The sequence below is a fragment of the Budorcas taxicolor genome, chromosome 11 (assembly GCF_023091745.1).
Source record: "Budorcas taxicolor isolate Tak-1 chromosome 11, Takin1.1, whole genome shotgun sequence".
In the NCBI taxonomy this organism is placed as follows: domain Eukaryota; kingdom Metazoa; phylum Chordata; class Mammalia; order Artiodactyla; family Bovidae; genus Budorcas; species Budorcas taxicolor.
Window position 1 is genome coordinate 13,195,723 of NC_068920.1, and position 144,179 is coordinate 13,339,901.

The following is a 144,179-nucleotide window of genomic DNA, read 5'->3' on the forward strand; positions in this document are numbered from 1 at the left end:
AGTTGGTGATAAAATTATTTTATCATCGTTAACTTTCCTTATAAAATTGGAGGTATATTGCAACATGCAATAAATATTGTAGTAAAGAATATTTGGAAATAGTAACACTTCCAATGGAAAACCTGTTTGGAAAGCAACATCTTGTAACTCAATATATAATACTGAGACTTAAATGTTATACTTAACATTAAAATGGAGACTTAAAATGGACTTACATTATTTGGGGCTTAGCTAAATCTAACAGGAGATGGAAAAGTAGCCTACTTTAAATTAAATTAAATTAATTATTTTATTTCTCCCTCAAGGCAAAACATTCATATTTTAAACCACAAGCTTATCAAAGGACATTTACTAAATGTACCATGGATGGTATAAGAAGTGTTTTTAGCCTTAAAAATACTGTAACCCAAGAAATAATTCTAGACTGACTTAAGTGCTTCTTTGAAATGTGTAGGTAGAATATGAACTCAGGAAGCCTATTATAAATGACTCATGAGTCATATAATTTGGAACAAAACAGAACTCTCAACCAGCACCCATGGCCAAGTAAAGTAAACACGTCACTGCTCCCCACCTTCTAGACTAACACGGAATAGACTGCCTACTTCAAAGTACTGACTGAACACGCGTGTGCAGGGGTGTTTATTCTTTACCGTTTGAGTCCGTGAAAAAAAAGGAACTATCCATACCAGTCACTTATCAGTGAATTCCTTTTCTGAAGAGCCCATCTTTTTTTTTTTTTTTTTGGCTTGCCCCATGCAGCATGCAAGATCTTAGTTCCTGGACCAGGGACTGAACCTGGGCTGTGGCAGCGAAAGCCGAATCCTAACCACTGGACCACCAGGAACTCCCTTGCTTTCCTCCTCTACTGGGAAAGATTTTTGGGGGGCCACAGGTTCCTTGAGTGAAACTTTTCTTATAGCCAGCCTACAGGGTCACGTCACTATGCCACCTATACAGTTTTGCTCCCTGTCTCCAGGAACATACACCTGAGTGGAATCAACCCATGGAAAATTCCTGGTAAGGTTCAAAAGCTCCTCTCAAAGTAGGAAATTATTAACTGCTGCATTTCCCAGGCTAATTTTACAGACTAACCATAAAAAGGAAACTCTGGATGTGGACAGGTGTCCATGTTATTTTCTCACTGAAAACCCAAGTGTCTAGTAAATAATTCCAGCTACGAAGTAAAGACGAAAAGTGGCACTTTAAATTCAGATGATTCAAAAGTTTAGCTATTGCTCCTAGGAGTTAATCACTCAATGACATAGTTCCTTTCCTAAATAAACGCTGACTTTTTGACATCTGGGCTGGAGCTCATACACTTATGACTACGGCTTGGTTCCTGGAGCGAGTGGAGTCAGTTACACGAGAGGAGTCATCAGGCCACACCTCAGTGTGCTCACCACGAGGATGCTGAGAAAGGACTCTCAATAATGTCACAGATTCCATCTCTGCAAGGAATGCCATCAGAGGAAAAACGGTTCTTACACGGAAAACTGGCAGGGAAAGGTTGCAAAGTCTTACATTAAACACATCAGGTTTGATTACTCTGTGGGAACAACTTAGCACAGAGTAAACTAGGGGACAGGGCTTCCCTGGTGGCTCAGCGGTAGAGAATCCACCTGTCAGAGCAGGAGACCCAGGTTCCATCTCTGGGTTGAGAAGACCCTCTGGAGAAAGAAATGGCAACACATTCCAGTATTCTGGCCTGGAAAATTTCATGGACAGAGCAGCCTGCTGGGCTGCAGTCCGTGGGGTCACAGAGTCAGACACGACTGAAGTGACTGACACGTCGGAACAGAGCACAGCAGCAAGTTAGGGGACGGTGTAGAGAACAGATCCATCCACGGAAGAGCCCGGTTCACAGCCCAAACTTCCACAGGTTACCTGCTCCTGCTCATCACAGCTCAATTGCCTTTCAGATCTTAACGTTTCCCACTTTAGAGACTGAAATTCTTCACAATTTCCTGTGATTTGGAGATTTCTGAGTTTCCCAGCCAAATAAAACATTAACACAATCTTAAAACCATTTCCCTGATTTTTTCTGATTTCTAAAGATAATCATAAAGTTCACTAAAATTTTAAGAGGAGCCTCCATATAACTGCATGTTCACAGGGTCAACAAACTCCTTGAGACTGAAAACATTTCTGGAAAAAAAAAAGTTACCCAAATTGATGAAATTCTGAATAGACCAATATCAAGAAAGAAGTGAAGATGCTTATCAAAGAATTCTTTTAATAGGCTCTTTGTTTCTACTGGTGAATCTTACCCAATTCATACACACAAATTCTATAGTATAAAAACTGTTCCCAAATACAGAAGATAACTATTTATCTAGAAAGCAAATGTAAAACTCATGTTAAAATTACTATTATTGAAACTAGAAAAAAATGAAACAGACTGATTTATCTATTGCTAATGGAATCAACTTCAATTTCCATGAAGTTCAGTCCAGAGTATTAGGTTACATTGTGGGTTCTATCCCAGATGGCTGTGTTTACCCATACAAGTGCTGGTGGTCTTCGAAAGGGCAGCAGCCACTTAGGTTGATTATTAGTAGTAAGAACCAGTTCTGGGGTTCCAGCAGGTCGAGATCTGTCACCAAGCAGAGGCTCTGACCAACAGGGCTTTTTTCCTAGAAAAAAAGGCACAATCCCTAGACAGTTATATATATATATAACTGTATAATATATTATAATATATAATATAAACATATATTTATATATAATATATAATTATATAATCAATATATTATACATTATATTATACATTATAATATATAATTATATATTATATATTTAAATATATTATATAATGTATATAATTATATAATATAGTATGGTATATTATATATTATATATAATTATATATTAATATATGTATATAATAATTGTGTTATATATAATATATAATAGTATATAACATGCTGCTGCTAAGTCGCTTCAGTCGTGTCCGACTCTGTGTGACCCCATAAATGGCAGCCCACCAGGCTCTGCCATCCCTGGGATTCTCCAGGCAAGAACACTGGAGTGGGTTGCCATTTCCTTCTCCAATGCATGAAAGTGAAGTCGCTCAGTTGTGTCTGACTCCTAGCAACCCCATGGACTGCAGCCTATCAGGCGCCTCTGTCCATGGGATTTGCCAGGCAAGAGTACTGGAGTGGGTTGCCATTGCCTTCCCCAAATATATAACATATATAATTATATAATATTAGTACATTATATAAATATATTATTAATATTAAGACAATATAAATAATAAATTAATATTATATAATATACAATAATTATATTGTATATTAATATTGTTATAATTATATATAATATACAATATATAATATGTGTAATATATAGTATATAATAATATATGTGATATATATATATATTATTTATTTACTTGGCGGCACCAAGTCTCAGTTCTGGCACACAGGGTCTTCAATCTCTGTTGCCACATGCGGGCTCTTTAGCTGCAGTGTGTGGAGTCTAGTTCCCTGACCAGGATTCAAACAAGCTTCCCCTGCAGAAGCTTTGGAGTCTTAGCTACTGGACCCCCAGGCAAGTCCCTAAGACGGTTTTAGTCTCAGTATCAGCATCTCTATTTCAGGATGTCATATTTCGAGCAATTCTAAGAATGTGACATTGCAATCCTTTGCAGACTGCTCACGTGAATGAGAAAGTAATTCACGCAAGAAAGAAAACATTCCCTGGCACTCGGTGCTTTCACTGTCGTGACCTGGGTTCAGTCCCCTAAGATCCCACAAGCAACATTGTACAGACAAAAAAAAAAAACCAAAACAAAAAACTAATATTCCTTCTAATGGAAGAGCAAGGAAAACTCAGGGCATGTAAAAGCAAAGGAAAGTACAGAGAGGAATCTGCACAAAACGAAAACCTAAGGTTCGGACGTCTCTCCTGGCGGCAGGGGTCGGGCACTGCAGAACGTTTCAGGTAACAGGGATGAAGCAGGCCTGCGTGGGCACCTGGGCACCAGTCCTGCAGAGGTCCACCGCAGCTGGTACCTCTGAGGGGTACTCTTGTACCACAGAGTGGCCAGGTCCTCAGATGACCTGTCAGAGCAAAGCAGAAACAGCCCCAAGTTCCTGAATCAAGATATCAGATGAAGCAAGAACACACAAGTGGGAAGTCACGGTGTCTCATTGCAGGCTGTGGAGTCTGACCCGTGGGTTAACACCCCGCCCCCGCCGCCACTGGCCCCAGCTCCCTAAGGATGTCGTCTCACGGCGGAGGAAGGGCAGGCTCTGGGCAGGAAGGACTGGAGTCTGCTTTTACAGTCTGGCACACGGAGAAAGACTAATAAAGCTAATTATTTTTAAACAGCAAAACACTTAGGATATATACCTTCAGCTGAAGTGCCTGTCAGTGGTATTGCATTAATCATTCTGCAAATACTTGTTAAGGATCTTCGAGGTATAATATTGAAGGATCTTCAATATTCATTGAAAGACAAGAAACAATTGCTGTCCACAAGTGGAAGAGGGAGAAAAAGAATGAAAATACAACTTAGCCATAAAAAAAGAATGAAATTTTACCATCTGCAACAATATGGATAGACCTAGAGATTCTCATACTATGTGAAGTAAGTCAGACAAAGACAAATACTACATGATATCACTTATACATGGACTCTAAAGAACAAAACAAACTAGTGAACGTAACAAAAAAGGAACAGGCTCACAGATACATTGAGTAAACTGGTGGTTACGAGTCTTTCTCGATTCACAAAAATTAATTTAAGATGGTTCTTTGACCAAAGTGTACAGGTTAAAAATACAAAACGCCTAAATGAGAACACAGAAGTTTTACACAGGTCCTAATATTGTCAAATCCTTGGATCTTTATCCCGGGTATGGACTCCAAATACACTTCAAGCATTTTGTCACAACTAGTCAGATGAGCTCTCCAAAAAGGGCAATGCTGGCTCAGGTTTTGATGGGTGAAACCTATGAGTAGCTGCTGGACACCGACAAAGACCGCAGAGGCGGCTGCAGGTGTCACGGTGGTTGTCAAGGTGGGCTGAGCTCTGGCTCTGATGCCCTGGCTGTGGCGCTTGGGTGAGTTAGGTAATCTTCCTAAGCCTTATTGCTACCTGGTAAGGTGTGTGTGTGTTCGGCCAAACCTTGCAGCATGAGGGTACTTCCCTGATTCGGGGTCGAATCCGTGCCCCCTGCATTGGGAGCTCAGAGTCGCAACCACGGGACAGCCAGGAAAGTCCAAGCTGGTGAGTTTTTGAAGGTTAAAGTACATGAGAAAATCCATGCAAAGCTTTTAGAATAGTAGCTGTTATCAAACAATACTTGATACGAATATGTCAGTTATTATTGTTGTCATAGGACCTTTGGACAAAGATCTATCTCCGCCTCGTCCACCTCTCCCAGGCTGTACAAACACAGAGGAACACATGTGAACTACCAATAACACCAAAAATATATACATTTCCATTCACACACAACATCAGTGTTTTCAGGAAAAGAAGTGGTTGTTTTTATAGAGTTTTTAAGAGTAAATTCTTAAAATCGAATTTAAGAGGTGAGGGATACCGTCCATGTTTTATCGGGGAAAGGTTCACAATGGGAGGGGAGAGGGTATTGAAAGAAGGGGCTGGAACACGACAGTGGGGACCGTCCCTGGAGGTCCAGTGGCTGAGATGCCAAGCTTCCACTGCACGGGGTGTGGGTTCCAGCCCCAGTCGGGAACTAAGATCCCACAGGCTGAGCGGCGAGGCCAAGACAGTAAAACAAAATGCTAAAACAAACAAGTTTAAAAAAAGAACGAGTGTGAGCGATACACACAAATGATAAAGAATTCAGAAGGAGGAAAAGCAAGATGCTGAGGGGACTTGAAAAAACATCTTGTAAAAATTATTCCCTTAAATCCATGTGTTTAGCCCAGAGATAAGACAGGATGGTGTTTTTAAAGAAAAATTGGGTCTCTTTTATATACCTTTCCCCCTTCTCCCTTAGATGCAGAGCTATTGCCAGTGGGCAGAGCGGAATTTCAGTTCAATACAGCTGTCTCATAGTGAGAGCTGGCCCGTCGTGGGACACAGCTTCAGAAGCTAGTGAACCCTGGAGGCTTCCGAGTTCTTGGAGGCTTAAGGTGCTGCTGACAAAGGGATCTTGGGAATTGCTGGCTTGTTTGTTTCTACCTGGAGCACCATTACCACTTATACCCTTGAATGGAACACACTCTCCCTGGGCAACTTTTAATTTACTAATCTGTGAGCAGGGTTTTCCTGACATTTCATTCAGTTCAGTCACTCAGTTGTGTCTGACTCTTTGTGACCCCAGAGACTACAGCACACCAGGCCTCCCTGTCCATCACCAACTCCTGCAGCTTGCTCAGACTCATGTCCATCGAGTCAGTGATGCCACCCAACCATCTCATCCTCTGTCATCCCCTTCTCCTGCCTTCAGTCTTTCCCAGCATCAGGGTCTTTTCCAATGGGTCAGTTCTTTGCATCAGGTGGTCAAAGTATTGGAGCTTCAGCATCAGCATCAGTCCTTCCAATGAATATTCAGGACTGATTTCTTTTAGGATTCAATGGTTTGATCTTCCTGCAGTCCAAGGGACTCTTGAGAGTCTTCTCCAACACCACATTTCAATAAGTCTTTACAAAAAAGCTCTGCTCTGCTCATATCTGACTCTTTGAGACCCCATGGACTGTAGCCTGCCAGGCTCCTCTGTCCATGGAATTTTCCAGGCAAGAATACTGGAGTGGGTTGCCATTCCCTTCTCCAGGGGATCTTCTCGACTCAGGGATTGAATTTGCGTCTGCTGCTTCACAGGTGGATTCTTGACCGTCTGAGCCACCAGGAACGCCCTCCTGACATAGCCAGGTGTAGGCCAGTGTTCTGGTTTGGTGTCAGTCTCTCTGCTGACTTTCCTTCTCTGTGGATTCACACAGAGAAGGAACAGCCATTAGTTCAGCAGTAGCTGGAAGGGAAAACGCTCCCTAGTTTATCCCCAGGGAACAAGCATGAGAAGCTCTTCCACTGCTCAGAGGCCAGAATAACACAGAGGAAAAATCAAGAGAGATTCTCACCAGGCCATGCAGAGGGATGGCCCAGTGTGGTGCGGGCATGGATTGGATCGAAGGAAAAAAACAGGGAGCCCAAATGAATTTCCAGGCCTTCTGGACACAAGCGGTAGACAGAAAGGTATTTTATAATCTGTTACATTAATCTGGATTAAACACAGCATTGTCCTGATGAATCAGAGGAGACCCCTGAAAACGGTATCACATATGAGCTACCATTACAAACTGCAACAGAAGTGTATCTTTAAGGCAGATATTATATTGACTCGAATATTCAGACAGAACTCCATATAAAACATTCTGAGAAAGCTGTCTTTGGTGTTGAAAGCTCCCATATCTGGTTTCAGGCCAGAAGTGACTTTTTTCCTTGCATGACTTAACGATGAGGCATTCGGTCAGCCAGGGGCTACCTGCCTATGGAAAAGCGCCACGGGCCGCAGTGTACCTCCACGGTCTTCACATCTGCCCGACACTGCCTGCCCCTTCCTAGGACTTCCCAGCACGATGCCCACCGAGATTCCCGAAGTGGAACGCCTGGGGAGGGCCCCGAGGCTGACTGTGACCTTGTGTGCTGTGGTGGTAAGAGACCCACCACCCTAGAGAAACAGAAGGCACGGTTATTTATGGAGAGAGAGGGGCGGGGAGACAGGCAGCCATGGAGTCTGAAGGAGCAGCGGCGGGTCCGTGGCTGAGCCCTCCCGGGCAGGGAGCCAACAGAGACCCCTGGAGGTGCTTCTGGGGACAGAAGGGGGGTGATGGGGTGGCCCTGGGGGGCTCAGAGGTGGAGAACCCGCCGGTAATGCGGGAGATCCTGGTTCAATCCCGGGGTCAGGAACAGGCCCTGGAGAAGGATATGGCAACCCACTCCAGTATTCTTGCCTGAGAAATCCCATGCACAGTGGAACCTGGTGGGCTACAGTCCACGGGCCGCCAAGAGTCAGTCACGACTTAGCGAGTGTACGACACCAACAAAGAAGGGATGCGGGAGGCCCGGCCTCGACACCCTGAGCTTCCCGGAGAGAGAGCTCATGCTCGCTCAGAGCAGAGAGCTTCCTTGATGGGAACCAGGAGCCGACTCGAGCGGAACATACTGTGGCCCAACTTTTCTTTCAGAGTTAAGGTCAAGTGGGCCTTTGTGTTCCTGAAACAGGTGCATTTGCTTCCAACTCCCATGTGCTCAACACCCCAGTGGCTTCCGCACAGTGTAACCCTAGATTGCCCTCGAGCATCCACCCCCCACCCTCCCCGCCTATCATCTTAGCCTATTTTAATACTGCTTTCACACCACGCCTCACATCTGAGGTTCTCGTGTATGCCGGTCTATTCACCTGGGACCCTAGAACAGGACCTCGCAGAGGCAGGGGCTGTGCTTTGTTAGATGCTGCTCATCCTGATGCTAGAACGGTGCCTGGTCCAGAGGAAGAGCTCGAGAGATGGGGCTGAGTGGATTGGTGACCAATCGAGCGAGTGAATGCGTGCACTGAAGACGTGGGGTAGGACATGGTGGGATGTATAAAACAGAATATCAAGGAAATGGGAGAAAAGGGAAGCTGAGATTAGTTTGCTTGCAACCTGCAATCACCCACTATCTGCCAGGTCTGCCTGCCACTCCCAAGACACCCAGCCTGACCCCAGGGCTAAGCCCCAAACCTGACCTGTGAGATACCTGTGGGCCACGTGGTCAAGGGCACACAGAGGAAGTTCCCTGGGAATGTGACTGACGATCTTTGCTTCAGAAGGGCTGAGGATGACTGTGGTCACATCTGTGATTCAGCTGTAATCCAGCCTTGAAATGCTCAACCACAGAGGACATCCCTCATCTCTGGAGTGAAGGACAAAGTGAGGAAGAGTGTGGCGTTAAACACGGTCTGGGGTCTCACAGCTTGTTCACTTATGGATCTTATTTTTGGTTTTAGCATTTATTTATTTGGCTGCACCTGGTCTTTGTCGTGGCATAAAGGCTCTGGTTCCCTCATTAGGGATCGCAGCAGGGCCTCCTGCATGTGAAGTCTTAATCCCTGGACCACCAGGGAAGTCCTGCTTCTGGGTCTTTTAACACTTATCACCAGGGAGCCAAGGTTCAAAAAAGGTGTACAGTGATCTGAACAATGGGATCAGACAAGATTTATAAGATTTATAGAAAATCTTAATAACCAGAGAAAGTCAAAGATGAATCCAAGACTTGCAGCTGAATCCGAAACTTGGAGCTTCCACGCCTGGGAGGACAGGGGTTTCTATAAATCATGATGGGGGATTTAGGACAAGCTAACTCAGGGAATGAAGTTAAGCATAATTTGGGATTTGTTGAGCAGCACATAGCAGCAAGAGAGAACCCTCGGAGCCTGCAGTGGGCTGTGAGTAAGCCAGTGCAGAGAACCAAGCTAGAGACACAAGCTAGAACCTTACACAAAACCTGGACTATCTTTGTCCCCAGTCCCGGGAGATTTCGAGACTGACCGAACTGTCTTTGTTGTACTAACGAAATGACTCAAGTTGGGTCAACTAGAGAGCTTCAGGATGGGGCTGATTACCAGAAAGACCAACTGCTTGGAATTTGGGGCAGGCTCAACCCCCATGGTTCCATGGTAAAGAACCCACCTCCCAATGCAAAAGATGTGGATTCCATCCCTGGGTGGGGAAGATCTCCTGGAAAAGGAAATAGCAACCCATTCTAGTATTCTTGCCTGGGAAATCCCATGGACAGAAGAGCCTGGTGGGCTGCACAGTCCCTGGGGTCACAAAGAGCTGGGCACACATGCACAACGTCCAGAAAGGGGGGGGACTGGAGATGATTTAATCAACTGTGCCTACTTAATGGGACCCACCCCTCGAAAACCCTGGAGTTTTCCGGTTACTGAACACACTGATGTTCAGGAAGGGTGGCCCAGCCTGATTCCACAGGGAGAGGCACAGGGCTCCGTGCCCGGGACCCTCCTAGACTGGGCCCTGAGCGTCCCTTCCATTCGCATCCCTTCTAATAAAACTATAGGACGCCTTCCTGAGTTCCGTGTGTTATTCTAGGAAAAACCGGTCCATCACAAGCGTGGGCACCTGCGACTCTGGGCTGGTGTCGGGAGAGAGGGCAGGCTGGTGAGACTGAGCCTTTAACGCACAGGCTGTAACTCTCACTCCAGGCGGCTGGTGCCAGGGTGCACTGCAGGACACCCGCTTGGTGTGTGGACGGAGCACGCCCAAGCGAGTTGCCGAGAGTGAAATCCACAACAGCTGCGAAGGAGTTCAGCGATCTTTAGAAGCACGGCTCCAGATGGAGACATTACTGAATCTTGTATTTTCTCTCTCATCATCTGGAGCCACTAACAGAAAGTCTAAACGGCGTGATGGGGGAGGATCTTGCATACACCTTATCTAACAGATACGGCGCAGGACAGCCACCTTCACCCTCATACTCTTTTGAGGACAACCATGTAAGGGAAAATGTAACCTTTACACTTCAACATGTATAATGACAGGCTCTGAGGAAATATGGGAAAACTGATCTCTGCTTAATTCTTGGCATCTTTATTCCACTAATTCTAAGATGTCACTGATTTTTAAGACGAGTTTATAGCAGACTTTTGGTGGAGATGAGAAAGGAAGGTCACACTGACACATTAAATACAGAGATCCAGTGTAAGATGGCATCTATTCCAGAAAAGTAACATGTAAAAAATAAAAAAGTGTATCTTAGATTTGAGAAAACAAGGTTTAACACAGCAATAATTCAGATCGTCTGTGCTTCTCTTTAGCGTTCAGATGATTTGCCTTAGATGTGTTCAGTGTCATTACTTTTTCCTTAATCCATTCTCTGTTCTAAAATATTACTGTCTCAAAGTATAACAGTTTATAAAAAAACCAAACCATCTAGATTAAAGTGGCGGAGATAAGGGCCTACCTCATTCCATTATAAGCATTCTGACAATCAAAAAATACTTAAATTTGTCACATTAACTGAATTTTGGAAAACAATTCTTTCCCAATAACCTGTTAGTACCTTCTATGCTGATAGGAACTGGCTTCGTCTCATATGCACACGTAAGGTGCTGGCGACCCCCTCACCCTGAAGTCCTACCCTTCTACCTGGAGAAGATGATTCGGGAGACACCCTGAGGGCTTCTCCATTGCTACATCCTTCCCTACCTGCCCTCCAGATGGCTGGCCCAAAGGAGGCAGGCCGGTAAAACCCAGACTTCTATTAAAATCCCCTTATCACAAGGAAGTCACTGCTATGCCTTTCTGGCCTTGACATTTCTGATTTATCTATACTAAGTTAGTCAAGTGCCTCATGCAGGAAAGGGGCTGCTATTGAAATCAGATGGCTAATTATAATTACAATCTTACACAGTCCAAGAGACTAATGACAAAAACGCTTCAACCAAGATGTGTGGTCCTTACCCACACCAAAGCAATCTCTAGCTAAGCCTCATCTTCACTTGCCAAAAATCTTACTGCAAGTAAGGAGAGCCAGGAAACATGGCTTTCATTGGGGTAAGACTCATACGCTGAGATCCCTCTTCAGGGGATTTAAATGACCAACATACAAAAACAAACCCAGGCACACATTCAGAAGACAAGGAGTGCTGTGAGATCCGAAGGGCCATTTTTAGGTGACCTAGGACAACCCCGTAATAGATGCCTGACAGACAGCTTTTGGAGATGATGCTGATTAGCTCACAATAACTGACAGCATGGGAGTGGGTGTTACGTAAGGGGAAAGAGAACACTGTATTTACACACAGTGTAATTAAATTACTTACACTGACAAGGGAGCTTTCATGTTGGACTCTTAAATCACTCTGTAAACATCAATTATATATCAAGGTTCCGATAACTCGGCTCTGACATCTGCTTTGAGTCCTTTTGAAGGACAAGCCCTGTAACTTTGAAACAGAACTCTGATGCCTGGCTCTCCACTGCCCTCTTTCAAATGAATCAAGTTCGTTTTGTACTCACACTGCACAGGACTTGCAGTTTAATAAGTGATTTACAGTTTAGTATTGTACCACTAAAAAAAAAAATCATTCCTTTATTGCTGTTTTAATTATCTAAAAAGTTCTATGAGACAAAGAAGGAAATTTTCAACAGAAACTGGCAAGGGAGGTGCCACCTGATGCATCTAATGTCGGTAATTGGAACAGCCTGCAAAGCAATGTGTACCACCCCGAATTCTAAGGACAAGTGAGGTGAGTTGCACAGTTACTACTAGTTCTATATACAACCAGGTCCAGCCTGCTAGACCGCTTCAGCTGCATCTCTAGGTTATCAAAGCCACCCCTGGAGAAGGAAGGATGTGTCAGGCTGTAGAAAGCATTGAGAGGCTGATTTATAAGACAATCACAGCCTCATCTTGGGACTTCCCTGGCAGTCCACTGGTTAAGCCTCTGCGCTTCACTGCAGGAGACACGGGCTCCATCCCTGATCAGGGAATAAAAATTAAAAAAAAAAGCAAAACAACTCTCATCTTGTCACACTATCATGTATGTTTTAACCCAAGCAACTGAAAATAGATTCTCTTTTTCAGATGAGTTGCTTGTATTAATAGTTTTTTGTGTTTTTTTTTCTTTTTATTACATCTCTGGAAATTTCTCTGCAGCATCAAGAATTAAGTATTCTTTACGCGACTCGGGATCACACTCCGTCCTTCTGGCTGACTTCAGAACACTGGCTGGTGTTGACGGCGAGGACCAGGCACCAGGAAACCATGTGCTAACTGGCCGCTCCATCCCTCTTTCCTCTTCAGCGTCTGCCAGGTGGAGCCCCAGCACGTCTGGCTCTCCGTCGCATCCTGCCTGGTATCTCTGTCTGGCAAACAACCACGCTGGGCTTCCAGAACAGGCACCGACGATAAGTAATTCTCAGCCCGCTCTGCCAAAAGTGTTTTTGGCCGACGGACCGAGGAAGACCATTGTTGTCGCTGGCGGTTATCTCTCGCCGACTGCGCTTGGCAGATGTGCAAACCCATCTCTCTGGTGGGGGGATGAGTCAACACACCGATAAACAAGACGCATGGAGGAAATGGCAACCAGTCTTGAAAACAGAAAAAAAAAAAAAAAGAAACACGTGGAGGTTTACTGGATGCCAAGACGTTTGTCCTCCATGGCTCGCCCCTGCTTTATCTCACTTCCCAGCCTTCCTATCAAAGAAAGGGGAAGTTCAGCGTTTATCAAGTGTGAATCGGCTATGATGTTTGTGTGTAACTTACATAGCATGGAAAGTATTTTGGGGGGTTGCGGGTGCTGTTTTCTTTCATTGTGAATCTGTATCTCCATCCTTCATCTCCCCTTTGGTCAGACCCCGTGTTCTTAGAAGCACTAAGTCTGTCAAGATGTTGACTGTCTTCTGAACGGCGGGCACGCACGCTCAGTTGCTCAGTCGTGTCCGACTCTGCGACCCCATGGACGGTAGCCCGCCAAGCTCCTCTGTCCATGGGATTTCCCAGGCAAGAATACTGCAGTGGATATCCATGTCCTCCTCCAGGGGACCTTCCCCACCCAGGGGTGGAACCTGAGTCTCCTGCATCTCCTGCCTTGGCAGGCAGATTCTTTACCGCTGAGCTCCCAGGGAAGCCCCTCCAGAACAGATCCCCCTGTAATCAGGGAAACCATCCTGAATGTGGCGGTAGAAGTGCCTGTAGAGAGAGAAAGGCAAGCCTTCTCCTAAAGCAGGCGGGCACGGGCACCTGCTGCAGACAAGGCTCCGTCCCTGAGCAGAAGTACAGGGCGGAATGGTGGGCGGGGTGCGTCGTGTGTACCCTGCACACACGGCAAGACGCTGGGCCCAGTCATGGGCTGCAGGGACCAGCACCTCTTGGCACCTGTGCAGGTCACACACAGCGGGGTCAAACACAGGCTTTGCTGATTTAGCAGGAACCCCCTGGGCGGGCCCAAGGGAGATGAGTGCTCAGCCCTGAAGGTGTGGGTCACAGTGAGGACAGGCAGGGGGACGAAACCTGCTCCCGTCCCAGGAACACCTTCCCTGCAGAGGTCCAGGTCGGACAGTTCTGCGTCACGTGGGCCTGGGATCACAGGAGAGATGGAACTTCCCTGGGTGACTCAGGAACGCCTCGTGTTGCCCTGCAGCACACGAGGGTGACCAAACTGCTCAGTGAGACTCTCGAGCGAGGAGGGACCATCTGGGGCACCTGGACTCCTTTCTCCCCATATTACAGAGGTAGGAAATGACCCCACGCAGGGCAACTCATCCGAGATCACACAGCCAGCTACTGGCGTGAGCAGCATTTTAGGTCAGTTATCACACTTCCCAGAGCTCCAAGTTCTTCCTTCCATAGCTCTCTGGCTTGCTGTTTGAAAGCATCTACATTTGAGCTGGAATTTCAAGTATGCTGATACTAGGACGGAAACGAGGTTAGAGCACTTGACCAGATAGGACATTCCAATCGTTATGCAGAACTTAAAAAAAAAAGGGCAGGCATGAGTCAACTGGGTGAAGAATCTGACGGACTGCTGTGATGACAACGATGAAGAAAGCACAAGGGCTGGACCACAGGTGCCACCCAGCTCAACAGGGATGCAGACGGCGAATGCTGCTGTCTGCAAAACCAACTACCCTGAGCTTTAGTTCCCAAAGCAATTTCACACACTGGATCACAGTGATGGTAAAACAGCGCAGGAGTCACGGCAGGGAGGGACTGGGCTTGGTCACATCCTTCGGTCAGTGTGGTGGTTAAAAGCAGGTTCAGGTGAAAAGGAATGGCAGGAAGGGAGGAGGGTCGGTCATCCTACAAAATACATTCAATGAGAAGTTAAAGTCTGGTGGAAACTGGACACTTTTTTTCTGGATTCATAGATTTTATAAATCTCGTTCAGTCGCTAAGTCATATCTGACTCTTTGCGACCCCATGGAGTGAAGCATGCCAGGCTTCCCTGTCCTTCACTATCGCCCTGAGTTTGCTCAAACTCATGTCCATTGAGTCAGTGATGCCATCCAACCATCTCATCCTCTGTCGCCCCCTTCTCCTCCCACCTGCAATCTTTCCCAGCATCAGGGTCTTTTCCAGTGAGTTCGCTCTTCACATCAGGTGGCCAAAATATTGGGAAGCTTCAGCATCAGTCCTTCCAGTGAATATACAGGTTCAAATGTAGGCTACCATTTATTCTGTACAGTATTCAAATTAGTCACAGATGAGTCTGCAGTGTTTTTGTATTAGTTGTTGCCTAAGTCCAAAACTTGGAGAAGGCAATGGCACCCCACTCCAGTAATCTTGCCTGGAAAATCCCATGGACAGAGGAGCCTGGTAGGCTGCAGTCCATGGGGTCGCTAAGAGCTGGATATGACTGAGCATCTTTCATTTTCACTTTCATGCACTGGAGAAGGAAATGGCAACCCACTCCAGTGTTCTTGCCTGGAGAATCCCAGGGATGGGGGAGCCTGGTGGGCTGCCGTCTATGGGGTCGCACAGAGTCAGACATGACTGAAGCGACTTAGCAGCAAGTCCAAAACATGATTATTTACACTGTGTGTATCTGTAACTTTACTTCTCTGCTAGGAAAGATACCTGCTGGGATACTGGGGTTTTAATGAGAGGCTCCTGGGAGGTTAAGTTACCAGCATCCTTTCTGAGCCATGTTCGTTTGTTCGTCCACATACCAAACCACTCACTGGAGAAGCACTTACTAAAATTTATGCTAGGAACGAAGGAAACAGATAAAAAGACAGGGTTCCTGATGCCAAGAAGTTGCTTGGCTTACTGATGGAATTTCCCAGTACCCCATGTTGCTCTTGGCCATGCAAACCTAAGATTTTTAGATTTTTGCTCGAGGTTTTTCCACTTAGAAAAAGAGGCCTCCCTACTGTTCACTGAGGTTGCCATTCAGGTAGGAGGTAGGGGCTCAGGCCCCATGACAGCGCCTGAGTCACAGCTGCAGGCGCTGGTGGTAACAAGACTGCACTCCTTTCCCTGAAACAGCGTGAAACCATTTCTTACTGTTGCTCTTAAATCTCCATGGCAATGCTTTGCCCAGGAAGGGAGAAAAGAGCTGCATCACTTCTGTATGTGCTGGGACACTAATGTCATGATGGGCTGGGATGTAAAGGACTGAAGCTGGGTGGCGTCAGTGTTTACAAGTCAGCGACAGTCAGACCCTATCAGACACCCTCGGTCATACCAGCCCACTGCCGGTGGCTGCCGCTACAGGACCGCTCACATACCTCAAGCACCGCAGAAAGTTCTACTAGACGATGCTAGAAATGGACTGGGTTTCCTAAAATGGTGGAAAAGTGGGGGTTGTACGTGGTGCCCGTAGGCTTGGCTAGCAAAAGAGGAATCATAATTAAATATAATGAGAGAACTTATTTTAAAGGCTCAGCTGGAACTTCCTAGCATGTAATTAAGCCAAACAACAATGACGGAAGCAAGTTTCTCCTGGCTCTGGGTATCTGGACGACCAACTGTTTTGGATCTTGTCTGTAGGACAGACGAGATGCCACGCCCCTGTGCTCAGCCACCAGACGGGCCCGGGATCATAACTGTGTAGACGCCATCCAGCTGCTGGCCGATGGCAAAGGCCCCGCAAGGCACAGCACTGAGGACGCAGGCGGCAGGACTCCCCTGGGGGTGGAGTGTGAAGAGGCCGAGCCTCCACCACAGGGGACCTGGGTTCAGTCCCTCACCGGAGAACCAGGGTCCCCCAAGCCACTCAGTGTGCACCCCCTCTCCTGCAAAAGAAAGAAAGGAAGCACGTTGATTCTGCACATTGAACAGATAATCCCGCCGGCCTGCTACTGGATTCCGAAAGAGGGGAGAAATTCCTTTAACAAGAGAGTCATCTTATACACGTGACCAGACACTTCAAAGGCTTGCCCTTGACCTGATCACACGGCAGGGACAGAACAGAGTCCTTCTGCAGTGGAGTCTGTTACAGTGCAACTCAGCTTGCTCAGCTTGACATCATATTCTATTTTACACCCCGTTCACTTACTCAAATTCCAGTCAACCCGATACACATCACTCTTGGTCTTAAAACATAAGAGAGAGGTACGTGGGTGCAGTCTTTCTTGGGTTGTGTGGATGTATGAGACCCGTAAAGATGTCAAATTGGTTAATGAGGGCTTAATGAGACTGGCCGGCGCTAGTTTGTGTCCTGTCTACCCCCTGGTGGAGGGATTCATTGCTAGTTGGAGCCAAAGAAGGAAGGGGAGAGAGAGAAAGAAAGAAAGGAAAAAAAAAGCATGAATTATTTCCTGAGTATCTATTCAGTCGCTCGCTCAATAATCTGGGGTGTGTTGTTTAGAGGAGCCAGCCTGCTCCGCGGGAGGGGAGCTGAATCCTGGTCTTCCCCTTTGAGCTTGTTCTTTGCCGGGAACTGTGGCAGCAGTACAGAAGCAGGAGAGCCATCCCACCAAGAGGCCTCATTCTGAACTGAAGGAGCCATCACTCTGGGTGCAAGGAAAAAAAAAAAAAAAATATATATATATATATATATATATATATATATATAGTGAAGAGCTTTGCTTCTGGCAGGTCCGCAGTCCTTCCCTTGGCTGCGGATAATATCTAATGATTCAGAGGAAGTACTGTCCATTCTTCAAAGAGAACACAGGCAATTGTGTAATGTTATTCCGCGGCACTGGAAGAAGCCAAAAACGAAGGGAGGCTGGGGAGAGTCCTTCCTTCCCAGCGACCAGCTCACATCCTGCACCAGCAGGTTTGATTACCCTTATCTCTTCTTGCATAACGACAAGTGTTATGACTGCACAGAAGCGACTGGTCTTCCAAAAAAGAGAAAAAAAAATCCAGCCACACTATTTGCCTCCAGGACTGCCTGTGGCGGTAAATTCCTTAGGCTGGCCACACACTGTGTGAAAAGCTGTTTCTTTTGATTTATTCGTTTACCGGCTCTTAACTCCATCAGGCGCCCGCTCCCCGTGTTCTTACATTAGGGAACGAGGCAAAAAGAAAAGTCGGTTCGACTCACAGGCACAGAGGGCGGGTTTGGGGTCGCCAAGGGAGAGGGGGCTGGGGGAGGGGGGAACTGGGGGTTTGGGGGGAGCAGAGGGAAAGTGTTACGAGCAGGATGGACAAACAACAGGTCCTACTGCACAGCCCAGGGAGCGACACCCAGCACCCTGCGGTAAGCGACGACGGGGAAGAATGTGTGAACTTTCACACATATGCATACGTAACTGAATCACTTCGCTATACAGCAGAAATTAATACGTGTCAGCCCCACTATACATCCATAAAATAAATGAAAAAGGCTGTTCATTTTGCAACGTCTCTTTCATTTAGGCGGATTTCATGTAATCTAAATATTCTTTCATCTCTGTTTCTCATACTCCCTACTGATTTAAAAAATTAATTTGTTTTAAAAACTAGCTTTAAAAAACTGAATACTATTAAGGACCCAGTTAGAATCATTCGGGTACCACAACACACAGAAAAAGTAAGCATCTTCCCCTGCCCCCTCCAGAGGACCTGTGTCTCCCAGCCCCCACCTCCAAGCCAGTCGTCATTACCAGCTGCTGGTGTAAACTCCAGAGACAGCCAAACCCACATGTGTGTGCATTTCCTCCTTTTAAAATGCATTTTCACATTTTAGTATATTCTGGAGATCATTCCATTTGGTCATCAATAAGGCTGCTCAATCCTTTTTCATGGCTGCATTATATTCTGGTGTGAAGACGTGATAATTTATGTAACCAGTTCCAGGTATTTATACTGACAGGTTTTTGTTTCCAGTTGCTCAGTCATACATGTAAGACTCCAACAAAGACCTCTGTGTACATGTCTTCACACCCAACACAAGTACGTGCACTTTAAAAGCTGATAGGTATTTCCAGATTGCCCTCCAAAGAAATAACATCAATTTCTACTGTCATGAACTGCTCCCACTTCCTTGCCAACACAGTCTAATAACAGTCAATCTTCCACCAAGTGGCAGCTCTACCTGAAAAACGACACAAAGTATAGGGACCCTCAGACAAAAACAGTTCCTAACACTGAGCTTCTATCCTGGCTCCTGTGAAACCAGGCCGCCGCATAAGCCCCGAAACCTAACAGAGCGAAGCAAACAGGATGAGCAAAGCAGGACAGGATATACAGTCAAGCCAGCCAGCGCCGCGTGGAGGCTCCTGGTTGGGGGCCGCCAAGTCTGTGAACCGCTCGCCTGTGCTGCTAACTGTCGGTGTGTGTGCTGTTAGCAGGTGGGGGTGTGAGAAGAATCCAGGGTTTTCATCAGGCTCTCAATGCGATCTGTGACTTCTGCCAAAAAAGCTAAGAATCACTGACTTAGGATAATAAAAAAAGAGAGAGAAAATTAAATTTGTATAAAAATTCAAGTGCCTGGCTTAACAGCTTAACATAAACTAAGTAACACTGCAAACCTAAACTCTTAATACACAAATATTGAAATCATGCTAGAGCACGGATTCTCAAATTCTGAACTCAAAAAATTTTCTAAAACAAAGGCTGTGGACCAGTGCGGTGTTGCTGAAGTTCCATTATCTCAAGTAGGGATGCTAACAAACAAAACAAAAGAACCGTGTTCTGTCATCATTTCGTAAGACTGTCTGAACACCAAAAAAGGAAGGATGTGACCTGGGAGCAACAGGCAGGGCTTTACATTGGGTAAGTCTAACTCTGTCTGAGGGGCCCCTCACTATCTTACTTCACCACCAACCCAAGAGCTGAATGACAGCGAGGAAACCCCATCATGCATTATCGCCACCTGCGGACGGGCCCTGGGAACGACTGCTGTCAGGGACCTGCTCTCACTACATTCATGAAAGTCTTGCTTTTGGTCTGTGAGGCCGAACGAGGCAGAGGAAAAAGCTCCAGATTCTGAGTCTTGGATTTCCCGTTAGTTAATTTCAGCTGAGTTACTTAAAGCCTCTTTGAACCTCAGCTCTTACATCAGATGAGAATACTAACACCTGTCCACCTCACAGGACAGGCTCAGATAGATAAATATGTGAATAGGTAAGCAAGGTTTTTTTTTTTTTTTTTGTAAAATATAATTTGATACAGCATGCAAAGTTGACCCAGCTAAGGAGGAGGAGGTCAGGCCCAACCCCACCCCTCTTTGGGGATCACATATTCTTAATCATTATGATACAGTCTTTCCTAACATTTATTACCACTGTTACTACACCTCTTACAAGTCTTCATCCCAGCCACTGGCTAAACATACAACAGTTATTAATAATTTGCAAGACTTGGGCTCCTTTAATATGTTAGCAACAGCTATGCCTCGAGATGAGAGCTCTTAGTTTAATTAACAAAGGATTTGCTCAGGAAATACTCAGCCTGATTACTTTTTATCTTCAGATATTAACCTTTGCAGATGATCTTAAGACCTATGAGGTGAACCCACTTGGCTATATTGCTAAGGAAGAAGGTTGGGCATTACTGTATTCAAACTGGACATACCTGGTGAAAACGTAAAAAATGGGGAAAAGGATGTAACGTTGGAAATGTCAAGTCTTTTGAACAGTGTAGTCCATTTACTAAATTGTAGATTATAGGCTGGCATTAAACCAGTATGTGAGGCTTGCTGAAGACAAAAAAATCACACCCTAATGGACTCTCTGGTACACTGCACTTTCCTCATTCATTCAGTTTTGTGATTTACGTACAAGAGAACACTGCGGACTTTTTCTGTTAATCAAGACAGAATCATCTCTAGTTAAAGTTGACCGTGGCTTTGGTAGGTGAGGGAGGTCAGGGAGGGGAGGGAGGTCAGGGAAAGGAGGGAGGTCAGGGAGGGGAGGGAGGTCAGGGGTCCCTCGAGGGGCAGCCATGGCTGGGGCATCGGCAGTGGGACAGGGTCCCCCAGCAGAGATGGTGGCACCGGGAGCCCCCCAGTGCTGCCAACCGTGCACGGTGCGGACCTGTGCCAGATCCCCCCTGTGCCCCCCATGGTGCCGAGCCCACTCTCTCCCCGTCCTCGAGCTCCCTGGCATTTGGGGGCCCCTGTGGCCCCCAGACTCCACCCTCTGCCCGGCGGCTGATGGCCCTCAGCCTCGGCTTCCAGCAGACTTTCCCTATCGCCCCCCTCCTTCACCAGCCCAACCCACGCTCAGGCAGGAGGGGGCTTCGCCTCTCTTCAGCAGACATGTTGCTTGCACTGATTCTGTCTGGATTTCCTATCTGCTCCCTCTGCAAGGGACAGGCTTTAGAGACAGACAAGGTGTATGTGTGCATCTCACTCCAATTCTCTCTATATGAATTTTTAAAACATGTATGCAGTGGATACCGTATGTCAGAAACGGCTAAGTTCTTGGTCTCATTAGTTTACTCATCACACTAAATCTATGAGGCGGCTATTATTATTTCCCCCCGTTTACAGGTGGAAAAAAAAAAACAACTGAAGTTCAAAGACATTACGTACAGTCAGTCGTTTAGAGGAGAGGGGATACAAATTCCAAACTTCCAGGAATTCAGAGCCAGTAAGCTTAACCACCATTTATTAGCAACACTAACCTAGTTGCAGGAGCTTGAGCAAGCTTTGTAATCTCTCTAATCCTTAATACTTTCATGTGCACACAGGGATATAAATGTCCACTTGGCAGGATTAATGACATTACATACATGAAGCTACTGTCTAAAGAGTCTGGCGTTCAGAAGAGGCTCCTCAATGTTTTTCCCACTTCTCTTTTCTGGCCAAAAACACTGCCCTCATCTTTTACATCCTGCCTCTTCCATGAAGGCTCCTTGGAAGGTGGAACGAACTATGTCAGCCCACCGTGGTCTCTGCCTCATGCACAACCCAAGAGGTCTAAAATTTAGTTCTGAATTGTTTTCCAACCACTCTGAGTAAGGTAGCTTTTGTTTTTCCACCGGAAGTTTGTATAAGCAGCAGCACTGTTACACTTCACTTCCATCTTCTGTTCTTCGCAAAGTAAGCTGTAAGAACTAAATAAACGTGGACTGGGTGAGTGATGCAGCTCCCAGATCCAGTCCAAAATAGATTTTTGCTTTAGAAACATTTCATTCTATATTTTGAAGTAATTATTAAAAAGGTATTACGGTAAATGCAAATTCATAACCGCTCCTTTACCCAGCATGGTAACAGTGAACTGAACACAAGGCGCAAGCTGGAATTTCCCCGTGATCTGCCTTACGGAACTGCTGCATTACCAAGGAGATCACGGTGATACTAGAAAACATTAGTGGCATCCATCCCTAAATGTGGACGGCAGCCGTTAGGATTTAAGTGTTTCAATGTGTTGATTACTCACAGCTGGTTGTTAGAAAGACGATGAAGGTAACTGGGATTTGTACAACGGCCTAATGGGTGTGCTGAGCCAGTCCTGGCAGTGAGCCAAGGTGAGAGAACAGGAGCACCTCCACTGACACAGACTAGAGCCAAGCGCCAGGGCAACTGACTCAAGACTCCAGACACAGTCTGTTCTCCATGAGCTCCGGAACCGCGCCGAAGACCACTAGGCCCGGTCCAGCAGACGCCACGGGAGGGACAGGGCGCCAAGGCCTTGCCTGGCCCTCTTCCACCCGCCCGATCGACCTCACCAGGACCCAGAACCGCACGGCCTGCCGCCCACCGGCCACCCCGTCCGGGCACGAGGCCTCGTCACTTAGCTTCATCACACTCCTCGCTAGGCATTCTGAGTGTCACCTGCTACCTCTTTAATGAAACCAACTGACCCATTTCCACCTGGAGTTTCTCAATTTCAGTCTCTAGACTTGAACAGAGCTTTCAGGAGTCCAAAGGAGACAGGTCCACAGCGTGGACACATGGACCACTGGGAGCCAGGTGGAGGCTGCCAACAACACCGTCCAGCCAAGTGAGGTCAGGCAAAGTGGAAGGATGTTTTAAAGGAAGAAAGTCTCAGGTGAGCTATTTCCACTATTTCCAAAGAATCAACCAATTTCTGATATGGTCAGGAAAAAAAAAAAATTTAAATGCTGGTTTTACACTGTGTTTTTAAAAGTTACATATTTCCTTAGAGAAAAAAGTCGAATACTTCTGACTCAATGTATCTGAATGAAAGGGGACTTCCCTGGTTGCTTAGTGGTAAAGAAACTGCCTGCAAGTGCAGGAGGTGCGGGTTCAACCCCTGGGTCGGCAAGATCCCCTGAAGGAAATGCAGCCTGCTCCAGCCTTCTTGCTGCGAAATCCCATCAGAGGAGCCTGGCGGGCTGCAGTCCACGCGGTCGCAAAGAGTCGGACATGACCGAGGGACTGAACAACAACAATAATTTGAATGAAAAGACACTCAATAAATCCCTAATATTCCAGGCAGGGAGAATACTTAATGAAACCCAACCAGCCAGACTGAATATAGCCTACCTTTCTGTGACAAACTTCTGAAGACAGCCTCTACAACCTCCCTGAGTCATCAGCGGCTCAAGTTTCTCTTCGTTCTGCTGCCGCTCTGGGGATACTTGCACACAGTATATTACACTTTTATTTAGTAACGAGGTGTGTCAATACAAACATTCAGATGCAATTCAAGGCAGTTAACCCCCTGAAGTGTCCAAATACCTTTCAACTGGCATCATCCAGGATCACCATCCAAATGACTGTGCCCAGTTTTGTCTCAGGACATGAAGAAGAAAACCTGTGTGTGTATCCCTGATGTAATGTGTTGCAAAGGTTTCTTTCAGATGAGAATTCCAGAAGGCATGGTCTGAATATTCATCTCAATTGCTAACTTTTGCCATGAATATCATTAGGCTACATTGGCGATGCCCTCATGGTTAAGGATTACAGAGAAAACAGCTCTTGTTATGAGTATTTATCAATCAAACTGTGGTGTTGGAGAAGACTCTTGAGAGTCCCTTGGACTGCAACGAGATCAAACAAGTCAATCCTAAAGGAAATCAACCTTGACTACTCATTGGAAGGACTGATGCTGAAGCTGAAGCTCCAGTATTTTGGCCATCTGATGTGAAGAGCTGACTCACTGGTAAAGACTCTGATGCTGGGAAAGATTAAAGGAGAAAGCGGCTGCAGAGGATGAGAGGGTTAGATAGCATCCCTGACTCAATGGACATCAATTTGAGACAACTCCAGGAGACAGCAGAGGACAGAGGAGCCTGGCACACTGTAGTCCCTGGGGTTGTAAAGAATCAGACACAACTTAGCAACCAAACAATAACCACCACCAATCTCTATTCAAGAAAAAGGAACCAAAGGGTTGAGAAAGCTCTCACAATACCATAAATTGTATTATACTGATTCTTTCTAGAGAATATACATTTCTTATCTAGAAAGTCTGAAACAACTGTCTCAAATTCTCTTTAGGAGCAAAAGGAAACAATGTCATTAAACAAGTGTAGTTCCAGGAACTGCAGGTCCTCTCTGGGATGGTTCCCGTAAATGGACAACAAATAGTCCAAGGCCATCCCCACACAAGTACAGGGTTCCTGGAGCAAAGATAAGCAGCTCACTGGGCCAGAGCCCCTCTCAGTAACGCCAAGAGGGTAGTAATTCATTTCTGCTGGTCACTGGGCTCCCGTCAAGGAAACTGAATTGTCACACCTTCATTCACAACACCGTCTCATGGAATTATTTTTTCCGGATTCCTTGGGAAGTTAAAGTATTTGAGAAGAATATCAGGAACTGTTGTTTCAGCCTGTTTTGTGAGTAGATAATTGCCTTCCAACTCCATTACTGCAGGAAATGATGTGTGTGGCATTGTTCCTAGTTTGGGGGAGCGCTGTGCTTTAGCCAGACCGATACATGCTTATTAAACAAAGCAAGAGCGTGCAGCCCGTCACTTCGATGAACTCAGACTTTTTGAATCTGGTCTCTAGATAAGAGGCTGGCCCCAGACAACCTACCCACATACCAGTAACATTCTTTTGAAAGGGTGTAAGCAAAACTTGTTTTGAGAAATGAAGAAATTTCACCAATATTACTAAATGTGGTAACGAGTAACTCCAGTACATTAAGTGCTATCAAAATGGGTTCGGCAGAGACCTATTTGCAAGGCTAGAGTTTTCCCCTCATCTGAGTCTGAATCAAGACCAGCCTGGGAACTAGAAGTCAAACACGTTTCATCCTGAGAAGTCCCTTTGAGTCCATGGAATATATTAGCTGGTCTTCCTGAAATGTGACATCATTTGTGGTACCAGCTGTTACGGGTGTGCCATGTAAGGATTTACAAAACTAGTATTCCTTTGGCTTTAATACGTATTTTGGGATCACACAAAGTAGCCTAATCGAGCTAAATACTCCAAGGGGAACTGCTATGGACTTCACTTGAGGAAGCTTAAATCACTTATGATCTTGACCGATCAACCTTTTTACCGGTGGATTATAAAGAGTAATCTCCTAGTGGACATCTAGAACCGATGGTGATGATGACAATAAAACTTATAAAAGCAAATATTAAACACAGCACTTACACATCAGGCTCTGTTTAAAATATGTGACGAAAGTTAACCAATGAATCCCTGGAACAAAGCGGGTAGGTTTTGGTACTTTTACTACTGATATTTTAACAGGTGAGGATACTGAGACAGGGAGATTAGGTAACTTGCCCATGGTCACCTAGTTACTACCCAGCAGAGGCAGAATCTGAGCTGATGGTGAATACTCGGACCCCTCAACTATCCCAGCGCTCGTGATTCTCAGATTCTTCTGATTCAGCTATGATACAAGGATCGTACCTCCGAGATGATTGTTTGGATGGTTTGTTAATGATATGACAAGTACTGAACATTTTAGAAGTATAAATATTTTTTAATAGAAACATCACAGTTCTATTATAATTCAATTTTAGTTTTCAATAGTTGCTACAGAAAGATTTTAGCTTTCCTTGGAACAGTATGCCACAGTGCCATATAAGGCACATCAATGAAGAGGAACCCATCTCTATGGAACGTCTATGCTTGGCACCGTCATTCAAAAGTTTAAGGATCTTTAAATGATTTTTAAAAATCCATTACCAAGTGTAGAATTAAGCTCTTAAGAAATACCTCAGCTGCTTCATGTTACACGTTTAAAAAACCAGATGTAAACAAATCCAGGTGAAAGGGTGCTAGACTGCAGCATACCCACCCACCCACTGGTCCATTCACTGGTTCAATGAAGAAGTCCCACATGCCTGGATTACATGTGGGAACACAGAATGGATAAGCAACCAAGCCTCCTGCCCTCGGGACTCGTGTTCTAGTCAGGCAAACACTAGGTACCAACGGGAAGGTGCTATTTTCCACTGAGCGGTCAGGGAAGACCTCTCAGGGGAGGGGGAGGCGTATGAACAGAGAGCTGAGCAGAACGGTGAGGGAGCTGGTTGGATCTGTGGACACAGCATGTCAGGCAGGGCGCCCAGGTGGAGACGAGCCCAGATGTGTCTGAAGGACAGAGAGAACCGCGGTGTGGCCGGAGGGGACTCGGTGAGGCGCGCGGGGAGGGAGACGAGCCGTGACATCGACGGGACCCCGGCAGCCATGCGTCGGGGCTCTGGGTTTCACTGCGAGCGAGCGAGAGGGTGTCAGTAGAGGGTTTAAGGAGGTGGGGGGCAGATCCGGTTCGCGCCTTCTGAAAAATCCATGGCTGCAGCGAGAAAAACGGACTGGGTGGGGCTGGGGCAGGGCGGGGGGCTGCCGAGAGCAGGAGCCGCGCAGCGAGGCAGAGCCGACCGGCGAGCTGCTGGGTCGGCGTGGGGTCTGGGGAAGAACCCAAGTCCAGACTTTGCTTCACGCAACTGGATGAATAGTTGACGCTGCACACAGCGATGCGAAGTCTGGGGGAGCAGGCGGGAGAGGAACAGGGGTCAGGAGGTTCAGGCACTGGAGCCTGACAGACATCCTGGATTCCTAACTGGAGATGCTGACCAGGCAGTGAATCTGTGAGGGCGAAGTCAGGGCCGCAGGTACGAGCTGGGGCGTTGATAGAATCAAGGGCCCGGCTTCGGGGCACAGAGCAGGATGGAAACCTGACAGAGGCACGGCAACGGTCTGAGAGCAGAGGGGTCCACACAGCGGGGGGAGGCAGGGCGGCACTGCGTCCACCAGGATGCCCAGGGGAGAGGGACCCCCAAGGAGGAGGGAGGGGTCACCTGCTGACCGAAGGAGGGGGACAGAGGACGGAGCAGGGATCTGGCCCGATGGCGGCTGCTCGGGGTGCTGACAGAGGGGGTCAGTGGAAGGGGGGACTGGGAGGGGTGCAGGGCCTGGGAGGGGTGCGGGGCTGGGCTCAGGAGGAAGGCAGGGAAGGGAAGTGCAGACAGCACCGAACATCCAGAGTCCTTCTGGGCATTTCATTATGAGCATGAGCAGGTGGACGGAGCAGCAGCTAAAGGAAGGGCCAGTGTGGGGCCTGGGGGTGGCTTTTCCAGCTTAGGGGTCAGTTCCAGTACATTTGTAATATGTTAAATTAATGATTCTGCATAAGCTTTAAGTTTGCATCTTTTCATCTTCTGAAAAATTAAAGAAAATTAATTTGATTCTAACTAATGTTTGAAACATGCATTTTTTCCTTCTGTACACATTTAATCAAAGTCTTAAAGATTCATTGGGCACCTAGGTTTGGCTCAGCCAGTCCACTGGCTGCTTCAACTATGAATATTGCCTCTTACTTTTGGACTTGCTGTAACCTTGAATTTTCTTTTCCCAAACACTTAAAGAGGAACTTGCCTTTTTCTTTACTAAAACTGAAACCAGATGCTCCCAGGCAGGCACAGGTACAGTGCCCGCCTTCCCCTCGGGGAGCTCTCTCCCTGCGGTCCCCACCAGATATCTGAGGTTGAGGGCCAGGTCCTTCCTTAATTCCCGCCACTCAGCTGACATCATCTTGCAACATTCTAAAGATTGGGGGTCACAAAACAGAAATAGTCACAAAAGTAAAATATAACCAGGTCAGCTGATTTATAAAGCGTAACTCACGCATCTTTGACCCTGGGCCTCCTATGAAGATGACACCCTGACCACCTCCATGGCACAAGGTCATCTGCAGCCTGCAGCCACTAAGAATGCTACCAAGTGCGCTGAGACTTCTGAAATTCCAGATGGGGGGGGGGGGGAGCACCAGGGGCGAGAGAGGTTCTCACACCCACCTGGTCCCAAGAATCACCATGCCTTCCACACTCAAGTGTGGTCTCACTCTGTGCTCCTCATCAGCCACCCCCATGAGATGGTAAGACCATGAACCCAAGATTAACACAAGAGATCCAGGCAAACGCATGTGTCTGGTGCAGAAAAGAGGAAGGCGCCTTGCTCTCCTCCTTGGATCGGAGACACCACGGGGGGCCCGGGATCTCCACCCGGAGATTCACTCACATCTGTGAAGGGGAGATCCGCTGGGGCAAGAGAGAAGGGAAGAACCGAAAACAGACCCTGCGGGCTGCTCGCCCCAGCCCTCCGTCACTCCTCCAGCCCCAGTGCGAGGTGGTGGGCAGCCAACCTCACGGCCAACTTGGCGGCTCACAGCATGTCCCACCTTAGAGAACCAGGGCACTAACGCCATGGGAGCTTTCGGAATCTGCAGATGGAGACCCCTTTCTCCAGCAGTGGGTTTAAAGAATTACCACCATCCGGTGAGAACGTTAGACATGTGTCCGTGGGCGGTGGTGAGAAGGAATTCTCTCATCTTACTTCTTATCCACAACAAAGCACTGGAAAAAAACTTCAAAATCTCTTCAGCACCAGACCAGAAACTGTGAGCCTTCACTGGGGAATGGGATGGAGAACTCTGTTTTGAAGCAGTAAGTGTAACAGCAAGGAGAGGAGACAGGAGAGAGGCCACAGGGGGAACCAGGAAGGGTGGGGCCTCAGCCGCAGAAGCCTCCCTTCAGCAACGAAGGGGTTCTGCCTCCCCCATTTGGCCACCTCCGAAGGGGTTCTGCCTCCTCCCCTGGCCACGATGCTTCCAGAGCTACATTCCAGCTCCCACGAGGTGAGACTCAGATATATTTCTCAAAAAAAAAAAAAAATCATTCAGTACAGTGGCTGATTACTAGCTTATGGTGAAGGTGAAGTTGCTCAGTCGTGCCCAACTCTTTGCGACCCTGTGGACGGTAACCTACTAGGCTTCTCCATCCATGGGATTTTCCAGGCAAGAATACTGGAGTGGATTGCCATTTCCTTCTCCAGGAGATCTTCCCAACCCAGGGATCAAACCCAGGTCTCTCGCATTGGAGGCAGACGCTTTAACCTCTGATCCACCAGGGAAGCCGACATACTTACAACACGACGTATTACTGGTTCTGTGGCTGGTACTGTGACATTTTGAGACTGTGACACAGTCTTTGTGGGCTAGAACAGCCTAATCACTACCTACATCGCTGCTTCTATTGAAGATTCATTCCAAGTTCCAAACAGATGACCTAAATTTTTAAAGGAAAAAGGGTCGTCAGGAGTCATTGTTCTTTTTCAGGGAGATAAAACGTCAAGTTTCCACTTTCATAGTACGCGGTTTATCTTAGAAGCTTCCCTAAGAGAAACAGCAAATATTATAAGCTACATGACAACAAAACAAACCTGATGATGTAGGCTGAAAATATTAGAACATGTTCGTCCAGTCTTTATCTTCATAGTCAACCGCTGTGAAACAAACGTGAACAGAAATAGCAAGGGCAATCCAAATCTCCCTTAATCAAACTCATCACTGAGCCTGATACTATGGAGAGAACTTTCCTTTTTTAAACACACAGCACAAGTCCTAAGCATGGGATATGAAACAGCATGAAACACGTCCTTTGTTCTTGAACAATTTAATCTTCTGGGAAAGGAAATGGGAAATCCTTAAATAGGCGTAGCTGCCTACTAAAAGCCCATAGTATTTTCTCACTGATTACACAAAAGCAAAATATTTATCTAAGGCAAAGATACCTTTTTGATATCTTAACATCTTTTTGATCTTAATAATAATGATGGTGTTCTCAAAAGCAAAAAAAAAAAATAGTAACTTTAGTCACTTGAGCTGATTATGAACACATGTTAAAAAAAGCAACAGGGCAGATAATCTAAATTTTATTGTTGAAAGAAATATAAACAGTGTATAGACATACCTATATATGGATGTTAAAAATTCCCATGATCTTAAATTCCAAACCAAGCTCTTCATCACTATCCCTGCCCTGTCTAGACTAGGAATTGCTATTTTCAGCTTCGTTCTCAAAAACCCACGTGCTGGGTAGCAATTTCCCCTATCAGTCACACAACTGACTCTACAGAGCAACCTTCCTGTCACGTGGTAGTCTAATTAAACTACAGGGTGAACACAAATTAATAAAGTCGCAAATGTGAAAACTAAGTGACATTAAGTCTGTAAATTTAGCGATGGAAGCAGAACTAAAATTTAGGTCTTTTGACTCTCAAAGCCAGTGAACTTTCCAATTTCCAGTTTTATCTGATGTTTTCAACATCAAAGATGTCTGTTAATTATCACTGGAATCTGCCAGTATTTTCATCTGTATTTTTGATAAACAAGGGCAGAAACCAAGCTTTATTAGTTTTTTTTTTTAATCCCTACCATTTATCTAGGAATATAAAGTGACTGGATCACAGGTGCTTCATAAATGCTTACTGAACTAAACCAAACCAGATATTCTGCCATTTTTTCATTCTCTAAACCCTAGTAAATTCGAATTTTATCTTTAATCCTAATGATTCTCTGACAGTAACGTACACAGATAGTTCCTACTAGGAATTCCCTGATTTTAAGCATAAACTGCTCGCTTATAGGGCATGGCCTTCGCTGTGATACTGTGTAATATTATGGTCCTGGTCTTTCTATTTCATTATTACATGTGCACAACTAGATTGCAAATCCCATTAAGATGGAGTGCCACTATTGACTACAGCTCTCTCTGAATACAACCAGACGTAGTACAATGCTTCAGTGAGTAAATGTGTATAAATTCTACCTTGGATCCCATCAAAGTGTCAGGTGCTTACTCGTGTCTGACTCTTTTTGACCCCGTGGACTATGGCCTGGTAGGCTCCTCTATCCATGGAATTCTCCAGGCAAGAACACTGGAGTGAGCTGCCATTTCCTTCTCCAGGGGATCTTCGCAACCCAGCGATTGAACCACGGTCTCCTGCATTGCAGGCAGATTCTTTACAGTCTGAGCCCCCAGGGAAGCTCTTGGTTTCCATACTTAATGGGAAAAAGATACCCTGACAACTAGCTCTTTAATTATTATTATTTTTCGCCAATTACCATATTTTTGTCTCTAGAAACTTCATATTACATAAAGATCTGCATGTATTAAATATGAAGAAAATAAGAAAAAAATACAGTTCTCAAAAGTACTACTAACTCTCTAGAGATACTGTACAAACTTTCCAAAATTTTGACGTCTTTGCTTACATTTATTATTTCTTACACATCTTTCTTCATAGACGGTATGCACCCATCTACACAGAACTGCTGAGAGAGGGGAAAAGAAAAAAACAAAAAACAAAAAACTGTCACCATAGTGACACCTGCTGGTTTTTAGCTGTAAATTTTGGATCCTAAGTAAAAAATAGATTCCTCAGCATCAACATTTTTCTTAGTAAAATTAAATGCTGTTTTCCATTTTAATAATTTACTAGATATATAATTAAAAACAAATTTAGTCTATACACAATCGACCACATCAGGTTTCTGTTTGTGTGTGAGACCACAATGTCACTGTAATTTTATGAACTACTTTTCTAAAAAAGATACATCTCCCAAAGAGGTGCTTAGGCACTTCAGAGTACTGAAATTAAAAAAAAAAAAAAAAAATTTAACTTGTGGTTTTCTATTAAAATCTCTACAAATTCTATTTTAAGGGACTGCATTATAGTAAGCCTTAGAAACATTTATAAAATTATTTCTCTGCAGAATTACAATTTTAGCAATCCTCTCATTAAAGAATCTATGAAAAAGAAAAATTTTTAATCTAGCTATCACTGAGATATAACACTGTATTAGTTTAAGGCATACAATATGATGATTTGACGTGTGTCTATCAGGAAATGATGACAATGTTTAGTTAACATCATATCACAGTTACTATTTTTTTCCTTGTGATGAGAACCACTCAGCACTTTTCAAATACACAATGCAGTATTGCTAGTCACCACGCTCTACACTACACCCAAAACTTGTAACTCGGTATTTTGTGACCTTTGATCCACCTTATCCATCCCTATACTCCTGCTGCTGGCAATCATCAACCTGTTCTTTTCTATGAAGTTTTTGTTTCAGGTTCTAAATATAAGTGAGATCATTTAGTAAGTGTCTTTCTCTGACTTATTTCACTTAGCATAATACCCTCAAGGTCCATCCATATTGTCATAAATGGCAAGACTTCTCATGGCTGAATAATATTCCATTGTGTGTGTATATACACACACACCAGTTTCTTTACTCATTCATCCACTGATGGGACGCTTAGGTTGTCGTTCTCAGTGTACAAATCCTTCATCTCTTTATACTTATTCCTAGGTATTTTACTCTTTCTGATGCAACCGTAAATGAGATTTTCTTAAATATTTTTAGATTATTTTATTTTTGGCTGTGCTGGGTCTTCATTGCTGTGGGCGGGCCTTCTTCAGTTGCAGAGCGCAGGGGATGTCTCACTGTGGTGGTTTCTCTAGCAGACTCTAGGTGTGTGGGCTTCAGCAGCTGTGGCGCACAGGCTTAGCTGCTCCACCCAATGTAGGATCTTCTAGACCAGGAATTGAACCTGTGCATGTCCCCTGCACTGGCAGACAGAATCTTTACCACTGAGCCACCAGGGCAACCCCCTTAATTTTTGATAGTTCATTGTTAGTGAACAGAAACAGCAGATTTTTCGTATACTGATTTTATATCCTGCACGTTTACTCAATTTATTACTTCTAAAAATTATTTCTCATGGAGTCTGAGAGGTAATATCACAGAAAAAGTAAAACTCTATTTGCAGATGACACTGACTTCTATTATAGTTGAATTTTTCACTCATAAATCGTGTCAACACTTCTATGGATTGACTTTTCCATGCCCGCCTGATTTCAACTAGAACTGATTTGTTTGGGGAGAAAACAATTACTCCAAAGGAACAAATGAAGCCACATATTCTCCATTCACTTGAAATTTTTAAACTCGTAGTACTTCCTGTGTTGGCTGCAAAGTGGATCTGCTGGCCCCAGACACATCGCAAGGGGCTGGACCACACACTCGGCCCTTTTGCTTTAAATGTTAGACCTCTTTCATCTGGTGATGGGCCATGTACTGGTCTCTTTCAAGTGGCATTCCTATTATATTCCAGCCTAGGGTGCAATCTGACCATCCAGCAAATAGTGACATAGTTCTTTCTTAAAATAATTCAGCATATTTTAGAAGACTCAAATTCACATTCAGGAATTCCCTGCTTTCTGGAAGCTCACTTCATGCTGTTTGTCATGGTGCGTACGTGGGTTGGAAAAGAATTTCCAGATATGAGACAGAATGTGAGAAGAGAGTTTATTAGAGTGGGAGACACTGTCAGAACAGCAGGCGGGCTCATGGGAGAGCCAATCCCTTTCAAGGGCTAGTAGCCAATGTTTATAGCCTCGAGACAGAGAAAATTCCTTCTGGAAGGGTGGCATTAGGTGATGGGTTAGGATGCTATGGGGTGGGTAACAGGGTGGTACTTCACCTAATATGGGGTCAGGAAACTGGCGGGTTTAGATCTAGAGGCTCAAGGCAACAGTTGCTATGGCGATGGGTCAGTTCCAGAGATGTTTGTCCCATGACCTTGGTATAGGATGCCACGTTCTTCACTTTCACAAAAGACATATATTAGTACTTGTTTTTGCTAACCACAAGAAATCCAAAGAGGGTTTTCATTTTTATGAAAAAAGGTAGAAAACACATAGCTTTCAGCGTTGATCTTACAAATGGTTATAGAGGCAGCGTGTACCGAGTAGCTCCTTCACTCAGCATCTCAGCATTAAGCTGCCACAGCTTTCAACTCTGCCTGGGAGCACTTGGGTTTTATCTCGATTTATCTGTATTCTGTGCGTCCATTAGCAAGATGTGCTCTAACGTCACTGCTTCTTCACTCTAAGCCATCTGGCTTACAAAAGGCTGCACAGTAGGGAAGAGCCGTACTGACGTCTTAGTGTTTGTAGTACTTGATGTGTTCTTTAAAAAAAATACAACTATGTAATTTAGAAGAAAAATTGGGGGACACATCTGTACCATGGATTTTCATATCACTTTAGGAATTTTTTTCATTAAAAAAATGTATTGGTATATAGTTGATTTACAATGTGTTAGTTTCTGCTATATAGCAAAAAGTGAATCAGTTAATACGCATTAAGGAGTTTTTTTCTTTGAACCATAAAAGTACTGTTTATCTGATGTGTTGCTGCCGGTTCAACATTAGGTGAGCAAAACACTAAATTCCCTATATTTCTACCATCTTACTCTTTCTCTAAAAACAAAGTGAGCACATCTGTTTAGAAGGATGAAGTAAGATTACATTATGTAAGGCACTTAAAAAGTACACTATAAGCTGTTATAGATATAATTATTGTATTTACTTATCATAAATTGATTTTGACGATTTCCACAGATAGTTTGAATCCTGACTTTAGTGTAATTATTAATTTATTGCTCTGTTGAGTGCATCGTGTTTGAAAACCTACGTTATTTTCCTCTTGTTTATGGAACACAAATATGAAAATATCAGAGAAAATACGGCTTTGCTAAGGCGGACAGGCAAGTCACAAGAAAACATGGTTTTAGCAGTTAAAAAAATAAGAACAAGAAAGAGCAGGCAGTAAGTGACATGACTAATTACCATCTGCCGGAGAAGACTCATGAGTCTCTTGGACTGCAAGGAGATCCAACCAGTCCATCCTAAAGGAGACCAGTCCATCCTAAAGGAGACCAGTCCTGGGTGTTCATTGGAAGGACTGATGCTGAGGCTGAAACTCCAATATTTTGGCGACCTGATGCGAAGAGCTGAGTCATTGGAAAGACTCTGATGCTGGGAGGGACTGGGGGGACGAGAAGGGGACGACAGAGGATGAGATGGCTGGATGGTATCACCGACTTGATGCACATGAGTTTGGGTGAACTCCGGGAGTTGGTGATGGACAGCGAGGCCTGGCGTGCTGTGATTCATGCAGTCGCGAAGAGTTGGACATGACTGAGCGACTGAACCGAACCGATTCACTGTGTGACTTTGAGTTACACTAAGTCAATAAAATATTAATCTCTGCATTTAATTGGAGTTTAAAATTAATGAAATAATTGTAAAACCTTTCTGAAGGACTAAAAAAAGCAGGCTACTAAAAATACATTCTCTATAATGATCTAGCTTCAAATAGTTTGACTGAATTAACATTTAAAATATTTTTTCTGATATTTTTCATCCCGAGATAAAGACTTACAGCTGTAAAATGACAGAAAAGAGGCCCGAGGGTATAATTTCAGAAAAGGCAGTCATTACGCCAAATTACAAAGCAATAAAACCCTCTGCCTTTTAATTTGCAATGGCAACCAAAACCCAATGTATTGAAACATACGTACTGCAGAAGACAGTTCAAGAAGTAAACAGAAGTGTTAAGACTGAAAAACCTATGTGTGGCAGAAGCAAAAAGGAGAATTCACAGTGTACACTGGAGGCCTCCGTGATGTCTCCAGATTTTCATGGAGCTTTGGGGTTAACACTACAAATCTAGTACTTCTATCTACATACTTATAACAGGGACCTGGCACATTTTCACAAACTACAATAATGTCCTAAAAAGAAAAAAAAAAAAAATCCAAAATGAAGTACTCAGGTAAGAGTCATGCAGGTTCAAAACAAGCCTACTACGCTCATATCCGCTTTTATTAGCTCACAAATAGTAAGGAGAATTCAACAGAACAGAAACAGCCGCATTAGCTCACAGACAACAAGAGACCTAATAATAATAATAAGAAAACTACCAAATAGGAAATATCAGGCACAATGACTGAAAGAAAAGATACCATCCTTTATACTAGAATCCGGACATGGTGTTTTAGGAGGGAAATTTGAACATAATAAAATCAACGTATACCTATCTAACATGCCATTTCTTTTTTTCTGGTAACTTTATTTTTTGACATCTCTAACTCTCTGCTTTGTACTGGGGTATAGCCGATTAACAAACAATGCTGTGATATTTCCCGGTGAACAGTGAAGGGATTCAGCCATACAGATACACGTATCCCTCCTCAAACTCCCCTCCCATCCAGGCTGCCACTTACCACTGGGAGGCGTTTCCTGCACTGTATCGTAGGTCCCTGTCGGTTATCCATTTTAAATACAGACGTGCCACACACTATTTCTAACTACTGAACACCTGAAATGCTAGAAAAAATTTTAAGTGTATATATATATATCTATTTTAATATATATGGCTGAGTTCATGGCAAATTAATGAAACAACTGAAGGCAGACTGGGAAAAGGTGAAATGCCCTAAGACAGTATGGCTGCAGAGCTGGTGACTGTCCCAGGTCCCACCCCTGGTGCCTAGAAGGACCCCAGTTTTAAGGACTACACCTGCACGGGGGCAGGAATCACAGCCTGGGACCGTGCTGGTCTGCTCAGGCCACCGTAACACAACTCCACAGATGGGCAGCAGACACACAAGAAAATTACTTTCACATGGTTCTGGAGGCAAGACGTCCACGATCAAGGTGCCAGGAAATACTGTCCCGTTGAGACCTCTTTTCCTAGTTCACAGACAGCTGCCCTCTCTGCTGTGACCGTTTATGACCACGTGACTGTGTGCACAGGAAGAGAGGGTCTCTTCTAAGAACGCAGGTTCCGTCAGATCAGGGCCCCACCCTTCTGACCCCACTCAACCTTAATTACCTCCATATAAGCTCCATCTCCAAATACAGATGCACTGGGGGCTGGGGCTTGAACATATGAATTCAGGGACACGGCTCAGTCCGCAGCAGGGACTGAGTCACTCCCCAAAGGGCACCTCTCAGGGAGTGAGCTAGGAAAACACTGCAAGTTTCTTGTCTGTGTTCCAAGTGGAGACATGAAAGATGAAAAAAGTCTTTAGCAACGTCTTATCACAGCCTGACACTGTTGTACGTCTGAGGAGGAAATTCACAAGGCTTGTGAGTGTTGGTGAGCACCCATACACACTGAAGGACAGCGAGGGAGCAGGGGGAAACCCAAGGGGAACTCTGACTCTGAAGTGGTCCAGGGTTAGTAGGGCCAAAAGGAACAAAATGGAGGTGCTAGAAAAAAAAAATTAAACAAACATAGCCAACTTCCCTGTTGGAACGTATCAAAAATTCCCCTAAATGGAGTTCAGAAGAATGCCAATTCACAATGAAAATTCACTGATCACATCAGAAAACAAGTCATATACTTATTTCAGACAAAACAAACTATAGATTCAGATCCACAAAAAAAAGGAGAAAAATACTGAAATTATATACAGAATGTAAACACTGAAATTATATACAGAACATTTAATATGTTAAAAGAAAAGAAAAAGAGAGAATAGAGGAACTACCCCAAATGACCTAGAAAGTTTGAGGAAGAACCAAACAACATTTCTGGAAATGAAAAAATACAATCACAATTAAAAATGATAGATAGGTTAAGTAGAAGACACAATTAGTGAACTGGACAATGGATGTAAGGAAATTATCTAGTGTTCAACACAGAGATAATGAGATAGAAAAATATGAAACAAAGATTATGAGATATAAAGAACAGAGTGAGATGGTGAAACTTAAGTCTAATTTGATTTCCTAAAGGAGAGAATTGAGAAAATGCAAGGTATATTACTCAAAGAGGTAAAAGCTGAAAATTTTTCATAATTCATGAAAGGCACCAATTCTCAGATTCAAGAAGCTCAGTGAATCTGAGTAGATTAATAAAAAGAAATCCACAGCAGACAGGTTGTAGTTTAATGACATTTGATTGCAGAATGTCAGAGATAAAGAACTTAAACATAACCTGAACGGGAAGACTCACTGCCTAACAAAGGAATACTGATCAACTGACAAGGGTCATTTCAGAAGTAACAATGGAAGCAAGACAACGGTGGAACAGTATTACTATAAAATTGTTAGGGACCAAACGACGGTTTCTAGGACCTGAGTCACGTTTACCAAAAAGAGACAGGATATGCGCTCATCCTGCCTGGCCAATCATGTAACGCCGGCTATTCCGGTAACTGAGACAAAGAACTGCCTGTATATAAGCCGCCATACTCCTTTGTTCGGGGCTCTTGTCGGATTCCCTTGTGTGGGATGAGACTTGAGCACTAGCGCGCTAGAGATAAACTCCCTTCTTGTTTTTGCATTACTGTGGTGGACTTGCTCTCTCGGTCGGTTCGGAGATACGGGCTCGGAGCATAACAAAATGAGAGAAAATAACTGCCAATCTAGACTTGTATACCCAGCTAACTTTCAAGGATAATAAAACGGTAAACTTACAGGTAAATTTAAACAAATATTGACTGTATATAATAACTATTTTGGAATTAAACTGAGATAAAACTAAAATTCCAGACACTTATAAATTAAGGGAAGGCAATCAGATTTTGTTCAAAAGTCTGATGTTCAGCATAAGAGTGAGAATATAAAACTTTAGATTCTGTTAACTAGGCAAACTAAAATTCACGGTAAGCATTAAAAAGACAAAATTTTAGTTTTACCTTTTAAACTAGCAGAGAAAAAGTAAATGGAACAACAAAGAACTCAGTGCGGAAGATGGGGGCGGGGACAGCCAAGGGCAGAGAGATAACAAATGGTAGAACAAAAACCACAACAGGATGGTATAAACAGACCCTAGAATGTCAGCAATTCCTACAGATGTAAGTCGATGAACGTCTCCAGCTAAACGACAGACAGAAAGAAAACAAAAACACCCAGTCAGCTTTTAGTGGGTACATGAAAACACATCATAAAGGTCTGACTGAAGAACTGAGAAACATATACCGTACAAACACCAGCTGGTGTGGCCTATACAAATATTCCTTTCAGAAACATAAGATTTTAAGGCAACAGAAAATGATATAAAAACATTGCTAGAAATAGAAGCTGTGACAACAAATGTAAGATTCAGTTCTAAACGTGGAAGATAATTCTAAACTTGTAATATACTGAATAACAGAGTTTCAGAATATATAGAACAAAAACCTAACGTAATTACAGAGAGAAATTAGAAAATCCATTAGAACAGAAAATTTTAACACCTCTTAGGATCTGAAAGATCAAGAAGAAGAAAATTAAAATAGAGACAATTTGGCCAATACAATTAACAGTTTGGTCTACTGAACACCCAACAACTGGAAATATGCATACTTTCAAGCACTAACACAACATTTACAAAAACTGACCTTATTTTAGGTCAGATGGCAAATCTCAACAAATTGGAACATTTCGGTCTTATATGAATCTATTTTTGGACCACAGTCCAATGAAAGCAGAAATCAATAAGAACAGAACTGAAAAGTCTACATTAGGAAATTAAAAAAAAAAAAATCCACATATGCAGTTAAAAAAAAAAGAAATCATTACGAAAAATAAAAAGTTAGAATTTTAAAACATTTGTACAGCACTTTATATTGACAAAACATTATTTCATTTGCTCATTAGAAAGTAATCCTGTGAGCCACTCAGAAGCTATATTCTCTCTGCTAGACAGCGTAACAACAGAAATGCTGTTTATTATGTAACTACTAAAGCAAAATTTTATATATAAATAAAATACATATCAAAAGTGATTTAGAGACTCAAATATAAGTGAAAGTGTTCACTACTAAAAATATTAAAAGGAAAGAGAACCAACCATCTCTTTTAGAAGGTATATTAAACAGCTAAGAAAGTTACAAAGAAGAAATTTAGCATCAAAGTTTAAAGCTCAAAAAGTTCATAAAGTCATTTTGGTTTAAGAAGGCCCTCAGATCCTCATATAATATATACAAACTCATATGGTAAAGTCTTCATTATTCACACAAGATGAATGAACAAGGTCAAAAATCTGTGCACAAGTGGAGGCATCGTTACTGCTCACACACACGGTCCTGGTTTCCTGGTTCCAGCCTCTGTTCAGTGGTGCACTGGCAATTAATAGCTCTTCTGAAACTGCCTACAGTACAAAGGGAATTTTCATTTAGGGTTCCCCTCCCTTTTCATGTGCAGGATATTTTTGGAAGTATGTTTTCTTTTTCCATCCACTGAAAAGAGAATTAAGAAAATTCCAACATGCCTTCGTGTCAGCAAGTACTCTTTTTGGTCCAGGTACCAGAGGATGATGGATGAGCTTGTCAAGCCTACAGTAGCGGACAGAGGGAGTTGGCAGAAGTTCTGTGTTATTGAAAGAAATCTCAAATACTTATTTCATCTCCTCTATTAACTTTAATCACATTTTCAACATGCAGCCAAGAATGAAGCTTTGACAGTAAGCCATAAATTTACACAGGCAGGCATTGTCACTTTTCTGCAGGAGCGAAACTAAGATAACACAAGCGAGCTGGGTATTTTCTTTCTTGTGCCTTTCTTCACTGAAGAGCAATGAAAAAACACCTGAAAGTTCTATCCATACCTCACATTCATTTGCCATAAATCTCTTGAAATTATTGCATATAATTCTGCTTGGTTCATGGTAAATAAAAAAAAAATCTATTTAGTTCCTCAATTAGACTGTTAAATGCAGACTTTTAAAGATCACAGTGATGACAGAATTGGTACATGTTTCATCATAATACACCTGCTTATGAGAACAGACGTTCAACACTAAAAAGGATTTACATTTATCATGGATCATTTGCCGTGTGGGCAAATACTTCTGGTTTACCCAGAGCCAGGATCTTTATACGGTTCCAGAGGGAGGCCTTGGCAGAATTTGCTGATTACTCATTAAATGGCTGAAACATGTAGAGACGTTATTTATCTTACAAAGCTTACCCACAGCAAAAACAGACGTAAAAATGAGGTAAAGACTATGGGCAAGATTATGGTTCTTGGAAAGGTTAAAAGTCAACCGTGTTTCTGGTAAGCTTTTCCTTGTAAGCATGTTTTAAACAAAGATGAAAACATGAAGTGTTGGAAGGCCACAATCTTAACAAGCATGTCTTGTTGTCCAGCGAAAACACAGCATTATACAACTTCTCCCAACAGGCCGCTCAGAGACCAGCGTGGCCCCATGTCACAGCAGAGACGCGGTTCTGACGCTCTTCTCTCTTCAATATGATCTCTGCTCCCGGGACAGCTGTTTCTGTCTACATTACTCACGGAATAACACTGTATACATTCCTTCAGGAGCCAAGGAGGCCACGACAGGTAGACACCATCTCTGCCTTCTAAGCCGATAAACCAGTATTAACCCTGCCGAAGGATGAATTAAATTGCTTCCCCAAGAAGCCCGTACTTACGGTTAGTTCTCTGAGATAATCAACGGAAAGCAAGACTGGCCCACATCACCCGCGAGCACGCGGCCACCGCTTTCCTCCAACTCCTTCCCCTTCGAATGATCATTTAGAGGCACTTGAAACTGGAAAGACGTGGCACTCCTCTAGGAAACAGGGAAGCCTCCAGGAGAGGGCTCCGCCTTCCGACAGAGGAGTGCCCTCGAATATATTGCTAAGCTTGAAGCGGAGGCTAAATGGTTTGGTGGGAGGTGTTTCTGGGGGTGCGGGGGATGTCAGTTTCCTCTCTTTCGTTTGTCGCTGCTGCAGTCCGCGTTCTCAGAAGGCTGAGAGCCTCGCCAGGCCCCGCTCCATCTCGGCGTACTGCGCTCGCAGCTTCTCCACGGCCTTCCTGTGCTCCTCGTCCACTTCCGCCTGCTTGCTGCGCTGCTCTGTCATGAAATCCTCCCACTGCGTCACGTGCTGTTTCTCACGAGCTATTAAAAGGTCACTATGAATCTGAGAAAGGAAAAGTTGAAAGTCACGTGACATTTTTTAGACAGTTATTTTGCCATGCAGGGAGACAAAAATAATTTTATCTCTTGACATTTGCTCACTGCAGCATGACGATCAGCTTGTAAGTCGCAACGATAAAACTCCCCTAACAGTTTTAATGTCCAACAAGAAAACAACGTATCAGATACATCTAAGGCTTCTCTTACTATGCCTAAACGTGGGCATTCACATTTCTGAAATTTCAAAAATATCTAATATTTTAAACAACAGATCCAAACACAATCCAAGTAAATTTACATACCTCTATTTCTCAAATTCCATTTAACTGCATATAATTTAAAATTAAAGAATATATGCCAAAAGAATCACTGTTGCAAGAAATTAAAATGCATGTCTTACACAAAATATCTTTTAGACACATTTAAAAGAACCACAGATTATTAATCAGTGGGCAAGAACTCAAGCAATCTCTTTTAGTTCAGTTCCAATTCTTAAACCAAATAAACACCAAAAGTATCTGGATCACGTATCTTAAGTTCATTTTGAGATGTTCCTCAACATTTCTGGATGAGGACTCTCAATGTTCTCCTTCATGGCCACTGAGCTCCTAAATCGCAGATGCAAAGGCAGGACTCGCTGACACCCAAACCTAAGCCTTTTCTATCACAAATGCAAATCAGATCATTTCAGGGAAGTTTTCACACAGATGGCTGAAAGTCTTACATACACACACATACACAAAGCTACTGCAAGAGTATTTTTCTGCCAATCTGATCTAAAGTTCCTCAGCACCAAGGCTTTCCAAGTAGAAAGAGGTCAGGAGTGAATCTGAAGTTTCAGTTAGAGTGAAACAACCCCCTCAAGTATGCCCCTTGACCCATGGGGCCTGAGCAGTGGACTGTGGTGCAGAGAAACCAGGGTTGGGGTTTGCTGATCCAATGCATTGGGGAAACAGGTTAGACAAAAGGCAAAACATGACTTTTTAACCTTTCAGCTTCAGAGGCGGTCATTCTTCAAAAGATAAATAAAACATTAAGAGTTCATTAAATTCTTCTCATGGAATTGGGGCAAAACTATTATATTCTAAGAGAAAAGCCATAGTCAGATAAGAAAAATGCAAATAAACTTTATCAAAATGATACCCTGGCATTAGCTGGAAATTAATTTCTAATAAGCACAGAGTATACTAACTAACCCTGCATGCTCAGAAGCAGGTTAAAAGTATTCTAAGCTGACAGGAGTGAAGGCCATCTCTTCCAGCTGTCAGGAAATGCGGTATGCCTAGCTACGACTTCCCCACAGGGAGCCCAACTGCTCCTCCACCTGAAGCAGCAAAGATGCCCCCAAGCACATCTCAACAGGAGCTTGGCTTCTGGCCTAACAAGCCAGTGACTCTGTTTACAATTAAAAAGGACTCTCCCAAATAAGGGACAGGGTGGGTGGGAGGCAGGCTCACGAGGGAGGGGATATATGTATACTTATGGCTGATTCATGTTGTACTACGGCAGAACCAACAGAACATTGTAAAGCAATTATCCTCCAATTAAGGTCTCCCCTGTGGCTCAAACCGTAAAAAATCTGCCTGCAATGCAGGAGACCCAGGTTTGATCTCTGGGTTCGGGAAGATGCTCTGGAGAAGGGAACTGCAACCCACTCCAGTACTCTTGGCTGGAGAATCCCATGGACAGAGGAGCCTGGTGGGCTGCAGTCCACGGGGTTGCAGAGAGTGGGACATGACTGGGTGACTCACACTACTGCTACCCTCCAATTAAAAATAAATTAAAAAAAAAAAAGGAACAATCTTTTGTAAACAGTGAGCTAACTTCAGACGACCATCTTCTGCGCGCAGTAATTCTGCTTTTAAGGTCAAATAAAGGGACTCCGTGTCAGTCTGAAACAAGGATTCCTTTAGCTGAAACACTCTTGAAGAATCATAATCTCATCTGTCCTTATGCTCAACAGATTCACACACAACCAACAGAAGAACGCAATATAGCAATCAAACTATTTACCTGTAATAAGTAGTTAAAATTACCTGTAATAGGTAATTATGGTTTGCAGTTAAAATTTCTAGCAGTTACCAAAAATGTGCATTTTAAATTATACATTCAAAAGTTGATGTTCATGGTGGTGGGAGTAATTAGTATTTTTGGCGAGCAATCTGCAAAAATCTATCAAAACACAAAGTGTAAATATTTATGGCTCAGTAATTTCTCTTGGATTAGCATTTCCCCTTCATTTTTATTAAAGAAGTATTACAGAGCGTAGAAACAAATTCAAACACAATATGAAGGGACAGCCCCCTCCTCTACCCCACATGCACATCAAATCCATTTCCTTTTTTCTAGTGCTATTACTAGTCGGATGGCTACACTTGTAGACTTTTTCCTATGTTGATACAAACATTTACTTAATAACAAAAGGGAGTCATATCACACGTGCTGGTCTGCATGTATAATTTTTCAATAATAATACAATCCATACTAATGGCGCACCCAGCAGGAATAGGGAGAGCTCTGCCTGAGCGGAGGCAACAAGAGGGCGCCCTGTCCCAGCAAAGTTTACATCAGTGACACACACAACAGAGAAACTGGATTTCCTTATCACCAGGCACTGGCAGCACTGAGTAAGGTCAGCGACACAGGACTCCTCACCCCCAAATCCTTCTTTGGTCTGAGTTCTAAACGATTGCTGAGGTTACTGCTGAAGTTCAGTAATACCCAAGTTTCAAACTAAGACAGTTTCATTGTTTATCCTTTAATAATAAACTCTGAAGTTAATTTAAGGGACTTCCAGTTTCAGAGCCAATCCTGGACAAACTGAGTCGCCTATACACATTCATTTCCAAAGTAAACTCCAAGCAGTTCAGAATCATGTCACACGCTTTCCTTAGATGCTCAGCCCCTCTAACCCCTGGGATACTCAATATTCTTGCGTTTAAAAAAAAAAAAAAATGACAGCAGAGCAATTGCAGAAATAAAGCCTGAATTAGTTCAAATCTAGAATTCTACATGACAATGTTTACCTAAGTTCACATATTTTTACTCTGTACTTAAAGTTTTTATCCTGTGGAGACTGGGACCCACTACAATGGTTTCCAAAGAAATAAAGATAGTATTGCAATTTCTAGAATTTACTGTGAAATGTGCTTTTTATGAATCTCTTCCAGACTTCTGTTTAATACTTCCCCAAACTATGTATGTGTGTATTTTATCACAATTTAAAAAACTTCAAGTTTCGGGGTGGGTGGGGTTCCCAAATGAAATCAATTGCATACTCAAAGATGTAGACATGTTTGTTTTCTCAAGATAAAAAAGAAAACCCCATTTTAAAAGAAAATAAAGGAAAAGTTTACTAAGGAGCTGTAACTCGGTACTAAAAGTAATTAGCTGTAAAGGTTTGTTTCTTTCTACAACACAGAAATAGTAATAATAACCCAGCTTCCTTATGTCCCATTGGAGATAAACGTGAAGTCAGTCCTAAAGGCAAACTGTGTCCAGGACCAGGTCTATAAAAGAAGTGATGGACACATAAACATTTTTGCACGCTTTACTCTAAGTTGGTAAGTCTCACCTGGGGGGGGGGGTGGTGACTCCGACACTCCTGTCTTCTGTCCCCCAGATTTTTGGTTATTACAGTGCAGGTTAGGGGGAAGGGGTTATACTGGCATCTGGGGGGTAGCGGCGAAGGATGTGCTAAACATCCTACATAGACTCTACAACAGAGATTTATCTGCTCCAAAATCTCAACAGTGCAGAGTGAAAAGCCTGGGTCTAAGGGAATACTCTGAATACACCAACGGCTGTCTAAAAGGTTCTTTGGAATATCTGTAAGCAATACATGCGCCTTTAATCTTACATATGCCTTACGCAGATAAATGAGAAAGTATTAACTGTCAGAATAACAAGTGCAGTTATTTTCAGTACTTAAAACACTATGTACGGTCACCCTGAGGGATCTGTGGGGTGCTGATTCCAGGACCCTCACGGATACCAAAGTCCGCAGATGCTCAAGGCCCTTAGAGAAATGGTACAGGACACGGCATGTAATCCGTTCGTAATCTTTTCACACATTTAAAGTCATCTCCAGATTATGCATAATACCTAATACAATGCAAACGCTACGCAAGTACAACGTAAGTGCTATAGAAACAGCTGCCGGCATGTGGCAAATTCAAGTTTTGCTTTTTAGAACTTTCTGGAACTTAACAAATATCCATCTAAAACATTTTGGTTGAATTCAGAACCAGTGGATACAGACAGCCTAGTGTACTAACCTACTACCTGCCATCTCCAAACTCTATCAAGAGAAATATGTAAGCCACACTACCCCACTGCCCTCATAACAAAACAAGAAGGCGAAATCTAGTAAGTACTTGTGGACAAGATGAATCAAAGGATTCACATTCACTTTATTTTTATCTCTAGTCTGATTGAACAGAACTTCAAAAGTCGATGCTTGTGCATGAACCTCAGTGTAGACTAGCTTTTGACGGCTTATTTAAGTCACTGAATTTTATCAGCCATGTGTATTTTCATTTCACTACTCTTATTGGTAGCAACTTGCATTAGCTACTAGTTTTTAAGGCATATGTCAAATAGCTGGGGAATGCGCATTGGTTGTTCGGAGTGTACTTTTAGGTATCAATTGCGGGAAATGTGACTTGGATGAATGACGTTTATCATGATTTACTTCCCACAGAATTCCACAAATTGTCTCGATATGAAAGCAGTCACGATTAAAGGCAATGGTCCATTTTATCCCATTACTACTCCCATCTTTCTTGTTCTGAGAGCCATTCAAATTCACAAAATGCAGCCAAGGGAATAAGCAAGGCACGGTTCACATTAGACTGTAAAATGCAGCTAGAGGTCAATTTTGCTTGGTACAGACTTGCTAGATGAGAAATTAAGCCTCACTTCTCTGTCTTATATATATGTAGTCCCAAACCTCTGCCACACACAGTTTTGGCAAAACCAGGTATGACGGTTGAAAAAGAAAAAGACTTTAAGGATCCGTATTTCAAATGCTCTGCTAACTAGATAAGTACAAATAAAGATATTTCAATGTATTCTAAAATCCTGATTTTTAATGTGTATTCCATTTTAAAAAACAGTTCAATAACAATCTCTGAGATAATACCTACACTTAAGAAGAAAACCCCCAAGGGCTTTATTATTTCTTGAGGCTCTTTTTTTTTTAAACCAAGGGACAGTATCTTTTAATTTAGAAAATTATCAACAGGCAGGATTCTCAAGAACTTCACCAACTCTACAGACCACAGCAGGGCTCTTTTCCACAGAGTGATTGCCAGCATCTTAACCAAACGATCGAGCTGGTGGGAGAAAAATGCCACCTGACATCCGGAGAGTAACACTATTTCACATAAATTACACAATACAATGTGTCAGGTACAGAAACCATCAATCCACCCGGTAAGAACAACCAGCATTTGTGTTGAAGCTCAAGGGCTTACCCAAGGGCATATGGTTAGCTAACAAAGGCAAGCACCTAAAAATAGAAGATACTATGTATTTTTTTTCCCAATCTGGTAATTTGCCTCCTTAGACATTGTTAATACACCAAATGTGAAAAAAGTTCAAAAAATCAAGAAGAACCATCCATCCCCAATATAATTTAATTTTAGGTTAGTTCTGCTCAAGAATGGCAAGAATTGCCATTTTATCAGAAATCAGAATTGCTCTGAGAATGTCTTAGAAACGAAGATCAATAACGAGTGCAGTCACATTAAAAAAAAGACTTTTTCATTTTTATTTTGAAAGCCCTGAGAACTGCATATGTTACAGCCAGGGCTCTATCACAGTCTCCCCGATTCTCAAACACAAACACGTCCCTGGTGCTTCCGCAACAAACTGCTTCACATCTCACACCTGGTTCTCTGTGCTCCTCTCCAAAGACCCCTGTGGACACTCCACGCGCCAGCTCCCTGGACCCCTGACCTCTCCCGTCCATTGCTTCGCTCCCCCTGTCCCGTCCTACAGTATCTTTCTTCCCATCTGCCATCGCCCGCATTCCTACACACGGGTCAAGGTTGGGCTGGGGCGCCCCCATCCTCCTAGTAAATACACTTTTTGCCCGGACCACGCAAAGTTCCCCACAACTTTACGACAGGTCTTAACTTGATCCTACACTATATTAGTGTCAGTGGTTTGGGATTCCTAGATCTTTAGCTTCTGTGTGTACAAACTGCCTTAAACTAAAATCTTTCAGCCCCAATGGCACCTAGTCAAGTAGAGACCAGAACAATACCTGTGGTCCAGCCGGGCCCCGCCCACGCTCGCCATGCTCTCTGGACACCGGGCGGTACGACGTCCCGACTCCCCCGGGCAGCACGGCCCTGCCAGGTCACAGGTGTGCTGGCGAGAGCCCTGCTTCCCCTTGGCCCACTGGGATCCTGTTCCTCCCAGGCAGCCTTCCCACCTGGCTTAATCATCAAGTCCTTCTGGTATGGCTTGATTCATCAAACTGCTAAATCTTTAAACTTCATATCCACATTAAGAGTTGAACAGTAAGTTGAGAAATTTAAACCTGGGCAAGGTTCTTTTTTTTTTTTTTTTGCAGTGGCAGATCCATACCATTATCATGGATTAACCAACCACACACTGCAGAGAAATGGAGACAGTAATACTTGCTGATATACTACATGCAAAAAGGCAGTATTTTCCATATTTCTTAACAAGTATATTTCTACTGGCTTAGAGTAATAAATAAGTTATAAAAATTCTTTAAACTGAAAACACCAAAGTATCACGGAACTTAAATTCTTGTGCTGTTTTTCCACACCTGAATTTAGTTAAGATATAATTTAAATAAGCAAAGCACTACCCAGCAAGTGATTCACACACTCTCAGATTAGTCATTAAGGAGCCAGTCCACAGGCAGGAATGCCTCCTTCTCTAGAAAAAATATACATCATACACTCAAGGCTTCAGGCTCAAAGACTGCTGTTTCTAAGCTGGTGGGTATTTTCTGGTTCATGTAAAAGTCCTATTCTTTCTCCTCCTAGAGAGAAATCCATTTTCAGGGAAAAGATGGAAATGTTGAAAAGGGAAAAAAAGAAGTCTGCAATCTGAATTATAAAAATACAGAGTGCAACTGTGTGACTTCACTGACTCAGCACATCTTCAATGAATCAGCCATTTTTTAATCTTTAAAAATCACTGCATAAAAGAAAACAAATTCAGAGGTGTGGTTTTTTTTTTTTTTTAACCCAAAGTAACTGCTAATAATATGATGATAAAAGCCCTGGAGTTACAGGCTCCATTATCCAAAGGTTCCACTTTTACCTTTTTTCGCTCCTGTTCCCTCTGCTGGAGTCTACAGACGGTGTCAGTAGCTGCTTGCACTGAAATAAAACAGACAGTGGGTTTTCAGTCACCAGCCCTTACTCAAGGGGAGACTTATCTGGATTAAAAAACAAAAGGACCAACAAAAAAACATTTGGATTGTCTTAGATCTCAAGAAACTACACCAAAAAAGCTGGTTTTGTTCACGGCACGGTGGCTAAAAAGTGAAAAAAAAAAGAAAGGATTTGGAATGGCATAATGAGAACCACTATCATTTGTGAGCCAAGGACATTTAGTACCAATTTCGATGACAAGTCATCATCAACAACCTCAAGATTCTCTGAAAAGATATAAAACACCTGATAAACGTATTATTCCCTTCCGATGGAGGCAGCCTTTACAGCGTCTCTGATTCGTCCACTCCCTCTCTCCTTTTCCTCATCCGTCCTGCTGCTCCCTTGCAGGCAGGACTTGATAGATACCCAGAGGGCTCCAATGACCCTCTGCTAGTCTTCTCGCCTCCTCTCCCATCCTTTCACTCACCCTGGCTGCCACTGCCAGACCCAGGCTTCTCTGGCCTGCTTGCTTTCGAGTCAGTTCCCTTTTCAATGAATTGCAACAGCTGGTAATAATTACTGCAGCTAATTGCTGAGTATGACTGTGCCCAGAGCTGTGCTAAGTACTATCCACGTTTCACTCCTCTCCACTTTCCTACTAGGTGAGGATCACCGTCCCATTTTATAGATTTTTGGCATCTATAAAAAAACTGAGGTGTGAAGAAGTGAAATGTCCGTAATGGCAGTAACGTGACTCACAGACACAGAGAGCAGGACTTAAAATCAGACCCCGACTCTGCAGACTCAGCTCTCACCTTCAACACTCTACCCCTCTTACGGTTTCACTAAGGACAGTGGTCCATCACGCCAAACCTCTTCATTTCCCAGACCCATTTTATTTCTGCACACGTTTCACTTACTTCACCTGGCTGGCGTGCAGGCTGAGTCAGCCTCCGTCAGTCGCACCTAGAGCTGAGCTCTTACGCCCTGTGTAACTGCTCCGGGGCGGGTCTGCTTCCTCACTCACTCAGCCGTCTGTTAGGTGATTTCCTGGGCACCTACCAGGTGCTCCCGCTGCTGCTCCTCACCTCTCAGAATCTTAGTTCCTCATTTGTGAAATGAATGTAACGACTGGTGAGAGGACTTAAGAGCTGATAGGAGAAATAGGTAACGAAGTAGACAGCATGCTTAAAAACCGCGGAGATTAACACTAATAGTAAAAGCCACTCAGAGCAGAGGTTCTTGCACATAGTTAGCAGTCAAGAAAGTTACTGCTACAATTATCCTACACCCTGGCCTTTCCCTAGGCAAAGTGCTTTCCTTATTCCTCTCCTCTAGTTATAATGTTTACGTTTCAAAAGCCTACTCCCACGTTTAGTCCCTTCATAGAGCCCTCCAGATGAATCCCTTCCCTATGTGGATTGACTCTTACTTGAAATTCTTTTATCAGGCCGGTGTATATCCTACCACATGACCTTGCATTGCCTCAAACAGAGGCTTCCCCAGCTGTTGCACAAGTACACCCTCTACCCACCCTGAGCCAGCCCCAGGGAGCTCAGAGCTCTGTGCAGGGCAGGCGCCGGGACTTCCTTCGAAAGAATGTTAGGCCCCTCCCTGGGAGAGCATGGCAAAGAGGAGGGTGCCACTGTTAAAAAGTCAAGGTTTTATCAGTAGCCATTTGTTCTAGTCAAATCAAAGATGACACTGAAGTACTAAGAGTGACGGTCCCCAGTCACTGTTCTAATAGGAGAGCTGAAAGCAAACAAAACAGGAGTGTATCTGCCTCCTTTCTGTGGTATGTTAATATTACATCATCTCTCCTGGGCAGTGGTTCCATCATTTCCTGTTCTTTCCCCTCCCCCAGTCCTGAACATAACTTTAAAAAAATCCATTTTATGGACTTTGGGTGCTTCATCGTTTTCTGGGCTCAATCTAAGAGTTATAGGAACGTGACATTTATTTTGCCGTTTAAAAACTTAATTAGAACGCATCTGACGAAGGCACACTTTTCTTACCACAATTATCCTCGTACTTAGAATATCCATCTGTAGAAATCTCAGTCTCTGAAGTAACGTATTTTTTAACTTCTCATCCACATAACCAAAAAAAAAGGCTTGCTTTCCGAATTTAAGGAAACCTGCTTCCCTAAAATCTAAGAAAATACCTTAGAAGTGACTACACTTTTCCTTTTCCTCACAAGTCGAGACTCCACGAGGAAAAGGCTCATTTCCCTCACCTTTCCCATCTCTTCTACTCCACGTTTAGGTTGTTCCTAATTCAGCAGAAACAGGAACAGACTCTGTGAAGAACCGAGACGCCTCACCCCATCCCGAGAAAGAGAAAGTGGGTTGACAAAATTCTTAGAACTCTAACGCGCTTTAATTTGCAGGGAACCAGAGCAGGGGAGTAGGGAGAAAGGGATTCAATATGGGAGAGGCAGGTAGGAGAACGCATCCACCCTGAAAGCAAGCCTCGGCATTCCCCACAGATGCTCCCCAAGAAAAATAATCATACGAGTTTATTAAAAGACATCAGACACACGGCACGAAAAGTGAGACCGCAGAGCTGAGGAAACAAACAGAACGATAATCACATCATTATAGATCTAAAAACCAACCAAAACAGAGAGAAACTGAAGGAACGATGCTGAAGCTGAAGCTCCAGTACTGTGGCCACCTCATGCGAAGAGCTGACTCACTGGAAAAGACTCTGATGCTGGGAGGGATTGGGGGCAGGAGGAGAAGGGGACCACAGAGGATGACATGGCTGGATGGCAGCACTGACTCGATGGACCTGAGTCTGAGTGAACTCCGAGAGTTGGTGATGGACAGGGAGGCCTGGCGTGCTGCCATTCATGGGGTCACAAAGAGTCGGACACGACTAAGCGACCGAACTGAACTGAAGACTAAACAGTTGGCAGCATTATTACTGCAGAACGGAAAGCAAATATTGTAAAGCCTCACTTGTAAACAAAGTTAGGGTCACAACTGAGAGGCTGGGGGGAGAAGCAGAGGGAAGGGTGAGGTCCTGAGCCTCCCCGCCCCTGGCACCTAACGCAGAAACAACGGCGCTCTAACTTCTGCCCGTTTTTTAATCATTATTTTTCTCTGAGTGATCTTTCAGCAACAACTCTCTCTTACAACAAAGAAACAATTATTTTAATGTATTTCCTTCAGTTTTACTTGAGATTCTGCTCTGCTAAATTCAAGTAAAATTTAAAAATTAATACCTTAACTTAAAAATTGCCCGAGCCCATTCTTACCAAAAGTTCTCTTCTGCCTCTCACACCTTCTCAACTATTCATTCAGTTAACACCTCCACTCAGCCCTCTATTTTGATATATATATATATATATATATACACAAAGATGTCGGCGTGATAATTCACCAAAGTTAAAAACCAACGGTTATCTTTAGATAATTAAACTGATTTATTGCTTTCTTCTTTTTGTTATTTTCTTATTTCTACTTTCTTGTTACTTAGACATATATCCATGTGTTTAAATAATGAAAAATAAAGTTTTAAAAAGAGAGAGGAAGGCAGGAAGGGAGAGAAAATTCTTTTACTATGGCCTTGTTAGTTAACTTAAATTGAGAAACACCCTAGAGACCTTCTGTCCTTACCCTCTCAAAAGGAGGCCTGGTTCCTGATTCTAAGCAAGAAGAACAGACACTCAGCAGTGTCTTTGGGATGGAGAAACGTAAAGGCTGTGTCCTGATGACAAGGTGCTGCGTGGGTCACTCTCCCCACTTACACATCCTCCCAGAGCCCAGGGACTTTCCGGGGTTAAAATTTCCAGAAGCCACCGGTGATTCTTGGCTCTGTCAGCCCTGCTCACCCAATGCTAAGACGCTTAGCTAGGATTCTATAACCGGCTCCGTGCCAACAGTCCAGGATGAGCCCCCCACCCCCCAACGCCCTACTGTAGCTCAGTTCCACGCACAGTGTTAGACCAACAGCTGAAGGTCCACACACCAAGTTTTGGGAGTCTCAGCTGACCGCATGCCCAACTCAGCTCTCAGATGTGCAGAGCTAAGACAGGCCTGACAGGCACAAGACAAAACTCCATCGTCACTAACCTTGTAGCTTAACTCTAATTTACTTAGATGAGAGTATATCCCATAGATAAACACAAGTCAGCATCGCGGCTTAAAATGTCAACTTTTCAAACATGAAATTCCCCAGGAACAGTAGCTGGGCCCAGGCCAAGTTTTAAAAAACTATGCTGGCTCTAAAAGCAAACGATTATCTCCATTATACCTGTGACGTTCGTGATAAGAGATACAAGGCCATCTTTAGGCTGGAGCCTACTGGGGAAGCCATTCCTGTTTCTAGCAGCAGCAGTACCCCCAAGGCCTCTGTGCATTTCTAATGCTAAAACTTTCATTATCGCCTCACGTTTTAATTCTTCCTTTTAGGAAAATTCATTTACTGTCTGGATTCCCTGTGACCTCTAAACACTTTGCTATTTCATTGTGAAGACTATGCTTTAAAAAAAATTTTTTTTAATTTATTTTTGGCTGTGCTGGATCTTTACTGATGCACGTGGGCTTTCTCCAGCTGCAGCGAGTGGGGGCTGCTCTCTAGTTGCGATGTGCAGGCCTCCATTGTGATAGCTCCTTTTGGTGTGGAGCACGGACGCTGGAGCGTGCAGGCTCAGCAGCTGCAACACAGGAACGGAGCTGCCCCACGGATCCAGGGATCGTGGGCTAGGGACCGAACCTGTGTCCCCTGCACTGGCAGACAGAGTCTTAACCACTGGGCCACCAGGGCAGTCCCAAGACTATGCTTTTAACATGAGGCTTCCCATCAGAAACAGCAATGACCCAGGAATTAAACGGATTGAAAAATCCGTTCATAGCTTAAAAAAAAAAACTAATTATAATCCCACTTATTTTTATATACTCAAAGTGTATAAAAGGAAAGTTACAGCGCATCTCAAAAGCATACACAGGCATTCTGATCAATAAATCTGAGTTTTATTTCCAGTGTAATGTCTAAGACAGCTTCTCAAGGTTAAGGAATTGACTGTATGAAGGAGCAAGGGCATGTCTGCAGCGACATAGAAAGCCCGAGATCAGGTTTAGACTCTTCCCTCTTCCACTCAGAGAAACCACGTCGCCCTGTCCTCCGACTATCCGAGAGCGCAGACTCACCCGGACTTGCACACACATCCTCGTGTAACTCGGTCATTAACCAAGCCCTCCCGCCTTTCCCCTCACAGGCCACTACGTCACCAGCCTTCGCTTTCTTTAAAAAAAAAACAACAAAACTTGTTTATTTGGCTGCACCAGGTCTCAGCTGTGGCATTCGAACTCTTAGTTGCGGTGTGTGGGATCTCTTAATAGCTCCCTGTCTAGGGATGGAACCCAGGCCCCTGCGATGGGAGCTCAGAGTCTCAGCCACTGGGCCTCCAGGAAAGCACTGGTGCTTCCCTTCTCCCCTAGAAAGACGCTGCTTCGTTTTCCGCCCCTCATTATTTGCCAGCACCCTCTGTCCCTGGACAAACTGAACAGCATCAATGTGGGTTTGAAGGGAAGCCCCGAGTTTCTTCTAACACCTCTAATTTTAAACTCAGTTACTCATAAAACTCCTTTGATTTTGTAATTTGATATGTTTAAAAAATATTCTTTTTAGCAAACATCCTTCCACATTAAAACATTTGGCTTAATGCAAAAAGTGATAAAACACAAACATTTACGACAGGACTTTTTTTTTTTTTAAGTTAAAAACTCTGGTGTCCTGCTTGGCAATGAAGCTTGATTCCATACCCTAATTCCTGGCCATCAGACATTTTCTTGCAGATACATTTTTTAAGGTACAAAAAGGTTTCAATTTTCTTACATCCTGGAAGGGAAATCCTGCACGCCCACCTTGCTGGGGAGGTTGATGCTCTGAACATCAAGGGCGACACACACTAATCACCTGACTTCTGAAACTGGGCGGCTTCCCTCTCTCATCTCCACCTCCCACCAAACACCCTGGGAAATCCGTTTGGGCAGAGCGTGCGTTATGAAATAAAACAATATTAAAAAAAAAAAAAACACTGGCTTACGTCTCTGGAGAACTTGGTTTAAGCTGCCTTGCACTGTTGCTCTACACGTCGGAAGAGTATGTTCATTTGTCTCATGGATCACATTCTTCAGATTTTCAAGAACTCGCATTTCTCGAAGACCACGTTTTTCCTTTTAAAAGAAAAGTACATATTGTGCCTTAAATCTTAGCAATTACTTTCTGAGACTTCCACCCAAGTTCTGGTTGCTATGTTACTACTTATTACTGAAATTCATATAGCCTTCTTCTAATTATTTGGCGATGACTGAGGTCACAACCTGGAGGTATTTTTTTATTATGAAATGCTTCAAAAGTTGCAAATATGAGTCATATTTTCATACCAATGTTTAAAAATGGGCATAAGAAATACTAAAAGAATAAGAAGAGAGACCTAGATTCCATGCATTTCATCTGTGGCAAAGAAATTATCAGACTTTAAATTACATTTTGTTGTTATCATCATAAAGCTTCTATTATTATGCTCTGATTGCACTTCACTCAAATAAAAGTGTATGGAAAAAGTAGTAACATGTGGGTTCTTCCCTGTGTAGACAAGAGTTATCACTCAGGGCCTGAGACCACCTTACAAAGGCCTGCCTGCATGGCTGGCCTTTGTGGGGACTGGGAACTTGACCAGTCAACAGCCCCCAAGCAGGTAACACTTCCCGTGAATGACAAGACACCTCCCTCCTTCCAGGAGTCCAGAACTCTGATATGTGCCAGGCACAGGCTGTCTGCTTGTCGGGTCCCCAGTAAGAACCCTGGACCCCCAGGCTCAGATGAGCTTCCCTGGAAGACAACACATCACATGTTGTCACAACCCACTCCCGGGGGAGTGAAGCGTGCCTCGTATGACTCCGCCGGGTGAGACACCCTTGGAAGCTTCTGCTTGGCTTCCTCTAGACGCCTCCCCAGGCACCTGTTCCCTTTGCGAGTCTGCTCTGCCTCCTTCAGCCATGATAAACCTCGGGCACCAGCCTGCTGGTTAGTGCTGGTGAACTGATGCACTTGGGGGTGGTCCTGGGACCCGCAGCCCAGCCCCAGCTTCAGAAAGCTGAGCTTAACCCACCTTCCCACTTGGGTGGGCTCGACTGAGTGACTCGCTTCCAGAGAATAAAGTGCGGAATGAGAAAAACATAGACTTCAGGGTGGAGCCAACAAAGGTGACCTTGTGAGTGACGTCATGACGACGGCATGCACCTCCCGAGGTGACGTGACCAGAGGGACGTGCTCCCTCGCTGGGACGCCTTCCCAGAGTGTGTCAGCCCCGTCTAATCCTAAGGAAAACATCAGACAGACCCAGACGGGGCCACACTCTGCAGGATACTGGCCAGAACTCAAGACTGTCAAGATCAAGAGAAACAAGGAAAGCCCAAGAATTGTCACAGACCAAAGCGGACTAGAGAGACATGACGATTAAAAGCAGTGTGCTGCCCTGGATCAGGTCCCGGGACAGGAAGAGCGCTGTAATGGAAAACTGGTGAAATGCGCGCAAAGTCTGGTGTTTCATTAGCAGTAACGTTCTGGTGTCAGTTTCTTAGTTTTTACCGATGTAGCACAGTAATTAATATAAAAGATTAACAATGGGAGAAAGTGGGCGAGGGGTACACGAGAACTCTGTGCTGTATTAGTAAGTTTACTGTAAATCTTAAAATAATACAATGCAAAAAGTTCATTGAAAATGAAGCGTGGTAAATGTGATTATGAGGAAATAATGGTATAGTAGTTACTAGAGGTTTTGTTTTGAACCATCTTATGGAACAGCTGGGGTAAGATATTTTACTCTAATTTTAAACTTATACAGAAGTTGAGAGGGAATGAAAGAATGAAGCTTGCTTTCTGATGTATAACACCCCATAAAGTTACAGATCTGGTCAACTTTTCTCAAATTGAAACTGATAACAAGTGCTCATATAATGTGCTTAAGACAGTACTTGGCACAAAACACTTAAAAATGTTAGCACTTATTCAGAGTATTAGTACAGTTATTATATTTTTACATTAAAGATGTAATAGTATCAGAGAGGAAATGAGAGACTGATGTAATATTTAAATTTTTCTTTCCTTCAAATAGTCCCACAAGTCCTAAAACCATACTGTGTATATATATATAAATTTATGTCATATGGGGGATAGACTTTTTCCTTATATTTAATAATGTGAGATACTTTTACAACCTAACCAAAATGAGATCAGATGTCAAGTGAAATTTTACTTTGTCCTGCCTTTCAAGGGATTTTCTCTTTAATAAATCAACATTCAAATGCATCAACATGAACCTTCCCAACTCTTCTCATCACTGCACCTATCTGAACAATCCTTTTTTCCTCCCTCCAATCTAACCCACATTGCCTCCACTCTTTCTGTATTTCTCTAGCATCCAGGTTTCTTTCTCAGGTCAAACATCAGCCCCTCTTCTGAAAAGTTCCCTCCCAACTCAGTTGAGAGCTGTTCCCTCATGAGATCTCAATCACTGTGCTGAATTTATCATCATAATCTCATCATCACAATCTGCTCTCTGCAGCTGGTAAACCCCTGGAGGAAGAGACTGTTTCTTATTTGTGTTTGCGTATCTGCTGAGGCAGACAGTTCTGGATCCGTTCCCCTCGTCTCTCTTCCTCTGAACACACAAGTACCATTTGGTGGTGATCACCAAGCATTCCCGGAGTCACCGCTGCGGCGGTGTGCCTGATCGGTCGTGTTCAACTCTTTGCGACCTCAAGGACTGTAACCCACCAGGCTCCTCTCACCCTGGAACTTTCCAGGCAAGACCACTGCAGTGGGCTGCCATTTCCTCTGCCAGGGAATCTCTCCCACCCAGGGATCGAACCTGTGTTTCTTGCATCTCCTATGTTAGCAGGTGGATTCCTTACCACTGAGCCACCTGGGAAGCATTTGGTGGTAAAGGTGCCTGTAGAACAGATACCACTAGCCGCTTCCCACCTGCCTTCCCTTCTGCTGCAAGAAACGCACACGTGATGGCTGGCCTCCCAAAGCCACCCTGTGAGCAGCCCTGCTGGAGGAAAGGCTGAGGTCGTGGGGCTCTGGCCGCTGTGCGAGGAAAGGAGAGCCACTCTCTTCAGGGGTCTGTCCCTAGGAACCAAATATCTTCCTTCAGACACAGTCGGGTATATTCGGGAACTCTTGAGTAAAACAGAGACTGAAGCTTGCTGAAGGTGAAGCAAGGAGCTGGCGCAGGACTGCAGGTCATGAACTGTGACCCGCACGGGCCTCCCCTCTCAGAGGTCTGGCACCTCCTTACTCGCTGAGACCACCAGGCGGATGCGCACCCGAGGGGCCCCGCCGGGATCTCTGTTCACAGCACTGACTGGAATCGGGGGAATGAAAGCGCTGTGCCAAGTCAGGAGCAAGACAGTCAAGGGTCCTGAAACACTAGCAAACACAAAAAGAGGGCCTGCAGTATTAGAGCAGGATGCCGAAAACTGAAGCAACGCTGCCACCGTGTGGCACTTACTCCTTTCTTTTGGAGACAAAATTTTATCAAGAACAAGATCATTGTTGCCGGGTGCATTAACTTTTAAAAATACAAAAACTACAAACAAGCTTCCCTTTAAACGTGAGTCAGTTTGCTTCAAGTGAACCACATTTAAATGGTCTAGAGAAGACGAAACCCGAGGAACCATGTTCGACGTCATGCAATAATCTGTAATGGAAAAGAATCTGAAAAACACTGTGTGTGTGCATAAATCAATCCCTTTGCTGTGTGCCTGAAACACTGTTAATAACTGTACTTCAATAAATTAAAAAAAAAAAAAAGATGGGAAACTTCCAGGAAGCTCTGACAGCGCTCCTCACCCTTCCTCCTGGCCCAGCTGTGTGACTCAGGGAAGATCGCTTTCATTAAGTAGAGGAGGGTATTATTTGGGCCGAGAAAAGAGCTGTAAATAGCATCTAACTCTAAATCTCGAAAGCACTCTCAGCGTCTCCCTCACAATTTGCAGGGGAAAGGTTAGAGTGGAACAGAACAGGCAGCTGAGCCCGATGTAGAGGAATTTCCACTGAACTCCCAGAAAGACCGCCCCGGAGGGGACTGTGGGAGAGGCCAGGACCAGGGACCTTTCCTGAAGATGAGTGACATGACAGGCAGCTGCAGGGAGCGCCAGCACAGTAACGGACACTCTGAGCCCTTCAGGCACCATTCTTCCGTGAGGACAGGAGTCAGCCCGGCTGCGGGGAGGGGCCTGGGTCTGCCTCACCCACGGATACAGCGCTGGTTCCTAACTCGAGGTCTCCCGCAAAGTGCTCAAGACGCCCTGTCGGACCTTCTACAACAAGCTTACATCTACCATATCCAGTGTGAAAATTCTCTTCTTTAGTGAACACTCTCCTTCCCAGGTGGTGCTAGTGGTAAAGAATCCACCTCCCAATGCAAGCAACATCAGAGACGTGGGTTTGATCCCTGGGTCGGGAATATCCCCTGGATAAGGGAAGCAACCCACTCCAGCATTCTTGCCTGGGGGGAATCCCATGGACAGAGGGGCCTGATGGGCTGCAGTCCACGGGGTCGCAAAGACTTGGACACAACTGAGCGCACGCACACACACAGGTCTTTAGAGACACATTTACAAACTTTAAAAAAAACAAAAACTATTTAGTATTTCAAATTAGTCAGCCTGGCGCAGCGGGGAGAAAGATGATGTATGGAAAAACCAACGCATGTTGGAAAAGCCAAGTTTCAGTCCAAGCTCTGCCAGCTGCTCCCCTGGATCATACTAGGTACCTTCAACACACCAGACACTCTTTCAGGCACTTGGATACAACAAAGTCTAAGAACAGTTAACTGTCTGCATTCTCGTGAAGGGCAACAGGCAATAAACAAGCAGAGAGTAAGAAAAACATAGGTAGTAGTAAGAGCTTATGGGAGGCAGAAGTCTAAGGTGGTCCCTGAGACCCCCACCTCCAGATACAGCCTGTGCTGTGCTCTAAGCGGCGTCAACAGGACGAGAACTGAGAACTTCCAGAGGTTCAAGCTGGATTTAGAAAAGGCAGAGGAACCAGAGATCCAATTGCCAACATCCACTGGTTCATAGAAAAAGCAACAGAGTTCCAGAAAAACATCTGCTTCATTGACTACGCCAAAGCCTCTGACTGTGTGATTCACAACAAACTGGAAAATTCTTAAAGAGATGGGAGTACCAGATCACCTTACCTGCCTCCTGAGAAATCTGAATGCACGTCAATCACCTCAGATGTGCAGATGACAGCACCCTGACAGCAGAAAGTGAAGAGGCACTAAAGAGCCTCTTGATGAGAGTGAGAGAGCAGAGTGAAAAAGTTGGCTTAAAGCTCAACATTCAGAAAACTAACATCCTGGCATCTGGTCCCATCACTTCATGGCAAATAGATGAGGAAACAATGGAAACAGAGACAGACTTTATTTTCTTGGGCTCCAAAATCATTGAAGATGGTGACTGCAGCCATGAAATTAAAAGACACTTGCTCCTCGGAAGAAAAGCTATGACCAACCTAGATAGCATATTAAGAAGCAGAGACATTACTTTGCCGACAAGGGTCTGTCTAGTCAAAGCTATGGTTTTCCCATAGTCATGTATGGATACGAGAGTTGGACCATAAAGAAAGCTGAATTGATGGTTTTGAACTGTGGGGCTGGAGAAGACTCTTGAGAGTCCCTTGAACTGCAACCAGTCCATCCTAAAGGAAACACTGGAAGGCCTGATGCTGAAGCTGAAGCTCCAATGCTTTGGCCCCCTGATGTGAAGAGCTGACTCATTAGAAAAGACCCTGATGCTGGGAAAGATTAAAGGCGGGAGAAGGGGACGTGCCACAGTCAACGGGGTTGCAAAGAACTGGACATGACTGAGCGACTGGGCAACAGCAACACTGCTCAGTCCTGCTGGACTCTGCGACCCCACGGACTGTGGCCCGCCAGGCTCCTCCGTCCAAGGGATTCTCCAGGTAAGAATGCTGGAGTGGGTTGCCATTTCTCACTCCAGGGGACCTCCGTGACCCAGGGTCAAACCCGTCTTCTGCATCGGCAGGCAGATTCCTTACAGCTGCACCACACGGAAAGTCCACAGACACCTGTCAGTTATTCAGTCAAACCCTAATGGAGGTCCTGCTGTGAAGCTACTCTACTTAAAGTCTCACATCAGCTGACTTTAAGGGAGACGATCCCAAGGAGGCCTGACTTCATCAGTGAGTCCTTAACAAGGCCGGGGCTCTTCTCGGCAAGAGACTTGAAGCATGAAAGGGATTCCACCTCATGGGGTCTCCACTTGTTAAGTCTTTGAGTGAATGAGTAAGTGAAGGTCGCTCAGTTATGTCTAATTCTTTGCGACCCCATGGACTATACAGTCCATGGAATTCTCTAGGCTGGAATACTGGAATGGGTAGCCATTCCCTTCTCCAGGGGATCTTCCCAACCCTGGGACTGAACCCAGGTCTCCCGCACTGCAGGGGATTCTTTACCAGTTGAGCCACAGGGAAGCCCGAATCTTTGAAGAGGAGACCATATGGCAAGAAAGGCGGGTGGCTTCTCGGAGCTGAGTGACTCCCAGCTGACAGCAAGCAAGGAAACGGGACCTTCGTCTACCTCAGTGAGGAAGTGAGTCCCGCCACAGTCACAGGAATCGGGAGGACCCTGAGCACCAAGTAACGATGGCGCCTGGCCCAGCCCCGGATTTTCACCCTGTAAGACCTTGAGCAGAGTACCCACCACACTGTACCTAGACTTTCTTCTCACTAAGGAACCACCAACGATCTCTACATAGCAGGATAAGGGGACAGGGTCTAGTGAGTTTTCTGTGTGAGGGATAACTATTCTTATCCTGCAACAAAAGTAACGATGATGAAGAAAACCAACAGCCACCTTCAGGTACCAGAAAAGATTCCAAGAGACGCACACCTTTCATCTTCACAACAACACTGTGAAGCAGGTGTTCTGCAGACTCTGTGTCTGCTGAGCCCAGAAATGGTGTCCAGCGCAGCAGCCCTGTCCGTGTCTGAGTGCTCTGTACCAGAGGCTTTCTGGACTTGTAAAGGGTTTATGGAAACCTTCCCTCCTTTTGGCAGACCGAAGACTTCCTGCTTGGAGTCTCACTTGAAAATAAAATCCTGACTCACAGAGAATCACAAAATTGTTTGTATAACACCATTAACCACCATCAACCTATCAGGAGCTCGGGGTGTTACTACTAAGCGATGCACAGTGAACCAATTATACATGTGCAAAACCACCGTCAAATGAAACAGGACGGCAGGCTGGTGCATCACGACTGTGGGGACAGAACGTAAGAGGCTGGGTGGTAGATGGTCCAGCTAGAAAGACAGGGATCAGGTCACAGCAGGATACAGGCCTTTGTCTATAGACAGAAAATGACATCCGAGGGTTTTAAACTCTCTGGCAGAGTTCCTTCGCCTGTGAATCCTACAGGAAATCAATCCTGAAAATTCATTAGAAGGACTGGAGCTGAAGCCGAAGCTCCAATACTTTGGCCACCTAATTCAAAGAGCCAACTCACTGGAAAAGACCCTGATGCTGGGAAAGATTGAAGGCAAAAGAAGAGGGCGGCAGAGGATGAGCTGGTTAGACAGTATTACTGACTCAATGAATTTGAGCAAACTCTGGGAGAGTGGAGGACAGAGGAGACTTACATGCTACAGTCCATGGGGTCACAAAGAGTCGGACATGACTGAGCGACTCAACAACTATTACTCTGGCAGCAGGGTGAAGACTAGATTTGACTGGGTTGATAGGGCAGGCATACCAGTCAGAAAGGATACATTTATGCAGTAATGTCTAGAAACTTGATCGCTGAATGTGACCTACAGGAGACGGAATAGCCAGGGGTAATTCTCGTGTTTTAACTTAAGAGCTTTGGGTAGATGCTGCTGCCTCAAATGAGAAAAAAAGAATACAGAAAAGGGGGTCTGGAAAATTGACCAATCCATCTTTAAAATTTTTCTCTCTCTCTCTTTTTTTTTTTAACTATACCTCATCTTACAGACAGAAAAGGCAATGGCACCCCACTCCAGTACTCTTGCCTGGAAAATCCCATGGATAGAGGAGCCTGGTGGGTTGCAGTCCATGGGGTCCCCAAGAGTCGGACACGACTGAGCGACTTTACTTTCACTTTTCACTTTTATCCATCGGAGAAGGAAATGGCAACCCACTCCAGTGTTCTTGCCTGGAGAATCCCAGGAACGGGGGAGGCTGGTGGGCTGCCGTCTATGGGGTCGCACAGAGTCGGACACGACTGAAGCGACTTAGCAGCAGCAGCAACATCTTACAGAAGAAAAACTGAGCTCAACAGACAGTAAACAAGCCAAAGCAGACCCCAGACCTGGAGCCCAAGGCTCCTCCCACCTACACTTGTGCTCCCTCTATTCATGTCAATGTCTCTTAATAAGTTTTACATTGTATATTTTATGGACACAAGAACAGAAATCAGAGATTTTAAAACTAGAGAATTCCCCTTCTGTGTATTAACACACTAGCAGATCAGGGTGGTATTTTTGCAAAATGAGTTGCAAATACTCACTTCAAATTCTTTCACAAAATAACGGGTTTCACCTTGGATAACTGGTCTGTGATCTAAGAGCCTTGAATGAATTTCTCCAAGATCTGTAAAGAGAAAATGAAATTCACGGTCAATGCATTCTAAGTGGCACAATCTCTAGCTTGTTTCACACTTCCTGTTCCCCATAAACATATGCAGGTTAAAATTCAGTTCAGACCATGGATTATCCGGTTAGTAAATTGGTAAAGCCGTTTTGAGAACAATTAGGCAATATCTAATAAAGTGAAGGTATATACACTCATCAATTTCATGCTGAGATTAAAATCCAGTTCAGACTATGGATTATCTCGTTGGTAAATCGCTAGTTTTGAGAGCAATTTGGCCACATCTAGTAAAGTTAGAAGACATGCACACCCAGCAATTTCATGCCTAAGTATGCGCCCTTGAAAAACCTCTTATACAAAAGACAGACAATGTATGATTGCTTACTACGGGACGAGTATAAGGAAAGGAAAAAAAGGCGGGGCGGGGGGAACAACCTAATATACTCATGGATACTACTAAGCAGTGAATTTAAATGAATACAGTGGGGTAACATTTAATTAACATGAACAAATCCCACAAATAAAACGTCAAGCACAAAGGCAAATTTCAGAAGGATAAAGCGATTAATATAAACTTTCAAAACAGGTGGCTTCTACAAGGAAGCAGGAGGGGCTGGGTCGGTTTGCCGTTGCTGGGAGGCACCAGGCGCGGAGAAAAGGGGCGCACCCGGGCCAGGGTCCCCCACCCCCAGCCTGCCGCAAACCCGAGGCCGCCGGGGCTCGACCTGCGGCTCGGCCCCGGGTCAGAGGGCGCCGCCTGGTCGGTGGGGCTGCGCTGGGACCACCAGGCGAGAGCCCTGCTACGCCATACCCCTGATAATGAGGTGCGCCGGCGAGGCCGCGAACCCCAGAGAGTCCTTCTTCTTGCCGCCGCCGCCGCCGCCCCCCGGGGCGGCCTCGCAACCCACAGGGGTCTCGGTCCCACCGCCGCTCATGCCGACCAGCTCCGCCCACCCGCGACCGCGCTGCGCCTGCGCACACCTCCGCGGACTGCTCTCCCTGCGCGGGGCTTTGGCGTCATCAAAGGGTGTCGGGGAGCCGAGTCAACCCAGGGGCGGTTCCCGTAAGGGCACTACGGTGTAGCCAGTGACCTGACCTTGAAGGAAGCCGGTGCCGCCATGCTTGTTTAGGGCAGGTGCTGCCGGCAGAGGATGTCTGAAAGTTAGAGCTAAACTTATTCCTTCTCCTTAAACCCGCTGGCAATGGCAATCCACTCCAGTACTTTTGCCTGGAAAATCCCATGGATAGAGGAGCCTGGTGGGTTGCAGTCCATGAGCTAAGAGTCGGACACGACTGAGCGACTTCACTTTCACTTTTCACTTTCATGCATTGGAGAAGGAAATGGCAACCCACTCCAGTGTTCTTGCCTGGAGAATCCCAGGGACGGGGGAGCCTGGTGGGCTGCTGTCTATGGGGTCGCACAGAGTTAGACATGACTGAAGCGACTTAGCAGCAGCAGCAGCAAACTCGCTGGAGAGGTTTGGAGAAGTTGGTGGAAAGAGAATTTAGTTATAGAATAATATTAATAATGTGTGTGTGTTACTCAGTCGTGTCCGACTGTTTGCGACCCCATGGACTGTGGCCCGCCAGGCTCCTGTGTCTATGGGATTTTCCAGGCAAGAATACTGGAGTGGGTTGCCATTCCCTTCTCCAGGGAATGTTAATAATAGTGGCATAAATATATTATCCGTACTGTTACCAGCCACCAGTATTTACAGAGGGTTTTGACGTGCCTGCTTTGCCACCTTGGTCATCACGGCAACCCTGGGGAACAGTTTTGTCATCTCCAATAAATGAAGAAATAGGTCTAGAGATTAGTTTGCCCAAGTCATTCATGCCCATGTAAAAAGCAAAAAGTGTCTGTTCTTGGCATTTGTATTTACAAAATCTCAACCAGTTGTTCTGTAGGCTAAGAGAAAACGTGTGTAATTATGAAGGGACCGTTTCTGGCTAGGGTGCTTTGACTTGTAGTCGTGAAGAAACAAATCCAGTGCTGACAAGAATCTAGTGCTGCTGTGTTCAGTTCAGTTCAGTCGCTCAGTTGTGTCCGACTCTTTGCCACCCCATGAATAGCAGCACGCCAGGCCTCCCTGTCCATCACCAACTCCCGGAGTTCACTCACACTCATGTCCATCGAGTCGGTGATGCCATCCAGCCATCTCATCCTCTGTCGTCCCCTTTTCCTCCTACCCCCAATCCCTCCCAGCATCAGGGTCTTTTCCAATGAGTCAACTCTTCGCATGAGGTGGCCGAAGTATTGCAGTTTCAGCTTCACCATCATTCCTTCCATTGAACACCCACGACTGATCTCCTTGAGGATGGACTGGTTGGATCTCCTTCCAGTCCAAGGGACTCTCAAGAGTCCTCTCCAACACCATAGTTCAAAAGCATCAATTCTTCAGTGCTCAGCTTTCTTCACAGTCCAACTTTCACATCCATACATGACCACTGGAAAAACCATTTCCTTGACTAGACGCACCTTTGTTGGCCAAGTAATATCTCTGCTTTTCAATATGCTATCTAGGTTGGTCATAACTTTCCTTCCAAGGAGTAAACGTCTTTTAATTTCATGGCTGCAATCACCATCTGCTGTGATTTTGGCTGTGTGGTAAACTTTATAAAGTTCATTTTGTAGTCTCAGCAAGTCTTCCTGCCTGTTGAAAGGAGAGGACAGTACAACTTGACAGTGTCTTCTTCACCTCCTATATTCATCCACTGTTTCTAAGACTCATCTCTTAATCCCTCCCTTTCTCCCTCCTCTCTTCCTGCACAGTGCTTACCCTCAAGGGCTTCTCTAGCCACCAAAATTTACAACCTAGGGCGTTATAAATGATAGTGTGGAAGAAGGCGCAGCACACCTGGGACACCTGGGGACAGGAGGTGGTCAGGAGAGACTCCCCAGAGGAGGTATATTTTGTCTTCAGATCTGAAATGAGGTGTTATGTGGGGTGGGGTGAAGATGGAACTTAGGAATTTCTAGCAGAGGAAATAAAGAGGCATAAAATAGATGAATTCATAAACAGAATGTGAACTTGGCTTATTGCAAGTTATTGAGTCAGGCTTCTAACTTTTCATTTCCCTCCCTTTGGCATCCACCTCCAGAAAACAGTTATTTTTAAAGCCCTTCATTATCCTCTGCACGTCTAGGCACTTCTCTTACTCAAGTTTCCTTCTGCACCCACAAGACTAAGTCCTCTCTAAGCTTGTCTCTTAGTGTCTTTGAACAACTGAAAAACCTGGGCAGGCTTGATATCTAGCAGGACCCTGTGGGGTTCCTGGGCACAAAACCTCTCGGTGGCCCCCATTTCTTGATTACAGGGAATAGAATTCATTCAGCCTCCATGACCTTCCCTGAGTTCCAAGGAGCAGGTTCAAACAGTTGTTAATTAGTAAAGGGAGGGGATGTGGAGACAAGAGAGGAACAGTTAACAGAACCGATAATGTCTAGAGTTCCCTAGTGGTCGAGTAGTTAGGATTCCGTGTTCCCACTGCGGTAGATAGACAGTGAAAGTCGCTCTGTCATGTCCGACTCTTTGCAACCCCATGGACTATACAGTCCATGGAATTCTCCAGGCCAGAATACTGGATTGGGTAGCCTTTCCCTTCTCCAGGGGATCTTCTCAACCCAGAGATTGAACCCAGGTCTCCTCCATTGTAGGCGGATTCTTTACCAGCTGAGCCACAAGGGAAGCCCAAGAATACTGGAATGGATAAATTATCCCTTCTCCAGCGGATCTTCCCAACCCAGGAATCGAACCAGGGTCTTCTGCATTGCAGGCGGATTCTTTACCAACTGAGCTCTCAGGGAAGCCCCTCACTGCTGTAGTCTGGGTTCAATTCCTGATTGCGGAACTAGGGACCCTGCAATCTATAAGACCAAAAAAAAAAAAAAAAATAGTGCAGCCTTGGGGCAGGGCACTGGTTCCCCATCAAGGGATACACAGAACAATGTCCTTGGGCTTTTCTGCAGATACTGAAACCCCTACCAGGTGGGAGAAGTTAACTGAAAGCTGCCCACAAGCATGTGTAGACCCCAGACTGGTTGGAAAACAGAAGGTTGATGATGCTGACTCCCGCTTACCTCATCACCAGCCCATCAGAAGAGTGTCCACGAGCTGATCACACCGTGTTTGAACCATTACTATAAAACTCTCACTACTCCCTCCACGTTGGGACACACAGTTTTAAAGCTGTTCTTTTCTACTTCACCCAAAACTCTCTTTCCAAGGTTTAATTCGGTGACGGGGCACAGAGGCTGGATTCGCCTTCGGGCTCCCTCTTCACGAGTGATCGCTTCTCCCACATTAATGTGGAGTTAAACGTGAACATTCCGGGTTGTGCCTCCCCAAATTCTGATTTAGTGGTTCTGGGGTAGCTGCTCCTCCCCTTCTCCAATTGCCAACTGATTAGGAGATAAGCGATAGAAGAGCTCCAGGTGCAGTAGTTAACACTCTGGAATCAGACAGCTGCTGCTGCTGCTAAGTCGCTTCAGTCGTGTTCAACTCTGTGCGACCCCATAGACGGCAGCCCACCAGGCTCCCCTGTCCCTGGGATTCCCCAGGCAAGGACACTGGAGTGGGTTGCCATTTCCTTCTCCAATGCATGCGACCCCATGGACTGCAGCGTACCAGGCTCCTCCATTCAAGGGATTTGCCAGGCAAGCGTACTGGAGTGGGGTGCCATTGCCTTCTCCATGGAATCAGACAGAACTGGGTTCAAATTCTGGCTGTGCCACTTGCTTGAATTTCCTTTTCTACAAAATGACTATAAAATATCCATATTATAAAGCTGTAATGATTAAAAAAGATTAAACTTGTAAAGTACTTAGAACTGTGCCTGGAACATAAATATTATTATAATCAATATTATTATAATCAAATTTATTATCAATAAATATTATTTCAATAACCTCCTGTATCTTCTTTTAAAGCCCTGTATAATCTGCTCTCATTCTTCCAGCCTGCCTTTAGCTGCCACCATTATAATGTCTTGTGTATGTTTTGCACTTTATGATTTATAAACTGTTATCACACATAACATGGGTTTCCCAGGTGACTCCATGGTAAAGAATCCACCTGCAATGCAGGAGATGAGGGTTTGACCCTTAGGTGGGGACAATCCCCTGGAGAAGGAAATGGCAAACCACTCTAGTATTCTTGCCTGGGTGATCCATGGACAGAGGAGCCTGGTGGGCTACAATCCATGGGGTCGCAAAAGAGTTGGCCCAACTGAGCAACTAAACAACGACAACACATAACATACCACATTCTCAATCTTCACATTAGTCTATTTCAGGAAATACTAAAATACCCATTTTCAGGACTTCCCTGGTTGGTCCTGGGGTTAAGACTTTGTGCTTCCAATGTAGGGGGGATAGGTTCCATGCCTGGTTGAGGAACTAAGATCCCATGTGTTGTAAGACGTGACCACCCCCCAAAAAATAATTAAAAAACCAAAATACCCATTTTTTAACTACAGAAACTCACGATTAGAGAACTTGGGTGAGACTCTAACATGTCTACAACACTTCCTCCTTGCCCTGTATACTCGGGACAGCACACTGCTCTGCCATCAAGAGAAGGACTTTGTTCCCCTTCCAGGTTGGTCAGTCTGGACTGACCTTGTGACTTCCTTTGACAAGTAGAACCTATTTTTGAAGTGGGTTAACAAATTAAAAATGGAAGAAACTGATGAAAAGACAGGAAAATATTAGATGGTCTTTAGGGGTAATGGCAACCCACTCCAGTGTTCTTGCCTGGAGAATCCCAGGGACGGTGGAGCCTGGTGGGCTGCCGTCTATGGGGTCACACAGAGTCAGACACGACTGAAGCGACTTAACAGCTTAGCAGGGGTAATATACTTAATATTACTATGTTTTGATCATATAAAGTTTTGGAAAGGCCGCTGGCATGCTAAGCCCAGAGGCAGGTGTGTTGTGAAATAACGCTCTGCGTGTTGGTATCAGCTGTCTTCTAGGAGCAGCTTTACAGTTCTCAGCTTTCCTGGACGGAATCCCGCTTGTTGCCCTGAGGGCTGCTGTCAGCGTAGCTCCGTCACTTGAGAACGTGCAGTGCTTTACCGTGAGAGCTGCTGCTATGAAGCTGCTATTGGGACAGAGACAACCGACGGGAAGTCAGGATGCTCCGACAGCACACTGGGCCCACCTCCAGAAAACTGGACTCGGATGTGAAAAACCAGAGAACCCGTTTGTGGATGAGTGCAGCTGCTCTGTGGCACCCAAGCTTCCGACAGGTGGTTCTCGTGGTGGGGTTGTCACACCAGAGCTGTTGAATCAGAAACTCAAATGGGGACCCAGCAATCTGTGTTTCGGGAAGCCCAAGGTGATTACCACTCATGCTCAAGCCTGAGAACCACTGCATTCATGCTGCTGTCTGTTGTCTTACGCCCCAAACTTCTGACAGTGACAGTTAACTCCAGTGTCCTTTCATACAAGTCACAAGGCTCGAGTCAAATGCCCAACAGTCAGGAACTGCAGAGCTGGTGAGGCCAACCGGAGGGCTATACATTCCCTGGTGGCTCAGATGATAAAGAATCTGCCTGCGATGAGGAAGACCTGGGTTTGATCCCTGGGTCGGGAAGATGCCCTGAAGAAGCAAACAGCAACCCAGTCCAGTATTCGTGCCTGGAGAACCCCATGGACAGAGGAGCCGAGCCTGGCAGGCTAGAGTCCATTGGGTCACAAAGAGTCAGACACGAGTGAACAACTGTATGTGTGTTGCAGGAGGTCTGGAAAAACTGGGCTAGTGGAAGAAGGATAACCCATTTTTGCACAGACTAGTTCGTGGACTGCACCAAAGAAACTTTGTAATTTGTAATCAGATGGCTGGAAGTTTGTGGTCTTGTGCAAAGCAGGCCTGGGGCCTTGCTGTTTAGAGCAATGCCTTGTCAAGTTAGCTGTCTGACTATTGTATTTCAAGCTTAACTTGGACAGACAGGCCTGCCAGGCACAAATTTCTCAAGCAGATGATGTTCGGGGTGGGGGACAAAAATTATCCAGAGCAAGGCCTCAAGCACAGATGACCCTCAGCAGAAATGGCAAGCCTAGTCCGTGGGATCCCTCCTACAGCTCACTAGCCCTGGGGACCCAGCCTCTCTGAAGTGGAAGAGACAGCACGGATGGGCCATCACATTAACTCGGCAGGCTGGAAGAGCTGCGGCGCTTTCATTCTCCCCACAAAGAAACGCAAGTTTAAAACATGAAAATATTCCTAAAGGAATAGTGCTAATGGAAGAAGAAACCCTTGAGCCACAGAAGCAAAAGTGGCCAGCATCTCAAAATCTCGACTTCCTGTCTCCCTACTTTTGGTCTCGCTCATAAGTGAAAGATGAGTTTTGCTAGATAAGGTAGCAGTTGGAATTAGTTTTATTCATCAGCAGGAGGGAGAATAAGGCAGAGCCTGCAGGAATATGGGCTCCAGCAACAAGTAATCATTATTGCAAAATCAAATTCCCATCTCATCTCGGATATGCCTGTATGTAACCCTGGAGCTGGGCTTCAGTGTTATAAATCCAGACCTAAGACGTGGAGGAGTGGGATGAGGAGCCCCTTGTGTACCGAGAACCTCTGCCCAGCAAGAGATATATGACGGCAACTTTCCCCCATTGCTTTTGCAGTAAAATTCACCCAGAGCTCCAGGAAGAGTTGGGAATGTAATTCAGCTTCAATAAATCAAGACTAAAATTAAGATAGCCAGAAATGTAGCGGCCTACTCAGGTGCATGGAGAATTTGAAATTTAGTGCCCTGGTAACGGGTCGCAACAGATTATCCAATCATGGAGAGAAGGAAGAAATATTGCTCTCTGGGGTTGGAAAGCTAAATGATCAAATCCATGACACCACCACATCTCTACCAAAGCTAGATTAATATTAAAGTTTGTGTAACATCTGATTTTTTTTAAGTTATGAAGTCAAATGATAGGAAAAAATACACATACATGAAAGAGCTATACTTCGTAATCATTCTAATTTGACTCGTCAAAGAACTGTGTCTTTCATCTCTTGGTGTGATATATGTGTAACTGATTGTTACAGTTCTATTCTTAAATTCTTAATAACTGATTGTTATTCTTTAACTGATTGTTAAAGTTCTAGTCTTTCCTAACAATACTTCTGTTTAAACTTTTATCAACACATCTTGAAGCGTTTCTGGAAGGACTTTAGCAGGGCTCTCACATTTAGCACCAGGAGAGGGTGATCTGCCCATTCATTCCACTTCAACCTCCCTGCCTCGGTCCCTGAAGGAGACCTAATGTGCCCATCGAAGACTGTGGGGACCATGGCTTCAGACTTAACTGGGTGGAGCCAATGGGGGACCTATATGCTTAACGGGGAATGAAAATGAGAATGCTCACACTTGTTAAAACTCCTTGGTGTGGGGCTTCCCTGGAGGTCCAGTGGTTAAGAATCCACCTTGCAAGGTAGGGGACACTGGCTTGATCCCTGGTTGGGAAGATCGCAGATGCCATGGGGCAGCTAAGCCTGAGCACCACAACCACTGAAGCCTGCATGTCCCAGTGCCTGCTCACTGCAACTAGAAAAAGCCCACACGTAGCAATGAAGACCCAGTGCAGCCAAACACAAATTAAAAAAAAAACAAAACTCAGTGCAATGCTCTTATTGCTGAATGTGGATGGTGATGGGATAATTTAAATTAGGTCACTTTTCCTACCATCTTGGGATAGTATCTGCCTGCCAGGGACTGACAACCACAGAGCTCCACAAATCACTTCAAACCCCAGTGTGTGCAAGGATGACAGGTGAGGTCCTCCAATTCTGCAATTGTATGATTGCCATTCACGCCAGCTGTGGTCTCACTGGGTGATCAGCATGTCGGTCAGTCTCAGCCTCTGCCACGGTTCCTAAATTAACATGAGATAATGTGTATATTGTAAAGTGCCTGGTACAGAGCCCAGAACACAGACATGACTACAGTTATCTCATTATTTCTATTTACTTTCCACAGGCTCTGGGGATGACACAATTACACACTTGCCCTCACAGAGTTTTCAATCCAATCGTCTGTAAACAAATTCCAGGAACAGTACGTAAAGCGTTCTTGGAGAGGCTGCCAGCTGCTCAGCACCCCTTGAAAGTATGTGAGAACAGACTTTCCTGCCTGCTCGCTGTGACAGAGACAGCCTTGTGCCCACCCATCCCTTCTTCCCTTCCTCCTCACTGGCAGAGCACAGGTTTTACTCTGGCGGGCGATGTGTGTGCTAAAGAACTACATTTCTGGCCTCCCCCCGGACAGGGAGGACCAAAGTCGTGAAAACAGATAGATATTGTTGAACAGGGCTTCCAGGAAAGGTCCTTCGAGTGAACTGACTCAGCTGGGAGAGGAGTCTTCTTGCCCTTCCTCCTGGCTTCCTTCTCTGGATCTTAATCATGGACTTAATCTGGAGCCAATCGCCAACATGGACCATGAGGTGAACTTGAGAAAACAGGAAACCACTTGTTTTGTATGAAGCAGCAGCTGGATGCCTACCAGCAACTATGGACTATCTTCTTTCACATGAGGAAAAAAACAGTCCCTTGGTTTTTCTTCTATCCACCTGTACCTAATTGCAATTCGTACTTACACTTTTCTGGGTTAGCTCAAGATGTACTTAATACTACATTCTTTCAACAAACACATCCAGAATCTACTGTTATGTGCCACTCATTGTTTTTGACGGCTGCAAAAAGTACAGCTGGTGGGAGACAGGCGATCAAAAAGAGCACAGTGACGTTCAGTGCCAGAATGGGAGGCGGGGGAGATGGGGCGGTCAGCATGGACCCGATTTTCAGGACATGACAAAGTTGAATACTGAAGAGGTTATCAAAGAATGGGCATTTCAGGCTGAGAAGTGCCTGACGGAGATGACCAGAAGCCCAGCAGCCTACGGGGAACTGAATGGTTTCAATTTAGACGCTAAGAGCATCATTTAATCTCCACCTGGGGTAACAGGTTTTTCTCTTTTCTGCCATCCTCTCACTGTCCAAGATCATCCTGGCATGTAGTACGTGAGAACCTGTTTGTTTTTCATTTGATTGCACTGAGGGGCTCGCAAGATCTTAGTTCCCTGACCAGGGATGGAACTCAAGTCCTCGGTAGTAAGGCGTCAAGTCCTGACCAGTGGACCTCCAGGGAATTCCCTGGTGATAACCTGTTGAAGCAACGTTGAACTCTGCAATGAAGAACTGACTAACAGATATAAGGAAGCCCAGAGAGTTAAGACTCACAAGGCACAAGTGGGAAGAGGGTCCATTCAGCAAAGAGGCGTCCTCCGCCCCTTTCCTCACAGCGGACCTACACTGAAGTAAAAATGAAATGCTCAGGATGGGAGGGGTGGCTAGCCCATCTCTCTTCTATCCTGTCTGTCCTGCTTACCTCCCCAGATCCAGGGGAGACCAGAGAAGTGTTAGGGGGAAGTGTGATTCGCTGTAGTTGAATTTAAGGTGGAAGGCTTACAGCAGACCCAGCTGGGGGAGTGGTTCGCCTGAAAAGTCAGACCGAGCAAGCCCACCTCTGTGGTTCACAAACTCCCAAGATGAACTTGAGCCCTCCAGTCTCTGAATATGCAAATATAAGTTGACAGTTTCTAATATAGAGGCTACTTTGTAAAAATTAAAAATGCTCCAAGTAGCAATGAGCTGTGAAATCCAACCCTGTATAAACTGTCTTCATCTAAGGGCTTCTTTGGTGGTTCAGGGATAAAGAATTGGGAAGATCCCCTGGAGATGGAAAGGGCAACCCACTCCAGTATCCTTACCTGGGAATGCCCATGGGCGGGGGAGCCTCTCGGGCTACAGTCCATGGGGTCGCAAAAAGCAACTACACAACAAATTCCAGTATGCTCAACACTCTTGCCCATTAATTCTCTTGACTCAGGACGGGTGGGGCTCTTATAAAGGGAAACCTTTACCGACAGCCAGGGGCTGCATGTTAAGGCTTTTCCACACACATTGTCTCCACGAATCCTCAGAGTTGAGAGTCGTCTTTATTTTTACATATTAAGAAAACGTGGCTACCTGATTTGCTTCAGGTCACGCATGCAGCTAGTCCGTGATCAAAGCAGCGCGAAGCCAAAACGACGTGATGGACATTTCCCAGGTCTCTGCTCTTTGCACTTGAACTTTGAATTGTATTCTATGGACTCGGCGGGGACACCAAAATACTACATCACAATAAAGTGCCCAAAGACTCCGCTTTTCCTACAGTTTGTAAATGTAAGCTCTGTAGCTCTCAATCACTGATTATTTATTGACTCAGCTGCTGAGAGTTATAAATTATATCGGTTTGTTAATAAAGTGTGAGTTTTTGTTCTTTAGGGCATTGAGGCAGCCTTTCTGTGTTGGTTTTTATTAATAGTTTAGAAAAATCTAGTAGTTACAGAGTCCAAAATTAGGGGGATGGTGGGAATGTCCCGTCCCTGTTTAGCACATTCCGATACGCCCAAGGCCAGCAAAAGAACCATTAACTTGAGGGAACGTATTTTATCCCATTTCCCTCTTGGGCAGAGCAGCAGTTGGTTTCACTTCAATAAATACTGACTACAGGAAAGAAAGAAACAAAAAAGGTTTTTCTCAACCACCTTTACTGGCTCACATAAATATCGAAAGACAAATCCATCTGTCTCCCCCTTTTGTCTCCTTGGTGACAATTTACTCTAGCTGTTAATCAACAAACTACTAGAAACACGCAGAAGGGGGAAATGAATTTTACAAGATGAAAGAGGTCAATAACCAGTCAAAGACATCAATCACTGGAAGGACTTTTTTTTAAAGATTAAACCACTGATTTGCAACTTTTATTAACAGAAATTTCATCTATATCTATAAAAACCAAGATAATTGATAACTTGATTTCAACTCAAGTTTTGACAGCAGCTGAAGTTTTACATTAAAAAAAAACTGCAAAATGTCAACTAAAAAACAGACAAAACGCTGGGACATGAGTCTGTACTTAAATTCTACCAACTTCAACAAACAGAGAATGGGTGCGTATCAGTTCACGTCAGTCCTCTGGTCTGAAACACACTTCCCACTGGGCATGGGTTACTCCCTCTTCTGGGCGGGGCGCGGGTGGCTTCTACTGGGAGTTAGTATATAGTCTGTTCTTGATGAAGACAACACTAGACAGATGCTGCCTAATGCCTGGACAGTGCTGAATGTGACAAAACCAGCGCGACACGTTAAGGTATTTCTCCTTCTCTTGAACTGTCAGGTCAACCTGAGTAGAGATGAAAAACACACACAACACAGACATTACACAAGTGCAGCCATCAATATCACTCGAGCAGGAGACAGACACTGGGGGGAGCCCCCCACGGGGATCACAGCCAACCTATTCAGATAGGAGTGAACCATTGCAGCCACTTGGACGAGCTCTCCATTTGTTTAAGGCTTTCATATTCCCGTCAAGACCAGACGTGCTTCTGAGCGAAATCTCAAGTTTTCAACAAATGAAAAGTCTACATTAAGTCAGGATCTGGAAGACCAGAGGGTTTTCTTTTCAATTTTTTTGAAAAGGAAGAGAATAGCTTCTGAGAGACTAAGATATGGTTCTTTCTTCAGTATTTTTCGCAAACCTAAAATAAGGAAGGTTTATCGGCATCTAACATACTTAACAAGGGAATACAAGATAAACTCATATACATACACATCTACAAATACACATACACACATTTCGGGATGGCTGCTGTATATTAATGTGCAGACAGCTGCTGATTTCTACTAAACTCTGGAGAAATACACAATGACTCTTTTACTGTTAAATAATTATTGCTTAACAGAAGAAGGAAGGGCTATTTCCAGGGTGTGTGCCTCGGATGAACAATAGGCATGCTGAATTCTCTTTGCAGTCAAGCTGAACTTGGTCTTTAGAGGATGCAGCAGCTCTAGGGAGAAGGCGATGGCACCCACTCCAGTGCTCTCGCCTGGAAAATGCCATGGACGGGGAGCCTGGTGGGCTGCAGTCCATGCTGAGGGTCGGACACGACTGAGCGACTTCCCTTTCACTTAACACTTTCACACACTGGAGAAGGAAATGGCAACCCACTCCAGTGTTCTTGCCTGGAGAATCCCAGGGACGGGGGAGGCTGGCGGACTGCTGTCTATGGGGTTGCAGAGAGTTGGACATGACTGAAGTGACTTAGCAGCAGCAGCAGCAGCTCTCAGAACTGACTGTCCTGCTACAAGGAGGCCCAGAGACTTGGTTAGGGAAAGATGCAATCAACACCGTGGGTCAGACCCCAGATCACTTCACTAGGCTCAGACCCCAATGCAGGCAACTTGAAGCCTTTTCTCTGAGCCAAATGTTGGACTGGAATCATGAAGAGGTGTCAGGCAAGAAGAGGCCAGCAGGCCAGCCACAGACCAGGTAAGACTAGTATAGCTGCTTCTCCTGTTATTAGTTCATTTATTTAACACATTGCAAGTCTCCATGAAACTGACTAGGAATGTTCACAAACACACAAAATCTCAGTCACCCTCTGGGACTGCAATCCCATTAGCCATCTGCTTGTCGTGTATACCTGTGTCCACAGGCAAATACTCTCCTAAGGCACCAGTTCAGCAACACTGAAGGACAGTCACTCTGGCATTTGATAATTATTACAGAATAGAAAATATTATAAAGGGTAGACAGGTAGCATTTTCTCCATAAATGTTTAATTGAACTTGTATTTTCCTTTCATGTTTACTACCAGGCAATTTAAATAGAAAAGCGGATAGAAGTCATCCGGCCTTCCTTTTTGCCTTCATGACATTAGGATACAATTGTACTAATATCTGATCTGTTAACATCATCTTTGATGTCAAATGTCTATCTCTGTTGGACCAGTTTACTAGCAGTGAGAGTCTCATTGCTACTGTTACATAAAATTTCACTTTCCGGTTTAAATCCTACATGCAAAGTGCTATTCATTGTTGTTTTGCTGATAGGCTGTAGTTGTGTCTGACTCTCTTGTGATTCCATGGCCTATAGCCCGCCAAGCTCCTCTGTCCATGGGATTTCCCAGCAAGAACACTGGAGTGGCTAGCCATTCCCTTCTCCAGGGGATGTTTCCAAGCCAGGGACCGAACCCAGGTCTTCTGCATTGCAGGCAAATTATTCACTGTCTGAGCCACCAGCGAAGCCCACTTTCACACAAACACATACATATGTACATATATACATAATAAAATTCAAAACCAGCTTCAGCAAGCCTCTGTACTGATAGCTAAAGCAAACAGAAGTAGCAAGTATTACCCCAACTTGATTTCACGTCAGCTGTTGACACGTATGGTGAGTCCAATTTGACTGCTTACAATCTGACTAATTTCAGAACTCCTTCATTTTAAAAAGCCTCTACTCAGCTGTTTTGTGAGACGTTCCTGTTCAGAATGAATTAAAATGCACAAAGAAGGCATTTCCAAGCAGTAAGGCTTGTCTGATCCGGGCTCAAGTTGTCCACCCAAGTTTTGACGTGGGGGGAAGGGCGGTGTCTGTTTTACAGTCTGCACTCCAGAAGAGCCCGAGCTGTCAGAGGCTGGCGGACGCCCCACCAGGCCTGCTCCCGAAGAGGAGCGCAACACACATCAGCGCACGCAGCATCAGGAGGTCACCACCTGAAAACTGCACAGTGTCCAGCCTCCAGTGTCAGGAAGACAGCAGACCCACAGCACCATGTAATTTTTATTCCAAGAGCTTCTGAAGTTTCTTCTAACATTTCCTAATTGATTCTTTTAATTAGATGATCTATGTTAGAGAATGTAAATTTGTTTACTTGCCCTCAGCACATTTTGCTAGAATACAACCTGTTTCCAGGAAGCTCACGTTACATTTAAACTTTTGGTTTCATTACCACCACTATTCTTTCGGAAAACATACTGTAAACAGAGAAACAACAGCAGACTTGACTCTCACCTAACTTACATTCTTTTAGAACTTTAGGGGTGGGATTCCCATCAGCTATTTCACTTATAACTGGTTTTCCACCATCCCTTTCTAGCTGAATTTTTCTTTCTCCTTTTTGTTTTAATAATGGGAAACACAATGCGATTGTTCTAGTTAACACTTCCTGCTTCTCACTGGTCTGCATGCCAGTGTGTCTGCAGTGATGTTCAGCCTTCCTAGTGAACCATTCCTTCTTATTTACACTGGCACTCTATAACCAGTTTGAACTGTAAGGCCAAACAGATAATTTCCTTAGTCACTAATTTTCCATGAAGACATGTGAGAAACACTCTGAGCGACCCTTTCCAGATCAGAGGAAATGCCGGTCTGCGAGCTTTCTGGCAGACTCCACGCTGCCTCTGGGACACTCTTTATAGCTGGCGTTCCTGGATTGTTCAGTAGCTATTTCTTTTTAACTTTCTTTCTAAAAGAATGATACCTCCACTGGTGTTCCAAACTCCAAAACAAATGTATTTCAATTGATAACAATCTTATAGTTGAACAGCACATAACGTTACAAAGGATTTTAATAATCTCGAGTAACAGCCTGTTCATGGGGGCTGCTGTGTACTGGTGAAATCACTTCGAGAGAGCAATGAGTCACTGGGCTAATCACAAATGGCCACAGGAACTGGCAGTGCAACAGAGGAACAACGTAATGCTCCCCAGAGGGAATTAAGAGACCAGATCGCAGGAGCGACTCGGCCACAGCTAAAAGCGGGCTCGCGCTGAAACAAAGCACAGCGGGACCATTTGATGACTTGAAGGTTCCCTGTTTCATGCATGGTGCTGATTGCGCTGATTACATATAAAGTATTTAATAATGTGAACAAGGAAATGAAGGAACATATGAGGGTAAAAACAAATACACAGCCAAGAAAAACAAAAAGCTATGGGATGAACTTGAGCATGGAGCTATCTGAACCTCCCATCGACCCTGCCTGAAATTAATACCTGGAAATCACTTTCTTCTCACCTGGGTACGTTTACACCCAACTCAGCAGGGGTGTCATTCAACACCACAGGGCAACACGGCCACAGCACAGGCTCCGTCTGTGAGGCCTGTTCCTTGAGAAGGTGTTTCCTGCTCCGATGTAGCCTGCCTGTGTGTGCAGCAGAGTGGAGGCTTTGGTTGTGAACTCATTTGATGAACCCAAAGGGATGGTGACGTGATTTACATATTATTCCAGTCAATTTTGTTTCAGAAAAAATGAGCATGAGGGCCTTAATCATAATACTGTAACCATATAAAGAGGACAGACATCTCAAAACAGAGATATACATAGGCAGGGATCACCGAGCACTGCCAGTGGAAGACGAGGTTTCTGGGTTTTTTTGAAGCTTTACTGCGTTTCCTTACTTTCGGCTGAGCCACATGGCTTGTGGCATCTCGGTTTCCCCGACCGGGGACTGAACCCAGGCCGCAGGAGTGAGAGCCAGAATAGCGACCGTTCGGCCACCAGGGAACTCCCAGAAGCCTCGTTTTCCCACACGGCATTGAATGAAACACTTCCAACCTGCTTGAGAACCACAGGCCCTTGCGGGCGCCTAGAATCAGTGAAATAGCCTGGCAGCTGGTACATTAGGCAATGAGGACCTCGTTCACTCTGCTGGCAAAGATTTCCACCCAAGCTCCCTCCTTCGGAGTACCTGCTCTCCCTACTGCATGACCTGTATAAGGCACGGTGAGAAGAATGTAAAATGAGCACTGGTTTGCAAGAGTCACACTTCCTTAAAGCCTTTTATTTTTTTAATTAGAGGGGAGAAACACTCATCTTCTTAACGACAGCTTGTGTGCGACTTCTCTGACACAGCTCAGCATGGAGACAGGACTGAACGCGTGTATCTGGGCTAACCAAGAGCTAAGGATTCAAGTTACACATCCAGCAGTCTAGGCGGGGTGGGGAAGAAAGTGTACAGGCTTGTGAAAAGGGCAGAAACGGAGTTACTGCAGGTAACAGTGGGACCAGGGGGTAAGACTGGAGTAAGAGTGGAGGTCGCACAGAAGGCGGGGTATAAAAGCAGGAGAGGACAGGTGATGGCGGGGTCCAGGTGAGGAGGACAACCAAGTCCAAAGGGTGCCAAGAGAAGGAGCCACAAAGAAAAGCAAGACCAAGAACAGGAACAAAACCACGCATGTCAACAGGAAGCTCCTCTGTGTGATGGATCCATGGAAGGAAGGAATATTTGCTTAAGGTACCTTATATAAAAATAATCCCTTTCATTTGATAAGGTGAAAATGCAAATTTGATTTAAATTCAAGACAAATAAAAAAAAGGCATTTTGAACACTGCGGACAAAAAGAGCCAATGACTATCTGAATACTCACAATAAAGCGATGAAGCCCATAATACAACAGGATATCTGCCAATGTGAAGTTATATCCTGTAAGGTAGACTTTATCTTCAAGGTATGAATTAAGATCCTAGAAAAACAAATAACAAAATGTTAATTTAAAAAGCAATAACAATAAGCAATTCTACATTTGATTTGAAACATTTAGAAAGCTATTAGAAAGCAAAACACTGACACTGAATAAATCCAATCTTTGACAATAACAGAAATTTATTTGAAATCACAAATCATACATCAACTCATTTTGAAAAGCTGTATAATTATTATTTATCTTATTTCATTTTAAAGAAATTAGAAAACATTAGAAAATGATATTCACAGTGCCATCTGTGGTAATTTCAAAGACCCCAACTGTTTCTTTGGGGATATGGGGGGACATTTTGTAAATCATGCTCATGTTAGATTTATTTTCTCCATTGAAATATAAAAAGCTCAACAATTCCTACGTCTTAAGAGAATTATAATGTATTGGTTTGTTAGATTTTTTTTATATGTATATTTTTAACTTCTTAATTGAGAATAAATACATGTAACATGTTAAAATTAATCAGATTTTTATTATCACCACAACCATTTGTAGGTGCATAATTCACTTAATGTTAAGGGTATCCACACTGTGGTGCAATCAATGTTCAGAACTTTTTCATCTCAGAAAACACTCCGTAGTTTTTAAAACAACTTCCCCTTTCTCTCATCCCCAAGGCCCTGGGAGTCACTATTCTGCTTTCTGTTTCTATGAATTTTATTCACAGAATTTCGTATATGCTGTATATAAGCAGAATCATGTACTATTATTTGTCTTTTAGTGACTGCCTTATTTCACTTAGCATAATATTCTTAAGATTTACCCACAATGCAGCCTGTGTCAAAATTTCCTTCTTTATTAAGGCTGATTAACATTCCTATGTAATCATTCTAGAAAAACTTCTTAAGCTGCAGAGAGAGCAGTTTGTTTTCATTCTCAAATCATATGCCACATGCTTGGTACACAGTGGTTCAGTAATCAGTAAATGTTAGCTGAATTGAATCTGAACTCTTTGAATTTGCCCAAGCCTTCATTTAAAGATAGTAATTTTCAAAACTGTATATGAATATGGAATTGTAAAGGGTGGTACAGATGACATTAAAAAAACATGTACATAGACAAGGAAACAAATGCATAAGAATCAAAATAAAACTGGGCAGAGAAGGTAAAACACAAAGGTATGTACAGGCTATCACTAATCCCCTAGCAATCTGTTGGATGGAATGTTTTTCCCTCCAAATGTCTTCGTATGAAACAAGTTTGATACAACATAAGAATAAAATAATCTACAATTAATTTTAAGAACCATCTCTAAAATAATCTGAAATAATAACTTAACACTGCTTTGTATAGTGTATATATTCCTAAAATATTCCATATTGATGTTTTAGTTAGGGCTTCCCTGGTGGCTCAGAATCCATCAGCAATGCAGGAGACCTGTGTTCGATCCCTGGGTTGGGAAGATCCCCTGGAGGAGGGCATGGCAACCCATCGAGTATTCTTGCCTGGAGGATCCCATGCACAGAGGAGCCGAGCCTGGAGGGCTCCAGTCCATGGAGTCTCAGGAGTCACAAAGACACCAACTAAGCGACCAAGCACGGCACAGCACGTTTTTGTTATAAAGACTCTTTTAAGGTGACACTCTTTAGTTATAAAAACTTTATAATGGAGTTTCAAAAACTATCAAGAGTTAATATTTTTCTGATTAGTGATATAAATCAAAATTTTCAGAAAATATGATTTTTCAGAAATTGAATTCTGAAATTTAAAACACAGAATTTCACACTCAAAATATTCGTGGAAAAGAACTAAAGTCTGATGTTCATTATATATATATATTTTAAACAAGTATTTCTGATACCACTGCCAAACTGGCATCAGAGTTCTATCTGATTTTTCTGTTTAACTACTATTAAACTGCCTAGGGAATTCCATGGACTGTATAGTCCATGGGGTCGCAAGGAGTCAGACACGACTGAGGGACTTTCACTTCTTCACTTCACTTCATTGATTCTTTATTTGGTTAGACATTGCTCTCAAAGGGCTGCCAAACAGATTAATAGTGACAATTCTTTGGGAAGATCCCCTAGAGAAGGGAAAGACTACCCACTCCATTATCCTGGCCTGGAGAATTCCACGGACTGTACAGTCCATGAGGTCGCAAAGTGCCGGGGTCCAGCCCCAGTGGATCCAGGGAATTCGAAGCGGGAACGGCATTGGCGAGGGAAAAAACTTATTTATTTATTAATATAAGATTAGATTAGGAAGAAATAGTGTAGTAGGAAAAATAAGTGGAGAAAAGAGGCTGATTAACTTGGTTTACGTGGAAAACCAATAAAGTTCCAGACAAGGAACTTGCCCCGTCTACGTTGGGCCACAGGCGCCCGCTTGCATATCGGAGGGTGCCCCGCGTTGGGCTCCCTCTCGCGTGGGTCTCAGCAGCCCGGGCAAGTAAGTAGACTCGGTGAGCCTCCACGTTCCAAGGGATCAGCCTGAAAAGGAGAGGGAGGGAGCAAGAGAAAGAATCGACAAGGGGGAGGCCAGGCTTGTGCAAAAACCGCCTCCAACTTTATTGTTCAAAAGGTGTTTATATACCCTAAATTTTACATAATGGAAGATACAGAGTCACGCAGCGGCAGCAGTCCTGACCCTTTCTGTGTATCTTTCTGTATACAAAAGGTCTCAGGTGATTTACATTATCTTCTGGCCAAGAGGCTTGCTAACATTTTTTGGTTCTCTTTCTTAATGAATGATAATCTCGTTTCCCCTGAAGTGTTTTTCTTTAATCTGCATCTCCTTAAAGCACTAAAGTTACATCTCTATAGAACAAAGGCGCAGTGGGTTATAACAAAGAAGGTACTTAACTCAAAGATCTAATGTTGCTACTTGTTTTATCTATATACCAACTATATCAACAAATAAAAGATATGAAAATTTGGCAGCAAGGATTGGCTCAACAAATGAAACCTTTAATCAGTCCTATTCTAATGATTTTGACTCCTTGGAGGCCCCTACATTCCTAGGATGTTTTAAGCTTCCTGCGCCTCCTGTGGTCAGGAGGCCTCAAACAATCAACACGTGCAGCTGTACGAATCCTGCAGGCAGGCTGGAAAGCCATCAGAGGGGTTTTTGGATGGAAACACTCGTATTATGCCCAGGAGATTTATTATCTAAAAGCTCTAATTTTTTTCAGAAAAAGGTGGTGGGGGGACAGCCCCCTGTTAATGACAAAAGAGTAGGTGGAAAGCATCACACAGTAAAGCAGGCAGACTCTGGTCTTGGGGGGTGGATGCTCAGGAAATTCCAGGCGGAACTCCTGAAGCCTGATCACGTCCTTGTGTTCTGTCAGGCTTCCTTCCGCATGACCTTGTCACGGGTGGGATTCCTCACGCTAGCCCCCAGCAGCAAAGTTTTAGACACAACTGAGCAACTTTCACACATCCTTCATCTGGATCCAAATGTTAGTGTATCATAGTGCCTGCTTTTTTTAAAAAATAATTTTATTCATTTTTGGCTGTGCTGTGCGGGCTCTGCTCTGGTTACAGAGAGTGGGGCTCCTCTCTAGGTGCGGCACATGGCTCTAGGGCACGCAGTCTTCAGCAGCTGGGGCATGTGGGCTCCGTAGCTTTGGAGCATGCGCTTAGCTGCTGCTCAGCATGAGGGATCTTCCTGGGCGTGCTTAGTCGTGTCCGACTGTTTGCGACCCTGTGGACTGTAGCCCTCCAGGCTCCTCTGTTCATGGGATTTTCCAGGCAACAATACTGGAGTGGGTTTCCATTTCCTACTCCAGGGATCTTCCTGGACCAGGATCCAACCTGTTTCTCCTGCATTGGCAGGTGGATTCTTCAGCACTGAGCCACGGAGGAAGCCCAATGCCTGTTTTTAATTACATATTACCTTAGCTCTGAGCCACTGTGGTTTTAACTTTGAAATGGAACTTTAGCAAGTTATCCTTTTACAATATCCTTATAGCAAGACTTTTTAAAAAAGTAATAAAAACAGAAACAGCCTAGTATAAAAAAAGGCAAAGAAGATATGTAAGCAAATTTAAAAAAAAATGATGAAAATGCTCGTGTTATGAAAAAAATGCCACAGCATTAATAATGCCACACACACAAAAACAGCAAAGTAAACAAAGAGATCAGTTTTTGGCTTTGTCATGAAATTGGGGTGGTATAGGAGGAAAGGGGGTAACATCTATGTCAGCAGGGGTTTTGTGGAAGAGGCCTCGGTCATCATATACTGCCAAACTACAATAAAACACTTTCCTGGAAGGCAAATGAGCAACAAAGCCTTAGAAATGTATACAGCTTTAGTCCAACAATTTCCCTTGCAGGAGTTTAACCAAAGGAAACAAACGGAATGCGTTAAAATATTTAGCCACAGTCTGGTAATTACACAGGTACAGGCTAAATGCTGGCACAACTGTATGACAGAATACTAACAGGACCATCAGAGAGAATATAAGTGAGTATACATGGGCTTGAGAGGGCTGCCCTGGTGGCAGAGTGGTAAAGAACCTGCTTGCCAGCGCAGGAGACATGGGTTCGATCCCCGATCTGGGAAGATCCCACGTGCCTTGGAGCAACTGAGCCCGCGCGCCACCCCGGTTGAGCTTGTGCTCCAGAGCCTGGAAGCCGCAACTCCTGAGCCGCCAGGCCCGTGTTCCATAACAAGAGAAACGACTGCAACGAGAAGCCTGCTCACTGAAACTAGAGCGAAAGCCTGCTCACTGAAACTAGTTGCTCGATGCAACCAAAGAGAGCTGGTGCAGCAACAAATACCCAGCCCAGCCATAAAAAAATAAATAATATTAAAACAACAACAAACAAAAACACTTAAAAAAAAAGGATAGTTGATCATGATAGACCTATAAAGGAAAAAGATCTGGAATTTATTTTCTACCAGTTCTATTGATGGTATCTGTCAGGAACAGAATTTAAACCATTTCCCCCAGAATGATAAATGAAAAGCTTTCAGTACTATGAGTTCTTCTTGTACAACTTACATTACCAATTTATAATTGGCATAAAATTAGGAAACAGAAGGGATTCCTACAATGATGTGGTTGACTGGGTGATGTCTAAGGTTCCTTCAAACGTTAAGCTTTTTTAAAAAAAACTGCTTTATTTTTATATAGGTAACAAAAATAATTTAGAAACTTTCATTCTTGGTAATTCTAGAGCCATATTTGGTTTTTACTTTGTAACAATAGATTCTTTAATTTTAATTTGATTTCTTTAGAAAGAAAATACAAATCCTAAAGCATTAAGTTTCAAGGGAGGGAAACGGGAATTCTCACATCAATCGGACAGGCTTTTCTCAAACTAGAACCCCCTCAAACTCTGATTCCTTCTTTCCTTTAAGAAAGTACTTTGCTGCTTAAAGAATCAGAACTACTGACTGGGGGAAGTATCAAGCAATCATAGAAGAGAAAAAGTCATAAAAAGCTCTAATTATTGACTGTGATGAGTGCTACAAAGGAAAAGCACAGGATGTCAGTAAAGAAAAGCATTTAAACAAGAAAGTGTATCTGTGTGAGAGAGTGTTAGTAGCCAAGGATGTGACTGAGGAAGGGGATCTGAGCTGAGGCCAGAGCTGAGGGGCGGGCAGAGTCTGTTCCAGGGAAAGGCAGCAACAGCTACAAACAGGGAAAGACAGTAACAGGTATAAAGTATCCCGAGGTAGAGGAAACGGTAAAGAGACCAAGAGCTTCAGTTACTGCATCTCAGGGAAAACAGATCCCGGCTCTTCATAGTTCACACACGTCAGCCCATGAAAACAAGTCTCGCCATACCTTCAGGACAGTGTGGATGTCATCTTTACTGGAGTGTCCGTCCACTCGAGTTACCCTGTATTCTAACCACTGCTGAACCACGGCTTTCTCCTCTGCCGTGATCCCCAGCAAGTATTCCTTGTTGGCCTGCTTGACTAGGTGAGCTGCTATGGTAGTCAGTCCCGTTAGACTTGGACCATTGTTTGTCTGAAGAACTGGAATCTTAAACAGAAAGAAAAAAAACAATCTTAAAATACCATCACAACTGCTAAGTTCTAAACCCTAAACTTTTTTTTTAAATACTCTTAAGTTATTAAATAGGCTTCTCTGGTGGCTCAGTGGTAAGCAATCCACCTGACAAGGCAGGAGACACAGGTTTGATCCCTAGGTCTAGAAGATTCCCTGAAGAAGGAAATAGCAACCCACTCCAGTATTCTTACCTGGAAAATCCCACGAACAGAGAAGCCTGGTGGGCTAGAGTCCCATGGGGTCGCAAAGAGCTGGACTCAACTGAGCAAGTAAGCATGCATGCACGAAGATATTAAACTATATACAAATCCAAGTCAGGAAAACAACAGTTATGTTAGTTTACATTTGATAATAGTTGCTTGATGTCATGAAACTGGTGGTAACATTGCAAAAATGAGTAATGATATTTCTACCTAATTTATAACTACATATGTACAAAAATAGAAAATGGAAATCCTAGTAATACCACATTAATTTCAATCAAGATTACCCACACCCTATTTGGCAAGGTGAACGAATATGCTTAAACAAATCCAACTTTGTAATAACAAAAATAAGAAACAATTGTAGTGAACAATGAATTCATGTTGATACAGTAGAACCACCAAATGAGTTGTAGCCTGGTTTAAGTGACATACGATCTAATATAATTAGTTATGTCATTAACCAATTAGTTAACTCATTATATGATATGGACTGTGATGGTGATTTTGCTGCCATGGATTGCACATTCATCAATTTTGGGGCAACTTTGAATGAGTGCACTGATAATAAAAGTCTATAATAAAGTCAGGGCTTCAAATAGTCATCTGAAAAACAATTCTACTTTTTAAAGTTTTCCTGATTACAACAACAATACAAAGGATCAGATTATAAGAAACTGCTAATTAATTTAAAAGTTTTTGATGCACAACTAGGCAAAGTATTTTGAGAAATTTAAAAGAAAATGGGAAGTATCACCAATAGGGAGACTAACCAGTTATAAAGAATAAGTAAACAATCGAAAGGACTTCAGGAAACCGCAAGGGGACATTTTCAGGAGAAGACGGCTGCTCTTTCCTGCTCTTCTCAGTCTCCTGAACTCAGAGAGTGACTTACTCTATACAGGGCCCTTTCACACTTGAACCTGGGTCAACAAGACCATGTGAAATATATGGGAAGATTAACATTTTATGGGTACAGATTCAAAGGTTACCTCCTAAACAATAAAGGAAGTAACCAGAGGCGGTCTAGCTTTCCACTTCCTCACCAGCTATTTCCATTCACTAGCTAGCTCCCTGAACTCTCACTTTTGCCTTTACCCTCAAGTGAAACCATCACTTCTAAGATCACCAATAATCTCCTTTAAAAATGCATTAAAAAGTAAACACATGAAGCTCGCTGAGGGTGCTGCCAGTGTTCCATTCCCTGATGTGACTGTCTGCACTTTATGGTGGTGGTGTGGTCACTAAGTCGTGTCTGACTCTGTGACCCCATGGACTGTAGGGTTCCTCTGTCCATGGGATTCTCCAGGCAAGAATACTGAGGGTGCTGCCAGTGTTCCATTCCCTGATGTGACTGTCTGCACTTTATGGTGGTGGTGTGGTCACTAAGTCGTGTCTGACTCTGTGACCCCATGGACTGTAGGGTTCCTCTGTCCATGGGATTCTCCAGGCAAGAATACTGGAGTGAGTTGTCATTTCCTTCTCCAGCACTTTATGGTAGATAAAGAGACGCCTGTGCTTCCAGGGAGGGAGGGAGGGAGGGAAGAAAGAGGAAAAGAGAGAAAGAGGGAGAGGGTGGGAGGGAGGAAGGAAGGAACAGAGAGGACAGAAAGAAAGAGGAAAGAAAAGAACTCACAATTGCTGAGCGTGAGAGCAAAAGGACAATTCTAAAGAGAACTATTTGTAAAAATAAATTATCTACAACCCCATCACAGGAAGTAAAAAATTCCTGGTTACTTTCTCATCTAATCATTACATCTTCTAAGATGTAAGAGGCAAGTAATTTCATCCTCAGTTCACAGATGAAGAACCAAGGTCACCAGGTTTGTGATGGGGGAGTCAGGATTTCAATAAAGTACAATTGGCTGGAAAGTTCATTTTCTTTCATTCACACAGTCTAAGCAGACAAACCTTATGCAGTTGCAATCATGGGACACGTACTATTTCACATTCTTCTTAAGGTTCCGATGATCTTCAAAGTAATCACTTTCAATGGCTACATAAATAATATCTCAATGTGCTGATGTAGTATAATTTAACAACGGTTCTCCCAGAGTTGCACTTCTGGATTGTTTTGAAATTTTAATTATTATTGATATTATTGCAGAGAATGCCTTACTGCTAGCTAATTGCTGGCAGTTGTCTTCCCCCCAAAAATGAATGAATCTTATTGTAGGTCATCATCCCTTTCCCCAAACACATCAACAGAAACCTTCAATAGCAGCCCTCTGCTTAAAAAAAAAAAAGAAAAAAGTTTAAATTAAAATAAGAAACCACACTTTGAACTCTACAACCCTCACAACTGGGGCTCCAACTATAATTCTGGGTTTACCCTGTATTGCATCATCCATCACATTGCTCTACTTATTACCTCAAATTACCCAATCTTACATAACTGATTAGTTTTATACACTTTAAACACCAACTTTTCATGAAGTTTCCAAACTCATTTTAGAGTCAGAATTAACTTTCTCTTTCACACTCATCAACAGTGCTTTCCTCCACTTAGTAACTATTCTGCTTCTGCTGCTGCTGCTGTTGCTGCTGCTAAGTCGCTTCAGTCGTGTCCGGCTCTGTGCGACCCCATAGACGGCAGCCCACCAGGCTCCGCCGTCCCTGGGATTCTCCAGGCAAGAGTACTGGAGTGGGGTGCCATTGCCTTCTCCAGTAACTATTCTGTTCTGCTTAAAAAGAGCCCCCATGACTTTTTCTCGTGCTGGATGGTAAACTCCCTGAAGGCAGGACTAATGTTTGGCAAGGGTGTGGGGGAAAAAAAAAACCAAAAACAAATGAGAGAGAATCAGCAGCAGGAGAGGAATCAGCTGGAGGCCGGACAAAAAGGAAAAAACAGGTCTCTCTGGCTCCAGTCAGGGCTGGTCTTCTGCAAGTCACACATCTTTTCGTGTGTGTGTGTGTGTGTGTGTGTGTGTGTGTGTTCAGCTGTGTCCGACCCTGTGAGTATGTTCAGCTGTGTGCGATTCTCTGCAATCCCATGGACTGTAGCCTGCCAGGCTTTTCTGTTCACAGATTTTTCCAGGCAAGAAGTAGGTCGCCATTTCCTCTCCCAGGGGATCTTCCCGACCCAGGGATCCAACCGGAGTCTCCTGCATTAGCAGGAGGGTTCTTTACCAGTGAGCCACCTGGGAAACCCTTTCTAGACTTCAGTCTAACTTGTAAAAAGTACAACACGACTGCTTCCGAGATGAAGCAGTCTTCGGTTCTTCCGAATAAGTCAGAAAAAGGAAAAAAAAAGGAGAACCGAAGAAGGCAGAAAAGAAAAGAAAAAAAAAAGTTCATCTAGAAAAAAATCTCCAAGGGGCAAAAACCTTATATAATCCAAAGTTGTTTTCCTACAGTCCCCTCCTCTAACACAGTCATTCGTCCTCCGCAACCACTTCGCTTTATAAAACACAGAAGCCCTTCAAAGTCCTTAGAAATCTGAGTTCCTATGCCTCACTAGGTCACCTCAGACCGCGGAACTTCCCCCAGATCTCAGCACGTTGCACAAGGAACTTGATCAGACCTTAGAACAGGATTCCACTAAGGGATCTTGCGGCCGTCCACGCCGCAATGCAGCACTTTTCAGTACTGTAACCAAAACAGCTGCAAAATGTGTCCACTCAGCTGAAAACCAACCCTCTGGAGGGGACGGGAGGGGCACGGCCGCCTCGACCACCCCCGTACCCTCCGGCCTGGCACGGTGGACTCCGCACCCCGTTTGCTCTCTGAGGTCGATGCGGAATTCTGAATGAAAGGTACTGTTTACAGTAAGTGCTGTCACTGAACGCACACGTGGGGCCTCCAGCCTGCTCTACCCGAGGGCTCTCTGAGGAACCCTCCGCCTTCCCAGAGCGGGAACCCGAGGGCTCTCCGAGGACCCCCACGCTTTCCCAGGGCGCGATGATGACAGTCTGGCAGGAGGAAAAGTTCGGGGCGAGCGGAGCAGGTTCCTCTCGCTCCCTCCACTCCCTCCGGGAGCCAGGGCCGCAGAAGAAGACTGGGAGCGCAGACACGTGAGGAGAAGCCGGGCGGCATCCTCGCTCCGCAGCCTCCCCTGCCCGGCCCTGCCCTACCCAGCCTCAGCCGGCCGCGCTCCCGTCCCCCTCTCCCGCTCCGCGCCGCCTCCGCTTCTCACCTGGCGCTCGCCCTGAGCGCTGTACTTGTTCCCTTTACTCAGTCCCAGAGACTTCTCCAGCAGCGTCAGCTCCGCGGCCGCCGCCATTTTTCGGCAGAGCTCCCGGCAAGGGGCGGGACCGAGTCAGCAAGGATCTCCTGCATTGGCGGAGAGGGACGTCCCGCTCCCTCAAACGTCCCCGCCTATTGGCTGAATGCAGGGGGGTGTGCCAGTACGCAGGAGGCGGGGTTAATGAGGGCGGGGCCGAAGGCGGCGTGTGTGACAGGTGGAGAGAGGCTGGCCTGCCTCAGAGATGCAGCTGGGGTAGCAGCAGAATTCTGAATTTAAAGATTATTCAGAGGGCGCTGGGTATGTTAGTGTCCAGTAATTTGCGTAGCCCAAGAAAGTCAGCCTTTACTTGTTTTGATGATCTTTACTTACAATACCTCTAAGATATAATAGTGATGCAAGTTATGTATATATACATTTATGTGTATTACGTATATTTGTGGTTTCCCAGGTGGCCCTAGTGGTAAAGTAATCCACCTGCCTATACAGGAGATGCAAGAGACCTGGGTTGGATCCCTGGGTGGGGACGATCCCCTGGGGGAGGAAGTGGTAACCTACTCCAATATTCTTGCCTGAGAAATCCCATGGACAGTTCAGTTCAGTTGCTCAGTTGTGTCCGACTCTTTGCGACCCCACGCCAGGCATCCCTGTCCATCACCAACTCCTGAAGTTTAATCAAACTCATGTCCATCGAGTAGGTGATGCCATCCAACCATCTCATCCTCTGTCATCCCCTTCACCTCCCGCCTTCAATCTTTCCCAGCATCAGGGTCTTTTCCAACGGGTCAGTTCTTCACATGAGGTGGCCAAAGTATTGGAGTTTCAGCTTCAGTATCTGTCCTTCCAATGAATACTCAGGACTGATTTCCTTTAGGATTGACTGGTTGGATCTTCTTGCAGTCCTAGGGGCTCTTAAGAGTCTTCTCCAACAGCACAGTTCGAAAGCATCAATTCTTTGGCGCTCAGCTTTCTTTATAGTCCAACTCTCATATCCATACATGACTACTGGAAAAACCATAGCTTTGACTAGACGGATCTTGGTTGACAAAGTAATGTCTCTGCTTTTTAATATACTGTCTAGGTTGATGATAGCTTTTCTTCCAAGGAGTAAGCGTCTTTTAATTTCATGGGTTCTGTCCTGGAAAGCTACAGAGTCCGTGGGGCCCAACATTTGGACACCACTGAGCATGCACGTGTATATTTATGTTTAACTTGTGTGCGTGTATTCAGTGGTGATACAATTTATGAAGCTTCTGGTATATAAATAAGCAATGCACACAACCTACTCTTCCTAAGTTGCTATAGTCTTACATCTTCAAAGTAGAAAATGGGGTAGTATATGTTGAATCTCAAATATTTCCAAAATATTACCGAAGATAATTTCCACACCATCGAATGAATAAACAATGTGTATGTTAGTCTGAGGGAAGTGGGAAAGCGCTACAAGATAGTTGATCACTAAGTCAGAAACACAGAAGTTTAGTGGGGAATGCTATCACTATGTGACACCATCCCTACCCTAAAATATTTAATGAGTTAATTCTGGCAGCAGAGATAAAGGTAAGGAAAAGAAAAATTTGCCAAAAAGACAGAAACAAAAGACAAAGGAAATTCCCGTGTAAGTGGATTATTGGGCATTAATTATCCTTATTTTCCTTATATAGAGACTTGAATGACTATTTCTCTACTTCCAAAAAGGCTAGTCCTCTGATAAAATTAACTCATGTATTTTTCAGTGTTTAAGTATACTGCTTGTAATGAAACATTTAAAAGATTTCTACAATTATCTAATTCCAATGGGCGCTATAGTTAAAATAGGACTAGATGTAAATCACCTAATCGAAGATTCGAGGGCCTTCTCTGGTGGTCCAGTGGTTAAGACTCTGCTGTCTCAATGTAGGGCACCTGGGTTTGATTCTTGGTCAGGGAACTGGACCCCACATGCTGCGACTAAAGATCTTGAATGCCTCAAGGAAGACCTGGAGCAATCAAGTAAATGAACATATTTTTTAAAGGTTTGATTTGAATTCTAGTATAAAGTATCAGGGGCTTCCCAGGTAGTGCTAGTGATGAAGAACCTGCCTACCAATGCAGGAGACATAAGAGATATGGGTTCACTCCCTGGGTCAGGAAGATTCCGTGGAGGAGGGCGCAAAACCCACTCTAGTATTCTAGCCTGGATAATCCCATGGGCAGAGGAGCCTGGCAGGCTACAGTCCATAGGGTCACCAAGAGTCAGACACGACTGAAATGACTTAGTGCGTGTGTGTGCACACACACACACACACACACACACACAGAGTATCAGAAAGGACAGCACCCAAATAAGGAGTAGATTGGACACATGAGTGAAATATCCCTTTGTAATTTATGCACTCCGATTTGAAATATTATAGATAGATTTTGTACTTTAAAAGAAAGCTGTTTGTTTTAGAGGAGTTATAAGTTTATTTCTTCCCTTCAAAGTCTGAAGATTTTTAACCTCGAATTTCCTTTTCTTCCCTGATAGTCTTCCTTTTGTTGTGAATGTGCATAAATAGGGAATAAAATTGGTTGACCACCGCAGTGCTTCTAAGATGGAACAGAAAGCAGGTGGTGCCACATTTAAACCAGACTTCAGGAGTCAGAGATACTGGTTTCTCATTAGCATGAACAAGTTGTGTCGCCCCAGGAAGGCAGGCAACCCTACTAGGACTCAGTTTCCCCAAGTATAATACAAAGGGCTGGGGTTAGATATCCTTTCTGGTTTCTTTTGGTGCTGACATCCAGTTTTTCAATATTTCAAGAATTTTGCCTTAAAGTGAACATGTATTTTTGTACCACTGTAATTTTGTCATTGTGATTTTGTAATGTGACGGCGCTGCTGCTGCTAAGTCTCTGCAGTCGTGTCCGACTCTGTGCGACTCCATAGACGGCAGCCCACCCGGCTCCCCCGTCCCTGGGATTCTCCAGGCAAGAACACTGGAGTGGGTTGCCATTTCCTTCTCCAATGCATGAACGTGAAAAGTGCAAGTGAAGTCGCTCAGTCGTGTCCGACTCTTCGAGACTCCATGGACTGCAGCCCACCAGGCTCCTCGGTCCTACTAATGCAATTCTGTACTGTTGCCTGGAAGGGCCTTTTGTTGGGGCTGACTGTCGTGTATAAATAAAATGCTTGCTTGTTTGAACATATTTGGGGGCTGGCCATGGAAGGGGGAGTCTAATGTTCCTCTCATACTTTCTCACCGTAATACCAACAGACGTGGGATCTATTTTCCTGACCATGAATTGAACCAAGCCCCCTATATTGGGAATGCAGAATCTTACCTACTGGACCCCCAGGGAAGTCCCAGAAGTTTCTCTATATAGAAGTGTTCCAGCTAATAAATGAAGATAAAACAATAGAATATCATTGTTTTGCATCAGTTCAGTTCAGTTACTCAGTCGTGTCCAACTCTTTTTGACCCCATGGACTGCAGCACGCCAGGCTTCGCTGTCCGTCACCAACTCCTGGAGTTTACTTAAACTCGTGTCCATCACATCAGTGATGCCATCCAACCATCTCATCCTCTGTCGTCCCTTCTCCTCCCACCTTTAATCTTTCCCAGCATCAGGGTCTTTTCCAAGAAGTCAGTTCTTTGCATCCTGTGGCCAAAGTATCAGAGTTTCAGCTTCAGCATCTGTCCTTCCAATGAATATTCAGGACTGATTTCCTTTAGGATTGACTGGTTGTATCTCCTTGCAGTCCAAGGGACTCTCAAGAGTCTTCTCCAACAGCACAGTTCAAAAGCATCAATTCTTTGGCACTCAGCTTTCTTTGTAGTCCAATTCTCACATCCATACATGACCACTGGAAAAAACCATAGCTTTGGCTAGATTGATCTTTGTTGGCAAAGTAATGTCTCTGCTTTTTAATATGCTGTCTAAGTTGGTCATAGCTTTTCTTCCAAGGAGCAAGTGTGTTTTAATTGCATGGCTGCAGACACCGTCTGCAGTGATTTTAGAGCCCAAAACAATAAAGTCTCTCACTGTTTCCATTGTTTCCCCATCTATTTGCTGTGAAGTGATGGGACCAGATGCTGTGATCTTAGTTTTCTGAATGTTGAGTTTTAAGCCAACTCTTTCACTCTCCTCTTTCACTTTCATCAAGAGGCCCTTTAGTTCTTCGCTTTCTCCCGTAAGAGTGGTGTCATCTGCGTATCTGAGGTTATTGATGTTGATATTGTTTTGCATATCCCAGTGAAATAACGGATCCAGGCAATGATTATCAATAACTTCACATCACACAAATGGAGGCAAAGAGACAGAATGAGCTTCTGAGAGAGGTACATTCATCACCTAGGAGGTAGTCTTGCTAATTGAGTCTAAATCTGATTAAGTCTTTTATCAAACAACCAGTTCACAGGAAATAATAATAGGAAAGAAGAACTAATTAAGTGAAACCATGGATAGGCAATCAGCAAATTCTAAACCACAGGAAACTCTATAGGACAAGTGAATGGTCTGATCATTTCAGACCATTAGTAAGTAATTTGCAAAGAAAAAAGAAAAGGCAGAGGGGAGATGGAACCGATAAATGTAAAGAGTTACATTTGTAAAATGTAAAGAATTACATTGATATGAGGACATATCAATAAATTACAATATATGAATCTTTTTTCCAAACTTAATTCTAAAAACAAAAAGAAAGCTGTAATTAAATTAGCAAAATGTTAATGGTCAGTTATGACAGTGACAGGTGTCTATGACACTCCATTTATATGCCAGGAATATTAAGTTAAGGTGCCCAAATCCACATGGCTAGATGTATGGAGAAAGTAACGTAGAAATTTACAATACTAAATGTAAAATAGATAGCCAATGGGAATTTGCTGTGTGACTCAGGGAGCTCAAACAGGGGCTCTGTGACAGATTGAAGGGTGGATGGGGAGGGAGATGGGAGGGAGGGTCGGAAGGAAGGGGACATGGGTATATCTATGCTGATTCTTGTTGATGTTTGACTGAAAACCTCAAAATTTTTTAAAACAATTATCAATTTTTAAAAAGTTAAAAAAAAAATCCACACGGCTAATAGATCTATGCATGAATCACCCGGAGGATTTAAAAATTGCAGATGTCATGCCATACTCCTGGGAGATCCTGATTTATTTTGTCTGTGATGGGAATAGGCATTGGTATTAAAAAAAAATCCTCTGGTGATTTTAAGGATATGGAAAAGATACATGCACTCAAATGTTCACTGAAGCACTGTTTACAATAGCTAAGACATGGAAGCCACCTAACTGTCCACCAACAGAGGAATGGATAAAGAAGATGTGGTTCATTCATACAATGGAATATTAGCCCTAAGAAAGAACGAAATAATGCCATTTACGGCAACCTGGATGAACCCAGAGATTGTTATACTAAGTGAAGTAAGACAAAGACAGATATCACAGGATACTGCTTATATGTAGAAGCTGAAAAAATGATACAAATGAACTTATTTACAAAACAGAAATAGACTCATGGACATAGAAAACAAACTTATGGTTATCAAAGGGGAAAGGTGGGGGGCGATAAACTAGGAGTTTGTGCCGGGAGCCAGCATGAGGAACTCCGCCCATGGCAAAGGTCATGAGGAAGGAGGCTTCGGCACACGCAAAGGCGGGATCGAGCCTCAGGAAGCCCCCTGTTCCCGAGCATCTACCCCCAAAACCAGGGTCTGCCAACTTTACTGTTTCATGCTCTCACCTATACCTCTGACTTTACAGGGGGCTGACCCCCATTACCTCTCTCGGAGAAGGAGTTAACTTATAGCTCCAAGTCAAAAAAAATTCCTGGGCATGACAAGAGTGTTTCAACTTACGAACTCCTCTGAAGGTTATCTAGCCTGCCTGTACAGGTTCTTCCGGCCACATGTGATTGTTTACAGCCTCCCAACCGTGAGAGGCACGAGATCTTCTAGACTTATTAAAGGCAGATTCTTTTGGGAAGTTAGAAATTATTAGTATAGTGGGTTGATTAGGAATTATATTGGTGAAGGGTTTTTCATTTGGTGTGCCAATAATTGCTGCTAATTCCCTGCCCTGGGTGGGACAAGGGTGTCTCAGGTCAAACCTCTCCCCCGGCAGACTAGCTTGTGTGACAGGATTATCCACACTCCTGCCACTACAAACATGATTGTTTACTACCTCTTAACCATAAACAGCACAGAGAGTTTGGAGTAGTTTGAAAATCTTAATTAGCATAGGGCTTTTCTCATTGTTGAGTCAATGATTGCCGCCAGGCCTCCTTATCCTTAGGCACCTGGGAATATATTAATGTATTTGGAATATAGAAAAGGAAATATAGTAGTTTTTGATGTTAGCAATACTAGACTTTTTGAGTTAGTGAATTTTCTCTTTTGTTATAGATGACTGTACTTTGTTATAAATCTCTGTGTCCTTGCTATGTAAAAATGTAACTTTATCACTATCTTAAGACTAAATAGATCTTAAGGGGAACATTGGTGAAGGGTTTTCATTTGTTGGGCTGATGTTTGCTGCTAAATCTCCATATTCCCTGCCCTTATAATGAATATAACTAGCGTATAGGAGAAATAAGTATTAACCTTTACGATTAATCATGTTAACCTTAGGTTAAATAAATTCCTTTCTTGATTGTAACTCACTACACCCTCACCCTATAGGAATGCAACTTTATTTGGAGGGTGGTGCCTGGTTTAAGAGAAAACACCCTTGGAAAAAATAAGTTTTCTGGTTAACTGACCATTATCAGAAAGAAAGAGTTGTAAAATGTCAGCAGGCCTCATGGCCAGAAGATGATGTAAAACCCCTAAGACCTTTTTTTTATACATTTATGTGAAGCACCTGATTTTGATAAAGGTCAGGACTGCTGAGCCCCACGTGACTTTAAAATTTCCATTTGTCTCTATGTGTAACAAAAGGTATATAAGCAAACCTAAAAAATAAAGAAATCGGATCAGTTTCTGGAAAGACTGATTCCCCCGTGTCGTTTCTTTCTTGCTCCCCGTTTTTCTGGCTGAATTCCCATCTGGAGCTTGGGTGCTCGCCACGTCTACTTACTTGCCCCGGCTTTTAAGTTCCATGCGAGAAGGAGCCCAAGGAGGGGCACCTTCCGATATTCCAGTGGCACCGGTGGCCCAACGTAGATGGTGCAAATTCCTTGTCTTGGAATTTTATTGGCATCCCACGTAAACCAAGTTATTCAGCCTCTTTTTCTCCACTAATATGTCCTACTACACTGTCCGTTTCTAATCTCTCTATATATCTTTAATTAAGCAATTAATTCCTAGGACGCCGACTCCATCCCCACTTCGAATTACCCTGGATCCACCGGGGCTGGACCCCAGCAAGTTTGGGATTAACATACACAATATATATAGCATACAGAAGGACCTACTGTATAGAACAAGGAACAATACTCAGTGTCTTGTAATAATCTGTAAGGAAAAAGAATCTGAAAAAGAACATATATGTCTGTTTATCTGCATTGCTTTTCTATATGCTTCAAAAGTGTACAGACTACAACACTGTAAATTGATTATACTTGAATTAAAGAAAAGGAAAAAAAATTCCCTGGTGATTTTAATGCAAAGTCAGGGTTGAGACCTTCCTGTAATAATGGAGAATCTGGACTTTTGAGTTAACTTTCTGGTTCTGAAGCCCACACACTTGTAACTTCCCACTGTCCTTTCCCCTGTTTTTATGGTGAGTGGATGCATGCTGTCAACATTAAGCCTCAGAATGATAAGAGAGGTTGTATTTTATTTACAATAGTCAATAATCTGGATATTTGACTTGGAAATATCCATGCAGGGACCACGTTGCTCATTAAAAAAAAAAAAAAACTTGACAATTTGATTTTGTGAAATGGAACCCTTCTCTAATCTGCTGCTGTCCTAGTCAAGTTTTAAATCTACAGTACCCGAGGATACAAATTAAACGTCAAAGGAAATTAATTTGTCAAGTGGAACGCGAACCGGCTGATTTTCTTTTCGGGAGCAGGTCTGACAGCTTTCTGTCTGTCATCTCGGCATCTGTTAAAACGAGCTGCATGTGCCAGAAACTGTTACTGTATCAGATCGCTCTTAGCGGTGCCTGTCTGAAAAGGTTCAGTTCTAGAACTTCACTTTCTGTAGCAGAAGACGCTGGGATCTTAAACCCGTGTTTCATCGCCATCAACCGCGTGGTAAATAAGGTGATGCAGGTGAGTGCCTGCTGCGATATCGTGCACGTAACTCCCACATCCACGTCTGTCCTGCATTTATCCCAAGGGTTCATTAAGCCATTACTGCTCACCAGCCCTGAATGAAGCGCTAGGGCCACATGGACAAACAATAGCTCCGGTGTAGGGAGCCTTGAGGGAAGAGGCTTGAAGCCGGGATTAGAATTGTGTGGGAAGAATAAAGAATCGTGCGGGAGGCAAGGAGCAGACACAGAGAGAAAGGCAAGAATACACAGAGAAGTCCTGCCTCTGGAACTGGGGAAGGTCAGCGAAGGGCTCCTGGAGGTCAAGGTGTCTGAGCTGAGACTGGAGGGAGGAAAAGGTGCTTTTCAGGGGACAGGTGAGACGGAGCAGTGGTGCAGAGGTTGGGGGGTTGGGGATTGCACGGGCTGCTGTTCACCTGCTCAGTTGTGTTCGACTCTCTGCGACCCCGTGGACTGTAGCCCACCAGGCTCCTCTGTCCATGGCGTTCTCCAGGCAAGAATACTGGCGTGGGTTGCCGTGTACCTCCTCCAGGGGATCTCCCTGACACAGGGATCAAGCCTGCATCTCCTGCTTGGCAGGTGGATTCCTTACCACTGAGCCAGCAGGGAAGCCTGGGATCGCACACAGAGAGGCTGTACATTGAGAACACTATTCTTGCAGGAGCTGTTCTGGGTCAGTGAGGGGAGGGAAGCTGGGCAAGCAAGCAGGTGTCTCGTCAACTGCGTTAAGAAATCTTTGCTTCAAGGGAACCTGCTTACAGTATTGGTGGGAATGTAAATCGGTGCAGCCTCCGTGGAGAAGAATACGGAGGTCCCTCAGGAAACTAAAAAAGAATTGCCACATAACCCAGCAATTCCCCTGCTGGGCATATATCTGGAGAAAACTCTAATGCAAAATGATACATGTGCCCCAATGTTCACTGCAGCCCTCATATTTACAATAAGTCAGGACATGGAAGCAACCCAGACGTCCACCAAGAGATGACCGGATAAAGATGTGGTACATAGAACAGTAGAACATCATTCAGCCACAAAGAGGATGAAGTAATGAAGCATCACTAATGGATGAGCCTCAAGATTATCATACCTGGGAAATGTCCTGGCAGCCTAGTGGTTAGGACTTGGCATTTTTCACCCCCGAGGGCCTGGGTTCAATCCCTGGTCGCAGAACTGAGTTCTTGGAAACCGTGCTGCAGCCCCCCACCCCCCATCACCCCTGACCCAAAAAAGAGAGAGAGAGATACAAATGAACTTATTTACAAAGCAGAAACAAAGTCACAGATGTAGGAAACAAATTTATGGTTACCATAAACGGGGATAAATTAGAGGGTTACATTAGGGATTATAATAAATTAGAATTAACACTACCATGGATAAACAAGGTCCTACTGTATAGCACGGGAAAGTGAAAGTGAAGTCGCTCAGTCGTGTCCGACTCTTTGTGACCTGATGGACTGCACCCTACCAGGCTCCTCTGTCCATGAGATTTTCCAGGCAATAGTACTGGAGTGGATTGCCATTTTCTTCTCCAGGGGATCTTCCCAACCCAGGGATCGAACCCGGGTCTCCCGCCTTGTAGACAGACGCTTTTCCGCCTGAACCACCAGGCAAGTCCGTACAGCATGGGGGACTATATTAAATAACCTTGTAATAACCTACAATGGAAAAGGATATGAGAACGAATGCATGTTCATTTATAACTGAGTCACTTTGCTGTACATCAGAAACCACCACAGCATTGTAAATCAACTATACCTCACTTGCTCCTTGGAATTCCATAAATGACCTGGCTGCCCATATATTAGTCTCAGTTTTTGCTTTAAATTAGGCAACTAAAACTCATGTTTCTCTACTTTGTTTGATTTCATATCAAACATCCTCCCAATTGAGAGGCATTTTTCAAATTCCCTTAAAGTTTGTGAACAAGAATCTCCAAGGAGGTTTGCTGTCTTTGCTCTTGATTTGTGGGCTCTCACTAGCTTGGAGCTCTTTCCAGGCTCTCTGGTGTTAAATTAATAACAAATGATGTGGAGCTGACAGGTAGGTGAAGATATGGGGAGCTATGATATTAAAAAAAAATCTCAATCTATTATGTAGCACAGTGTGCAACACTTTGTCAGGTTTTGCCTGTAGGTATCCTAATTTTCCTTAAATATTTTGCTCACATCTTTTGAGCCCAGAGGGTGGGAACACAGCCCTGAGCAGCTCTCTAACAGACTCGGTAGCATACATGGGTGTGATCCTGAATACTGAACGGTGCCAGTTGGGGGGGATTATATGAAATCGCACTGAATAAAACAAAAACGATAACTGTACTTTCTTGGTGGAGGAATTGTCTGATTTTCATTGGAAGTTATAAGGGGTCCTATTTTGGATCCATTTCAACATTATTTCCTTACCAGCAGAGCCATCCGACTCTGACTGCCCAAACTGAGTGCACTCCTTGTCATCATAAGCATTGAAGCAGTACCAGACCATCTACCGAGAGGTCCTTGGAAATGATTCTCAGCAAGTATGTAGAATATTGACAGAATTAATTTGGCGGTGTTTCAACTGAAAGCATTCAGTTTGTTTCGTCTATTCAATTTCAGTGCTATCTTTCTTTAAAAAGAGTTAATAAGGAACATTTCAGACATACACACAAGTAGAGAGAGTAATATGATAAATCCGTATTAATGATCACACAGTTTCAACACATTAAATTTCTTTTGAGAAGTGTGTTTGGGTGAACTCCGGGAGTTGGTGATGGACAGGGAGGCCTGGCGTGCTGCAGTACATGGGGTTGCAAAGAATTGGATATGACTGAGCGGCTGAACTGAACTATGAAAAGTGAATGAAGAAACTGATGGATAATGTCCGAGGGTTCTATGACTCCATTTTATAGGTAACGTATGCCTCTCTCTCTTGAAGGGTCATTCTCTCTGTATTCAGTTCAGTCACTCAGTCGTGTCTGACTCTTTGCGACCCCATGGACTGCAGCACACCAGGCCTCCCTGTCCATCACCAACTCCCAGAGCTTGCTTAAACTCATGTTCAACGAGTTGGTGATGCCATCCAACCATCTCATCCTCTGTCATCCCCTTCTCCTCCTGCCTTCAATCTTTCCCGGCATCAGGGTCTTTTCCAATGAGCCAGTTCTTCCCATCAGGTGGCCCAAGTATTAGAGTTTCAGCTTCAGCATCAGTCCTTCCAATGTTATATTTTTTTTAAAATTCATTTATTTGGCTGTGCTGGGTCTTAGTTGCAGTACACCAGATCTTTAGTTGCAGCATGCAACTTTTAATTTTGGCACGTGGGATCTAGTTCCCTGATCAGGGATCAACCAGCCCCCATGCGCTGGGAGTGCAAAATCTTAGCCACTGGACCACCAGGGAAGTCACTCTCCATATAAGTTGAAAGAGAAGAGTTTGATGTGTGCTCTTCCTGAGCTGTCCTTCTAGCCATTGGCCCTCTTCATCTCTTCTCCCAGCTTCAGTGTGCTGTGCTTAGTCGCTCAGTCACAGCCGACTCTTTGCGACCGCATGGACTGGAGCCCGCAGGTTGCTCTGTCCATGGGGATTCTCTAGGTAAGAATACTGAAGTGGGTTGCCATGCCCTCCTCCAGGGGATCTTCCTAACCCAGGGATGGGACCGAGGTCTCCCTCATTGCAGGTGGATTCTTCACCATCTGAGCCACCAGGGAAGCCCCACAGCTTTGGTGTGGACAAGGATTATTATTTCTCTGCTGGCTGCAATAAGCATCGTTTGCTCTCACATGCCTGTGGAGGAGTAAGGGTGGGCAGGCTCCAAACCCATTTCTGCCTTCTTCCTTTGTTTTCTTGCACATTGCCTGAAGGGTCAAGGCAACAACAATAAATTACAAGTGAAAGAAGCCTAAAATCATGTTGCAAATTTGTTTCATTTCCTTCAAGAACAGGTCTGTATCCCAGAAACTATGCCCTTCCAAGGAGGATGTCTGGGATACCTTCATGGGCATTCCCAGATCCTAATCTCATTTCTGCCGCCCACACATTTATGCAAGTGTGCAAAGGTACTCCCCCTCCTGCCAGCTTTTAAACTTCCATGATATGGCTGTCCATCGACCTTCCAGAAAACTCCATCCTATATGCACTGAGATTGGTCTCTCTCTTCTGACTGGTGTATTTCCCTGAGACTGAGTTATTCAGTCTAGGACATGATTCCAAGGGGAAGGGCTCCAGGAGGATCCTACATATGCATGGCTAATTCCATGGAGGGATTCTATACGGAGGCTCCAAGTTCAATACTCACCAGGGTGTCCGACACACATCTTTATTCTCCGTTTTGTCCAGTGAGTCGCTGCTAAAGCATATACCATGATCCATTTCCTTAGGATAAACTTGCATCCTGTAAATGTAAGGTGTGAGCTGTATAGGGGAAACAAAAGGACCACAAATTTGCAGCCAGCAGATCTGCCTTAATCTATAGATGTGCTGGTTTATCCAGCAAGATGTTGAACTGTACAGTTTCAGAGGATAAATTAGTAGCCAAATGTTGAATTTAGTAGCCAACATTTTAAATCAAGAAATTTTACATACAAATCCAGACTTCTGCCTTAAAAAAAATTATGTATTTGTTTGGCCTGCATTGTCTTTGCTGCTTCGACTAGGCTTTCTCTAGCTGCTGTGAGCGGGGCTGCTCTGCATTTCATGCGCAGGCTTCCTGCTGTGGTGGCCTCTCTTGCTGGAGGGCATGAGCACAGACTCGAGGCACACGGGCTTCAGCATTGCAGCACTTGGGCTCAGTAGCTGCTGGCACACAGGCTTAGCTGCTCTAAGGCATGTGGAATCTTCTCCTACCAGGGATCAAACCCACCTACCCTGCACTGGCAGGCGGATTCTCTCTTCTGCCGCCTGGGAAATCCATACACCCTCTGTGTTCCTAAGATGCTGAGTTTCTCCCAGCTCCTTCCATGAGTTCACACTTTAATGTCTCCACAGCTGTGGCAGGGGCTCCTAGTATCTGCCATTAGAGACATTTGTATTCAAAAAAGGTGAAGACACACAGCAGTTACAGGTTCGGCAAATTCTGGAGTTCAGCTGGGCATGTGTTGCCAGGTCCATGATGAGGGCTCAGTTCCGATGCCTGGGAACGATTCCCAGCGGCTCTTGGCTTCACCCACTGAAATAGGCTTCCTTTTCCATGAAATGTGCCCTTGTTTGAAGCTGAATAATTTCTCAATCTCATTTCTAACCATATAAATCTGAGCATTCAAAGGCATCGTTTCATGTTTACTCTCTGTGCTCTCAATTCAAGCTAATGTAATTCCTTAAAAAATTCGTAGTTTGTGTGTGTGTGTGAATTCATCTGTAATCCCTTCCATTATCTAAAAGAAACACTTGAAATCTCTCAACTAAACCTTTCTGCAGCTTAGATTGCCTGTAAGGCAGCGTCTGAGGAACCAAGGCTTTAAGACTCAGATTTGTCTGTTTGAAACAAGTGCTGCCTTATGCGGAGAAGGCGATGGCACCCCACTCCAGTCCTCTTGCCTAGAAAATCCCATGGACGGAGGAGCCTGGTAGGCTGCAGTCCATGGGGTCGCAAAGAGTCAGACACGACTGAACGACTTCACTTTCACTTTTCACTTTCATGCGTTGGAGAAGGAAATGGCAACCCAGTCCAGTGTTCTTGCCTGGAGAATCCCAGGGATGGGGAAGCCTGGTGGGCTGCCGTCCATGGGGTCGCACAGAGTCAGACACGACTGAAGTGACTCAGCAGCAGCAGCAGCTGCTGCCTTATAAGGTCTTCACCTCTTTGGCTTCATCTGTAGACCGTGATTTCCTGACGTAATTTGGGTTTGATCTTTGTCTGAAAGGCATTTCTTAATCTTAGCACTGTTTGCTACTTGGAAAGCTGGCAGGAGAGTTTTATTTTTGAGCCTAAGAAGTCCTGATTTCTTTGTATCTAGCAGTTCTTTAGTTTACTGAGTCTGTTTCTCTACTCACCTTCTCTATAGTGGCAAATAGAGGCAGGCAGCACCTTCCATACTCGGCTTGGAAGTCTCCTTAGCTAGACTATCCTTTACAGAAGTACACGTTCTATTTCCACGTTCCCATAGCCACGGTGTTACTGCATTTTCAGCTACAGCATCACACGTTGCCCCTTTCCTCTGGTCTCCTAGAACATTTTCTTTTCTTTTGAACTCTCACCAACAGTCTCCTTGGGGCCGTCATCAAGGTTCTGCCAAGTCTCTCTAAGGCCTTCAGGGCCCCTACCAAGCTCTCGGTCCTGAAAACTGGCGTATTTCTAGGATTTAGTTGGGGTAGCATCCCATATCCAGGGATCCAAATCCTTGGTCATGGAGACCTCAGTTCAATTCAGTCGCTCAGTTGTGTCCGAGTCTTTGTGACCCCATGGACTGCCTCCCTGTCCATCACCAACTCCCAGAGTTTGCTCAAACTGATCTCATCCTCTGTCATCCCCTTCTCCTCCCGCCTTCAGTCTTTCCCAGCATCAGGGCCTTTTCCAATGAGTCAGTTTTTCCCATCAGGTGGCCCAAGTAATGGAGGTTCAGCTTCAGCATCAGTCCTTCCAGTAAATGGGGAGAACTGCAGGACAAAAATTCACTCACAGCCCTTGAATTTCCAAAATAGATGATCAATAAGGCAATCACATAACCATTATTTTTCTGTCATACATTATTTATGAAGATGGCTTTCTTTAATAGTGTTAAATGGTTGGTCTTTGTTTAAAAAAAAAAAAACAGCAGCACATTTAAAACTTTTTATTACAGTATAACTTGCCTACCGAAAAGCACTCAGCATAAACACACAACTCAGTGAAATTTCATCAATAGAACACACTTGTGTAGCTCTGACTTGCATTCGGCTCAAAGGCAACATCACCTTTATCCTTATAATCCTTCTGGTCAGGACCTAGCCCAGAGATTAATTTTGCCTGTTTGTTGAACTTCATATAATCATGTAGTAAGCACTCTTCACCAGCGCTTCCCTGGTGGTTCATATGGTAAAGCGTCTCCCTGCAATGCAGGAGACCTGGGTTCGTCCCCTGGGTTGGGAGGATCCCCTGGAGAAGGAAATGGCAACCCACTCCAGTATTCCTGCCTGGGAAATCCATGGACAGAGAAGCCTGGTAGGCTATAGTCCATGTGGTTGAAAAGAGTTGGACACCACTGAGAGACTTCACTTTCACTTTCAAGCACTCTTTAAAAAGTACTTTCAATGTTTTGAGGCATAATTGACACACAATAAATTGCATATATTTGGAGTTACAATTTGATGGGTTTTGACAGATGAATACACCCATGAAATCATCAGCACGATCAAGATAATTAACATATTCATCACCCCCAAGTTCCCTTATCTACTCCCTCCACCACCCTGACGTCTCCTTTCCCCAGGTCACCACATTCTGTCATCACGGATTAGTTTGCATTTCCTAGAATTTTATATGAGTGGAATCATACAGAATGTACTCTTTTTTTCTGGTCTTTCATTGCCCATCATTATTTTGAGACTTGCCCATGCTACTGTGCGTATCGATGTGTGCGTGCTCAGTCGCGTCTAACTCTGCAGCTCCGTGAACACTGGTCCACTATGCTCTTCTGTCCATGGGTTTGCCCAGGCAAGAATACTGGGGTGGGTTGCCATTCCCTCCAGGGGGTCGCTGTGACCCAGGGATTGAGCCTGAGTCTCTTGCGTCTCCTGCGTCGGCAGGCGGATCCTGTGCCACTACTGGCAGATGGTGTTAGTGTTATTGTCCTGGTGTTACTATTACTCAGTCCTACCCACATGGGTTGCAGTGTCTCCCTACGTGAGGATTATATGAATACTTCTCTGCCCGCAGATGTCAGGGGTGGACGTTTGGCTTATTTCGGTCAATGCCTGGTGAGTGGAAGCTTTAAGAGCTGCTGTAAGGTTTGGTCTTAGCTCTTCTCTTTGCCACTAGGTTGCTATGTCCCAGACACGGGGCATTTCTTCACCTGAATCTGAAGGCACGTTAAACAATTGCTGACCTACAGCTTAAATGGATAACGAGCAAGAAATCATTGTTATTGTGGGCAGTAGTTACATATATGCACTTCTTCATACGTGAGAAAATCAACTAGAAATACTGAGTCATTGGTTGTGTTTTTATAATAACACATTCCAATTGCCAATATCTAATTCTAGTGTCTAAATTTTTAAGGCTTCTTCCATTTTAATCAGTCTTCTTATTCTTTCTTTACCAGTATATTTCCTTTTGGAGAAGGAAATGGCAACCCATTCCAGTGTTCTTGCCTGGAGAATCCCATAGACAGAGGAGCCTGGAGGGCTACAGTCCATGGGGTCGCAAGAGTTGGACATGACTCGGCAACTAAATCACCATATCTCCTTTACCTTTAAAATGAGTTTACCTTGAATCAAGAAAGAAATTTCACAGCATTCTAAAGCAACTCTACTCCAATAAAAAGTAATTTAGAAATAGCAAAAAAAGGGAGAGAAATCATTCTGTGAGTGCCTGCTGCTTCTGCTGCTAAGTCGCTTCAGTTATGTCTGACTCTGTGCGACCCCATAGACGGCAGCCCATGAGGCTCCCCCATCCCTGGGATTCTCCAGGCGAGAACACTGGAGTGGGTTGCCATTTCCTTCTCCACTGAGTGCCTAGGTTATCTCATTTAATTCTTGCTCATCCAGTTTCTCCCTTCAGAACACTGTTACGTTATAGACAGTTGCTTCCAAACTCAGCTGGTAAAGACTCTGCCTGCAATGCGGGAGACCTGGGTTAGATCCCTGAGCTGGAAAGATCCCCTGGAGAAGGGAAAGGCTACCCACTCCAGTATTCTGGCCTGGAGAATTCCATGGACTGTATAGTCCATAGGATCGCAAAGAGTCGGACACAACTGAGCGACTTTAACTTTCCAAACCGCGCTCTGTGAATCCCAAGAATATTTCTTCTCCTCCACTCGGCTCCATGCTGTGAATTAGAGACATGATGCTCAGAACCTTCTTCCAACCCGCCTCTCAATCATCTGTACCTGCATTCTTGTTCTGCTTCATCCACAGAATCTCCTGTATGGCTTAAAAAAAAAAAGAAAACAGTAGGGTTAAGGAGCCATCAGCACCACGCTAACATTCCTGCCCAAAGTCCTCTTTCTGGTAACCCAATAAAAGGGGTCTAACTAAGATAGACTCGACTCGGTTCTCTTATGACCATTCCCCTGAATTGTTCATTTCCTTGTATTTCTGTGTATTCTCTGTTGCTCAGTTGTATCCAACTCTTTGCAGCCCCATGGACTGTAGCCCGCCAAGTTCCACTGTCCATGGGATTCTCTGGCAAGAATACTGGAGTGAGTTGCCACTTCCTACTACAGGGGATCTTCCTGACCCCAGAAAATGAACCCATATCTCTTGCATTGGCAGGAGGGTTCTTTACCACTAGCGCCTTCTGGGAAGCCCCATTCATGCTGGGCCTGGGCTAGTTGGCAAAGTTGTAACTCTCCAAAAGAGTCACTTTTTGTCTTAATATTGTCTGAGAATCCATCTCAAACTGTGCTTGAATTCCACTTTATACGTTAAAATCCATTCTTGATCTACAAAATTCATGTACTTTATTTGGGCTGATTATTATACTTGTTGTCCCTGGAAGGTTTTAAATGCCCATTTCTGAAAGCTTACTTCTAAATTTGTTATTACTACCAGTTATTGATATTACCTAGCTGGAAGAATCATTATAAAAGACACTTTGAAAATCGAGTTATTGTGGAGATGTTGAAAAATACCTTTACCGGATGATTCTTGTCTGTAGCTGACTTTTAAAGGCTTTCAAGCCTGTTCCTCCCTGGCTGGGCTGTTGTTTGGGAACTGACCAGCTGATGTCACTATGGGACCGTGAATGCAGGCTTGGTTCCAAGTCCTTGGCTTAGAGGAACTTTGGACTGGCATCCTGGCAGCCTTGGGAAAGATAACCTCCCCCCACCCAGTGCCAGCCTCCGCCCAACCTCCTCTCTCCCACTGCCTGCGTAGTTTATAAAATTGAGAACGAGCTGACAGATTTAATTTTGATGGAGAATTACCTGTAGGCAAGAGGGCAATCAAACCCATACTGTTAAGGAGAGGGGGTTGAGATAAGAGTCTATTATCTCTGTTTTGTGAATGGTGAGGGTCAGCCTAATAATCCTTTAGTTTGTTCTTGCTTCTGCTTTCTTAGGTACAACTAACTTGAGAAGTGAAAGTGAAGTCGCTCAGTCGTGTCCCACTTTTTGCGACCACATGGACTGTAGCCTACCAGGCTCCTCCGTCCATGGGATTCTCCAGGCAAGAGTACTGGAGTGAGGTGCCATTTCCTTCTCTGGGGGATCTTCCCAAACCAGGAATCGAACCTGGGTCTCCTGCATTGCAGGCAGATGCTTTACCGTCTGAGCCGCCAGGGAAGCCCTGCAACTACCTTAGGACGACCTCTAACGGGGATTAACTGGGTGGTGTATTTTCTAGACTTCTTATTCGCCGTGTCCTTTTCTGTGCCTGCTCTTGATCTGGGTGGGCTGTCATAGAGTCCCAGCTGGACTTGAGATTTCAGGTCAGTCTCTTGGTCACAGGTTTTTGCGAATCTTGGAGGTGAGGTACAGGGGGGAAGGTTAGGAGTAAGACCTAATAAGAATCTTGAAAATTTCTGTAGGTAGAAGGTATTTATGCCATGGTTTGCTGTCATACACAGGCTCTCAGAGGCCACAGATAAGCCTTCCCGAGTTTAAAGGTTAAAGTTGTATTAAACTGAAACATTACTAATCAATTATACTTCAATTAAATGCACACACACACATATACAAAACAGTTTATTTGGAATCATAAAAGTGCACACAGTTGCTTAAAACAAAAAAGTAAAGTGTTTGAAGGACAGACCTGCTGACTTGGGGTCACTAACTGTGTTCCCTACGCTGGTCCACTCAGGTTGCCATAATAAATATCGGGACTGGGTGCTTAAGCAGCAGAAGTTCATTTTCTCACAGTTCTGAAGGCTGGAAGTTCAAGATCGAGGTGGCGGAAGGTTCCCTTGGAGGGCAGGACTGGTTCCTTCTGAGGCTCCGTCTTCCCCAGCTTGTGGACAGCCGTCTTCGCCCTGCGTCCTCACGTGACCACCCCCTGGGCTTGTGAGCATCCAGGCTTCTGCCCCTCTGTCTGCACTTCCTTTCCACAAAAGGACACTAGTCAGATTGGATTAGGACCCACTTTAAGGACCTCATTTTAATTTAATCACCTTTAAAGACCCATCTCTAAAGGCAGACACATTCAGAGGTGCTGGGGGTTTAGGACTTCAGCAGATGATTGGGCTGGGGAGCACGATTCAGTCCATAACGCCTCTTCCACCCCCTTCCTGGTCTAAAAATGAGCCGACCAGTCTGAGATGTTGATTTATTTGACTGAAATACGTTCCCCTGCTGCTGCTCTCTGATTGCGGCGCAAGGGCTTCTCGCTGCGGCGGCTTCTCCTGTTCCGGAGCACAGGCTCTGGGCACGCGGGCTCGGGAGCTGTGGCGCGTAGGCTCACGTGCCCTGCAGCACGTGGGGTCTTCCCGGAACACAGACGGAATCTGTGTTGCCTGCATTGGCAGGGGGATTCTTAAGCACTGGACTAGCAGGGAAGTCCCTCTCTCTCTTTTCTTAAAAAAAAAAAAAAAAAGTGTTTATTTATTTGGCTGTACCGGGTCTTACTCTCAGCATAGGAGATCTCCGATCTTCATTACAGCCTGTGGGGTCTAGTTCCCCGACTCAGGCCCCCTGCATTGGGAGCACGAGTCATAGCCACCGGACCATCAGCGAAGTTCCAGCAAAATCCCTTTTTTTATGCCGTGGGTTGGTGTCCAGATCATTATGCAGACTTAAAACCCATATAAATATGTATAAATCATTGTTATAAATATATTTTATATAATAAAATACACCATAAAATATAAACTATAGTATATAAAATTTATAAATTTTAATAAACATTCATAAATATATAATAAACTATAAAATATCAAATTTTATCTCAAAAGAATTCTATTTTAACTTAACTGAGGATTGTATATATCCTATGGCTTCTTTCCTAGCCACACTCCATTAAAAAATAAATTATGATATAAAAATATCTCACTGAGTTAGTGACTTAAAAATTAAAACACATCCATTTAAAATGTGGTCAACTGGTTCATCACTGCTGTAGATCTTATTATTGTTTACAATTATGCATGGCCCTTCTGGGGGTGGAATCCTAATCTCCCATGTTCATGTGACATGGTGTGGACAATAAAAATGACCAGAAGGCACATATGATACTTTAAGACACTGAAATGTGGGGGATATTTTGTTACACAGCATAACCTCATCTGATAACTATAAGTCTATGATGTCATAAAATAATATTATACCAAACATGGGATTTAAAAATATCTCAACTTTGCATGACAGTGGAAAACTTGAAAACAATAATTAATTTGGTTTTCATCCAAGTGATTTCTGGATGAAAATGGATACTTCCTGGGCTTTTAGATAAGAAAACTGAGGATGAGGGGGCAGCCAAAGAGAAAAAGGAGAGAGGACTTTCTCCAGATGGAGATCTGATCCGGGGAACTTGCCTCTCAGATCTCTCCTTATATTTGACCCTCTCTGTCTGCTTTCTCCAATTTTCTATTTCACCTTCATTAAGCTCAGTGGGAGACATGTTAAGCACCTCCCTTCAAGATGAATTAATTCATTACTTTCCAATAAATAGACTGAGATGAATCGAGCACCTGGACAGTTTGTTTTAAGATGCTTGTCGACTTGAGCTTGTGCAAGTTCTGTGCGGCACGCAGGGAGGAAGCTCTGAAACTGGTTGAAAGGAGCTTGGACGACAGCATCATGTCATTTTGTGACACCGAACAGAAAACTCAGTAAAAGTCCAACTCATGCAAACAAACAAACAAAAATTAAGTAGCAATGTATCAATCTATTTGTCCTATTTATGGAGTTGTAACATTTAGATTCTGTTATCTAACTGGTGTCAGTACGCTCTGGATGACTGATTGTTAAAATTCCCTTCATGTTACTCTTTACTATCTTATGTGTGTTAATTCTTGATAGTGATTATCAAAGGGCTCCCCTGATGGTTCAGATGGTAAAAGAATCTGCCTGCCAATGCAGGAGACTCAAGAGACGTGGGTTCAATCCCTGGGTGGATAAGATCCCCTGGAGAAGGAAATGGCAACCCACTCTAGTATTCTTGCCTGGAGAATCCCATGGACAGAAGAGCCTGGCAGGATACAGTCCCTGGAATCACAAAGAGTTGGGTACCACTGAGCACGCCCACGCGCGCGCATGCGCGCGTACACACACACACACACACACACACACGGTGATTATAAAATGCTTCCTCCTTATTTTATGCTTTTTTGTTTCTTCGCATGCATGCTCGTGCTACCTTGTTTTATCTGTAGAATGCTAATGGAATGGTTATTGAAGGGAGTAGCAGCTAAAGACATAGGTTTATGTCATGTGACATGGATCTAGTTCTTATCATAGCAGTAACTGTGAGTTTATAAAGCAAGGTCTGCACAACCGGCCCATTGATCAGAAAGACAGCGAAGGTGGGCACAAAAGAGGCCAAAGCATTTATTGCTGAAGAATCAGCAAAGAGGATTTGGGATCCCGATTCCTTACCCGAGGAGAAAGGCTTAGTTGTCTTTGCTACAAATGTCACTAGTCTCAGTAAGTAAAATAGTAGATTAGAGGAATGACGTTTACTGCTACATGTTACTTATAGTTACCTAAATTTATATGGGCGATTGAATGGTTTCCTTCAATTCTGAAGAGGGAAGTCTACAGTTAAATTTATGAAATGGAAACATGGTCTCCAAGGAATCGTCTTTCCCGTATCACAGAGAAGCAGGTTTTCTCCCAGAGATCTTGCTTTCCATTGTCCTTCCATTTTAGATATTCCATTTATATATCTGTTTACCATTGCCAAACTATTTCAAGCAGTTTATGAATACTGGGTCTATAGATTTTTTAAAAAAGCAACCCTGCATGGTTGTGGCATGAGAATTAGAAATGAGGATCCAGACTTTCCAAACTGCTGCCTTATTCAATCAGCTTTAGCCCCTCAATGTATGCACAGAAGGTTCATTAGTATAATTCCAAATGTTAATGGAATTTGCCTAGGGTTCTCATCCATAGATGAATACAGCCAAATGCTACCTTTAAAAGGAAGAAAGATTGAAGGCAAGAGGGTGACAGAGGACGAGATGGTTAGATAGCATCCTGGACTCAATGGATGTGAATCTGAACAAACTCTGGGGGGGATAGTGAAGGACAGGAAAGCTTGGCGTGCGGCAGTTCATGAAGCAGCAAAGAGACAGCAGGACTTAGCGACTGAATAACGTCTTGCAGTCAATTCTTTGGTCTCCCACCCCCCAGGCCAGACCCTGCTTAGCTTCGGGATCAAACAAGATTGGGCACATTTAGGGTCAATTCATTGGAATGCCTGTTGGATTGACTTATGGGGGTCTCATATTTTTTACTTACAATCCCCTAGTGGGGTTAACTATTCAATCATCTATTTTGTCTCTCTCATTAGCACTCACCCTAGTCACTCAATAAATATCCATTCTCTTTCACTTTTTTTTTCTGACATACTCTTCAAGAAACCCCTACATTAGCCTCATAGTAAATGAAATAGAATGAATGAAGGATGGGAAAAGAAAGCGACAAAGAGAACAACAAAAAAGAGTAAAGGAATGGTATCAACACAACATGAAAGTAAGTACAGAAGCACAGCTTCAGTTAAGATGATTATTTGGGATTGTGCTAATGGAAAGAATTAACTCAGGGTTTAAGAAAATGGGTTGTGCTGACTTCCCTGCAGTCCAGTGGTTAAGACTCTGTGCTTTCACTGCAGGGGTGTGGGCTTGATCTCTGGTTGGGGAGCTATGATCCCACATGCCTCATGGCACGGCCAAGAAAAAAGATTGATTGTGCAACATTCATTGAGCACCTGTTAATTGCCAGGGACTAGGATAAGCCCTTGGAGAAGGCAATGGCACCCCACTCCAGTACTCTTGCCTGGAAAATCCCATGGACAGAGGAGCCTGGTAGGCTGCGGTCCATGGGGTCGCTAAGAGTCGGACACAACTGAGCGACTTCACTTTCACTTTTCACTTTCATGCATTGGAGAAGGAAATGGCAACCCACTCCAGTGTTCTTGCCTGGGGAATCCTGCTGGGGTCCAGCCCCGGTGGATCCAGCGTGATTTGAAGGTGGGGGGACGGCGTCGGCGTCTTTGGAAAAATACATATTTAATTACAGATATAGAGAGAGATTAGAAACGGATAGTGTAGTAGGAGACAGTGTAGTGGAGAAAAGGAGGCTGAATCCAGGTGGGAATCAGCCAGAGAAACGGGAGCAAGAAGGAAGCGACGTGGGGGAATCAGTCTTTCCGGAAACTGATCCCATTTCTTTATTTTTGGGTTTGCTTATATACCTTTTGTTACACATAGGGATGAATACAGAGTCACACGGGGGTCAGCAGTCCTGACCTTTATCAAAATCAGGTGCTTCACATAAAAAGGTCTTAGGGATTTTATGATCCTTTCTTTCTGATAACCAAAAACTTATTTTTTCCAAGGGTGTTTTTCCTTAAACCAGGCACCACCCTCCAAATAAAGTTACATTCCTATAGAGTGAGGGTGTAGTGAGTTACAATCAAGAAAGGAATCTATTTAACCCAAGGTTAACATGATTAATCTTAAAGGTTAATACTTATTTCTCCTATATGCTTAAAGGTTAACACTTATTTCTCCTATGTGTTATATTCATTATAAGGGCAGGGAACATGGAGATTTAGCAGCAAACATCAGCCCAACAAATGAAAATCCTTTCACCAATGTTCCCCTTAAGATCTATTTAGTCTTAAGATAGTGATAAAGTTACATTTTCACATAGCAAGGACACAGTGATTTATAACAAAGCACAGTGATCTATTACAAAAGAGAAAATCCATTAACTCAAAAAGTCTAGTATTGCTAACATCAAAAACTACTATATTTCCTTTTCTATATTCCAGATACATTGATTAATATATTCCCAGGTGCCTAAGGATATGGAGGCCTGTTGGCAATCATTGACTCAACAAGAAGAAAAAGCCCTATGCTAATTAAGACTCTCAAAATACTCGAAAACTCTCTGTGCTGTTTATGGTTAAGAGGTAGTAAACAATCATGTGGGTAGTGGCAGGAGTATGGATAATCCTGTCACACAAGCTAGTCTGTCAGCGGAGAGGTTTGACCTGAGACATCCTTGTCCCACCCAGAGCAGGGAATTAGCAGCAATTATTGACACAACAAATGAAAAACCCTTCACCAATATAATTCCTAACCAACCCACTATACTAATAATTTCTAACTCCCCAAAAGAATTTGCCTTTAGTAAGTCTAAAACATCTCGTGCCTCTCAGGTTGGGAGGCTGTAAACAATCACATGTGGCCGGACGAACCTATACAGGTGGGCTAGATAACCTTCAGAGGAGTCCGTAAGCTGAAACACTCTTGTCACGCCCAGGAATTTTTATTGCCTTGGAGCTGCACGTTTACTCCTTCTCCGAGAGAAACGGTTATGGGGGAGAGCCCCCCGTAAAGTCAGAGGTGTAGGTGAGAGCATAAAACAGACTCTGGTTTTGGGGGTAGATGCTCGGGAACAGGGGGTTTCCTGAGGCTTGATCACGCCTTTGCATATGCCAAGCCTCGTTCCTCATGACCTTTGCCATGGGCAGAGTTCCTCACGCTGGCCCCCGGCAGAATCCCAGGGACGGGGGAGCCTGGTGGGCTGCCGTTTATGGGGTCGCACAGAGTCGGACACGACTGAAGCGACTTAGCAGCAACAGGATAAGCCCTAGGGTTATATGGTGAACAGGGTGATTCCAGCCCTCTTGAAGCTCAAATTCATGTGGGGGCACAGACACAAAAATAACGATCTCAAATAAGATATGCTACAATCAGTAATAGAGAAGTGTGCACATTGGTGAGTAAATGGTTGATGTCGTTACTCTGAAAGGTTACTTGGATTGACACCTATGAGCTCCCATAGTTTCTAACACATTACAGGGAATTTTACGCAATACTTTCTTCCCATGAAAATTCCTTCCCTTTAGATGGACAGGTGGGATAATTCATTGCTCAGTCTCAGAATCAATTACTTTGTCTTCTATAGAAATTACCTGAGTAGTGAGGCAAAAATGCTTGAGTATCAGGGAAAGCCACAAGCACGTAATTGCCTCAAGGGCTGAGAGATTTCATCATTTATGTTTCATTCTGTAGCAAAACAAACAAATGGACAGGAGACTGAGGCTCAAGTGAAGCGTCTCAGCCCTTTGCCCTCTAAAATAAGCTGGCATCTCCGATGAGAAGGTACAGGCTGGAAAGAGGTCCCTGTCGCTCACAGCTTTAAGCGGATCTGACAGTTTCTTATTTAGAGAGAGTGTGTTCTACACTTGACATGAAAAGTTTTGATGACTCATCGCCCTAATTATCTCCTACTCTCTGGGAGAGTGGAATCTACAACCCAATTCCGGGTGACATATTTCTGCCTTTCTTGGGATTATCAGTCTCTACTAACTGGTCATCACATCAAGGCAGCCTGCAAATACAAACTCCAGAGTGGTTTAACGAGGTCTTGATATACGGCCAACTTTCTGTTGAACTCCCCCCATCTCCGCTTCCGACGAGCAACATCAAATAATGCTTCCCTGGAAATAAATGGATCTTTGTTAGAGATGTCAGGTTAGGAGTGCCTGGCTTCTGAAGCTGGCTGAGGCATGACTCCTTTCCTGGGATGGAGTAGAGGGCTCACTGAAGCGATTAGGGCAATTATTCAGAGCTGCCTGTCAGGGCTCATCAGCTCCGACTGCCTGATGGAAGAGGTAGCCCAGCCCTGCCTTCTCAGACCAAGTTCTGCTATCAGATGGCATCTTTGCCTCCAGCATCTCCTTAGAGGCACTCAAGTTTCAAACATTTATTGGCACAACCTAACTTTCTCATTTCTCTTCTCTATTTTGTAGTCTTCTTACTCAGAGGGGGTCATCTGAGGCTTATTATGATTTTGTTTTCTTCTGCAATTTCTCCTTTCCCCCACCTGACATTAGATTGCTGAACTTCCTTGTGATAAAGCAAGAGTTCTGAGTTACAGAAAATTTCTCATTTTCTTTCATCCCGCTAAATCGTGCTGAAGAGCCGGTAAGTCTTTTAGGGAAACATGGTGTCTCTGAAGAGGAAGGACACTTGAAAGCCATAGGAATATGGCTTGTGGAAGTCATTGGAGAGGAGGATTTTTCATCAGTCACGGTGAACCTCATCAGCATCTTCATCCTCGCCATCACCATCATCAGGGCTTCCCTGGCGGCTCAGTGGTAAAGAACCTGCCTGCGAACTCAGGAGGTATGGGTTCAACCCTGGATCAGGAAGATCCCCTCTAGGAGGAAATGGCAACCCACTCCAGTATTCCTGCCTGGAGAATCCCATGGACAGAGGAGCCTGGTGGGCTACAGTCCATGGGGTTGCAAAAGAGATGGATGCGAATTAGCAGCTAAACAACAATCACTATCGTCATCATCTTAATTAACAGCATCTTTGCAGCACCCTCCTTTTCACTGCCATTAAGTTCTTACGTGAAGCAGCATGAGAGTGCCATAAAAATGGAATTAAATATACAGTCTTGCTTCTCTAAGTCATCCAGTAAAAGGGAACTACGATTCAAATAAATATTAAAATAAAATAAAATATGAAAACAAGTGAAAAATAAATAAGAGCTTGGATTACAAAAATAATTGAAACATTGCTTTTACATATAACACTTTTTTTAAAAAAATGAGAAGTGAAGGAAAGCTGCAAATGCTGTGTGTTTCATCCAGAGCTGCTGCTGCTAAGTCACTTCAGTCGTGTCCGACTTTGTGCGACCCCATAGACGGCAGCCCACCAGGCTCCCCCGCCCCTGGGATTCTCTAGGCAAGAATATTGGAGTGGGTTGCCATTTCCTTCTCCAGAGCAAGGTCACGAAAATATTTTTACTCCCTCCTCTTATTTGTCAGAGAGAGAATTAGGGAAGAGGTGGGATATTATTTTAGGAATTACTTTAGAAAAGTCTTGTCTTGCTTGATAGGGTATTTCAGCTCTACTAAGACTTTCACTAAAATTATCCTCGTAACTTTTATAAAATTAGGAGTATTTTGTTTGATTCTTAATAATAGTAATGAGAAGCAGTATTAAGACTGGGATAGTCATTTCCTTGGTAATCACAAGTAGCCCTGGATACATGACAAGGTGTTTGACTTGATCTGGGTGAGAGATTTCTCTCCTCCTGATGATTTCTGTTTATTCTAAGTTCAGTTCAGTTCAGTTCAGTCTTGTCCAACTCTTTGCGACCTCATGGACGGCAGCACGGCAGGCCTCCCTGTCCATCACCCACTCCCGGACTTTATTCACAATCATGTCCATTGAGTCAGTGATGCCATCCAACCGTCTCATCCTTTGTGGTCCCCTTCTCCTCCTGCCCTCAATCTTTCCCAGCATCAGGGTCTTTTCAAATGAGTCAGCTCTTCGCATCAGGTGGCCAAAGTATTGGAGTTTCAGCTTCAACATCAGTCCTTCCAATGAACATCCAGGACTGATCTCCTTTAGAATGGACTGGTTGGATCTCCTTGCAGTCCAAGGGATTCTCAAGAGTCTTCTCCAACACCACAGTTCAAAAGCATCAATTCTTCGGTGCTCAGCTTTCTTTATAGTGCAACTCTCACAATCATACATGACTACAGAAAAAACCATAGTCTTGACTAGACGGACCTTTATTGGCAAAGTAATACCTCTGCTTTTTAATATGCTGTTTAAGTTGGTCATTACTTTTCTTCCAAGGAGTAAGCGTCTTTTAATTTCATGGCCGCAGTCACCATCTACAGTGATTTTGGAGACCCCCAAAATAAAGTCTGTCACTGTTTCCACTGTTTCCCCATCTCTTTCCCATGAAGTGATAGGACCAGATGCCATAATCTTAGTTTTCTGAATGTTGAGTTTTAAGCCAACTTTTCCACTCTCCTCTTTCACTTTCATCAAGAAGGTCTTAAGTTCTTCTTCGCTTTCTGCCATAAGGGTGGTGTCATCTGCATATCTGAGGTTATTGATATTTCTCCCGCAATCTTGATTCCAGCTTGTGTTTCATCCAACCCAGCGTTTCTTATGATGTCCTCTGCATCTAAGTTAAATAAGCAGGTGACAATATACAACCTTGACATACTCCTTCCCCAATTTGGAACCAGGTTGTTGTTCCATGTCCAGTTCTAACTGCTGCTTCCTGACCTGCATACAGATTCCTCAAGAGGCAGGTCAGGTGGTTTGGTATTTACATCTCTTGAAGACTTTTCCACGGTTTGTTGTGGTCCACACAGTCAAAGGCCTTGACATAGTCAATAAAGCAGAAATAGATGTTTTTCTGGAACTCTTTTGCTTTTTAGATGATCCAGTGGATGTTGGCAATTTGATCTCTGGTTCCTCTGCCTTTTCTAAAACCAGCTTGAACATTTGGAACATCTGTACTTAGTTATCCTAAGTACCGACTGATTTTGGAGCTCACTGGACGTATTTCTTATTTATGGTCCAGCAATCACACCAAACAGTCACCTTTACGCAAATAACAAGGTCCTGCTGTATAGCGAGGGAACTAGATCTATGCCTTTGAGAACCTATAATGGAAAAGAACCTGAAAAATAATACATACATCTCTGACTCACTTTGTTGTACATCAGAAACTAACACAACATTATGAATCAGCTATGCTGCAATTTTAAAAAAGAGTTGAGAAAAACTGAGATGCAAACTAGAATTGGGTTATTTATTATTAATGTTATTGCTATTATTTGTTTTTCTTTTCTGAAAAAAAAAGTTACCCTTTACCTTGCTGAAATCAACTTGTTTTCCAGTAGAATTGAAAGCAAGGTCCTGTGTCCAGTACAGATCTGAGAAAATGATAATAACATGTGAGATCTTTGCTCACACTATTTTCCTTGCTGCAGATAGCTTTGGGGTCACCATCATTTACTAAAATTTGCTTTTTCATTCTGGTCTGGCCCCTCCATGGGGAGGTTTTTTTTTTAACTAAAGTCCTCCCAGTTTGGGGTTTGGGAGAGTGGAATGGTTCTTCTGAATTCCCACAGTACTTACCTTACAAAGCAATGATTACTTTTTTATCATGTTCTCCTCCTCCCCTGCCTCTTCTTCTTTTAATTTTTTTTTTTGGTATGAATTCTCCTTCAGAGTCACAGGACTTGGTGGAATAATTTCATCTCACTGAGCTTTAGCATTCCCATCTAAGATATGGGAGCTAGGAAGAGTAGCTTCCTGACCTACCTCACAGGTTGTTTTGAAGCTAAAGATGAGATAATATGTATTGATAATATGGGTGAATGAAAGTATGTTGAAAAGTATAAAATGCTATGCAAATTTAAGTCCATAGGTACATAGGAGTGGCAAATCTCTTAGACTCCACCCAATCCAGTGCCATGGAAACTGACATCCTTGATGGTAAAGGTCATCGGGCTGGTTGGAGTGGACGAGCCTGGTTGCAGGTCTCTGGACTCAGCCTGGAGTTCTCTGTTTTCCTCCCTGCTTCTCTTACTAGGCGGGGCAATGCACTCACTGGACACTGAATAATTGTTTGGTCAGTAGACAAAGCACAACTTGGTTTCACACGGGGCTGTGAAGAATTTATATCACATCCTTTCTTGAAAGTAGAAGAGGATAGAAAGTTGAAGGATGGGCAGTAAGGTAATGAGAGTTTGGTGCCCGCAAGAGAGGTGGGGAGAGGCAGGGCTTCGGAGGACCAAAGGGAGCATGGAACGGGGGAGGCTGGGCCATTAGGCCCATGGAGGTAAGTTTTGCTGAGTCTGCATGTTTGCCAGGTGGGCCTGGCTACTTCAATGGGTGGGGAAACCTTGTGTGGATTGATTGATTGATTGATTTTAAAGCTTTTTTTTTTTTTTTTTTGATGTGGATCTTTATTGAACTTGTTACTGTATTGCTTCTGTCTTATGTTTTGCTTTTTTGGCCACGAGGCTTGTGGGATCTGAGCTCCCCAACCAGGGACTGAACCTGCACCCTCTGCTTTGGAAGGCAAGGTCTCAGCCACTGGACCACCAGGGAAGTCCCTGTTGTGTGGATTTATGCTTAGTTGGGAAAAGTCACTTTTCTCCTCCTGATAGTCCACAACTTTCCACTGTGTGAACACGCACATCATCTACTGTCCAAAGGGTGAGTGACTTCTGAAAGGAGCTACCTGCAAGCTTAGTAGGTGAGTCGGGTAGTTGATTTTAAACAGTGAGATCATTATTGGTCTTAGTTCGTGCTGGGGGAGATGGGAGATCAGAAGTCAAAGGTCTGGGGTGATGGCCATTTTCGACATCATGCTTGGGGCAGAGGGATCGGCTTGAGAGGGGCAACTGACGAATGAATGGCAATCTGAAACAGACAAGTCAGGGAACAGGTGCAGCTGAGTAAATGTGGCTGTTCTGGACCAACGTTCATAAAGGTTGGAAAACTGGCAGGCATTCCTTTTACGTGAGCCTGGTTCACTGCTGAGCGGGGTTGGCGAAGCAGTCCAGCTGGTCATTCCGGATACGAGCACTGAAACTTCCCAGGAGGAGGGGCTGGGGAGGGGCTGGGGGTGTCGAGATAAACCTACCTGCACTTCTCCTTGGGAGACTGCTGGTGGAGCCGGAAGCTCTGTCTCATTGCAGGTGAGCAGACTGTCCCATCGTTCCTGCTGCCTTCAGAGTACAGCTGCTCCTTCCTTGCCGCTCACGATAGAAGGGAAAACATTTCTTGGAACCAACAGAGGGTTCAAGTTTCCCCCTGTGCACTAGAGGTGACTGGAACAATGCTGCTCTTCTCCCAGAAGACAAAGAAGAGCCTGCCGCCAAGCTTCTGAAATTAAAGGTGTGATGTGAATCTACGAAACTGGAAAGCAAACACTGATGGGGGAAGACACGTCCACTTCTATCCTGGGTCCAGCTGTTTGCTAAGAGACAGAATCAGTCTCTTAATGTTTCAACACATTGCATTCAAAATCCCTTTGGATTAGCAGATCAAGGTTCAGCTTTTAACAAATGACACGTTTGCTCCTGTGGTTAAAAAAAAAACCAACCAAAAACAACTTTGTCAATGGTCATCTCATCATTTTGGGAGGTTTAGATGCCCCTCAATCCCCTTCGTCTAGAATGAGCAGAGTCCTCACAGGCGTGCAGCCTCACTCAGCGCCATCACTTGTGATAGCAGCAGAATGGTGACGCTTGTGAGTGGTGGGATTTTACAGGCCCGGGGCTCAGGAATCAGAGTTACTGGCTGGCCTAATTGCTTCATCACGCAGCAAGCTGATCCTAGCCACCACGCAAAAGTAAGAGAACTTGGGGGTCACTGCCTCTCCCCAGTTGTATTTTAACATGCTGTGCTTAGAAATAGCCCCCTTCACAGCTTGGTGAGGGAGAAAGACATTTGGTTCATCAGAAGAGAGAAAGTCCAAACCGAATGTGAATGACTGAAGGAGTGCCAGGCATCCCGCAAGTGGTGTGACCACTCAGTGTGTTTCAAAACCACCTATGTAGGGAAAAGACAGTTGAGTTGGTAAGCTTCACAGTAAACTCAGTTTGGGAATGACAGCCTTCTTATTGTTACACAGTGAGAGGATTTTAATGTGTGATATTTATGTGCCATCAGTTTTAGAGCTATCATCCAATAGTTCTGGCAGGCAAGTTTTTTTTTTTTTTTTAATATTTATTTGGCTGCACCAGATTTTAGTTGCAACGTGTGGGATCTAGTTCCCTGGCGAGGGATTGAACCTGGGTCCTCCTAATTGGGAGCATGGAGTCTTAGCCACTGGACCAGCAGGAAAGTCCCCAAGTTTTCTATTTCTGAAATTGCTTTTGGGCGTTGGATGTGTACAATATTTGCCCAAGTTAAAGTTTTTCCTGAGTGGAGAGTTGGAAAGTTTTTTTTTTCTTTTTTTTTGGTCTTGCCATGTGGCTTGTGGAATCTTAGTTCCCTGACCAGGAATTGAACCTGGTCCACGGCAGTGAAAGTACTGAGTCCTAACCACTGGACTGCTGGGGAATTTTGAAAAGCATTTCTAAATGGTGTGAAGTTTAGACATGCCAGGGTTATTATTGGTTCTCCAGAGAGACGGAGCCAACAGGATGCATTTCCATAGAGAAAGAGATTTATTGTAAAGAACTGGCTCATGGGATTATGGAATAAGATCTGCAGTCACCAAGCTGGAGACTCAGGAAAGCCAAAGATGATGTTCTAGGCTGAGATGGAAGGAAGAGCTCATATATCAGTTTGAGTCTGAAGGCCAGTAAACGCCAACGTCCTGGTTCAAAAGCAGCCAAGCAGGAGGCTTCCCTGGAACTAAGAGGAGGGTCAACCTTCCTGGTCTGTTCAGGCCGCCGCCTGATTGCCATACCACACCAACCGTCATCGTGGTTTAGTTGTTAAGTCGTGTCTGGCTCTTTGCGACCCCATGGACCGTAGGCCGGGCTCCTCTGTCCGTACGATTTCCCAGGCAAGAATACTGGAGTGGGTTGCCGTTTCCTCCTCCAGGGGGTCTTCCCGACCCAGGGACTGAACTCGAGTTTCCTGTCGGCAGGCAGGTTCTTTACTGCTGAGCAGCCACACCATATCTTAAAGATTTTGGAAAAGAATCCTATTTCTTTCTACAGTAATAAAAGCACATTCTGTGGAAACACTTGACACCCTATGAGATTCTAATTGTTAGCTCATAACTTGTTAAGTTCTCGATTTTATAGCTCAAGCCCCCAAACCAAGCTTGTTCTTTCCTCAGTCAGCTTTGAATTCAATGACAATCGATCCCAAGAAGACCCTCAAGAATGTCAGTTCGCATGTGAGCACTTTCCTATTCAATAAAACTTTCGCATTTATTCTGATTGGATTATAGCACATGGCATAGAAGACATACTTCCTTTTGCTGTTTTGTTTCTGTAGGGAAGGCAAATTAGCAACTGCTTTAGTGATAAGACTGCCAACCTCATAACTTCGCTCTTGAAATCGTCTCCATCTCTTTCCTGCCTCAGTGTATCGATGACAGAGACAAGGCTGTTGATGGAGAGCCTTTCAGAATGCCGCCCACATTCTTCACAGAATCATGGCTGACAGGGTGATATGCTATATGTTTTCCCAGTGACGTGGAGGTTGAAAATGGAAAAGTTAAATATAAATCTTCATGGAAGTTTCAGTAATTTTTAATAATTTGTTCTTTTGTCGCTTGCATATGTGAATGATATATTTGTCCTAGAGCAATGTGAATTCATTTCCCCACATCTGTAATATCTGCGGTAAGCTAAATTAAAAATGCATTTGTACTTGTACAGTTAAATGATCATATTTAATGAAATGTCAGAGATGAATCTTAGCAAATAGTCAGGAAATTATTTTAGAGAGTGCAGCATTTCATTACCAGCAGTCAGGGAAAGCAAAGTGATTAAGCAAATGGTTTACTGTTCAAAGGTGATGATGGCTGTCCAGGAGGAACGGAGAGCCAGGGTGTGGGGTTGATAGACGCTGGCTTTCCAAGTCTTTGTCCTTTCTCTTTTCCGCCTCGTGAAGTCCGAAGGTAGCTCACATCTGGAGTTTTGGAAGTTTTCTCCATGGAGGGAGGAAAACAAGCCTCCAGAAGGTGGATATGAGGCATGAGAATCTCACATGAGGTCTCCACAACCCGACTTCAGCAAAATTAGGAGGCTCAGATTCACTGAATGAGAACAGATGGAACTAGTCAAAGAATGACCAACTATGAAGACCACAGGCTCTTCATCCATGGGGCAGTTGGATGTGGATTGGAACTTGGAGGAGGCAGGAGGTCAGGAGGCTGTGCCGGGGGTCGGGACAGAGTGAGAGCGGAGAGGTGTTAACACACAGCGGGGCAGAGCAGAGAAGGCAGGGTGCGTGAGTAGGCGGGGCCTGATGGGCGGGCCCTGAGTGACTGACAGGGGGCGGGGCCATCGGGTGGCCACAGAGACCTTCCTTGGTCACCAACACGGGGTCACACCCCCACACAAGCAGCTTGGCGCGCTGGCAGACCAAGTATTTAAACAAGAGTTATCACCTGCTCTGGTGGGTATTAGAGGTTGAATGGCGTCCTCCAAAAAAAGAATGTTGAAGCCTTAACCCTCAAGGCCTCAGTCAGATGAGGTCATCCTGGAGAAGGGTAGGACCTTGTTACGTCTGAGGACTTTCCAAGGAGACGTCGGGAAGGCACAGAGGGAGAAGGCCGGGTGATGATGGGCAGAAAGTGAAGCGAGGCGGCTGCAAGCTCAGAGTGCGGCCCCGCTACAAGCCAGGAAGACAAAGGACTCACCCTAGGAATCCTTCAGAGAGAGCCAGGCGATGCGGACATCTTGATTTCAGACTTCCGGTCTCTAGAACTGTGAGACACTACGGTTCTGTTTTGTTTTGTTTTGTTTTTAAATTGATTTCTTTTGGGTGGTGCTTGGCCTTCTCATTGTGGTGGCTTCTCTTGTCGCCGGAACTCCACAGCTGTGGCTCACAGGCTTAGTTGCTTCTCGGTGTGTGGAATCTTCACAGACCAGGGGTGGAAACTGTGTCCCCTGCTTTGGCAGACGGATTCTGAACCCCTGGACCACCAGGGAAGTCCTTATTTCTCTTGTTTTTAAACTATGCAGTTTGTAATGGCAGCGTTAGGAAATGAATACAGTGGGTAGGACACAATTCTGAATGGCAGAATGAATAAGCTATGCTTTTTAGTCTTGCATTTTTTCTTAAGGAGATTCCGTTACATGCCATTAGCATTTTGTTTTTGTACTGGGACCAGGTTGAGGTTAAGTCATTTTCTTTAGCTGCAAACTGTAAGGAGCTGCCAAAACACTCAGTAATTAAGATAAATACTATTCTAAGACAATATATTTTTAAAAATTAGTGCAAAAAATCTATGATGAACAAAATATTAAAATTTTGAAGACAGGATCAGTGTTGCTGATTTTTCCTTTTGCCTCAATATGGTCCGGCATGGCACTGTCATCGGCATCTGGACAACACAAGTAAGTTTAAAAATGTTTATAGTGAAGAACATAGATGTAAACAGATTTACATTAAAAAAAACTGTATTTCAATTTTATCTCGGGCAGACACCAGAAGAGATCACAGGTAGAAGCATAATGTCGTGGGTTAAACTAACTTTTTTTCATGTGAGTTCTCAGACACTGGGAAGACCAGACGAATGACGCCGTGTAACAACGAGAACCTGGTGAAGCATGTTTGAAATAGGAAATCTGCCTAAGAAAGACATGCTGCTACAACCCCGGTCACAAAGGGAAGTAGATCCTTCGGCCTTTACCACGTGACAGTAAATGACTGCATAGTAAAGAAAGCTGGAATGATTTCTGACTTTTACTTTTCGCATCACAAGCTGGAAGTGCTTTGCTATTGTTACAGGTACATTAAATGTTGGTCTGATTATGTCCCAGGGAGAGCTGACAAGAAGCGTATTCTGGAACAGAGAGATGCTGGTCTATGTATGGTGGTTGTTGTTGTTCAGTAGCTAAGTTGTGTCCAGTTCTTTGTGACCCCGTAGACTGTAGCTTGCCAGGCTCCTCTGTCCATGGGATTTTCTAGGCAAGAATACTGGAGTGGGTTGCCATTTCCTCTTACAGACCCAGGGATTGAACTCGCGTCTCCTACAGACAGGCAGATTCTTTACCTCTGAGCCACCTGGGAAGCCAACTTTACATATAATGAGACTTATTCTCTGCCTTGACCTTAGTTGGGAGTCTGCCATTCATGCTCAGGACAACACAGTGGAGCAGAAGAGTTTGGTTCCAATGAAACAAGATCGTCGGTCGTGGCTTTCAACAGCTGATGGTTGAAATTAGCTGATGGGCTCAGTTTCTCATTCTTTGGATGTCATAAAGGAAAAGCCTGTGGTTGTATCTTTTTAGCTGAGCCATGTGGGTTGTGGGATCTTAATTCCTGGACCAGGGATTGAACCTGTGCCCTTGGCAGTGAAAGCCCAGACTGCTAAACACTGGACTCCAGGGAATTCAAAAATCATATTATTTTTGATTCATGACTTTAGTATAGTCACATTTATTTGTATTTTAAATATTGAAGATATTTTAAAATGTAAAAAACCCACAAAATTTAAAGAGATCATAGAAATAAATTTTCAGAAAACTGGATATTTTAGTTGCATTTGAAGTGTTGTTTATATGACTGCTGAACAAATTAGGAGAGAAAAATTCAGTCAATTCACAAGTGTGTGCAAAGACAGGTGATATTTTGACATTTCCCACTGTTGAATTAATGAAATAACCGATTGCTTTGATTTCTTTTACACAGAGCCCTGATGCTGTCAAGAACCGAAAAGGAGCACAGTTAGCTTTATTTGCTATTTTACAGGAAATGAGGGGCCGCAAAATATTGGGAATGTTGAAGGCAGTCATTGGGAAACTTCTTAAACTTCCTTGTAAGCACATGCAGATGCCTTTAATTACACACACAGAGTAAAATGGAAGGCAAATCTTTGCTTCAGGGAATTTTCTCATTTATTAATTGAGCATAGATAGTTCATATAGGTTTTTCTTACAATGCACATTCTTTGTTATTGATTCATTCTTTCAACAAGTATTTTTCAAGCTCTTGAGCTGTGCCCAGGAACAAGATGCAGATGGATATTTCACCCTTAGAGAATTCACTTGGGGTGATTGAACTGAGAGCCATGGTTATAAACTCGATGTGAAGGGTTTCCAGAAGGCCAAAGACCAGGTAGCTCAGAGGGCAGGCGATCATCTCTTGTGTGCAGAGGCAAGGCTTTTCGGGAAAGATGGTGTTAAACTTGAGCTTTGAAGAATGAGCAAGATTTGGATCTTTAGGAACGGAAAAGAGCATTTCAGGCAGAGGGCACCGTGCAAGCCGAGCCAAGAAGAGGGATGAGAGCCTTGAAGGGAGCCTTCGGTTTGAGTGGGAAGCTGGATGGAAGGAGGGGTGGTTGCGGAGAGAAGCTGGAAGTCATTAAAATTAATCTAGTTCCTGCTTGGTTTCTAAAAAACTTTAGCTAATATCTATTTGGCCACACCCATGTGATAGATACAGTGCCTGATGAACTATGAACTGAGGTTCCTGACATTGTACAGGAGACAGGGATCAAGACCATCCCCATGGAAAAGAAATGCAAAAAAGCAAAATGGCTGTCTGGGGAGGCCTTACAAATAGCTGTGAAAAGAAGAGAAGCGAAAAGTAAAGGAGAAAAGGAAAGACATAAGCATCTGAATGCAGAGTTCCAAAGAATAGCAAAAAGAAATAAGAAAGCCTTCTTCAGTGATCAATGCAAAGAAATAGAGGAAAACAACAGAATGGGAAAGACTTGAGATCTCTTTAAGAAAATTAGAGATACCAAGGGAACATTTCATGCAAAGATGGGCTCGATAAAGGACAGAAATGGTATGGACCTAACAGAAGCAGAAGATATTAAGATGAGGTGGCAAGAATACACAGAAGAACTGTACAAAAAAGAGCTTCACGACCAAGATAATCACGATGGTATGATCAGTCACCTAGAGCCAGACCTCCTGGAATGTGCAGTCAAGTGGGCCTTAGAAAGCATCACTACAAACAAAGCTACTGGGGGTTTTGGAATTCCAGTTGAGCTATTTCAAATCCTGAAAGATGATGCTGTGAAAGTGCTGCACTCAATATGCCAGCACATTTGGAAAACTCAGCAGTGGCCACAGGACTGGAAAAGGCCAGTTTTCATTCCAATCCTAAAGAAAGGCAATGCCAAAGAATGCTCAAACTACTGCACAATTGCACTCATCTCACACGCTAGTAAAGTAATGCTCAAAATTCTCCAAGCCAGGCTTCAGCAATACGTGAAACGTGAACTCCCTGATGTTCAAGCTGGTTTTAGAAAAGGCAGAGGAACCAGAGATCAAATTGCCAACATCCGCTGGATCATGGAAAAAGCAAGAGAGTTCCAGAAAAACATCTATTTCTGCTTTATTGACTATGCCAAAGCCTTTGACTGTGTGGATCACAATAAACTGTGGAAAATTCTGAAAGAGATGGGAATACCAGACCACCTGACCTGCCTCTTGAGAAACCTGTATGCAGGTCAGGAAGCAACAGTTAGAACTGGACATGGAACAACAGACTGGTTCCAAATAGGAAAAGGAGTACCTCAAGGCTGTATATTGTCACCCTGCTTATTTAACTTACATGCAGAGTACATCATGAGAAATGCTGGACTGGAAGAAACACAAGCTGGAATCAAGATTGCTGGGAGAAATATCAATAACCTCAGATATGCATATGATACCACCCTTATGGCAGAAAGCGAAGAGGAATTGAAAAGCCTCTTGATGAAAGTGAAAGAGGAGAGTGAAAAAGTTGGCTTAAAGCTCAACATTCAGAAAACAAAGATCATGGCATCTGGTCCCATCACTTCATGGCGAATAGATGGGGAAACAGTGGAAATAGTGACAGGCTTTATTGTTTTGGGCTCCAAAATCACTGCAGATGGTGATTGCAGCCATGAAATTAAAAGACGCTTGTTTCTTGGAAGAAAAGCTCTGACCAACCTAGACAGCATATTAAAAAGCAGAGACATTACTTTGCTTACAAGGTAATAGTCCATCTAGTCAAAGCTATGGTTTTTCCAGTAGTCATGTATGGACGTGAGAGTTGGACTGTGAAGAAAGCTGAGCGCCAAAGAATTGATGCTTTTGAACTGTGGTGTTGGAGAAGACTCTTGAGAGTCCCTTGGACTGCAGGGAGATCCAACCAGTCCATTCTGAAGGAGATCAGCCCTGGGTGTTCTTTGGAAGGATTGATGCTAAAGCTGAACCTCCAGTACTTTGGCCACCTCATGCGAAGAGCTGATTCATTGGAAAAGACTCTGATGCTGGGAGGGATTGGGAGCAGGAAGAGAAGGGGATGACAGAGGATGAGATGGCTGGATGGCATCACCAACTCGATGGACGTGAGTTTGAGTGAATTCCGGGAGTTGGTGATGGACAGGGAGGCCTGGCGTGCTGCAATTCTCAGGGTCGCAAAGAGTCGGACATGAATGAGCGACTGAACTGAACTGAACTGAGAGCTGGACATCCTGGAATGTGAAGTCAAGTGGGCCTTAGGAAGCATCACTACAAACAAAGCTAGTGGAGATAATGGAATTCCAGTTGAGCTATTTCAAGTCCTAAAAGATGATGCTGTGAAGGTGCTGCACTCACTATGCCAGCAAATTTGGAAAACTCAGCAGTGGCCACAGGACTGAAAAAGGCGGAAAGAGCATGCTGGTCAGGAATACAATAAATGGTTTGATGGCTTTGTCATAGTTGCTTTCGCTTCTCCCTCTGTTTTTTACCCCTTGATAATTATCCTAATATCTAGTTTGTGCTACCATCTCAAAATGCATAATTAGGTTTGCTGTTTTTACGGAGTGACTACTATGTGCAAAGTGCTGTCTAGGTGTCCTAACTAGTGCAAAGAGTCACTATCATGAAGATTTAAAGGCAGTGATAACTATGTGAGTGAATGAGATATGGAATATCTTGCTTCCTGTTTTCTTTTTAAATATTTATTTGGCTTCACTGGGTCTCAGTTGTGGCATGTAGGATCTAGTTTCCTGACCAGGGATCGAACCCAGGTCGCCTCCACTGGGAGTACAGAGTCTTAGCCCCTGGACCACCAGGAAGTCCTGCCTCCTGTATTTTTCACGTAGGTGCTGGCTCCTTGAAATAACATGTACTGCAGTCCTCATGTTAAGCTGGAGAAGAGCCAAATGGTGAAGAAAAATGAGAGTGAAAGTGTTAGTCGTGTCCAGCTGTTTGGGACCCCATGGACTGTAGCCCTTCAGGTTCTTCTGTCCATGGAACTCTCCAGGCAAGAATTCTAGAGTGAGTTGCCATTCCTTTCTCCAGGGGATCGAACCCGTGTCTCCTGCATTGGCAGGCAGATTCTTTACCATTTGAGCTACCAGGGAAGCCCACAACTATGGTAGGTCCTTGGCAATTCATAGCACTACTTATTGCTGATACTAATGGTGCAATGGGTTCATCATAAACACTTAGAATTCCGTTTTATTATGGTCCAATTAAAGTGTATGCTATGGAGCTTGGATATCTGACACTTGCTAAGGGCCGATGGATGAGGCCAGTACTGGATAGCATGCCTTATGGTAACTGATATCCAGACGTTTCTATAAATAACCCTTATTTTGGCCAATCTTGGAAAGAGTATAGAGAGAAGAATCATATTGTTATTAAGGAGCCATCTTTCCTCATTCTTGCCAAATTCTTTTCTGGCTGGCTCTAGTGATTAGGGAGAAGTTGAAAATACTGATTTTCTAATCCATTCTTTAAGGTTGAAAAAGCATAGCTATTATTATAAATTTATGTTAGGAAAATTAAACAAAATGCTTCAGTTCAGTTCAGTCACTCAGTTGTGTCCGACTCTTTGCGACCCCATGAATCGCAGCATGCCAAAATGCTTACAGTACAGAAAATTAAGCTTAATGAAATGTCCTCGTCTGAAAGGAACGGGCTGAGGGTTATGTTTATTGGGCTTTGGTGATGGAGCTGGTATACAGTTCTTTTTCCCATCCTAGGGTTATGTTGGTTTGTGGGGCCTTGAATTTTTATGTTTCTCTTAAAGGCCGTGGTTTCAGGACTTCCCTGGTGGTGTAGTGGATAAGAATCCGCCTGCCAGTGCAGAGGACACAAATTTGATCCCTGGTTCGAGAAGATTCCTTGTTCCTCGAAGCATCTAAGCTGGTGCACCACGAGTGCTGAGCTGGGGCCTCGAGCTCTGCAACAATAGAAGCTACTGCAGTGAGAAGCCTGTGCACCGCCAGGAGGAGCAGCTAGAGAAGGCCTGAGCGCAGCAACGAAGATCCAGAAATAAACCCAAAATTCAAAAAATAAAAAAAGGGAAATTAATTTTTTTTAAAAGGGCTCTGTTTTCAAAAAAATATTGTTGAGTTTTGGGTTCAATTCAGTTCAGTTCAGTTCAGTCGCTCAGTCGTGTCCGACTCTTTGCGACCCCATGGACTGCAGCATGCCAGGCCTCCCTGTCCATCACCAACTCGTGGAGCTTGCTCAACCTCATGTCCTTTGAGTTGATGAACCAAAGAATAAACTTAATTCTTTGGGTAACTTTGCATTTTCTGTGAAGATGAGGAGTGGACAAAACTGATTCTAGAGTTGCTGAAAAACCCAGGACTTTGCAAGTTTTAGATCAAGGGCTGTATTTGTTTCCTGTGGCTGCTATTAACAATTTTTCACTACTGGGTAGCTCAAAACAACAGGTATTATTCTATCACTGTTCTGGAGGCTGGAAGTCTGAAACTGATTTATCAGGAGAGCCCTGCTCCCTACAGTCTCCAGGGAGAATCCATTCCTTCCCCTTCTAGTGGCTCCAGGTATTCACTGACCAGATCACTGGCCAGATCACTCTAGCCTCTGCCTACATGGTCACATTGCCTCCTCCTCTTGATTCTGTCTCAAATTTCCCTTTGCCTTTCCTTTTTTTTTTTTTTTTTGACTGTGCCATATGGCATGCAGGCTGTTAGTTCCCCAATCTGGGACCGAATGTGAGACCCTTGCACTGGAAGATAGGAGTCTTAACCACGGGGCTGCCATGGAAAGTGAAAGTTACTCAGTCATGTCCAGCTCTTTGTGACCCCATGAACTATACAGTTCGTGGAATTCTCCATTCCAGAATACTGGAGTGGATAGGCTTTCCTTCTCCAGGGGATCTTCCCAACCCAGGGATCAAACCCAGGTCTCCAGCATCGCAGGCAGATTCTTCATGAGCTGAGCCACAAGGGAAGCCCAAGAATATTGGAGTGGGTAGCCTATTCCTTTTCCAGCATACGTTCCCAACCCAGGAATTGAACCGGGGTCTCCTGCATTACAGGTGGAATCTTTACCAACCGAGCTGTCAGGGAAGCCCAGACCTCCAGGAAAGTCCCACTTTTTCTTACAGGGACACTTGCCATTGGAATTTGAACCCACCTGTGTAATCCAGAATGATGTCTTCATCCTGATATTCTCAACTTTATTACATCTGCAAAGACCCTTTCTCTAAATAATATAACAGTTCACAGGTTCTGGGGATTAGGGTATGAACATACCTTTTTGGGAGCCTCCATTCAATTTACTACCGTGGCTCTCAAACTTGTTTTGAACGGTAGGAAGAAATACTGTTACAACACAACCTAGCTCCCATGTATCCAGGGAAACAGAATTGTAACAAACAGTGCTGTCTCTTACCAGAGGGAGATGCAATCTGTTCCATTCTGTTCTATAACATCGCATACTAAATTGGTGAGCTACTAAATTGATCTCATGACCCATTAATGGTGGTGCCGCCCACAATTCTAGATCTCAGATGATCATGGTCTAGATTTGAATGGAGATTACTAGCTTGCCTTGGATTTGTCAGGCTGGCTGAAATGAATTGGCTTTGAAGGATTGGATGGGGAAATTAAAGGTGTGATCAGAATACTACTTTACTTGATGACACCACTGCTGCTGCCAAGTCGCTTCAGTCGCGTCTGACTCTGTGCGACCCCATAGACGGCAGCCCACCAGGCTCCCCCTGGGATTCTCCAGGCAAGAACACTGGAGTGGGTAGCCATTTCCTTCTCCAATGCATGAAAGTGAAAAGTGAAAATGAAGTCGCTCAGTCGTGTCCGACTCTTAGCAACCCCATGGACTGCAGCCTACCAGGCTCCTCCGCCCATGGGACTGAACTGTATTACATTCAAGTTATCAATATTTACTGACATCTTTCCATGCACCTAGCATTGTGTTAGATATGAGAACCACAAAAATGAATTATTCAAGCCCACACCAGGCCTTCCCTAAATTTTCTTCTGTGTTCCACCATACAGATAGTATTAAATATACATTCTTAATCACCATTTTCTTTACAAAGGTAAACAGCTCTTTATAAGTGGACCTTTAGGCCCACTTATTTACTTTTCTCATGTATTCTTAAGTAGTGAAAATATGGTGTCCCCCTGAAGCACCTAAATTCATGCCTTATAAATTGTTTTCAGAGGATTTCCAAGTAATTAGAGGGAAGCTATTTTCGAGATGATGTTAATCTAAATTTCTCATAATTGTGTGGACATTTTAAGCACTTTGCTGAAGAGACTGCAAGTGTAGAAGCAGTGACAAAAAAAAATCTCGCTTCCATTTCAAGCGAGTGACGTAAGAGAGCAAAACCCATGATTGAGAAAAATGCAACTGTACAAATTATAGCAGAAATGCCTGTCATCACCCGTATTAGCTGCTAAAATGCCTCCAGGGGGTTAGATTAGAAAAAGAAAATTACTTATCTGTAATTCTTATTCTCTTTAGGTAGCAATTATAATAGATATACACTCTTGGGTGTAAGTCATTGGTGTGAGAACCAGGCGTAGACTAGAAGTCAGCTAAAGAATTATAACCCTCAAGGAAGATGCACCCTGGGACGTCAAGGGCAGGATGTATATAGAATGTCATTGCCCCCAAATGTCATTCCTATCTGACCATTGGAAAGAACCGGTGAATTTAGTCCCTGGGAAGAAAAGAACGACTGAGCAGATCTATTATTATGATGATCATATATTAAATGTATAAAGGTCTAGCCCGAGGCAGAATTTGTGAATTGGGTCTACTCATTTTCTCTCTGTGACTCTCTCTGCCTATTTCAGGAATCCAATACCTTCTTGCCATCTCTCTCACTCTGCTCTTAGGAAATACCTCATTCAACTTATTTACACTGAAGCCAAAACGTTCATTTGGGAGGGAATCAGGACCCATGGGCTTGGTGCTGGCTTGGTTACCAGATTATTCTCCGGTAGGTGTCGGGGGAACCCTGTCACCTCTTTGGGCACCAACATCCTCCTTAATACCATAAAAGGGTTGAACTAGGATGTGTAATTTCTAAGAACAGTTTCATTTTCATGATTCTTGGTGAAATGACAGGCTAAATGTTAGGCTAATTTTAGGCTAAAGTGTTAGGCAGAAAAAAGTTACTGGTGAATGTGGCATTGAAACATGAGTAGCACTGAGGACTTCCCGGGTGGTCCAGTGGTTAAGAATCCACCTGAAATATAGGAGACACAGGTTTGGTCCCTGGTTGGGGACCTAAGATCCTACATGCTGAGCAACTAAGTCTTCCTGCTTCCGATGAAACGTGTCCATAAATACTTGGGGGCATCACTCGACCATGCTTCAGATTCCACTCTGAACTTCTTTACTTAGTTCTTCCTTGAAAAGAAAGAGCTTTTTCTGGGAAGGTTTCTGGTAAAAGGCTACTGTAGGATGGCAGGAGCTGTGTTGTGCCCATTTCTGCTTCTCTAGTTCTGTGCATGGCGCTGAATTAGGGCTTGTTTATGGAAGCTCGTAGCTTCCTGGTGATAAGGACTTCGATGAGGTGCTCAAACTTTATCCCAATTTGAGAAAGCTCAAAAGAAGCAACTATTAGCAGTGATGGTCTATCCTTCTTTAGTTAAAAAATAAAAGTCTGACAGTGGTAGTCAACTTTGGCTGAGGTTTGTGATTCCATGAAAGTTTTAAAAATACAGAAGTCTCCTGGATCCCACCCGTAAGGATTCTGTTTCACTGGTCTGGCATCAAGATTTTTTTCAAATTTCTTTAGATGCTACTAAAGGGCAGCCAAAGCTGAGAGTCACCAGAGAAAGAAATAGAACTCATTGTTACTATCGACGTTGTCTGGATAAAATCTAGGACTCAGTTAAATCTGATAGCTGATGAATAATTTTAGTAAAATTCTGTATACCAAATATTGCTTGGAGCATACACAAGCTAAATAATTACAAGTTGATCAGAAATTCAAATTTCACTGAGTGTCCAGTATTTTTATTTGCTGTATCTGGCAAACCTAGTTGCTATAAAATTATTCCTCACAGGCTAACCTTGTTAGAATCTCTGTCTGCAGTGGTGTTTATCCCTGCCTGTGACATCTGTCCTGTGCAATTTCACCCTAGCTGTGCTCAGATCCCTCCAGCTGCTTGTGCAGCCCTGACTGTTTCTGGAAAACAGCTTTCTCAGAACTGAAACTCCTGGTGCTGTTACAGAAAAACTCACTCAACTCCACAGGGTGTCAGCCGTAAGCAGGCAAGCCTAGGAACAAGCCACTGAAACGGACTCTGGAGAACTGCATGGAGGATGAGAGATGGAGAAACTGACCCACCGGATCAACAGTTTATCTACAGCTCAGCTGAAACCAAAGGTGAGAAGGATGAGCACCTTGTTTAACCTGTTCCCCAACCAGACCAAGTGAAGTCACTTAATTGGGTAATTCCCAGTTAGAATGTGTCGCAGATGACCAGTGTGGAGAAAGAACCTCTGCCCCTTGCCCATGCCTGCAGAGCACAGACGGCTGCACTTTCCACCACGGCAGAGTTGGCCCTTCACTTCTCACCTGGGCAGGTGGTGCTCTTGAGGCCTTGGGAAGGTTCTAGAAGGGTAAGGCCTCTCACTGGTTTGCTTCTTCTGTCTTCTTTCTGTGTTGATGAGATTTACAAGCCCACTTATTGGTCTTTGGGCTCTTGGGTTGAAACTCACCCTACTGGGAAACCATTACGTTTGCAAGTTTTGGGGTAGGGGAGGGATTCCTGGCTATATTGCTAGGCACTGAAATGCTTATTTATTCTCAGCTTGGAGAGATTATGCTCTCTTGGAACCAGAAGAAGTTGTATTTCTTTTCTTTTTTTTTTCGGTCAAACCATGTAGCTGTCGGGATCTCAATTCCTGGGCTAGGGATCAAACCAATGCCCCCTGTAGTGGAAGCTTGGAATCTTAACCACTGGACCACCAGGGAAGCCCCCAAAGGTAAATTTTTGAATAAGCTGGTTGGTTAGGATTGAGACAGAATTCATCATAAGAATGACAGTTTTCCAGCACGTTATCACTTTCTTATAGCTTTGCCTCTGATCCTAACAATGGTTCTGCTGGTTGGTCTTTTAAAAAACATATGAATTGCTAAGTCATTCTCTTATCAGCTCTAAGGCAGTGAGGCTGGGACAGGACCCAGGCGCTGTAGTTTCAAGACCAGCCTTTTAGAAAGTTAGTAGAGACTATTATATCTGAAAATTATCTTTGACATTTTTAAAAATTGGAATACAATTGATATTATATTAGTTTCATGTGTACAACATAGTGATTCAATACTTTTTATATATTACAAAATAATCAGCATGATAAATCATGTTACCATCTGTCATACAAAGTTATTACAAAGTTATTGACTATATTTCTTATGCTGAACATAACATGCTGTGACTTATTCATTTTATAACTGGAAGTTTGTACCTTTTAATCTTCCTCACTCATTTCATCCATCTCCCCACCCTGGGATTCTTGATTAAAATTCTAGAAATCCCAGATGCTTTGGGGAGCAGCAAGAATAAATTTAAGTGAAAAAATTTACTATCTCTTTTGAAAAATTGTTGATATTTGCAGTTTACTTTAAAAATTATATTGGAAGCCTTTAGTAAGTATAACAGAATTTGTAAGGTGGAAATGTGGAAGTGGATTAATTATTGATTTCTTCACTCCAATCACTTTTGGTGTCGGTGGAGACCAACTGAGGAAGATTCTTTCTCTCTCTTTTTTTAAATAAATTTATTTATTTTAACTGGAGGCTAATTACTTTACAATATTGTAGTGGTTTTGCCATACAGGGACATGAATCCGCCACGGAAGAGTCTCTCCTTTAGAATTTGTTCAATTTAATCCATTTACACACTGAACATTGACTGGTTATCTATAACGTATCAGACACTGTGTTAAACTCTAGAGGTATAAAGCACTGAACGAGGCTCGCTCCTTGCCTTTGAGAGCCTCATAGTGTATTGGGCAGACAGGGCTGTATGTCTACAGATTCTGCTAAACATGATTTATGAGGTAATAGGGGCTTCCCTGATGGCTCAGCAGTAAAGAATCTGCCTGCCAATCCAGGAGATTTGGGTTTGATCCCTGGGTTGGGAAGATCCCCTGGAGAAGGAAATGGCAACCTGCTCCAGTATTCTTACCTGGGAAATCCCATGGACAGAGGAGCCTGGTGGGCTACAGTCCACAGGGTCGCAAAGAGTCAGACTTAGTGAGTAAACCACCACCATGAAATAGTGCGGGTATGAATTACAGGGTGTGGGGACACAGAAGGGAGAAGATTTGGCTCTGCTGGGTCAAGTCAGACTTGAAAGGTGACACAGGGTCTCGGCCAGGGTTTCTGGAGGCTTGTGAGTCTCTGGCTGTGCTTGGTGTTGCGTTGACAGTTTCGGGTCCCTTTCCCTGCAGAGTCCACTCGCTCAGAATCCAAGTGAGATGGTTTGCTGCCTCTGCCTGCTGGGAATGCTATGTATATCAAGTCCTTGGGAGAGTCTGCAAGTGAAGTCAGCCTCAGCCGAACCAGAGGAATTCTGTCTGAGCTTGCTTCTGCGCCCTCTTTCGGGAGAGGGTGGGAGGAAATCAGTCTCAGGGTGGAAGCTGGTAGATTTCACACCGCACTTCTTCAGGCTTTAAAGACTCCTGCTCGCATCTTTGCAGCTCTGTTCCCAGGTGTGCAAATGTCAGAGAGACTGACGCCAGTGTTCAGTGACCTGTGATCACAGCTCCTTCCAGCCCTCGGTCATTCTGCCTGGCTGAGCTCATTCCATGGACGATAACCCCACACAGAGGGTTTGGAAAGGGCACCAGGAGAACCTCACCTGCTCAGATTAACTTTGAGCTTCTCTCTGGAGCCTTCATGGCCCTCAGTCCTTTGGTTTGCTGGTAGAGTTCCGCCCTCTCTGGTTTTATGCAATTTTAACTCTTTTTCTCTCCACTGGCACTACCCCTCCTCTCTCTCCCTCCCACTTTCCTGCCCCCTCCCCACCTAGAAGCTGCCCTTTGAGCCCTCCGTTCTGTCTTCTCTGGAAGTCACAGGAACGGCCTCTTTCCTGCCCCCAAGGCTCTTTGCTCTTATCCTTACCTTGGGCAATATTTCTGTTTTTACTGGAAGAAAAAGTAGAATGCTGAGCAGCTCTTTCAGCTCCCTGAAATGCAGAGCAGCTCTTTCAGAGGCTTGTGTCTGTCCAGCTGTGTCTGGGTCACCTTTGTCCTGACGTGGAGAGAGGAGTAGGGGAGGATGGATGGGGGGACACCAAGGCCGGAGGAGAAGTGGGTTTCTAAGGCTACAGCCCTGAGCAGGGTTTCCTCTCCCTGCTCTACGACCCCGCGTCTCCATGGTAATGGATTTGCTTGAGAATGTAACTTCCTATTTTGGAGTCATCAATGATCAAAAATATCAAAGCTTTTAAACTTTGGGCTCCTCTAGAGGAAAAACGATCACTAATTTGTGTGACTGGGTGCTTGCGGCAATGCAGAACCTACCCAACCAGGGCTGCTGGATTCTGATCTTGGATGCCCAAATACAATGAGAAAATCAACGTGGAGAAAAAAAATGAACTGCCCTTTATATGCCAGAATTTTACCTACTTGTCTCATTTGGATATACGCTCACGGCTCTCTGGGGGCTTTCCTGGTGGCTCAGAGGTAAAGAACCCGCCTGCCAGGGCAGGAGATGCAGGTTCAATCCCTAGATTGGAAAGATCCCCTGGAGGAGGAAATGGGCAACCCAATCCAGTGTTCTTGGCTGGAGAAGCCCATGGACGGAGGAGCCTGGCGGGCTACGGTCCATGGGGTCGCAGGGAGTCAGCCACGACTGAGCAATGGAACAAGAAGAACAAATGGTCCTCTGAGGGGGTGTCTTTCTTCTGTGACAGAGGCCGAGAGAGGGTTCCGGGAGTTTCAAGCGGAGCACAGGGCAGAGTCGGGTTTCAATCTAGGTATGACTGCCTGGCTACTGAGCTAAGAAGAAGGGTTGCTGTCCTACTGACTTGGGGAAGCAGGCACATTCGGTTCTAATAGGAGCAGTTTATACACACTGAAATCTGACTGCAGAGTTATTAGGTATGTCTGAACAGAAATGGCACCCGATAGAGAGTGGGTTTATGCAGGAAACACAACTGATATAAAGACTTCCGTCTTCCCTCCCTCCTTAACCTCCTGGAGAGCACAGGGAGATATGCTCAGTATTTTGTAATAACCTATAATGGAAAAGGGGCTTCCCAGGTGGCTCAGTGGTAAAGAACTCTCTTGCCAATGCAGGTGGCAACCCACTCTAGTATTCTTGCCTGGGGAATTCCGTGGACAGAGGAGCCTGGCGGGCTACAGTCCATGGGGTTGCAAAGAATCGGATACGAGTGAGTTCACACACACACACATATACACATATAATGGAAAAGAGGATAGACAGATAACTGAATCACTTTGCTGCACACTTGAACACAAATTGTAAATTAACTGTATTTCAATTAAAAAAAAGAACATCTGCCAAATTGTAGTCATCTCTCAATATTGATTGTGGGAGTCTAATGAGAATCTCCTTATAATTTTCTAGCACATTGTTAATTCAAAAGAATTTATATCATTAAGATCATTAAACTCTGTTTATTTGCTATTGGCTATTAAAGAGAATGCTAATAATTTAAACTTTCTCTCTGATCCTGCAAAAAAAAAAAGGTTGATGTGTCCCAGCTCATTTTATTTTCATTCTCGCCTTTTTAAAAACTGGAGATCCTTATCTTCCAATTATTTTTTCAAGTTTTCAGTTGTTGAACTTTTTTGTGTAAAAAGATACCATTTAATCGGGCGAAAAGGCTTTCAGGTTAAGTGAAAAAGTTTTTCAAAACATTCATAATACTGTTTTATTTCATGCCGTAATTATTTAAAAGGTGATATTTACACCTCCATTCCCCTGGTCATCTCCCCTGTGTCAGTAAGCAAATGCAGCCTCATGAACACGGTTCACAGCAGCAAATATGTTTGGCTGTGTCAGATTCCATTGTTTTCCAGAGAGCTTCAGACGAGGAACATAAAAAAAGGTGACAGTTTCAGAAGCCACTAAAATTTTACACTTGGCTTTGTGAGTAGGATTAATGCATTTTAGCACAACTCCATAAGAAACCCTGGCCGTTCTTCTGTGTGTCTGTCACAGCTGTGAAAACTCCCAATACGTCGGCCTCTCTCATAAAGAGTAAGTAGATTGTAAAACCGTTTATAGCCTTTATAAAAATATTTTGACTATTTTACCCAACTACCTGAGTAGGACACCTGATACTAGCCTTTCCAGTCAAGCCTTCGAGAATCCAGGGGAGGGTTGACAAGAGACAAGTCTCTCTTTTATTAAAGTGACATGAGGGTCACGTCTGTCTCGTCAGAGCAGAGTCTCCGTGGTGGGGAGCATTCCGTAGTAGACGCAGATGTTAAACTGAAATGCTGCACACTTGAACTTTATATAAAAAAATAACCTTTGAAATTTAATTTATTTTTTATTTTTTGGCCATGTGGTGTAGTATGTGGGGTCTTAGTTCCCTGACCAGGGATTCAACCTGTGCTCCCTGCATTAGAAACATGGCGTCTTAACCACTGGCTCGCCTGGGGACGTCCCCAAAGAATAAAATTTTAAGTCTCTTTGCTTCTCATGCTTTACTTCCAATAGCTTCTATAAGGGATTCTGCTACTGGCTCCCACCTGAGAGAAGCCAGGCATTTTATTGAGATGGTATCTGCATGACTATCAAAGATTGAGGTGGTGTCTGCAGGACTGTGTATCAAAGGAATGTAGAGGCCAACACGCTGTATAGGACAGGCCCAGGGATGTCCTATCCACACCCTGAGCCTTGAAAAGGTGTCCTTTTCTCCAGAGGATTCAGCCCCTCGGGGCAGCAGCCTGGGCTTCCGCCTCGCTCTAGCCCTGACAGCCGAGCACCCTGTGAGCACGTGGCCGGCCTTGGCCTTGCACATGTCCACCCTCATGCAACTCCTCCTGCGCCCTTTCATCCCAAACGCTTGTGTGTTTACCAAACAGACCTTACTCTTAGTGCCAGCCAGAAACCCAGAAGCCAGTTCTTATTTCATGTATGTGGACAGAGAGCTGGTAAATACAAGTGGATGGTCTCCAGAGCATATAGGAAAACAGAGCTGCAGCAACCAGCCCAGGAAACCCATCCATTATCTGCAGCAGTCAGCCCTGGCTGCCAGCCTGCTGTCTCTAAGACAGGTTTATGTCAGACTACTATCTCCAGTAATAATCCAGGAAGCCGAACAATAACCCCTGTGATGATCATCCCCAAATGCCCAGGACTGAATAACTGACGGCTTCCCTAATTTTTGTCCCCACCTGCAACTTAGAACCAAACCAAACAAAAAAAAAACGAATATGCACCCCTACCCAATCACAAGGGATGCCCCACTTCTTGAGAGCCCATCTCCAGCTTCCCCAGCAAAGGGCAAAACTCTAAAGAGCCTGAACTTGCCGCTGCTGTTTATAATCAGGCCTCCCCTTTCTCGGTGCCTGACAGTTAATCACGCAGCTAACAAAGCAAGGATGCTCTTGAGAGGGTCCATAGAAAATTCATCTTATTCACAGGCTCTTGGTACCCCAACAGCAGTAAGAATTTGGGAAAGAATGCTAGTTGTTGAAGGGTCTTGTCCTAACGATGGGGCTTTCCTGGTGGCTCAGATGGCAAAGAGTCTACTTGTAGTACAGGAGATGTGGGTTCAATCCCTGGATTTGGAGGATCCCCTGGAGAAGGGAATGGCAACCCACTCCAGTATTCTTGCCTGGAGAATCCCAGGGACAGAGGAGCCTGGCGGGCCACAGTCCATGTGTCGCAAAGAGCTGGACGTGACTGAGCAACTCACACACACGCTTGGCCACTTCGTCCGGTAGCGCCTTGACCGACGGTCCTCGGGGAACAATGTAACTCGTGTGGGAATCTGGGTTAGTAGAGTGGAGGGCTGGACAGGGAGAGAAAGGGGAGAATGATGGATGATGAGGGGAGGGAAAAGGGAGGGGGAGTAAGGGAGAGGATAGCCAGCCTGGAACCCCAGTTCCCACTGGAGTCTCTCTCTGGATCTTGCAATCGTGGGGATGGTAGGAGTCTTCAGTTTAGCTCGGGGAGTGACCTGAGTCACTTCCGGTGCATAACCAATGGGAAGGTCCAGGGGAAGCTCTAAGGCCTAAGGGATGGCCCGGTAGATGAAGGTGAGGCACAGTTATTAGAGCGAAGAGCTGCTTCTTTGGGGGGAAATCCCTGAGAAGACAGGCTGATGCCTTGTTTATTGGGATCATTTCCCCCCTCAGAAACACATGACTCAAACACCACTTGGCTACAAAAAAGGATGAAATAATGCCATTTTTGACAACATGGATGGACCTAGAGATTATTGTGCTAAGTGAAATAAGTCAGAAAGAGAAAGACAAATACTATATGATGTCACTTACATGGGAGGTCTAAAATAGGACACAAATGACCCCATCTACAAGGCAGAAACAGACTCAC

General features: G+C 44.2%; 2 protein-coding genes across 4 annotated transcripts; both read right to left on the reverse strand.

Moving 5' to 3' along the window:
• Positions 1-2,478: 2,478 nt before the first annotated feature.
• On the reverse strand, positions 2,479-64,766 carry BLOC1S5 (biogenesis of lysosomal organelles complex 1 subunit 5). Of its 2 annotated transcripts, none has more exons than XM_052648891.1 (5): positions 64,633-64,766; positions 63,739-63,821; positions 55,218-55,347; positions 49,107-49,165; positions 2,479-2,636 (listed from the first exon to the last, which is right to left on the reverse strand). In XM_052648891.1, exons 1-5 carry the CDS (start codon positions 64,754-64,756, stop codon positions 2,499-2,501), a joined length of 534 nt encoding a protein of 177 aa, XP_052504851.1. In that variant the 5' UTR covers positions 64,757-64,766; the 3' UTR covers positions 2,479-2,498. The 2 variants fall into 2 exon arrangements, with proteins under 2 accessions (XP_052504851.1, XP_052504850.1); XM_052648890.1 differs by lacking the exon at positions 2,479-2,636 and adding an exon at positions 40,263-41,802.
• Positions 64,767-65,759: 993 nt separating this feature from the next.
• EEF1E1 (eukaryotic translation elongation factor 1 epsilon 1) lies at positions 65,760-91,611 on the reverse strand. Of its 2 annotated transcripts, none has more exons than XM_052648848.1 (4): positions 91,504-91,611; positions 86,938-87,138; positions 81,090-81,185; positions 65,760-66,475 (listed from the first exon to the last, which is right to left on the reverse strand). In XM_052648848.1, the coding sequence occupies exons 1-4, from the start codon at positions 91,588-91,590 to the stop codon at positions 66,446-66,448; spliced, it is 414 nt and encodes a 137-aa protein (XP_052504808.1). In that variant the 5' UTR covers positions 91,591-91,611; the 3' UTR covers positions 65,760-66,445. The 2 variants fall into 2 exon arrangements, with proteins under 2 accessions (XP_052504808.1, XP_052504807.1); XM_052648847.1 differs by lacking the exon at positions 65,760-66,475 and adding an exon at positions 75,302-76,054.
• Positions 91,612-144,179: the final 52,568 nt, after the last annotated feature.

What these genes read in the sequence shown, in the direction of transcription:
- EEF1E1 (XM_052648847.1), bottom strand. Translation starts at nt 91,590, where the DNA reads ATGGCGGCGGCCGCGGAGCTGACGCTGCTGGAGAAGTCTCTGGGACTG. An exon ending in GCGCTCAGGGCGAGCGCCAG is followed by an intron (nt 87,139 to 91,503) that starts GTGAGAAGCGGA and finishes TTTCTGTTTAAG; the next exon opens with ATTCCAGTTCTTCAGACAAA. An exon ending in ATGGGCTTCATCGCTTTATT is followed by an intron (nt 76,055 to 81,089) that starts GTGAGTATTCAG and finishes ATCTCTACTCAG; the next exon opens with GTTGACCTGACAGTTCAAGA.
- BLOC1S5 (XM_052648890.1), bottom strand. Translation starts at nt 64,756, where the DNA reads ATGAGCGGCGGTGGGACCGAGACCCCTGTGGGTTGCGAGGCCGCCCCG. An exon ending in ATTTTGTGAAAGAATTTGAA is followed by an intron (nt 55,348 to 63,738) that starts GTGAGTATTTGC and finishes TTCTTTTAAAAG; the next exon opens with GAAAAACGTGGTCTTCGAGA. An exon ending in GGGAACAGGAGCGAAAAAAG is followed by an intron (nt 41,803 to 49,106) that starts GTAAAAGTGGAA and finishes TTCCTTTCTCAG; the next exon opens with ATTCATAGTGACCTTTTAAT.